The 133,321-nt window shown below is 40.3% G+C and overlaps 13 protein-coding genes and 1 long non-coding RNA gene across 26 annotated transcripts; 9 read left to right on the top strand and 5 right to left on the bottom strand.

Annotated features, from left to right (window-relative positions):
* Positions 1-2,894: 2,894 nt before the first annotated feature.
* Positions 2,895-6,408, top strand: LOC115009787 (cholesterol side-chain cleavage enzyme, mitochondrial-like). The gene is made up of 10 exons (XM_029434021.1): positions 2,895-3,202; positions 3,442-3,597; positions 3,730-3,929; positions 4,054-4,257; positions 4,374-4,534; positions 4,620-4,786; positions 4,971-5,049; positions 5,139-5,300; positions 5,395-6,025; positions 6,160-6,408. The coding sequence occupies exons 1-9, from the start codon at positions 2,934-2,936 to the stop codon at positions 5,515-5,517; spliced, it is 1,521 nt and encodes a 506-aa protein (XP_029289881.1). The 5' UTR covers positions 2,895-2,933; the 3' UTR covers positions 5,518-6,025; positions 6,160-6,408.
* A 6,827-nt stretch (positions 6,409-13,235) lies between these two features.
* On the top strand, positions 13,236-16,779 carry LOC115009784 (cholesterol side-chain cleavage enzyme, mitochondrial-like). Its single transcript, XM_029434016.1, has 10 exons — positions 13,236-13,764; positions 14,004-14,159; positions 14,292-14,491; positions 14,616-14,819; positions 14,936-15,096; positions 15,182-15,348; positions 15,533-15,611; positions 15,701-15,892; positions 15,987-16,617; positions 16,752-16,779. Exons 1-9 carry the CDS (start codon positions 13,496-13,498, stop codon positions 16,107-16,109), a joined length of 1,551 nt encoding a protein of 516 aa, XP_029289876.1. The 5' UTR covers positions 13,236-13,495; the 3' UTR covers positions 16,110-16,617; positions 16,752-16,779.
* Positions 16,780-16,795: 16 nt separating this feature from the next.
* On the top strand, positions 16,796-24,111 carry LOC115009790 (stomatin-like protein 1). Of its 4 annotated transcripts, none has more exons than XM_029434028.1 (7): positions 16,796-16,856; positions 18,422-18,528; positions 18,624-18,773; positions 19,543-19,746; positions 19,828-20,038; positions 20,774-20,942; positions 22,009-22,050. In XM_029434028.1, exons 1-7 carry the CDS (start codon positions 16,844-16,846, stop codon positions 22,010-22,012), a joined length of 858 nt encoding a protein of 285 aa, XP_029289888.1. In that variant the 5' UTR covers positions 16,796-16,843; the 3' UTR covers positions 22,013-22,050. The 4 variants fall into 4 exon arrangements, with proteins under 4 accessions (XP_029289888.1, XP_029289885.1, XP_029289889.1 ...); XM_029434025.1 differs by having other exon boundaries at positions 20,774-20,948; positions 22,009-22,019; XM_029434029.1 differs by lacking the exons at positions 20,774-20,942; positions 22,009-22,050 and adding an exon at positions 23,958-24,111.
* LOC115009785 (cholesterol side-chain cleavage enzyme, mitochondrial-like) lies at positions 24,073-27,921 on the top strand. Its single transcript, XM_029434018.1, has 10 exons — positions 24,073-24,364; positions 24,604-24,759; positions 24,892-25,091; positions 25,216-25,419; positions 25,536-25,696; positions 25,782-25,948; positions 26,133-26,211; positions 26,295-26,486; positions 26,581-27,211; positions 27,346-27,921. Exons 1-9 carry the CDS (start codon positions 24,096-24,098, stop codon positions 26,701-26,703), a joined length of 1,551 nt encoding a protein of 516 aa, XP_029289878.1. The 5' UTR covers positions 24,073-24,095; the 3' UTR covers positions 26,704-27,211; positions 27,346-27,921.
* Positions 27,922-28,560: 639 nt separating this feature from the next.
* stoml1 (stomatin (EPB72)-like 1) lies at positions 28,561-32,221 on the top strand. The gene is made up of 7 exons (XM_029434022.1): positions 28,561-29,083; positions 29,840-29,946; positions 30,042-30,191; positions 30,954-31,157; positions 31,239-31,449; positions 31,540-31,740; positions 31,919-32,221. The coding sequence occupies exons 1-7, from the start codon at positions 28,927-28,929 to the stop codon at positions 32,113-32,115; spliced, it is 1,227 nt and encodes a 408-aa protein (XP_029289882.1). The 5' UTR covers positions 28,561-28,926; the 3' UTR covers positions 32,116-32,221.
* A 149-nt stretch (positions 32,222-32,370) lies between these two features.
* On the top strand, positions 32,371-35,372 carry LOC115009786 (cholesterol side-chain cleavage enzyme, mitochondrial-like). 2 transcript variants are annotated; one of them, XM_029434020.1, is made up of 10 exons: positions 32,371-32,555; positions 32,642-32,855; positions 33,095-33,250; positions 33,383-33,582; positions 33,707-33,910; positions 34,027-34,187; positions 34,273-34,439; positions 34,624-34,702; positions 34,789-34,980; positions 35,075-35,372. In XM_029434020.1, the coding sequence occupies exons 2-10, from the start codon at positions 32,677-32,679 to the stop codon at positions 35,195-35,197; spliced, it is 1,461 nt and encodes a 486-aa protein (XP_029289880.1). In that variant the 5' UTR covers positions 32,371-32,555; positions 32,642-32,676; the 3' UTR covers positions 35,198-35,372. The 2 variants fall into 2 exon arrangements, with proteins under 2 accessions (XP_029289880.1, XP_029289879.1); XM_029434019.1 differs by having other exon boundaries at positions 32,371-32,855.
* Positions 35,373-36,303: 931 nt separating this feature from the next.
* ccdc33 (coiled-coil domain containing 33) lies at positions 36,304-50,356 on the bottom strand. Of its 2 annotated transcripts, XM_029434365.1 has the most exons (11): positions 50,264-50,356; positions 42,069-42,210; positions 41,040-41,236; positions 40,834-40,897; positions 38,322-38,517; positions 37,470-37,558; positions 37,232-37,363; positions 37,029-37,122; positions 36,830-36,954; positions 36,544-36,633; positions 36,304-36,418 (listed from the first exon to the last, which is right to left on the bottom strand). In XM_029434365.1, exons 2-11 carry the CDS (start codon positions 42,117-42,119, stop codon positions 36,362-36,364), a joined length of 1,095 nt encoding a protein of 364 aa, XP_029290225.1. In that variant the 5' UTR covers positions 42,120-42,210; positions 50,264-50,356; the 3' UTR covers positions 36,304-36,361. The 2 variants fall into 2 exon arrangements, with proteins under 2 accessions (XP_029290225.1, XP_029290226.1); XM_029434366.1 differs by lacking the exon at positions 36,544-36,633.
* Positions 50,357-53,626: 3,270 nt separating this feature from the next.
* On the bottom strand, positions 53,627-79,694 carry LOC115009550 (uncharacterized). 2 transcript variants are annotated; one of them, XR_003832377.1, is made up of 7 exons: positions 79,545-79,694; positions 78,418-78,510; positions 78,167-78,232; positions 77,683-77,798; positions 62,159-62,235; positions 55,413-55,540; positions 53,627-55,245 (listed from the first exon to the last, which is right to left on the bottom strand). It is a non-coding gene; the product is annotated as an uncharacterized LOC115009550 (long non-coding RNA). The 2 variants fall into 2 exon arrangements; XR_003832378.1 differs by lacking the exon at positions 79,545-79,694 and adding an exon at positions 78,913-79,203.
* On the top strand, positions 78,383-95,549 carry stra6 (signaling receptor and transporter of retinol STRA6). 5 transcript variants are annotated; one of them, XM_029433617.1, is made up of 19 exons: positions 78,881-79,105; positions 81,862-82,017; positions 82,144-82,554; positions 83,903-83,969; positions 84,954-85,036; positions 85,930-86,063; positions 86,613-86,779; positions 87,663-87,788; positions 88,565-88,632; positions 89,426-89,505; positions 89,588-89,649; positions 89,815-89,977; positions 90,172-90,247; positions 90,673-90,806; positions 91,305-91,422; positions 91,781-91,882; positions 91,972-92,135; positions 92,831-92,968; positions 94,595-95,549. In XM_029433617.1, exons 3-19 carry the CDS (start codon positions 82,484-82,486, stop codon positions 94,816-94,818), a joined length of 1,977 nt encoding a protein of 658 aa, XP_029289477.1. In that variant the 5' UTR covers positions 78,881-79,105; positions 81,862-82,017; positions 82,144-82,483; the 3' UTR covers positions 94,819-95,549. The 5 variants fall into 5 exon arrangements, with proteins under 5 accessions (XP_029289479.1, XP_029289477.1, XP_029289475.1 ...); XM_029433618.1 differs by lacking the exon at positions 78,881-79,105 and adding an exon at positions 79,150-79,327; XM_029433619.1 differs by lacking the exons at positions 78,881-79,105; positions 81,862-82,017 and adding an exon at positions 78,383-78,428.
* Positions 95,550-96,026: 477 nt separating this feature from the next.
* On the bottom strand, positions 96,027-100,465 carry islr2 (immunoglobulin superfamily containing leucine-rich repeat 2). Its single transcript, XM_029433614.1, has 2 exons — positions 99,966-100,465; positions 96,027-99,349 (listed from the first exon to the last, which is right to left on the bottom strand). The coding sequence occupies exon 2, from the start codon at positions 99,347-99,349 to the stop codon at positions 97,208-97,210; it is 2,142 nt and encodes a 713-aa protein (XP_029289474.1). The 5' UTR covers positions 99,966-100,465; the 3' UTR covers positions 96,027-97,207.
* A 3,505-nt stretch (positions 100,466-103,970) lies between these two features.
* On the bottom strand, positions 103,971-112,089 carry sema7a (semaphorin 7A (JohnMiltonHagen blood group)). The gene is made up of 14 exons (XM_029434598.1): positions 111,881-112,089; positions 111,482-111,621; positions 110,708-110,749; positions 110,492-110,587; positions 110,134-110,236; positions 109,817-109,927; positions 109,395-109,537; positions 108,218-108,396; positions 107,467-107,575; positions 106,769-106,952; positions 106,461-106,573; positions 106,105-106,250; positions 105,846-105,904; positions 103,971-105,760 (listed from the first exon to the last, which is right to left on the bottom strand). The coding sequence occupies exons 1-14, from the start codon at positions 112,059-112,061 to the stop codon at positions 105,336-105,338; spliced, it is 2,031 nt and encodes a 676-aa protein (XP_029290458.1). The 5' UTR covers positions 112,062-112,089; the 3' UTR covers positions 103,971-105,335.
* An 801-nt stretch (positions 112,090-112,890) lies between these two features.
* commd4 (COMM domain containing 4) lies at positions 112,891-116,659 on the top strand. 2 transcript variants are annotated; one of them, XM_029434095.1, is made up of 9 exons: positions 112,891-112,939; positions 113,776-113,889; positions 114,165-114,236; positions 114,329-114,394; positions 114,490-114,529; positions 115,031-115,150; positions 115,769-115,849; positions 115,972-116,148; positions 116,262-116,659. In XM_029434095.1, exons 2-9 carry the CDS (start codon positions 113,887-113,889, stop codon positions 116,300-116,302), a joined length of 600 nt encoding a protein of 199 aa, XP_029289955.1. In that variant the 5' UTR covers positions 112,891-112,939; positions 113,776-113,886; the 3' UTR covers positions 116,303-116,659. The 2 variants fall into 2 exon arrangements, with proteins under 2 accessions (XP_029289955.1, XP_029289956.1); XM_029434096.1 differs by lacking the exons at positions 112,891-112,939; positions 113,776-113,889 and adding an exon at positions 113,902-113,989.
* Positions 116,660-116,894: 235 nt separating this feature from the next.
* Positions 116,895-121,161, top strand: neil1 (nei-like DNA glycosylase 1). 2 transcript variants are annotated; one of them, XM_029434346.1, is made up of 10 exons: positions 116,895-117,094; positions 117,409-117,887; positions 117,970-118,089; positions 119,759-119,867; positions 119,966-120,053; positions 120,153-120,274; positions 120,434-120,461; positions 120,556-120,626; positions 120,705-120,918; positions 121,010-121,161. In XM_029434346.1, the coding sequence occupies exons 2-10, from the start codon at positions 117,433-117,435 to the stop codon at positions 121,069-121,071; spliced, it is 1,269 nt and encodes a 422-aa protein (XP_029290206.1). In that variant the 5' UTR covers positions 116,895-117,094; positions 117,409-117,432; the 3' UTR covers positions 121,072-121,161. The 2 variants fall into 2 exon arrangements, with proteins under 2 accessions (XP_029290206.1, XP_029290207.1); XM_029434347.1 differs by having other exon boundaries at positions 116,899-117,094; positions 121,025-121,161.
* Positions 121,096-128,426, bottom strand: man2c1 (mannosidase, alpha, class 2C, member 1). Its single transcript, XM_029434345.1, has 26 exons — positions 128,275-128,426; positions 127,833-127,958; positions 127,626-127,749; positions 127,470-127,540; positions 127,208-127,385; positions 126,930-127,119; positions 126,458-126,564; positions 126,251-126,361; positions 126,019-126,111; positions 125,809-125,925; positions 125,638-125,733; positions 125,394-125,539; positions 124,943-125,066; positions 124,344-124,465; positions 124,165-124,250; positions 123,923-124,069; positions 123,759-123,838; positions 123,578-123,672; positions 123,369-123,473; positions 123,100-123,256; positions 122,861-123,004; positions 122,552-122,661; positions 122,385-122,464; positions 121,732-121,874; positions 121,539-121,645; positions 121,096-121,449 (listed from the first exon to the last, which is right to left on the bottom strand). Exons 1-26 carry the CDS (start codon positions 128,373-128,375, stop codon positions 121,338-121,340), a joined length of 3,072 nt encoding a protein of 1,023 aa, XP_029290205.1. The 5' UTR covers positions 128,376-128,426; the 3' UTR covers positions 121,096-121,337.
* Positions 128,427-133,321: the final 4,895 nt, after the last annotated feature.

The following is a 133,321-nucleotide window of genomic DNA, read 5'->3' as shown; positions in this document are numbered from 1 at the left end:
TCCTGCTGAAAACATTGAGATGCACCTCCTTCAGCCACATGAACAGTACAATGCAAATGATCATTAGGCATGAATACAGCATTGGAACGAACCCGCTGATGGGTCAAATGTATCAGTTTTTCTGATACAGGAAAATTTAGGAGCCAAAGATACACAAATGATGTATCAGGTTGCCATAATGCAGTGTTGAGCATTATGGGAGATGAACGTCTGACTTCTAAACCTTCATCGGTGGAGATGAGGTTGAGACCAAACTGTAATATCAAATCTCTTCCCATCAAATTTATGGGACAGACTGATGATAATAGAAAACTGTGTTTAACAGTTGAGGGAAAAGGGTGGCTGTTATCACCTATATCTGTGCATTTTACTGGCATGGAGAATCTTTCTTTAACAGTAACACCCGCAGCTCCAATAGAATGGATGTATCTGCCACTCAACTTGCAGTCAGGCAGATCACAAATTTTAACAACAGAGTGAGTGGCATCTGAATCAACCAAAAATACAATATTTTTACCTAGGATGTCCAAAGACAGAGTGGGGAACTTCTCATACGAATTCTTAGCATTGTATTTTACATATGTGCCCACTGGTTTCATAACTTCTCCCTGCAGCTGTTCAATAGCATTGACAATTTGTGTGTATGTGTGTGTTTCACTTCCCTGTTCTGTAGCTTCGGGCGGCGCATGTTCCTCTCCTGTCAGGCTGTGTCACCGACCTCTCCAATGTCTGTCTGGCGTCAGTTTCCAGCTGTGTAATCCTGACTGAATTCCTGTTGTTCGCGTCCCTGTTGTCGGTTGTGTCTTTCTGGACAATCTTTGACCCAGTGATCTTGTTTGTTGCAGATGAAACAGGCACCGTTATTCTGTGGAGGCCCTTCACGTCCTCGTCCTCTGCCTCGAAATCCTCCTCTGCAACGTTGGAAACCTCATCCACGGGCTCCTTGTGAGTCCTCGTGAGACCAGGCGCTTTCTTCAATGTTGGGGAGGTGATCTTTGATTACAGCCTTCATTTCTTCCACGGTCCATGGTCGGAAAACAAGAGCGGCACCTAGGTGTCCCTGTACTTCGATCAAGGGGAGATTCATGGTTGTTTGGTTGTGTAGGTCTTTACTCTGGGATCGAAGATAGTATTTGTATTTTTCATGCTCTTCGTCGGCCTCTGCTCTGAATTTTTTACGGAGCTCTTCTTCGTCGGTGAGGTTTATTCGGGCCAAGGCTTCGCTTAGGATGGTGATCTTTCTGTCATTACTGTTCACTGGTAGCGGCAGGATACGATGTTCTCCTTCCGCTTCTTGTGGTGTAGCGGCAGCCTGTGGTTGTGGTCCTGGTGGAGGAGTAGTTGGTGCAGATAGCTCAGTTGGGAGAGGTGGGAACGGACAGCCATCCAAGAGGGAATCACGCCGGCCTTTTACAGAGGGATACAAAGAAGCTGTGACAGTGTGTGTGTTAAATGGGTTATGCGGATTGGGACTGAGAGGGACATATGGTGGCGCAGGGGTAAACATCCGACTTTTTACGTCTTTCTTATCTTTCTCAATACCAAAAACCAATTTTTCACAATCATTCACATCCAAACATCCTTCTAATTTATAAATGTTTGCAGTGAAGCTCTTTCGGCTGCAATTCGTAAATCTCTTCACACCTCTTCTAGGGAGGGGGAGAAATGCATGCAGCAGCATCTCCAGCTGTGCCCTGTGGCCTCTGCACTTTTGTGAAACTTAAACGTAAACATTAAACTCTTTCTCTTATAAGTCCTTTATTTTTAATTTGCTTAAAAAAAAAAAACTTTGGAAATGCATTTCCGTCCAAATTGATAAATTTGACAAACTGTCTTCACCATATTTCTTCCTCATGACATTTGCGATCGGACATTCAGGAGCTTCTAACTCCCTACACTGTTTAGCACCCATACTAAACTCTCAGGAGACTCTAAACTCCTTACTTCTCAGGAGATTCTAACTCCCTACCTCAGGAGACTCTTACTCCCTACTTCTCAGGAGATTCTAACTCCCTACCTCAGGAGACTCTTACTCCCTACTTCTCGTCCGTCGACGATTACAGTCTTTCACAAAATGTCATGAGGTTTGCTTAATATTTAAAAAAAAATGGAAATATAACATCTCACCGAGTTTATGGAGGAATTTGAGTTTGTTGGATCATGCGTAGTTAGGTCAGTTCCAGTCAGGCGCTGATCCTCTCTTCCCTTAATTTTGATATCGAGGTAGAGGAGAATTTCAAGAATTCTGGCGCGACCACCAGCGTCCTGCTGTTCCAGACGAAACTTGCGATGATCCCACTTCTGACACCAAGTTGTTGTGGAAGTTTTCCTGCTTTACTCTGGAGAGATGTATATAAAATCAAATACATGGTGATAGAGACAGAGTTGTCTTTGTGCATTTATTTGTGGCCACAAAATGGCACCAGTTGCACAGAATACAGCGTAGTCTATGGAAGGGCACAGGTTGGAAGAAGACACATAGGCATTTTATACAATTTGGTTTGGAGACGAGGTGATGAAAAAACACAGGGGGCCGGGCCAAACTGCCCTTTGATGCTTGTAAGGTAATAGTTATGTAAACAGAGTATTGGGTGATACACTCAATATTCTGTCTCAGTATGTTAAACAGTTTGATCAGGATTTGGGTGTGTCCTGTCTTTTGTTTTGATCAGGATTTGAAACATTTGGGTGTGTCCTGTCTTTTGTTTTGATCAGGATTTGAAACATTTGGGTGTGTCCTGTCAGTAGACATTTAAATTGCTATTACAATTACTGTACCTATCTATCTACTGTAGAGTCAACTGAAGAGCCTTGATCCACAGAGCAAGGGGGTCCAATTCTTTAGACTAGCCTCTTTGTTTGGCAGCAGATGTCCCTAGGAGAGCCTGAGTAGCTGCTGAAGGTAGAGCAGAGGGAGAATTCTTGTTGACGTGATGGTCAGGTGGAGTGTGTGGCGCAGCCCGGTGATGGTGCCCCTGTCCTGGATAGGAGAGCTGACGACAGGTGTGCGCTGCAGCAGCAGTATGCCGGTGGTCAGACGGGCGTACTCATACAGCAACAGCACTATCAGGCCTTTCAGTGAGATTCCTGGACTGTGGAAGAATGGGGTGGCCAACTTGTACAACTTTTGGAAACTGGATGGCTTCAAAAACCTTCACCGCATCATGTTGCAGAACTTCAACACTTTTGGACCCATTTACAGGTACGGAAGGCAAAGCAGTTTGCATAAATATTAAATATAATGACACTAGTCGTCTACGATCTATCTTAGGTAAACATAAGTAGACTAAACAAATGATGTCACAAGTTTGAAATTAATGTTCTTGTCTAAATATAAACAATTTAGTTTACAATTCACAAGGCCATGTTCTTTGAAAACAAGCGACTGACATGGCATTTGTTCCCTCTTTTCTTTCTCCCCTCTGACTTTCTGTATGTCAGAGAAAAAGTAGGTTATTACGAAAGCGTCAACATCATCAATCCTGAAGATGCTGCTATCCTGTTCAGAGCGGAGGGCCATTATCCTAAGAGGCTGAAAGTTGAAGCATGGACATCATACAGAGACTACAGGAATCGCAAATATGGAGTTTTACTAAAGTATGTGATAGTATTAACCGCTTTTACCTGTGTAAATTATTATATATATTTTTGTCACTTTCCTGGAACCAAGGGTTTTATAAGAATGTGCCTATTGTTTGTAGTTTACGTTAACATCCATTCTTCCCACAGGAATGGAGAAGACTGGAGATCAAACCGTGTGATTCTCAACAAGGAGGTGATTTCCCCGAAGGTGATGGAAAACTTTGTGCCTTTGCTGGATGAAGTGGGTCTGGATTTTGTGGCCAGAATTCACAAAAAGATAACGCAAAATGGCCAGAACAAATGGACCACTGACCTCTCTCAAGAGCTCTTTAAATATGCACTTGAGTGTAAGACTGACTTTTATCTCTCTTGAAATCCAAGTATAATTACTTTCTCTCACCGTGTAGGTCAACACCCTTGTTTTCTCACATATTGCTTGTCTTTGTCTGACGTTTGCTCCGTCTTACACAGCCGTGAGCACAGTGCTGTATGGAGAGCGTCTAGGTTTGATGCTGGACTACATCGACCCTGAAGCTCAACATTTTATTGACTGCATCACCCTCATGTTCAAGACTACCTCACCCATGCTGTACATACCTCCTGCTCTGTTGAGGCAGATTGGAGCGAAGGTATGGCGCGACCATGTGGAGGCTTGGGATGGGATCTTCAACCAAGGTAGGAGTCAGAGGATGAACGTTTTAAGTGTTGTGTCAGTTCACTTTCTAGTTTTAGGTTTGCACTGTACATGGTGCAGTTTCTTATTTCAGTTCTATTCTTTTTTTGTGCATCAGCGGACCGCTGCATCCAAAATATCTACAGGCAGTTACGTCTGGAAGGTGGCCCTCCAAAGAAATACCCAGGAGTCCTGGCTAGCCTGCTCATGCTGGACAAGCTGTCCATTGAAGACATCAAGGCGAGCATCACTGAGCTAATGGCAGGAGGCGTAGATACAGTAAGTAAACACTGATGAAGATCATTTACTCTCCAGAATGGGACTTGTTTTTGGCTTTCTGTTTGATTCTGTTTGTGTGTTTCAGACTTCTATAACGCTGCTGTGGACATTGTATGAACTAGCTAGGTACCCCAACCTCCAGGAGGAGCTGAGGGCCGAGGTGGCTGCAGCTCGAGCTGAAAGCCAGGGAGACATGCTGGAGATGCTGAAGCGGATTCCGTTGGTCAAAGGAGCTTTGAAGGAAACACTGAGGTGAAAAATATGGCAGTGACAGATATGTGATGATATTAATGATACTGCAGAGCTGTAGATGATATTTCTCTGACTAACCCATAGCCTAGTTCTGAAAATGAGCTATTTCGTTATTTTCCCAATTCTGTCATCTCCTAAATGAATAATTCTCATTTAATATAAATCTTTCACTTTGATCCCTCAGGTTACACCCAGTTGCAGTGAGCTTGCAAAGATACACAGCAGAAGATATCATTATTCAAAACTACCACATCCCAGCTGGGGTAAGAGGCAGTTAAAAATATAAATATAAATAATCTAATTATTGTTTTGTATTTGAGTATTGTTATAGAAACTGCTTGTGTGTTTTCAGACTCTGGTCCAGTTAGGACTGTATGCAATGGGCAGAGACCCCAAAGTGTTTTTTCGTCCGGAGCAGTATCAGCCCTCTCGCTGGCTGAGGACAAAGACGCACTACTTCAGAAGCCTGAGCTTCGGCTTAGCTGAGGCCGAGATGCAAATCTTCCTTATCCACGTGAGATATACAGAGAATAAAGAGGCGTTTCACTGTATTCTGCGGCGCATTTACACAACCTATTAACTGTGTTTATTATCTTTCATCTTTGCAGATGCTTGAGAACTTCAGAGTGGAGAAGCAGCGCCATGTGGAAGTGCAGAGTACCTTCCAACTCATTCTCTTACCAGAGAAACCTATAATATTGACTTTGAAGTCTCTACATACAAGTCGATAACACCAAGTTTGAGAGACAAATTGTGGTGCATGATAAGCTAGGCTCATATCTATAGAGCTTTATTGCAGTGAATTGTAAAGGTCTTAAGAAAGCACCACAATATAAACACTAAATAATCATAATAATTCAAACCTTAGATGATGATAGAGAACAAGAAAACATTAAGAAAGAAAAAGCTAAAAACCTGCATGAACAAAATACCTCAGTAATTCTAGAACTAGTGATCAGTAATTATATGTATTGTATATTACTTAGTGAGTAATTTCAGCAATGATGGTAAAGTGTAGTCTGTGTGTGTACAATATTTTAAACACACCTGGAATGTACAGATGCTTTATTCCATGTGCATATGGAAAACGTATTGTCCAGTCCCAGATAAAGAACTTGGCCACAGTCGGCTTTGTAAAGTGTGTTCTGATTCAAGCAGTGGAAAACACTATGGTATCTATGCCTGCAACGGCTGCAGCGGCTTCTTCAAGCGCAGTGTGAGACGAAGACTCATCTACAGGTTAACAATTGAGTCTAATAAGCCAATCATGAATACCATGTGTACAATGGAGAAATACAACTAGTGTGAAAAAAACATTATTCGTATTTTAACATTGTACTTATCTAATCGAACTCTTTTTGTCAATATCGCAGGTGTCAAGCTGGAACTGGCAGGTGCCCCGTTGACAAGGCTCATCGGAACCAATGCCAAGCTTGTCGACTAAAGAAGTGTCTCCAAGCTGGCATGAACAAAGATGGTGAGAACACCGTACGAGATATTTCATACTTCTCACAGCAGAGAAGACGAGTAGTCAGATATTGCCTTAGACTGAAAAGGTTAAACCAACGTGTTTAATAACGGTTTTATCTGGATTTTTACCATAAACGAAATCTAGGACTCACAGTGACGATTGTATTTTAACTTACTTTGTACAACGGGGACAAAGGGAAGTAAAGTATCGACCAGAGAAGTCAAAAGCCCACTTGAGTTTTTGATGAAGGTCAAGTATGGAGCGGAGAGTTGTAAACACTTAAAAAGCTGGCAAGACTACAAGAATGGTGTAATGAATGTGTTTTCCCAGCAGTAGGGTTGTTAAGTACGGCACAGATAGGGAAACTAGGCATGAATTCCAATGTTATTTTATTATATTTTAATTCTGCTATATTATATTATTTTAATTCTGCTATTTTATCTGCTATTTTATCTGCTATTTCAATTCGGCTATTTTTATAATGGTACTTCAGACTCATTTACATCTACACTGTGATTATTGTACTGTAAATGCTCTTATTCTGTCTAATCTTGTACTAATTGTTATGTTTTTACTGTGAAGCACTTTGGGCTGCAATTCTTGTATGAAAGGTGCTATACAAATAAAGATTATTATTATTATTATTATTATTATTATTATTATTATTATTATTATTATTATTATTATTATTATTATTATTATTTACAGTCTGACCATTACACAATTTTAGCTTATTACAGATAATTTAGTAACTGCCAGCCAATGTGTAACAAGAAATTGCAGTGCATTAATAACAAGATATGTTTTAGATAATTTAGAAGAAAGCTCTCACAAGGTTATTTTGTGACTGTTAACTCACTCAGTAAATATCTTTTGGTCTGCATTTTGTGTTATCGAAACTGTTTGTTATGTGTTGTAAGAAGTAGTAACAGGTTACCATTAAAAAAAAAAGCTCAAACATTGATATTGGCTTCAAAAGTCCAATACTGGTCAGGATCTTATATGATTTGTCTGCTGGACAATAGGACAATATTTGGTAAAGCATTCTTCCATCCTCGGGTAACCTCTCATAGCCTGCATTTGACTGTGGAAGCCAGTCCAGTAACACCTGACTGCAAACATATTGTAAACGGGAGACTTTGAAAGATAAAGGTTTATCAACGTGGGACTATGTCCTGGATGTAAACTCCAGCTGGGCTACAGTAACGTTAGATGGCATTAATGGACACATTTACGAGCCGTGAGTAAACACCGAGAAGAAGAGCTGGACCAAAACACGGAAGAACTTTACGCTGGTTAGCTGGAAGGCTAATGCGTCCATTTAAGTAAGAAACCAGGCGGTTTTGGTTGACAGCTGCAGCAGATAATTAATTTGAAGTTGCTTATAACAGTTGTTTACCTAACAATGTTTAGCAAGTCGTATAAGCTGCTCCCTCAGAGAGACTCCAGACTTTAAAAAAGCTCCACTTAAAGACACATGACATCATACACCTGTTTTCAGAGGTTGACTGATTTACTGAAAATACCTTAAACACTAAGAATCCTTTTTCTTTTTCTTCAAGATACCTCCCAAGGATGGCTGTCCTGGATTTGCAACCTGATTGTCATCTTCTTCGTCTACATCTGCACCTTCATAACATTTCCTATAACAGGATGGTTTGTACTGAAGGTAAGGTGAAATGATCTCTCTTCAGGTACTCCCACAGCATGTCCACTCACTTGCTAAAAATAAAAACAACCAACTGTGACTCATTTTATTTGTAGACGGTGCCTAACTACGAGAGGATAGTAACATTTCGTCTGGGTCGCGTTGGTCCTCCAAAGGGCCCCGGTATTGTCCTTGTGCTGCCCCTCATTGACCAGTGGCAGAAAGTAGACCTGCGCACCCGTGCTTTCAACATCCCTCCCTGCCAGGTAAACCACTATACTGACTTTATAATTAGTTACTTACTGTGAGGATCAACTTGTTCAAGTTCTTACATGCTGAAACACTGAAGAAATGCAGAAAACTACTGTGATCAGCAGTTTCCCTTACATTCCCCTGCAGGCTTAATTTACATGAAGTCTTCAAACGTTAAAAGTTTTTCAGGTTTCCTTCAAATAGTAATCAGTCATATAAGCTTCGGATAGACTTTTGAATGTATTTTTTCTCGGAAAGACCACTGTGGAGTTTGCTCTCCATCACATCCGTTGAAAGTGCATTAGGAAGTTTGAACAAGTGGAACGGTTACAGCAAACACAACGTGTCTTGACTTACTTTGTCCTACAGGTGGCACTCTTGGTGCACCGTTGATCAGTGTGAAACTGGAGAAACTAAACTGATACTGAGAGATCTCTAAATTATTAGTGTGACAGCACATCTGTTGATACCTAAAGATGCAACCTCATGCTGTCTGCAAGTATTGTGAAAATGTTCTCATGCCAGTAAAAAATCTTTTGTCTGCTAAATGTTTTGTTTTTTATCTTGTGTGTTTGTCCCCATAAACCTCCAAATTAAATGCAAATAGATGTCTGATGGACACATTTAGTTTTATAAGTTTAAGCATTTTTCACAGTTATGAGTTTTTTTAATCGGCTTTAAGAATGAGGAGAAGATGTCTCTACATTCCTTACATTGTGACACATGTTGACCCGTGTGTTTAGGTGACCTGCATTCATATAAAAGGTATTTCTGCTCCTGTAGGTGATTACTCTGGATGGCGGTGTGTTGTCAGTGGGAGCAGACATCCAGTTCAGGATCTGGAACCCCGTCATGTCAGTACTATCAGTCCAGGACCTGAACCTCTCAACTCGGATGACGGCACACAAGGCTTTGACCTACAGCCTGGCCAAGAAGACTGTCAGGGAGATCCAAACTCAGAGAGTTAAACTTGGAGAATATCTCGGGGTGAGACTACACTGAACTTCCTCTCTCTGCTGGCTTTTCACTGAATCATGTCAAACTTACATCCTTTACTTTTCTGTTCAGATGGACATAAATGAGATGACTCAACCATGGGGGCTGGAGGTGGACAGGGTAGAGCTTACCCTAGGATCTGTACTTAAAGCACCAGGGGAAGGCACCACAGCACCCCTCATCATGCCACCCTCTGTGCCTGGACTGGAAGGCCTCACTGGCCCCATTCAGCAGTTGGCCATGCACTTTCTGGGCCACAGTAGCATTTCACAGCCTCAACAAGGTATGGCATCACTCGCACATAACTATTTTCTCAGTATGTTAAACAGGTTGATCAGGACTTGGGTGTGTCCTGTCTTTTGTTTTGATCAGGATTTGAAACATTTGGGTGTGTCCTGTCTTTTGTTAGTTCAGTATCAGTCTAATCAGGATGCGTCTGTCTTGTATTAACATGACCGGCACTCCTATGTTAGCATCAAATGGCAGTTGGCTTGTTTAACATAGGAAACCTATATAATTAAAACAGTAGACATTTAAATTGCTATTACATTCCTCTCTTTTGATCATATTTGATCATCAAGAATCTCAATAAAATGATAGATAGGAAACATAGGACATCAATACATACTGGCACCTTGCAGTCTTTAAGTAAGTACATCATAAATATGTCATGGAAATCTAGCTGGGTTTTATATTTACAGAGCCATGAGGTAGATAAGCATTAGTGAGAGGTAGGAACAGAGTTATACTTCGGTGTCTGAACATTCAGAAACTGTGTACAGAAATTTACAATCTTTATGTTGTGTTTGGTCCTTGTCTGGGAGTGAAGTGTACTGTACGAATGCTGTGGAAATACTAGTTTTCTGATTAAAGGGACAACACAACAGCACAGAAAATTATAAACAGTAGCTAAGTGTGTGGTGTGTGTGTGCGGTGTGGTGCTGGTGGTAGTTTGGCACACTACTTGTCGTCGTCTGTTTCTTTGTTCTTTTCCTGATGAGTTGTTACGGCTTTGCAGTGGCTTGCATGGACCCAAGTAGCTCTTTCTGCAACCTTTATTGCCGTCTGGGTGACGAGGAGGATGAGGTATGGACCCTGCCAACGACTGGTTTTCCAGCTCTTGCTGCGGAAATCCTTGATCAGCACCGTGTCTCCGGGCTGGAGGCTGCGCAGGGGTCCGTCTGCAGGTGTTGGTAGGGCTGCATGGTGTAGGAGGCACTCCTGGAGTGTCTTCAGAATCGATGCATATTACAGAGCGGAGTGTGTGTGCTGTACAGTTGATGTCATTTTATAGACGTCTTTAGAGGGAGAGTACATAATAAATGATGTGTGTGTGGATTGCCAGTCATCAGCTGACTCCCACATAGTCTTCAACATTATCTCATCATTAATGTCATCCATAAGAAAATCCTGCTGAAAACATTGAGATGCACCTCCTTCAGCCACATGAACAGTACAATGCAAATGATCATTAGGCATGAATACAGCATTGGAACGAACCCGCTGATGGGTCAAATGTATCAGTTTTTCTGATACAGGAAAATTTAGGAGCCTAAAGATACACAAATGATGTATCAGGTTGCCATAATGCAGTGTTGAGCATTATGGGAGATGAACGTCTGACTTCTAAACCTTCATCGGTGGAGATGAGGTTGAGACCAAACTGTAATATCAAATCTCTTCCCATCAAATTTATGGGACAGACTGATGATAATAGAAAACTGTGTTTAACAGTTGAGGGAAAAGGGTGGCTGTTATCACCTATATCTGTGCATTTTACTGGCATGGAGAATCTTTCTTTAACAGTAACACCCGCAGCTCCAATAGAATGGATGTATCTGCCACTCAACTTGCAGTCAGGCAGATCACAAATTTTAACAACAGAGTGAGTGGCATCTGAATCAACCAAAAATACAATATTTTTACCTAGGATGTCCAAAGACAGAGTGGGGAACTTCTCATACGAATTCTTAGCATTGTATTTTACATATGTGCCCACTGGTTTCATAACTTCTCCCTGCAGCTGTTCAATAGCATTGACAATTTGTGTGTATGTGTGTGTTTCACTTCCCTGTTCTGTAGCTTCGGGCGGCGCATGTTCCTCTCCTGTCAGGCTGTGTCACCGACCTCTCCAATGTCTGTCTGGCGTCAGTTTCCAGCTGTGTAATCCTGACTGAATTCCTGTTGTTCGCGTCCCTGTTGTCGGTTGTGTCTTTCTGGACAATCTTTGACCCAGTGATCTTGTTTGTTGCAGATGAAACAGGCACCGTTATTCTGTGGAGGCCCTTCACGTCCTCGTCCTCTGCCTCGAAATCCTCCTCTGCAACGTTGGAAACCTCATCCACGGGCTCCTTGTGAGTCCTCGTGAGACCAGGCGCTTTCTTCAATGTTGGGGAGGTGATCTTTGATTACAGCCTTCATTTCTTCCACGGTCCATGGTCGGAAAACAAGAGCGGCACCTAGGTGTCCCTGTACTTCGATCATGGGAGATTCATGGTTGTTTGGTTGTGTAGGTCTTTACTCTGGGATCGAAGATAGTATTTGTATTTTTCATGCTCTTCGTCGGCCTCTGCTCTGAATTTTTTACGGAGCTCTTCTTCGTCGGTGAGGTTTATTCGGGCCAAGGCTTCGCTTAGGATGGTGATCTTTCTGTCATTACTGTTCACTGGTAGCGGCAGGATACGATGTTCTCCTTCCGCTTCTTGTGGTGTAGCGGCAGCCTGTGGTTGTGGTCCTGGTGGAGGAGTAGTTGGTGCAGATAGCTCAGTTGGGAGAGGTGGGAACGGACAGCCATCCAAGAGGGAATCACGCCGGCCTTTTACAGAGGGATACAAAGAAGCTGTGACAGTGTGTGTGTTAAATGGGTTATGCGGATTGGGACTGAGAGGGACATATGGTGGCGCAGGGGTAAACATCCGACTTTTTACGTCTTTCTTATCTTTCTCAATACCAAAAACCAATTTTTCACAATCATTCACATCCAAACATCCTTCTAATTTATAAATGTTTGCAGTGAAGCTCTTTCGGCTGCAATTCGTAAATCTCTTCACACCTCTTCTAGGGAGGGGGAGAAATGCATGCAGCAGCATCTCCAGCTGTGCCCTGTGGCCTCTGCACTTTTGTGAAACTTAAACGTAAACATTAAACTCTTTCTCTTATAAGTCCTTTATTTTTAATTTGCTTAAAAAAAAAAAAACTTTGGAAATGCATTTCCGTCCAAATTGATAAATTTGACAAACTGTCTTCACCATATTTCTTCCTCATGACATTTGCGATCGGACATTCAGGAGCTTCTAACTCCCTACACTGTTTAGCACCCATACTAAACTCTCAGGAGACTCTAAACTCCTTACTTCTCAGGAGATTCTAACTCCCTACCTCAGGAGACTCTTACTCCCTACTTCTCAGGAGATTCTAACTCCCTACCTCAGGAGACTCTTACTCCCTACTTCTCGTCCGTCGACGATTACAGTCTTTCACAAAATGTCATGAGGTTTGCTTAATATTTAAAAAAAAATGGAAATATAACATCTCACCGAGTTTATGGAGGAATTTGAGTTTGTTGGATCATGCGTAGTTAGGTCAGTTCCAGTCAGGCGCTGATCCTCTCTTCCCTTAATTTTGATGTCGAGGTAGAGGAGAATTTCAAGAATTCTGGCGCGACCACCAGCGTCCTGCTGTTCCAGACGAAACTTGCGATGATCCCACTTCTGACACCAAGTTGTTGTGGAAGTTTTCCTGCTTTACTCTGGAGAGATGTATATAAAATCAAATACATGGTGATAGAGACAGAGTTGTCTTTGTGCATTTATTTGTGGCCACAAAATGGCACCAGTTGCACAGAATACAGCGTAGTCTATGGAAGGGCACAGGTTGGAAGAAGACACATAGGCATTTTATACAATTTGGTTTGGAGACGAGGTGATGAAAAAACACAGGGGGCCGGGCCAAACTGCCCTTTGATGCTTGTAAGGTAATAGTTATGTAAACAGAGTATTGGGTGATACACTCAATATTCTGTCTCAGTATGTTAAACAGTTTGATCAGGATTTGGGTGTGTCCTGTCTTTTGTTTTGATCAGGATTTGAAACATTTGGGTGTGTCCTGTCTTTTGTTTTGATCAGGATTTGAAACATTTGGGTGTGTCCTGTCAGTAGACATTTAAATTGCTATTACAATTACTGTACCTATCTATCTACTGTAGAGTCAACTGAAGAGCCTTGATCCACAGAGCAAGGGGGTCCAATTCTTTAGACTAGCCTCTTTGTTTGGCAGCAGATGTCCCTAGGAGAGCCTGAGTAGCTGCTGAAGGTAGAGCAGAGGGAGAATTCTTGTTGACGTGATGGTCAGGTGGAGTGTGTGGCGCAGCCCGGTGATGGTGCCCCTGTCCTGGATAGGAGAGCTGACGACAGGTGTGCGCTGCAGCAGCAGTATGCCGGTGGTCAGACGGGCGTACTCATACAGCAACAGCACTATCAGGCCTTTCAGTGAGATTCCTGGACTGTGGAAGAATGGGGTGGCCAACTTGTACAACTTTTGGAAACTGGATGGCTTCAAAAACCTTCACCGCATCATGTTGCAGAACTTCAACACTTTTGGACCCATTTACAGGTACGGAAGGCAAAGCAGTTTGCATAAATATTAAATATAATGACACTAGTCGTCTACGATCTATCTTAGGTAAACATAAGTAGACTAAACAAATGATGTCACAAGTTTGAAATTAATGTTCTTGTCTAAATATAAACAATTTAGTTTACAATTCACAAGGCCATGTTCTTTGAAAACAAGCGACTGACATGGCATTTGTTCCCTCTTTTCTTTCTCCCCTCTGACTTTCTGTATGTCAGAGAAAAAGTAGGTTATTACGAAAGCGTCAACATCATCAATCCTGAAGATGCTGCTATCCTGTTCAGAGCGGAGGGCCATTATCCTAAGAGGCTGAAAGTTGAAGCATGGACATCATACAGAGACTACAGGAATCGCAAATATGGAGTTTTACTAAAGTATGTGATAGTATTAACCGCTTTTACCTGTGTAAATTATTATATATATTTTTGTCACTTTCCTGGAACCAAGGGTTTTATAAGAATGTGCCTATTGTTTGTAGTTTACGTTAACATCCATTCTTCCCACAGGAATGGAGAAGACTGGAGATCAAACCGTGTGATTCTCAACAAGGAGGTGATTTCCCCGAAGGTGATGGAAAACTTTGTGCCTTTGCTGGATGAAGTGGGTCTGGATTTTGTGGCCAGAATTCACAAAAAGATAACGCGAAATGGCCAGAACAAATGGACCACTGACCTCTCTCAAGAGCTCTTTAAATATGCACTTGAGTGTAAGACTGACTTTTATCTCTCTTGAAATCCAAGTATAATTACTTTCTCTCACCGTGTAGGTCAACACCCTTGTTTTCTCACATATTGCTTGTCTTTGTCTGACGTTTGCTCCGTCTTACACAGCCGTGAGCACAGTGCTGTATGGAGAGCGTCTAGGTTTGATGCTGGACTACATCGACCCTGAAGCTCAACATTTTATTGACTGCATCACCCTCATGTTCAAGACTACCTCACCCATGCTGTACATACCTCCTGCTCTGTTGAGGCAGATTGGAGCGAAGGTATGGCGCGACCATGTGGAGGCTTGGGATGGGATCTTCAACCAAGGTAGGAGTCAGAGGATGAACGTTTTAAGTGTTGTGTCAGTTCACTTTCTAGTTTTAGGTTTGCACTGTACATGGTGCAGTTTCTTATTTCAGTTCTATTCTTTTTTTGTGCATCAGCGGACCGCTGCATCCAAAATATCTACAGGCAGTTACGTCTGGAAGGTGGCCCTCCAAAGAAATACCCAGGAGTCCTGGCTAGCCTGCTCATGCTGGACAAGCTGTCCATTGAAGACATCAAGGCGAGCATCACTGAGCTAATGGCAGGAGGCGTAGATACAGTAAGTAAACACTGATGAAGATCATTTACTCTCCAGAATGGGACTTGTTTTTGGCTTTCTGTTTGATTCTGTTTGTGTGTTTCAGACTTCTATAACGCTGCTGTGGACATTGTATGAACTAGCTAGGTACCCCAACCTCCAGGAGGAGCTGAGGGCCGAGGTGGCTGCAGCTCGAGCTGAAAGCCAGGGAGACATGCTGGAGATGCTGAAGCGGATTCCGTTGGTCAAAGGAGCTTTGAAGGAAACACTGAGGTGAAAAATATGGCAGTGACAGATATGTGATGATATTAATGATACTGCAGAGCTGTAGATGATATTTCTCTGACTAACCCATAGCCTAGTTCTGAAAATGAGCTATTTCGTTATTTTCCCAATTCTGTCATCTCCTAAATGAATAATTCTCATTTAATATAAATCTTTCACTTTGATCCCTCAGGTTACACCCAGTTGCAGTGAGCTTGCAAAGATACACAGCAGAAGATATCATTATTCAAAACTACCACATCCCAGCTGGGGTAAGAGGCAGTTAAAAATATAAATATAAATAATCTAATTATTGTTTTGTATTTGAGTATTGTTATAGAAACTGCTTGTGTGTTTTCAGACTCTGGTCCAGTTAGGACTGTATGCAATGGGCAGAGACCCCAAAGTGTTTTTTCGTCCGGAGCAGTATCAGCCCTCTCGCTGGCTGAGGACAAAGACGCACTACTTCAGAAGCCTGAGCTTCGGCTTCGGCCCCCGTCAGTGTTTAGGACGCAGAATAGCTGAGGCCGAGATGCAAATCTTCCTTATCCACGTGAGATATACAGAGAATAAAGAGGCGTTTCACTGTATTCTGCGGCGCATTTACACAACCTATTAACTGTGTTTATTATCTTTCATCTTTGCAGATGCTTGAGAACTTCAGAGTGGAGAAGCAGCGCCATGTGGAAGTGCAGAGTACCTTCCAACTCATTCTCTTACCAGAGAAACCTATAATATTGACTTTGAAGTCTCTACATACAAGTCGATAACACCAAGTTTGAGAGACAAATTGTGGTGCATGATAAGCTAGGCTCATATCTATAGAGCTTTATTGCAGTGAATTGTAAAGGTCTTAAGAAAGCACCACAATATAAACACTAAATAATCATAATAATTCAAACCTTAGATGATGATAGAGAACAAGAAAACATTAAGAAAGAAAAAGCTAAAAACCTGCATGAACAAAATACCTCAGTAATTCTAGAACTAGTGATCAGTAATTATATGTATTGTATATTACTTAGTGAGTAATTTCAGCAATGATGGTAAAGTGTAGTCTGTGTGTGTACAATATTTTAAACACACCTGGAATGTACAGATGCTTTATTCCATGTGCATATGGAAAACGTATTGTCCAGTCCCAGATAAAGAACTTGGCCACAGTCGGCTTTGTAAAGTGTGTTCTGATTCAAGCAGTGGAAAACACTATGGTATCTATGCCTGCAACGGCTGCAGCGGCTTCTTCAAGCGCAGTGTGAGACGAAGACTCATCTACAGGTTAACAATTGAGTCTAATAAGCCAATCATGAATACCATGTGTACAATGGAGAAATACAACTAGTGTGAAAAAAACATTATTCGTATTTTAACATTGTACTTATCTAATCGAACTCTTTTTGTCAATATCGCAGGTGTCAAGCTGGAACTGGCAGGTGCCCCCGTTGACAAGGCTCATCGGAACCAATGCCAAGCTTGTCGACTAAAGAAGTGTCTCCAAGCTGGCATGAACAAAGATGGTGAGAACACCGTACGAGATATTTCATACTTCTCACAGCAGAGAAGACGAGTAGTCAGATATTGCCTTAGACTGAAAAGGTTAAACCAACGTGTTTAATAACGGTTTTATCTGGATTTTTACCATAAACGAAATCTAGGACTCACAGTGACGATTGTATTTTAACTTACTTTGTACAACGGGGACAAAGGGAAGTAAAGTATCGACCAGAGAAGTCAAAAGCCCACTTGAGTTTTTGATGAAGGTCAAGTATGGAGCGGAGAGTTGTAAACACTTAAAAAGCTGGCAAGACTACAAGAATGGTGTAATGAATGTGTTTTCCCAGCAGTAGGGTTGTTAAGTACGGCACAGATAGGGAAACTAGGCATGAATTCCAATGTTATTTTATTATATTTTAATTCTGCTATATTATATTATTTTAATTCTGCTATTTTATCTGCTATTTTATCTGCTATTTCAATTCGGCTATTTTTATAATGGTACTTCAGACTCATTTACATCTACACTGTGATTATTGTACTGTAAATGCTCTTATTCTGTCTAATCTTGTACTAATTGTTATGTTTTTACTGTGAAGCACTTTGGGCTGCAATTCTTGTATGAAAGGTGCTATACAAATAAAGATTATTATTATTATTATTATTATTATTATTATTATTATTATTATTATTATTATTATTATTATTATTATTATTATTATTATTATTTACAGTCTGACCATTACACAATTTTAGCTTATTACAGATAATTTAGTAACTGCCAGCCAATGTGTAACAAGAAATTGCAGTGCATTAATAACAAGATATGTTTTAGATAATTTAGAAGAAAGCTCTCACAAGGTTATTTTGTGACTGTTAACTCACTCAGTAAATATCTTTTGGTCTGCATTTTGTGTTATCGAAACTGTTTGTTATGTGTTGTAAGAAGTAGTAACAGGTTACCATTAAAAAAAAAAGCTCAAACATTGATATTGGCTTCAAAAGTCCAATACTGGTCAGGATCTTATATGATTTGTCTGCTGGACAATAGGACAATATTTGGTAAAGCATTCTTCCATCCTCGGGTAACCTCTCATAGCCTGCATTTGACTGTGGAAGCCAGTCCAGTAACACCTGACTGCAAACATATTGTAAACGGGAGACTTTGAAAGATAAAGGTTTATCAACGTGGGACTATGTCCTGGATGTAAACTCCAGCTGGGCTACAGTAACGTTAGATGGCATTAATGGACACATTTACGAGCCGTGAGTAAACACCGAGAAGAAGAGCTGGACCAAAACACGGAAGAACTTTACGCTGGTTAGCTGGAAGGCTAATGCGTCCATTTAAGTAAGAAACCAGGCGGTTTTGGTTGACAGCTGCAGCAGATAATTAATTTGAAGTTGCTTATAACAGTTGTTTACCTAACAATGTTTAGCAAGTCGTATAAGCTGCTCCCTCAGAGAGACTCCAGACTTTAAAAAAGCTCCACTTAAAGACACATGACATCATACACCTGTTTTCAGAGGTTGACTGATTTACTGAAAATACCTTAAACACTAAGAATCCTTTTTCTTTTTCTTCAAGATACCTCCCAAGGATGGCTGTCCTGGATTTGCAACCTGATTGTCATCTTCTTCGTCTACATCTGCACCTTCATAACATTTCCTATAACAGGATGGTTTGTACTGAAGGTAAGGTGAAATGATCTCTCTTCAGGTACTCCCACAGCATGTCCACTCACTTGCTAAAAATAAAAACAACCAACTGTGACTCATTTTATTTGTAGACGGTGCCTAACTACGAGAGGATAGTAACATTTCGTCTGGGTCGCGTTGGTCCTCCAAAGGGCCCCGGTATTGTCCTTGTGCTGCCCCTCATTGACCAGTGGCAGAAAGTAGACCTGCGCACCCGTGCTTTCAACATCCCTCCCTGCCAGGTAAACCACTATACTGACTTTATAATTAGTTACTTACTGTGAGGATCAACTTGTTCAAGTTCTTACATGCTGAAACACTGAAGAAATGCAGAAAACTACTGTGATCAGCAGTTTCCCTTACATTCCCCTGCAGGCTTAATTTACATGAAGTCTTCAAACGTTAAAAGTTTTTCAGGTTTCCTTCAAATAGTAATCAGTCATATAAGCTTCGGATAGACTTTTGAATGTATTTTTTCTCGGAAAGACCACTGTGGAGTTTGCTCTCCATCACATCCGTTGAAAGTGCATTAGGAAGTTTGAACAAGTGGAACGGTTACAGCAAACACAACGTGTCTTGACTTACTTTGTCCTACAGGTGGCACTCTTGGTGCACCGTTGATCAGTGTGAAACTGGAGAAACTAAACTGATACTGAGAGATCTCTAAATTATTAGTGTGACAGCACATCTGTTGATACCTAAAGATGCAACCTCATGCTGTCTGCAAGTATTGTGAAAATGTTCTCATGCCAGTAAAAAATCTTTTGTCTGCTAAATGTTTTGTTTTTTATCTTGTGTGTTTGTCCCCATAAACCTCCAAATTAAATGCAAATAGATGTCTGATGGACACATTTAGTTTTATAAGTTTAAGCATTTTTCACAGTTATGAGTTTTTTTAATCGGCTTTAAGAATGAGGAGAAGATGTCTCTACATTCCTTGCATTGTGACACATGTTGACCCGTGTGTTTAGGTGACCTGCATTCATATAAAAGGTATTTCTGCTCCTGTAGGTGATTACTCTGGATGGCGGTGTGTTGTCAGTGGGAGCAGACATCCAGTTCAGGATCTGGAACCCCGTCATGTCAGTACTATCAGTCCAGGACCTGAACCTCTCAACTCGGATGACGGCACACAAGGCTTTGACCTACAGCCTGGCCAAGAAGACTGTCAGGGAGATCCAAACTCAGAGAGTTAAACTTGGAGAATATCTCGGGGTGAGACTACACTGGACTTCCTCTCTCTGCTGGCTTTTCACTGAATCATGTCAAACTTACATCCTTTACTTTTCTGTTCAGATGGACATAAATGAGATGACTCAACCATGGGGGCTGGAGGTGGACAGGGTAGAGCTTACCCTAGGATCTGTACTTAAAGCACCAGGGGAAGGCACCACAGCACCCCTCATCATGCCACCCTCTGTGCCTGGACTGGAAGGCCTCACTGGCCCCATTCAGCAGTTGGCCATGCACTTTCTGGGCCACAGTAGCATTTCACAGCCTCAACAAGGTATGGCATCACTCGCACATAACTATTTTCACAGTATGTTAAACAGGTTGATCAGGACTTGGGTGTGTCCTGTCTTTTGTTTTGATCAGGATTTGAAACATTTGGGTGTGTCCTGTCTTTTGTTAGTTCAGTATCAGTCTAATCAGGATGCGTCTGTCTTGTATTAACATGACCGGCACTCCTATGTTAGCATCAAATGGCAGTTGGCTTGTTTAACATAGGAAACCTATATAATTAAAACAGTAGACATTTAAATTGCTATTACATTCCTCTCTTTTGATCATATTTGATCATCAAGAATCTCAATAAAATGATAGATAGGAAACATAGGACATCAATACATACTGGCACCTTGCAGTCTTTAAGTAAGTACATCATAAATATGTCATGGAAATCTAGCTGGGTTTTATATTTACAGAGCCATGAGGTAGATAAGCATTAGTGAGAGGTAGGAACAGAGTTATACTTCGGTGTCTGAACATTCAGAAACTGTGTACAGAAATTTACAATCTTTATGTTGTGTTTGGTCCTTGTCTGGGAGTGAAGTGTACTGTACGAATGCTGTGGAAATACTAGTTTTCTGATTAAAGGGACAACACAACAGCACAGAAAATTATAAACAGTAGCTAAGTGTGTGGTGTGTGTGTGCGGTGTGGTGCTGGTGGTAGTTTGGCACACTACTTGTCGTCGTCTGTTTCTTTGTTCTTTTCCTGATGAGTTGTTACGGCTTTGCAGTGGCTTGCATGGACCCAAGTAGCTCTTTCTGCAACCTTTATTGCCGTCTGGGTGACGAGGAGGATGAGGTATGGACCCTGCCAACGACTGGTTTTCCAGCTCTTGCTGCGGAAATCCTTGATCAGCACCGTGTCTCCGGGCTGGAGGCTGCGCAGGGGTCCGTCTGCAGGTGTTGGTAGGGCTGCATGGTGTAGGAGGCACTCCTGGAGTGTCTTCAGAATCGATGCATATTACAGAGCGGAGTGTGTGTGCTGTACAGTTGATGTCATTTTATAGACGTCTTTAGAGGGAGAGTACATAATAAATGATGTGTGTGTGGATTGCCAGTCATCAGCTGACTCCCACATAGTCTTCAACATTATCTCATCATTAATGTCATCCATAAGAAAATCCTGCTGAAAACATTGAGATGCACCTCCTTCAGCCACATGAACAGTACAATGCAAATGATCATTAGGCATGAATACAGCATTGGAACGAACCCGCTGATGGGTCAAATGTATCAGTTTTTCTGATACAGGAAAATTTAGGAGCCAAAGATACACAAATGATGTATCAGGTTGCCATAATGCAGTGTTGAGCATTATGGGAGATGAACGTCTGACTTCTAAACCTTCATCGGTGGAGATGAGGTTGAGACCAAACTGTAATATCAAATCTCTTCCCATCAAATTTATGGGACAGACTGATGATAATAGAAAACTGTGTTTAACAGTTGAGGGAAAAGGGTGGCTGTTATCACCTATATCTGTGCATTTTACTGGCATGGAGAATCTTTCTTTAACAGTAACACCCGCAGCTCCAATAGAATGGATGTATCTGCCACTCAACTTGCAGTCAGGCAGATCACAAATTTTAACAACAGAGTGAGTGGCATCTGAATCAACCAAAAATACAATATTTTTACCTAGGATGTCCAAAGACAGAGTGGGGAACTTCTCATACGAATTCTTAGCATTGTATTTTACATATGTGCCCACTGGTTTCATAACTTCTCCCTGCAGCTGTTCAATAGCATTGACAATTTGTGTGTATGTGTGTGTTTCACTTCCCTGTTCTGTAGCTTCGGGCGGCGCATGTTCCTCTCCTGTCAGGCTGTGTCACCGACCTCTCCAATGTCTGTCTGGCGTCAGTTTCCAGCTGTGTAATCCTGACTGAATTCCTGTTGTTCGCGTCCCTGTTGTCGGTTGTGTCTTTCTGGACAATCTTTGACCCAGTGATCTTGTTTGTTGCAGATGAAACAGGCACCGTTATTCTGTGGAGGCCCTTCACGTCCTCGTCCTCTGCCTCGAAATCCTCCTCTGCAACGTTGGAAACCTCATCCACGGGCTCCTTGTGAGTCCTCGTGAGACCAGGCGCTTTCTTCAATGTTGGGGAGGTGATCTTTGATTACAGCCTTCATTTCTTCCACGGTCCATGGTCGGAAAACAAGAGCGGCACCTAGGTGTCCCTGTACTTCGATCATGGGGAGATTCATGGTTGTTTGGTTGTGTAGGTCTTTACTCTGGGATCGAAGATAGTATTTGTATTTTTCATGCTCTTCGTCGGCCTCTGCTCTGAATTTTTTACGGAGCTCTTCTTCGTCGGTGAGGTTTATTCGGGCCAAGGCTTCGCTTAGGATGGTGATCTTTCTGTCATTACTGTTCACTGGTAGCGGCAGGATACGATGTTCTCCTTCCGCTTCTTGTGGTGTAGCGGCAGCCTGTGGTTGTGGTCCTGGTGGAGGAGTAGTTGGTGCAGATAGCTCAGTTGGGAGAGGTGGGAACGGACAGCCATCCAAGAGGGAATCACGCCGGCCTTTTACAGAGGGATACAAAGAAGCTGTGACAGTGTGTGTGTTAAATGGGTTATGCGGATTGGGACTGAGAGGGACATATGGTGGCGCAGGGGTAAACATCCGACTTTTTACGTCTTTCTTATCTTTCTCAATACCAAAAACCAATTTTTCACAATCATTCACATCCAAACATCCTTCTAATTTATAAATGTTTGCAGTGAAGCTCTTTCGGCTGCAATTCGTAAATCTCTTCACACCTCTTCTAGGGAGGGGGAGAAATGCATGCAGCAGCATCTCCAGCTGTGCCCTGTGGCCTCTGCACTTTTGTGAAACTTAAACGTAAACATTAAACTCTTTCTCTTATAAGTCCTTTATTTTAATTTGCTTAAAAAAAAAAAAACTTTGGAAATGCATTTCCGTCCAAATTGATAAATTTGACAAACTGTCTTCACCATATTTCTTCCTCATGACATTTGCGATCGGACATTCAGGAGCTTCTAACTCCCTACACTGTTTAGCACCCATACTAAACTCTCAGGAGACTCTAAACTCCTTACTTCTCAGGAGATTCTAACTCCCTACCTCAGGAGACTCTTACTCCCTACTTCTCAGGAGATTCTAACTCCCTACCTCAGGAGACTCTTACTCCCTACTTCTCGTCCGTCGACGATTACAGTCTTTCACAAAATGTCATGAGGTTTGCTTAATATTTAAAAAAAATGGAAATATAACATCTCACCGAGTTTATGGAGGAATTTGAGTTTGTTGGATCATGCGTAGTTAGGTCAGTTCCAGTCAGGCACTGATCCTCTCTTCCCTTAATTTTGATGTCGAGGTAGAGGAGAATTTCAAGAATTCTGGCGCGACCACCAGCGTCCTGCTGTTCCAGACGAAACTTGCGATGATCCCACTTCTGACACCAAGTTGTTGTGGAAGTTTTCCTGCTTTACTCTGGAGAGATGTATATAAAATCAAATACATGGTGATAGAGACAGAGTTGTCTTTGTGCATTTATTTGTGGCCACAAAATGGCACCAGTTGCACAGAATACAGCGTAGTCTATGGAAGGGCACAGGTTGGAAGAAGACACATAGGCATTTTATACAATTTGGTTTGGAGACGAGGTGATGAAAAAACACAGGGGGCCGGGCCAAACTGCCCTTTGATGCTTGTAAGGTAATAGTTATGTAAACAGAGTATTGGGTGATACACTCAATATTCTGTCTCAGTATGTTAAACAGTTTGATCAGGATTTGGGTGTGTCCTGTCTTTTGTTTTGATCAGGATTTGAAACATTTGGGTGTGTCCTGTCTTTTGTTTTGATCAGGATTTGAAACATTTGGGTGTGTCCTGTCAGTAGACATTTAAATTGCTATTACAATTACTGTACCTATCTATCTACTGTAGAGTCAACTGAAGAGCCTTGATCCACAGAGCAAGGGGGTCCAATTCTTTAGACTAGCCTCTTTGTTTGGCAGCAGATGTCCCTAGGAGAGCCTGAGTAGCTGCTGAAGGTAGAGCAGAGGGAGAATTCTTGTTGACGTGATGGTCAGGTGGAGTGTGTGGCGCAGCCCGGTGATGGTGCCCCTGTCCTGGATAGGAGAGCTGACGACAGGTGTGCGCTGCAGCAGCAGTATGCCGGTGGTCAGACGGGCGTACTCATACAGCAACAGCACTATCAGGCCTTTCAGTGAGATTCCTGGACTGTGGAAGAATGGGGTGGCCAACTTGTGCAACTTTTGGAAACTGGATGGCTTCAAAAACCTTCACCGCATCATGTTGCAGAACTTCAACACTTTTGGACCCATTTACAGGTACGGAAGGCAAAGCAGTTTGCATAAATATTAAATATAATGACACTAGTCGTCTACGATCTATCTTAGGTAAACATAAGTAGACTAAACAAATGATGTCACAAGTTTGAAATTAATGTTCTTGTCTAAATATAAACAATTTAGTTTACAATTCACAAGGCCATGTTCTTTGAAAACAAGCGACTGACATGGCATTTGTTCCCTCTTTTCTTTCTCCCCTCTGACTTTCTGTATGTCAGAGAAAAAGTAGGTTATTACGAAAGCGTCAACATCATCAATCCTGAAGATGCTGCTATCCTGTTCAGAGCGGAGGGCCATTATCCTAAGAGGCTGAAAGTTGAAGCATGGACATCATACAGAGACTACAGGAATCGCAAATATGGAGTTTTACTAAAGTATGTGATAGTATTAACCGCTTTTACCTGTGTAAATTATTATATATATTTTTGTCACTTTCCTGGAACCAAGGGTTTTATAAGAATGTGCCTATTGTTTGTAGTTTACGTTAACATCCATTCTTCCCACAGGAATGGAGAAGACTGGAGATCAAACCGTGTGATTCTCAACAAGGAGGTGATTTCCCCGAAGGTGATGGAAAACTTTGTGCCTTTGCTGGATGAAGTGGGTCTGGATTTTGTGGCCAGAATTCACAAAAAGATAACGCAAAATGGCCAGAACAAATGGACCACTGACCTCTCTCAAGAGCTCTTTAAATATGCACTTGAGTGTAAGACTGACTTTTATCTCTCTTGAAATCCAAGTATAATTACTTTCTCTCACCGTGTAGGTCAACACCCTTGTTTTCTCACATATTGCTTGTCTTTGTCTCACGTTTGCTCCGTCTTACACAGCCGTGAGCACAGTGCTGTATGGAGAGCGTCTAGGTTTGATGCTGGACTACATCGACCCTGAAGCTCAACATTTTATTGACTGCATCACCCTCATGTTCAAGACTACCTCACCCATGCTGTACATACCTCCTGCTCTGTTGAGGCAGATTGGAGCGAAGGTATGGCGCGACCATGTGGAGGCTTGGGATGGGATCTTCAACCAAGGTAGGAGTCAGAGGATGAACGTTTTAAGTGTTGTGTCAGTTCACTTTCTAGTTTTAGGTTTGCACTGTACATGGTGCAGTTTCTTATTTCAGTTCTATTCTTTTTTTGTGCATCAGCGGACCGCTGCATCCACAACATCTACAGGCAGTTACGTCTGGAAGGTGGCCCTCCAAAGAAATACCCAGGAGTCCTGGCTAGCCTGCTCATGCTGGACAAGCTGTCCATTGAAGACATCAAGGCGAGCATCACTGAGCTAATGGCAGGAGGCGTAGATACAGTAAGTAAACACTGATGAAGATCATTTACTCTCCAGAATGGGACTTGTTTTTGGCTTTCTGCTTGATTCTGTTTGTGTGTTTCAGACTTCTATAACGCTGCTGTGGACATTGTATGAACTAGCTAGGTACCCCAACCTCCAGGAGGAGCTGAGGGCCGAGGTGGCTGCAGCTCGAGCTGAAAGCCAGGGAGACATGCTGGAGATGCTGAAGCGGATTCCGTTGGTCAAAGGAGCTTTGAAGGAAACACTGAGGTGAAAAATATGGCAGTGACAGATATGTGATGATATTAATGATACTGCAGAGCTGTAGATGATATTTCTCTGACTAACCCATAGCCTAGTTCTGAAAATGAGCTATTTCGTTATTTTCCCAATTCTGTCATCTCCTAAATTAATAATTCTCATTTAATATAAATCTTTCACTTTGATCCCTCAGGTTACACCCAGTTGCAGTGAGCTTGCAAAGATACACAGCAGAAGATATCATTATTCAAAACTACCACATCCCAGCTGGGGTAAGAGGCAGTTAAAAATATAAATAATCTAATTATTGTTTTGTATTTGAGTATTGTTATAGAAACTGCTTGTGTGTTTTCAGACTCTGGTCCAGTTAGGACTGTATGCAATGGGCAGAGACCCCAAAGTGTTTTTTTGTCCGGAGCAGTATCAGCCCTCTCGCTGGCTGAGGACAAAGACGCACTACTTCAGAAGCCTGAGCTTCGGCTTCGGCCCCCGTCAGTGTTTAGGACGCAGAATAGCTGAGGCCGAGATGCAAATCTTCCTTATCCACGTGAGATATACAGAGAATAAAGAGGCGTTTCACTGTATTCTGCGGCGCATTTACACAACCTATTAACTGTGTTTATTATCTTTCATCTTTGCAGATGCTTGAGAACTTCAGAGTGGAGAAGCAGCGCCATGTGGAAGTGCAGAGTACCTTCCAACTCATTCTCTTACCAGAGAAACCTATAATATTGACTTTGAAGTCTCTACATACAAGTCGATAACACCAAGTTTGAGAGACAAATTGTGGTGCATGATAAGCTAGGCTCATATCTATAGAGCTTTATTGCAGTGAATTGTAAAGGTCTTAAGAAAGCACCACAATATAAACACTAAATAATCATAATAATTCAAACCTTAGATGATGATAGAGAACAAGAAAACATTAAGAAAGAAAAAGCTAAAAACCTGCATGAACAAAATACCTCAGTAATTCTAGAACTAGTGATCAGTAATTATATGTATTGTATATTACTTAGTGAGTAATTTCAGCAATGATGGTAAAGTGTAGTCTGTGTGTGTACAATATTTTAAACACACCTGGAATGTACAGATGCTTTATTCCATGTGCATATGGAAAACGTATTGTCCAGTCCCAGATAAAGAACTTGGCCACAGTCGGCTTTGTAAAGTGTGTTCTGATTCAAGCAGTGGAAAACACTATGGTATCTATGCCTGCAACGGCTGCAGCGGCTTCTTCAAGCGCAGTGTGAGACGAAGACTCATCTACAGGTTAACAATTGAGTCTAATAAGCCAATCATGAATACCATGTGTACAATGGAGAAATACAACTAGTGTGAAAAAAACATTATTCGTATTTTAACATTGTACTTATCTAATCGAACTCTTTTTGTCAATATCGCAGGTGTCAAGCTGGAACTGGCAGGTGCCCCGTTGACAAGGCTCATCGGAACCAATGCCAAGCTTGTCGACTAAAGAAGTGTCTCCAAGCTGGCATGAACAAAGATGGTGAGAACACCGTACGAGATATTTCATACTTCTCACAGCAGAGAAGACGAGTAGTCAGATATTGCCTTAGACTGAAAAGGTTAAACCAACGTGTTTAATAACGGTTTTATCTGGATTTTTACCATAAACGAAATCTGGGACTCACAGTGACGATTGTATTTGAACTTACTTTGTACAACGGGGACAAAGGGAAGTAAAGTATCGACCAGAGAAGTCGAAAGCCCACTTGAGTTTTTGATGAAGGTCAAGTATGGAGCGGAGAGTTGTAAACACTTAAAAACCTGGCAAGACTACAAGAATGGTGTAATGAATGTGTTTTCCCAGCAGTAGGGTTGTTAAGTACGCCACAGATAGGGAAACTAGGCATGAATTCCAATGTTATTTTATTATATTTTAATTCTGCTATTTTATCTGCTATTTTAATTCAGCTATTTTTATACAATTTTAATTCTGCTATATTATATTATTTTAATTCTGCTATTTTACCTGCTATTTTATCTGCTATTTTATCTGCTATTTCAATTCGGCTATTTTTATAATGGTACTTCAGACTCATTTACATCTACACTGTGATTATTGTACTGTAAATGCTCTTATTCTGTCTAATCTTGTACTAATTGTTATGTTTTTGCTGTGAAGCACTTTGGGCTGCAATTCTTGTATGAAAGGTGCTATACAAATAAAGATTATTATTATTATTATTATTATTATTATTATTATTATTATTATTATTATTATTATTATTATTATTATTATTATTATTATTTACAGTCTGACCATTACACAATTTTAGCTTATTACAGATAATTTATTAACTGCCAGCCAATGTGTAACAAGAAATTGCAGTGCATTAATAACAAGATATGTTTTAGATAATTTAGAAGAAAGCTCTCACAAGGTTATTTTGTCACTGTTAACTCACTCAGTACATATCTTTTGGTCTGCATTTTGTGTTATCGAAAACTGTTTGTTATGTGTTGTAAGAAGTAGTAACAGGTTACCATTAAAAAAAAAAAGCTCAAACATTGATATTGGCTTCAAAAGTCCAATACTGGTCAGGATCTTATATGATTTGTCTGCTGGAATAGGACAATAGGACAATATTTGGTAAAGCATTCTTCCATCCTCGGGTAACCTCTCATAGCCTGCATTTGACTGTGGAAGCCAGTCCAGTAACACCTGACTGCAAACATATTGTAAACGGGAGACTTTGAAAGTTAAAGGTTTATCAACGTGGGACTATGTCCTGGATGTAAACTCCAGCTGGGCTACAGTAACGTTAGGTGGCAGTAATGGACACATTTACGAGCCGTGAATAAACACCGAGAAGAAGAGCTGGACCAAAACACGGAAGAACTTTACGCTGGTTAGCTGGCAAGGCTAATGCGTCCATTTAAGTAAGAAACCAGGCGGTTTTGGTTGACAGCTGCAGCAGATAATTAATTTGAAGTTGCTTATAACAGTTGTTTACCTAACAATGTTTAGCAAGTCGTATAAGCTGCTCCCTCAGAGAGACTCCACTTGTCCCAGGACTCCTGGCCTGTTTGTGGACACTGACAGCTTCACACAGCGCGGCTTCCACAAAGGCTTCTCATCTGACAACATCCCCAATGTTTCTGAACACGACTATACTGGTAGCTATCTGTCATTGCCTATAGAATATAATAAATGTCTATAAGGAGGGAGACAGTGGGCTGAAGTCAAAGAAACCAGCCTCAAATATTATAATACAATAAAAAGGGTATTTCCCTTGAACTATTTCACTGTTTAAATATGAGTGGTTTGCCATTTATGATCAACACTATACATTATATTGTTTGATCATAAATGGCAAACCACACAAAAAAATTAGGAACTAGGTGTGCATCATGTTTTTTGTTTCAAAGTTACTTTTATTTGTATTGTCCTCAAGGTAAATGTATCTTGCACCCATCTGAAACGCACAAATAGACACTCACAGACTCTGAACATAAAACATGTAAAACATGTGCCCAGACCCATCACGTTACATAGCATTGAACATGCACTAAACAAAGGTTGGATGACAGGGACAGCATGGTTTAAATTAGAGAGTATAACCTGCTGAAATTTAGTCTAGGATGTGTTTAACTCCAAAAACACTGGATCCTACACTTCCCATAATGCAATTCAATAGCATGTTTCCTAAGGCCCTTGTGTCAAACACTGTCTTTCAAACTCCACACCTCCAGTTTGTAATGCAAGCTTTCTGTTCAAATGTTGCTGTCTCCAGCCAATCCTAACTTGAGTCATTTTCTCAGACTTTAAAAAAGCTCCACTTAAAGACACATGACATCATACACCTGATTTCAGAGGTTGACTGATTTACTGAAAATACCTTAAACTAAGAATCCTTTTTCTTTTTCTTCAAGATACCTCCCAAGGATGGCTGTCCTGGATTTGCAACCTGATTGTCATCTTCTTCGTCTACATCTGCACCTTCATAACATTTCCTATAACAGGATGGTTTGTACTGAAGGTAAGGTGAAATGATCTCTCTTCAGGTACTCCCACAGCATGTCCACTCACTTGCTAAAAATAAAAACAACCAACTGTGACTCATTTTATTTGTAGACGGTGCCTAACTACGAGAGGATAGTAACATTTCGTCTGGGTCGCGTTGGTCCTCCAAAGGGCCCTGGTATTGTCCTTGTGCTGCCCCTCATTGACCAGTGGCAGAAAGTAGACCTGCGCACCCGTGCTTTCAACATCCCTCCCTGCCAGGTAAACCACTATACTGACTTTATAATTAGTTACTTACTGTGAGGATCAACTTGTTCAAGTTCTTACATGCTGAAACACTGAAGAAATGCAGAAAACTACTGTGATCAGCAGTTTCCCTTACATTCCCCTGCAGGCTTAATTTACATGAAGTCTTCAAACGTTAAAGGTCGGTTTCCTTAAAACAGTAGTCAGTCATATAAGCTTCAGATAGACTTTTGAATGTATTTTTTCGAAAGACCACTGTGGAGTTTGCTCTCCATCACATCCATTGAAAGTGCATTAGGAAGTTTGAACAAGTGGAACGGTTACAGCAAACACAACGTGTCTTGACTTACTTTGTCCTACAGGTGGCACTCTTGGTGCACCGTTGATCAGTGTGAAACTGGAGAAACTAAACTGATACTGAGAGATCTCTAAATTATTAGTGTGACAGCACATCTGTTGATACCTAAAGATGCAACCTCATGCTGTCTGCAAGTATTATGAAAATGTTCTCATGCCAGTAAAAATCTTTTGTCTGCTAAATGTTTTGTTTTTTATCTTGTGTGTTTGTTCCCATAAACCTCCGAAATTAAATGCAAATAGATGTCTGATGGACACATTTAGTTTTATAAGTTTAAGCATTTTTCACAGTTATGAGTTTTTTTAATCGGCTTTAAGAATGAGGAGAAGATGTCTCTACATTCCTTAGCATTGTGACACATGTTGACCCGTGTGTTTAGGTGACCTGCATTCATATAAAAGGTATTTCTGCTCCTGTAGGTGATTACTCTGGATGGCGGTGTGTTGTCAGTGGGAGCAGACATCCAGTTCAGGATCTGGAACCCCGTCATGTCAGTACTATCAGTCCAGGACCTGAACGCCTCAACTCGGATGACTGCACACAAGGCTTTGACCTACAGCCTGGCCAAGAAGACTGTCAGGGAGATCCAAACTCAGAGAGTTAAACTTGGAGAATATCTCGGGGTGAGACTACACTGAACTTCCTCTCTCTGCTGGCTTTTCACTGAATCATGTCAAACTTACATCCTTTACTTTTCTGTTCAGATGGACATAAATGAGATGACTCAACCCTGGGGGCTGGAGGTGGACAGGGTAGAGCTCACCCTGGGATCTGTACTTAAAGCACCAGGGGAAGGCCCCACAGCACCCCTCATCATGCCACCCTCTGTGCCTGGACTGGAAGGCCTCACTGGCCCCATTCAGCAGTTGGCCATGCACTTTCTGGGCCACAGTAGCATTTCACAGCCTCAACAAGGTATGGCATCACTCGCACATAACTATTTTTGTACAACATGTACCCATTCTGATTATGTTGTGTAATACATCTGTGGCTTTTCCTCCTCAGAGGACACCCTAACGTTCACAGATGAGCTCAGCAGTGCAGCTCAGGCTGTCAAGGCCACACCAGGTTCTGTTGAAGAGCTGCTTGACGCGGTCAAGCTCCTGCTCTCTGAAGCTTTGGTCCAGCAGGTCGGGGCATGCTTCCAGTTTGACGTCAACTCGGAAGATGGACAACATCACAGTTACTATGTGGATTTGAGCCAAGGTGATGTTTTACATATCGCTGTAAATATACCACAATTATAAGAGCTATTGAGATAAATCCAGCAACTGAATTCAAGTTGTGCTAAATGTGTGTAATAATTGCTCAAATGTTAGAAGCAAAACAAAAGTACAGTTGCATTAATATCAAATATTTCAATCGCTCCGTGTGTGTTCTGTAGGCAGCGGTGCAGCTGGAGCTGGGCCTTTGAGCAGAGAGCCAGATGTGACACTGAGCATGAGTGACCGCGACCTTCTGACCATGTTCCAGGGCGAGCTACAACCATTCGCTGCTTACACCACTGGCAGACTGAAAATACAGGGAGACATTCAGACTGCCATGAAGCTCGAAGAAATCATAACGCTTCTTAAGAAATAGCATATATAATAGCATTTGTATATATATTTATTAAATCTTTAATTTTTACTGTACAGTGCCTGCTTTTCATGTATACGTTGATTGTGTATAAACTGAGTGACTGCTATGGCCTCGTCTTTCTTCACAAATCATAACAAATGCTTGTTTACAAAGACAACAAACTTTCTGGAGCTCTAACGGCCTTATGTTTAGTGGCATAGTCTCACATTTTACACAAAGATGATTACAGGGCGCTATGATACAAGATAACATTCAGTAAGTCACACAGCTCAACGTACCCAGACATACTGCATTGCGGTGTATTCTATTACTGTACCTATCTATCTACTGTAGAGTCAACTGAAGAGCCTTGATCCACAGAGCAAGGGGGGCCAACTCTTTAGACCAGCCCCCTTGTTTTGCAGCAGATGTCCCTAGGAGAGCCTGAGTAGCTGCTGAAGGTAGAGCAGAGGGAGAATTCTTGTTGACGTGATGGTCAGGTGGAGTGTGTGGCGCAGCCCGGTGATGGTGCCCCTGTCCTGGATAGGAGAGCTGACGACAGGTGTGCGTTGCAGCAGCAGTATGCCGGTGGTCAGACAGGCGTACTCAGACAGCAACAGCACTATGAGGCCTTTCAGTGAGATTCCTGGACTGTGGAAGAATGGGGTGGCCAACTTGTACAACTTTTGGAAACTGGATGGCTTCAAAAACCTTCACCGCATCATGTTGCAGAACTTCAACACTTTTGGACCCATTTACAGGTACGGAAGGCAAAGCAGTTTGCATAAATATTAAATATAATGACACTAGTCGTCTACGATCTATCTTAGGTAAACATAAGTAGACTAAACAAATGATGTCACAAGTTTAAAATTAATGTTCTTGTCTAAATATAAACAATTTAGTTTACAATTCACAAGGCCATGTTATCTGAAAACAAGCGACTGACATGGCATTTGTTCCCTCTTTTCTTTCTCCCCTCTGACTTTCTGTATGTCAGAGAAAAAGTAGGTTATTACGAAAGCGTCAACATCATCAATCCTGAAGATGCTGCTATCCTGTTCAGAGCGGAGGGCCATTATCCTAAGAGGCTGAAAGTTGAAGCATGGACATCATACAGAGACTACAGGAATCGCAAATATGGAGTTTTACTAAAGTATGTGATAGTATTAACCGCTTTTACCTGTGTAAATTATTATATATATTTTTGTCACTTTCCTGGAACCAAGAGTTTTATAAGAATGTGCCTATTGTTTGTAGTTTAAGTTAACATCCATTCTTCCCACAGGAATGGAGAAGACTGGAGATCAAACCGTGTGATTCTCAACAAGGAGGTGATTTCCCCGAAGGTGATGGAAAACTTTGTGCCTTTGCTGGATGAAGTGGGTCTGGATTTTGTGGCCAGAATTCACAAAAAAATAACGCGAAATGGCCAGAACAAATGGACCACTGACCTCTCTCAAGAGCTCTTTAAATATGCACTTGAGTGTAAGACTGACTTTTATCTCTCTTGAAATCCAACTATAATTACTTTCTCTCACCGTGTAGGTCAACACCCTTGTTTTCTCACATATTGCTTGTCTTTGTCTCACGTTTGCTCCGTCTTACACAGCCGTGAGCACAGTGCTGTATGGAGAGCGTCTAGGTTTGATGCTGGACTACATCGACCCTGAAGCTCAACATTTTATTGACTGCATCACCCTCATGTTCAAGACTACCTCACCCATGCTGTACATACCTCCTGCTCTGTTGAGGCAGATTGGAGCGAAGGTATGGCGCGACCATGTGGAGGCTTGGGATGGGATCTTCAACCAAGGTAGGAGTCAGAGGATGAACGTTTTAAGTGTTGTGTCAGTTCACTTTCTAGTTTTAGGTTTGCACTGTACATGGTGCAGTTTCTTATTTCAGTTCTATTCTTTTTTTGTGCATCAGCGGACCGCTGCATCCACAACATCTACAGGCAGTTACGTCTGGAAGGTGGCCCTCCAAAGAAATACCCAGGAGTCCTGGCTAGCCTGCTCATGCTGGACAAGCTGTCCATTGAAGACATCAAGGCGAGCATCACTGAGCTAATGGCAGGAGGCGTAGATACAGTAAGTAAACACTGATGAAGATCATTTACTCTCCAGAATGGGACTTGTTTTTGGCTTTCTGCTTGATTCTGTTTGTGTGTTTCAGACTTCTATAACGCTGCTGTGGACATTGTATGAACTAGCTAGGTACCCCAACCTCCAGGAGGAGCTGAGGGCCGAGGTGGCTGCAGCTCGAGCTGAAAGCCAGGGAGACATGCTGGAGATGCTGAAGCGGATTCCGTTGGTCAAAGGAGCTTTGAAGGAAACACTGAGGTGAAAAATATGGCAGTGACAGATATGTGATGATATTAATGATACTGCAGAGCTGTAGATGATATTTCTCTGACTAACCCATAGCCTAGTTCTGAAAATGAGCTATTTCGTTATTTTCCCAATTCTGTCATCTCCTAAATGAATAATTCTCATTTAATATAAATCTTTCACTTTGATCCCTCAGGTTACACCCAGTTGCAGTGAGCTTGCAAAGATACACAGCAGAAGATATCATTATTCAAAACTACCACATCCCAGCTGGGGTAAGAGGCAGTTAAAATAAATATAAATAATCTAATTATTGTTTTGTATTTGAGTATTGTTATAGAAACTGCTTGTGTGTTTTCAGACTCTGGTCCAGTTAGGACTGTATGCAATGGGCAGAGACCCCAAAGTGTTTTTTCGTCCGGAGCAGTATCAGCCCTCTCGCTGGCTGAGGACAGAGACGCACTACTTCAGAAGCCTGGGCTTCGGCTTCGGCCCCCGTCAGTGTTTAGGACGCAGAATAGCTGAGGCCGAGATGCAAATCTTCCTTATCCACGTGAGATATACAGAGAATAAAGAGGCGTTTCACTGTATTCTGCGGCGCATTTACACAACCTATTAACTGTGTTTATTATCTTTCATCTTTGCAGATGCTTGAGAACTTCAGAGTGGAGAAGCAGCGCCATGTGGAAGTGCAGAGTACCTTCCAACTCATTCTCTTACCAGAGAAACCTATAATATTGACTTTGAAGCCTCTACATACAAGTCGATAACACCAAGTTTGAGAGACAAATTGTGGTGCATGATAAGCTAGGCTCATATCTATAGAGCTTTATTGCAGTGAATTGTAAAGGTCTTAAGAAAGCACCACAATATAAACACTAAATAATCATAATAATTCAAACCTTAGATGATGATAGAGAACAAGAAAACATTAAGAAAGAAAAAGCTAAAACCTGCATGAACAAAATACCTCAGTAATTCTATAACTAGTGATCAGTAATTATATGTATTGTATATTACTTAGTGAGTAATTTCAGCATGATGGTAAAGGTGTAGTCTGTGTGTGTACAATATTTTAAAACACACCTGGAATGTACAGATGCCTTTATTCCATGTGCATATGGAAAACGTATTTTAAAATATCTACCAGCGATGAATAAAAAAATACTGAATCATAAAATGTCTTGTAATATGTGTTATTTTATTATATACCATATATATAAGATATATATATACAGGTGTATATATAATATATATATATATAATATATATATTATATTATATATATAATATATATAATATATATATTATATATATAATATATATATATTTATATATTATATTATATATATAATATATATTATATTATATAAATATATATAATATATAGAAATATATATTATATATAATTATATATATAATTATATCTATATTATATTTTATCTATCTTTTATTCTATTTTCTCTCTTCTTCTCTTCTCCTCTTCTCTATCATCTCTTTTCTTCGATCTCTTCTCATTCTATCCTTCTATTCTCTATCTATCCTCTTATTCCTATTCTTCTATCTCTTCTCTTATTTCGTATCTATATCTATCTCTATCTATATCTCTTCTCTCTCTATCTATTTCTCTTCTCTTTATTTCTCTATATATATTTTTTTTTATTAACACATTACTGTGTGTGAGTGTGTATTGTTTAGTCTGGGTCAACAGTTCAGTCATTTTTTATGGGGCTTCTTTCATCTGTCTGCCTTGCTGATACAATGCGTGTCACGGATCTCTGTAAGAAGAGAACTCCATGTCAATCAAATAATTATGCATAGCCACAGTATGGTGTGTTGTTGTACAACTTGAAGGGCAAACTGCCCTTCAACTGACCGAAGGGCCATAATGAAGGATTGTGGTGGACGTCCGGACAAAGCCACGCTGTGCTCACTCAGTGGGTCAACATTTCTTGTTTCTGTCTCCCCCATAATTTAGAGTTCTCCAGCAGCTGTAATACATGCAAACACAGGCAAATCATCCACTTAAACATGAATGAAAGACTGATAAGTGACCTAATACGTCTATGAAACATATACTGAACATCTACAGTATGACATTTTTGGGGATTTTCACCTGAGTCTCCAGTGTTTGGGCTCTTGCCTCGGCCCTCTCCAGTTTATTTAGTAAACTCAATCTATCTGTGACTGGCAGTGCTTCTTTCGTCTGAGGGGGATTTGACGCACGTCAATTTGAGATTTCCGTAACTTCAAGACAATATTTGAGTAAGACAATAACATTTTAAAATATATTGCTCAATATATATGGAATATCTGAGCTGTCAATCCCCAGACCTTTATTCCGATGAGAGTTTTACACAATGTTCATAACAGTGGATACTGTCTTGAATGTGTAGGTGTACCTGTGCTGACTGCTGTATAATGACAGGGACAAGCTGCTGGTGAATCCTGTCCAGCTCTCTTCTGAGACGAGTGTTTTCTGCTGCCAGGGCCGACTCTATCTCTTCCTCTCTGTGGTCAGTCTCACCTACACAGCATGAAGAGATGTTATTTTCTTTTTGTGAAAACACATTATCCCCTAGCTAAACTGAATCCATCTACCTTTTTGCTTTTTCCCCACCAGCCTTTTGTCACTACTCTGCTTATTCTTCTCTCTGAGTTTGCTAACAAATGCTTTCTCCATCTTCTCAATGACCTGCAAAAAAATGGATGGCACAAGTATACAGGACATTATGCTAACATACATTTCAAGCTGTCATTTATAGAAAGAAACATTCCCTGTTGTGATACAGATAGGTGTTCACCTTTTCCTGATGTTTCACTGTGGCCTCCAAAGTCGCCATCTTTGCCAAGCGACTCTGGTGGCGTTTCATTTTCTCCTGCTGCTGCTGGAGAACTCTCTGAAGCTTCAGCAGCTCCTTCTCACGGTCATTCTTCTGCACAACGCACATGAAAGTAGAACAGCTATATAAACACTACATATACACTGACATGAATTATTTAAGTTGTATTTGTGTAAGATGTCTATGTGTATCTTCTAACCTTGATCAGATCATTCTGCAGCTGTTGGATTCTGCCCCTTTGAGAGGCAGCCTTACTGGTCTCACTGGCCAGCTTGAATTTCAGAGAGGCTTCAAAAATCATACACAGGAGCATATATCTGGGTAATGTTACACATATGCCATTTATTTGTGCAGATTTTTATAGACATGTGATGTTTTTTGGCTACTTTCATATGTTGAAATCAGAAAAGGTACAAGTTTAGTTTATATAACTTGTGACTTAACTTTTGCTCTGTAAAGTATAAAACTTAAGTTTCAATTGCTTTTCAGATTTAGAATGATTAACACGTCAGTTCTGAGGCTCTTTCTTTTAGACAATAACAATAAAAAACCCCATCAATAAAGCTTTTGAAATGTAATGGCTTTTCTGTGGGATTGGATTTAAATCTGTTCCCTTTGCTTTGATGCCAGCACAGAGACCTTCAGGAACATCCTTTCACATGAGGGTCACAAACTGTCCTTCAGGAGATAAGGGATGTACTACCCACAGAGCTTATCAGGGTCCGTGGCCTAAATGAGCTGCCTTATCACAAAACGGCACAGTCTGCTTGGGAATAGACATTCACAAGGATTAGCAAGCACACAGCGAGCCACCGTCCACCATCACTACTTTAGCTGCCAGTAAAAAGCCCTTAAATCCATCCATCCAACATGAACTGAAGGTTCAACAACTGCTGGCTGGATAACAAACTTTGACATTAATGAATCTCTATATATTGTTCTACTTTTGATCTCAACTTTTGGTGAAAGAATGTCAATTATTGCTTTTGCATGGTTTTGGTTTAGGCTCAGTTTTTAAGACAGGATGCTGCTCTGCTCTGCTGTGGCTTACCTATACGGTCAGCAATCTCAGCCTTGGTCATGACGTCGATGTCAGTGTCATCCAACAGGTGTCGACCAATGTCCAGCTGCAGAGACAGGTCAGTGCGGAGCTGACTGTTTTCTGCCTCCAACGTTATCACCCGTCTCCTCAACACTATGATGTCTTCTGCCATCTTACTCATGGCTGAGCGATAGTTTTCCACCTCCTGATGGAGAGATGTGGACAGTTAGTCTCACGAGTCCCGCTCGAAGTGGGATATTTGTTATAGTTTGTACAAAAAAAGAGCAATTGAATCCCTTGTATCCCCTTTTAATACTAATCCCCTTTAGAGCTCATAGTTTCATGAGTGCCATCATGAGTGCCATCAAGGTTGGATGATTAAATAGTGCAAAGATGACTAAAACTATCCCTCCAATGGAATATCTCAAGATAATTTGCAATCAAATAGCCAGAAACATTTGGACTGTTTTTGACTAAAGTAAAAAAATACACACATAAACGCACACTATTTCCAGGAACAAAAATGCACAAAACATTTCCAGAAATCAGATGGGACAAATATGATGCCGAGTGGTTCTACATGATCACCACCACTAGATGTCTCTTCAACCCCATCTGTTGATGGGTCCTCCAGGATGTAGTCAACAACACATGTCTGTATACTAAAATAATTTTAAAACATCCCAGCTTCGAGTACATACTGCATGCACAGTTTATCACAAAGTCTCAGCGTGTTAATAAATAATTGATTTCTCTTGGTTTCGGATAAGCACATGGCACGAGAAATGGGACATAACCGAAAGCCAAAAGAGACCATTATGCCATAAAGTGTGATTTTCTTGTAATCGATTGTCTAAGGTGTGGGTACAATGAATTCATGACTCCGGCTCCTCAAATCCGAAGGGACACCCTACCCTGTGAAGCTCTTTTGTCATGGGAGCTTTAAGCAGGGTTATAGGATAAATCCTGGTCGTGCATTCACGGAGCATCCTGTGTGAAAGCCCATTTGCTGAACTGTAGAAGCAAAACTCATGCCAAATTCATGAGAGTGTTTCAGCAAGACAGACGAAAAAAACAACACTGAATTTTTACAAACATCTTGCACCTTTTCTCCATCCTGTTTACATTCTTGTTGCCCTTCTTTCCCTTTTGAAAAGATAAAAAATTCTTCACTGACTTTAGCTTCATATTTCTGCAGAGCTCTGTTATCAAGACATTTCTGTGTGTAAGGCATGTGCGTGTTGTCTAGCAGCGTCAGCACGCTTATTGTTCTCTACTCTGTCACATACTCGTTCTATCACATTGAATAGACAGAATTGAATGGAGACTGCGAGCAGGGTCCAGCTGCATGTATGAGGAGGGGGCGACGATTAGGGGATTCCAATCTCGGATGGTGTGGTTGTGACTCCCGTGGGACACAAGAGTGAAATTGAGCATCTAATTGAAAGGGCAGGGACAAGGTGACAATCATGACTGTAGATGAGATGGTGTCTCTGCTGGGGGTCCCACAGGCATGATGGGAAGGACGCCCCCCCATGATGAGTCTGGAAAGTCCCATCATCTGTCAAAAATAAAAGGGGAGTCTGTCTCTGCCTGTGAATACTGGAGGTTCCCTCTTCTCGAAGACATCAAAGGTGCCTCGCTGTCATACATACTGTCACTTTGGGACACTTGTATCACAGACAGAATCGCTGGATCGAATTGGGATGCTGAGATATTTAATTAGGTTTTCCCATACCATTATCATTGTGTATGTACAGCAGTATTATACAGTAAATGTATGCACTGTCTCTATGAAATTGTCCACTTAATACTCAGATCTCTGCTTTTCTATCATACAATCTATGAAACTCTACCTGCATTAACATAAAATCTACATGGATGATAAATTAATGAAATTATAAGGAAAGCCTCACAGTCACGGGAGAAAAATGTTAGAACATGCATGTGGCAGTGGGGTGTGGTTAGGGGGCCGGCTGCTGGGGAGAGACAGGAGTGTCCCAGCTGGAGGCCAGACAGCTGAACAGAATCAGGAAATCAGTCACATAATAAATACATGGCGATGGCCTGGTTCTGTTCTCTTGCAGTAGGCTGGGTCCCGAACCGTCAACAGGAAGCTGACGGCGAGATTCCCCTGAACACGCCTGATCGCAGAAGCTGGAGGAACCTGAAAAGGCTGACCGAGACAATTAAATAAAACTGTTGACTGCAGCTCGTCCCTCCTCTCCGTGTGGTCTTTGTCCTGACAGTGAGCAGGGAACGCTCACAATGCATAAATCAGACCCAGGGCCAACAGCACAAGTTTCAGCACCATCCTTCTCGATCCTCCTTCGGTGCAATCACTCTGAGAAATATTAATCAATTCTACTATCTGCCATTTCGTCTCCAAACTGTAAGTCTGCTTCACCATACTGTCCCATCTCATCTGCTTTTCCATGTCACTGTTCACTAACTAAACGTGCAAATGGGGATTGCTTCACTGATTGATTCCAGAGTTGAAGTATTGATTATGTCTAATCACCTTAGTTTGGAGGTCGGTGATCTCTGCCATGTGGGGATCATCCTCAAAGTCAAGCAGAGGGGGTCTAAGGTATGATCACATTTATTAAAAAACAATGGATTAGTGAAATCAATCCATGAAATCTTATTTTAGTCTTACCAAAAAATTATTCATGCAATGATCATCACAATAAATCCATGATTTTCGGATGTAGTTGTCTCTCTTACCGTTTATGTGCATGATGCACTTGATAGGTGTGGTTAATGTTGGGTTTGTTGGCCTGTGTAGCCTCTGGCCTCTCTGCTGGTCTCTCCTGTTCTTGCTGGGCTGCTCTGTGGAGCTCAGTCCTTGCCTCCTTGAAAGGGTAGCGACCATTTGGTAGGATCTGTGCCAGGGCATCATGGGATGGGAGGTTGTATCCATCCTTCAGAAGATAAGATGTAGAGGAAATATTGTTTTCATTGATAAAAATCTTCACACCTGTGCTAGAAATTGTCTCAGAAATAGCTCATAAGACAAAAAAAAAAACGGAATTGTTTTTTTCAGATTGATACTACTTCCACATTTAATGAGAATTGATTGAAAACATGATTCTGTTCTCAGATACCCCAGCTGTAAAACGTGGTTAAATACGGTGGATCATTTCATATGCTCTATATCTGTGATGTGTTTACACAGCGATATCTTTCCCAAATCCGTCTATCAGGATTTATGCTATTGGAGTTTCGTTCATAAGGAGTCTAATAGGGGGTTCGACCTCGGTGGGGTCTAATTGACCACAAGCATAAGTAACACCACCGTCATCAAATCTGCAGGTCCAGTTTGTGGTAAAGGGAAGGGTTATCAATCTCCTACATATTTAATTTCCCTACACTTTATTTTTATTATTATTACACATACAGCATTCATTTAGTAAATGTTGGCTGTTATTTGTCCAAGAAAAATTGGGTTTTTACAGAAAACAAAAGCTTTTATCCAAAAAACATTGCAGCTATGCCCTCTCAAAACTCACTGTGCTTGTGTGTGGCCTATTCTACCTCTTCATCTCTTGACTATAAATGCTGTTACATCACTATGCATACAGTACCCACTCTTAGCCCTTAAGTCCTTCAGTATGAGCCTTGCATAAACAATGTACACTGTCAACGATTGTGGTTGCCAGGTAGCACACATTCAAAGAACTGACATGAAATAGAGTCATTATCTATCATCTTCCTACAGGCTCTCTTGTATACCTCCACACAGTCAGAGCCTACCTTTATAGCTGCAGGGTTGCTAAGTGATTTAGTCTTTTTTGAGGCCTTCATCCAACAGAAAATATCAGAGTCCTCATCAGAAGAACAAACACGAAACTGATGGTGGATGTGAAAGCTCTGTCATCATGTCAGAACAATCAACCTGTAACCAAAACACAAGCCTTAGCAACATTCAGGCCAATGAGAGGGATTCCTGACATATACAATACTGTCGATCGTAGACAGTATGTTTCATATTCAACTCAAAGCAAAACAGTGTTACTCAATCTATTTACGTCTTCCATTTCTTAATACCTCGTTTGCAGTGGTGGAAAATAACTTGCTATAATTACTGTACCACTCGGAGGTACTTGTACTTATTGTTAATTATTCTGAGATGGGCCAATCTGCATAATTAACACTTTCACTTGTAACAGTATCTCTGTTGTTGTTACTTTTACTTCAGTAAATCTGAATACTTCTGCAAAAACTGCACTTTTGTATTAAGCGTTAGGTAAACAAAATCAAACATCATCTTTATACCTGGAGGCAGCGTGCAGCAATCAATGGAATCAAATGGAGGTTCCTGATCAGTAAATACCAGCCCCCAAATGAATTCGGTCTTAGCCTGGATAAACAGATTGATGGGGACTGACTAATGATTTCTAATTGACGTGCTGTGCAGCACCTGTGGCTCCCTCTGAGCAGTTATTCCCAGCTTCAATTAACTCAGTGAGAGTCTGGTGTCAAATCACTAATACTGTGCAAAATAAATACTATAAATAAAAACAATGAAATTAGGGGGGACATTTTTGGGATAAACAAAACAAAATATAAATCAAACATATTTTCATATCTCCAAATGCTTAACTTTTGAGAACAATGAAAGAAGTGTGTATGTGCACATGCTTATATGCAAATGTGTGTGAAACATTCAATAGCACAAATCAATAACTCTCCTGTTTGGGCAGCTCATTAGGCTGGGGCAGACAATCATTGATGGCACAAGAGTTGATTGAAACTTAATGATAAAAGAGCGGGAGGGAAGGAAGAGTCATCAATTATATAAAAGACTGTGCCTGGCACTCACTTTACAATATCCGTATATATCTGTGATCTGCATCTTGTGGAAACAATGTAAAATATATTATTTTGTTCTGCTGAATACATATAAGAAGTAAACACTGAACTTATACAGGACAGAAATGTAGTGCATTTAGCAATCTTCATCCATTTTGCATTGTTTCCTTTTTAGAGCTGGGTGCAATGGAACATTTCTGAGAAATATAGGAAAGATATACTAAATAACTATTTGATAAATGTTTGTTTAATTGTGAACACATCAAAAACTGAACAGTGTGTATCGTCAAACACAAAATTGGCAGGTAATTAAATTCAGTTTGATTAAATACTAACAACCATGTGGCTGAATATATCAGCTCCAGCTTTACATATAAAAAGCCCACTCTGTTTTAGATAAATATTTTCATAACTGACTGCTTTAATTCATGATAAATAATTCACTGAATACTTGCAGCTATGTGCTCTGCTAGAAGACGTAATCTCTTCTAATCCAACAAGGGAAAACCTGTACAAGTGAAAACACTTCCAGCAGAGTCTAATATCACATTATCATGTATGAGATTGCCCAACAAATTTACAAAATAATTCATATTCGCATGTTGTGCTTTGCGTTTGCTTCTCGTGTTCAGAACGCCTCTGACCCTGTTACATATAATCTGTGGAGAGCTGGGGAGGGGAATGGGATGTGTGCTGTGTGTCCCCATGCAGGAGATGGGGTAGGGTGGGGTGGGGGGGTGGACTTCAGTGAAACAGTGTCGATCTGTAGTCTGGGCTTTCTGTAACATCATCAGAATTCAGCACACAGCCTGCAAAATGCAGCAAATGGGCTCTTCATTGGAGTGACAGCTCAGAGCTTCAATTAGCCTGCCAGAGCAAAGCGTCGCCCAGGAGCTTTCTCTACGTCCACATGTTCCACCTTTCCTGTCCACCACCTTTTTTTTTTTCCTTTCAATCTTTCATTTGACCCAGACTTCACACTTTTCTCCTCTTTTTGCCATATTTGACCTCAGCATCCTCCCCGTCTTCACTGTGAAAGCACCATCCTCTTCAAACATCTCATGGTGCCATTCACAAATGACAAGCCAAGCGGAATTACTTGTAGTGTGCTAAAAACACACGCAGGTAAAAGTGGTGTTGGAGAACTGAAGCAGAAAGGAGAGAAAAAAAACCTGAGAAAACGGGATGTAATGGTTTGCACATCAGCTGGTCTCCTGCCACCACAGCGGTGTGGCGTTCCTCTTTCATGTCTGTGCTGCTGCAGTGGAGATCTTAATCAAGAAATTATGCAATTACAAATAAGAACCAAGCGTGACATCGTTCCACTTGCATTTAACAAGAAGGCCATTCTGGATTCTTACAAGTATTCTAGTTTTGATGGAGATGGAGATGTGAACACAGATGAAGACAGATATAACTATAACTTGTACATATATCATAGTTATATTATAGAGTATCATTAAGATATGGAAAGCTTGCATAATTATGTTATACAATTTACGAACCAATTTCATCATCGTGGCACTGAATTCTATCTTTTAAAATTCCCTTTCATATTCTAATTCAGTCAAAGTGGTAATAACTGATCTGCATTTAGTCTCTGCTTGACATAACGTTTAATTATGCAAAATTGAATTTCAATTAATTGTTGTTTCACCCAGCTGTGACTAAAATGTGTCACTGAAAAATAGAATTACTGGGCTTCCCGGAGAACATTTTGCTCCGTATGTCATCATATCTGTGACATGTCAGCAAAATAAAATCACATCTGCAGTGAGCCGTTATGTGGGTATAAAGGTTTTTAAAATATTGCGATAGAGAGAGCGCGACACAGACTGAGAGGAGGGATGGGGAGAGAGGTGTGAGTCAAGGGCAACATGCAGCTTTGACTCAAGGACGTGTGAGGCTGGCAGCCAATCCCACTCCTTATGAGGTCCACAGTGAGACCAAAGCCAAGGATTATCAGTAAATCAACATCTGTCAATTACGTTTATGCTGTCGTGAAACCACATTGCTCTATAAACAAACAGGGCAGGCACGTAAAAGCAGGGTCGGCCCTGAGCGTAATGAACGGTGTGGGGGAATGAGTGCAAACACAGCTAAATCGGGGGTGGTGGAAATAAAGCAAAAGAAAATGACAACAAGCTAAATATACATTGAATCTTCAAGCTGTTGACGACAGTATTGAGTATTACTGAACTGTTTGAACCTCATTTTTTAAACAGACTGGTAATATTTAATCAACGTATACAGTCATTTTGCATGATGAAAAGCTCCCTTTAGTTCTAACCACAGCTAACAGGAGCTCAGGTAGCGCCCGATACAAAATGTGATTTCAACTGACCTTTTCTCCTGGCTGGTAGCAACCTGAAGGATTTCAAGAGATTTAATATCAAGCCATGAGTAGAGCCCGTTCCTTTCTTAGTCCCTCAATATCAAGTCTGCCTTCAGTTAATTCGGTCAAACAATGATCCTTCATGGAGGCTTCAGTGTCAAATCAAGAGCAAGGCTCCCTTAACTTACTTTCCAATCAACTGCAGCTGTCGGATAAATATATAAAAGGACAACATTTTCTTCTGAAATGTATGCAGTAGAAGTAAAACGTAGCTTAAAAGGGACATAGTATGGCTATTTTCAGGTTCATACGTATTTTGGGAATCTACTAGAACATGTTTACAAGCTTTAATGTTTAATTAGATGTGTTGTACTCTCTGATATACCTGTATCCCCCTCTGTCTGAAACGCTCAGTTTTAGTAGTTTCTGTCTGAGCCCGATTAAAAAACCTGAATATCCACTGTAATTTAAAAAAAATATATATACATCATTCTCCTACTGAAGTTCAGCACATGACGGCGGGTGGACATCATTAATTAATTGGGACAATGAGTGAGCAAATGACCTAATGACCTAATTATAAATCTCAACATTTTGTATTAGTTATAATGAGTTGATGGCAAGTTAGCTCATACATTATTCATGACATTACACAGAATATAAGGTCTGCCTTTAAAAAACTAACATGAGCCCGATTCATGCCTGGGGGGGATTCAATTAAAGCCCTAACCCGCTGGGTTTGGGTCAGGTCAGGCCCAGAGAATCAAAGCTCTATGTCTTTAAGCCTTTCCCCGTAAAAGCCCAGTCTGTTCTTATTGGCTTGTGTGAAATATATGGTGCAGGTAGGTCTCAAGCCATGGGTGGAGATACTCAGAATGGGGGGGGGCGGTATAATGAGCCTGCATGTGACATGGGAAAGGGGACAAATCTGCATGGCTGTTGAATCCCATGTTTTCTGACCTAAGCAGCCCACAAAAAAACTGACTGGGTTGTGTTAGTTTGTTTTTGAGGCACTCCAGATACCCAAATATGTGCACAAGCACTAAAAGAGCCTTTCATAATATGTCCCCTTTAAAATAGAAATCCTCAAGTGATGCACAAGTGCTTTAATTTTGTACTTAAGTACAGTAGTTGAGTAGTTTTCACACACACCACAGCGAGAAGAGAACAGAGTGTTCATTTTTTACGTAGGGACACCGAGCCAGCCTACAATTCAAAACACATTTTTAAATACAATACCATTTTTAAGAAAAACTAAAAAGCAAACCAAGTCCATAATTTAAGAAGGCCGTTGAATTTCTAATGTTTTCAAATACTTCCTGTGAATTCCCTGATCCTAAGCAAACGTGTATAAGAAGTATGACTAAGCCTCTGGGGACAATGAAGCAATCTCAACAAGCCCTAAAGCCTTGCCAACAGCCGACTGGAGTCCATGTCGCAGTCAGCCACTGCACAGAGAGTATCAATGACTGCTTTTCCCCGCCGGCTCGACATGACCTTTCCAAAATGCTATACAACCGAAGCTTAATGACTAACACACCAGTTGACATTTACTGAAGCCAGCTTGCTGTTGAATAGTTCAGAGAAAAAAATCAAAATGCTAATGTTGCTTGTACCCAAAAGGGACCCCCAAGAGGGAAAGATACAGAGATATGCATGAAACTCAGCAAGTAGTAAACACAAACTATAACAAAACTTTTCACTCGGGTTTCGTAAAATTGATTCAATGTCAAAGTAGGGCATCTAGTTGAAAGTCTTACTGGGTAGCTATAATAACGATTGTCCGGTAAAAACATACAAACCCCCAAAAAATGAAACATCTTAGCTTAAAATTAAAAGCACGCCACATCCTGTCTGAGGCTGTGAAAAGGGCATGAAGATTGATGAGAGAGTGGAAGGCGTGCCTGTTGTGCAATACATCATTCCTATTTTGGCAGGACTGTCACTCGGATTGAATTTACATCAGATGGCCGACAAGTGATGCAATGATGTCAACACCCAGACACACACTTCTTCCCGAAAACACGAGTCCGAGGTCAGACAAGTCAACTGATGTGATTACGAAGCTTAGAGAGAAATACCAACTTCCACCCCAGAACCTGTCAAGAGATGGGGATCTTAAGAACACTTTGTGTCTGAAAGACAATGTCCTGCATCTTGATTATCCCAGTACGGGAGAACAGGTCAGGAGAGCTACTGCCATTAGAAGCAGGGTCAGTGGACCCAAATGATGACCACATAAATTGTTTCCATTCCAGTGTGTACATTACTGTGGAGAAGATGGCGAGTTAGAGTGCTGTGTTGTATGCATTAATCAGTCATATACCTTCTAAGCAACCTTGGAAAAGACCATTTGTCATGTGTAGAGAGGAAATAATGGCATTATCTAGGGGTCCATCCGAGGGTTAAAGACTTACATTAGCTTCACATCGACCGAGGCAAGCAAAGCACAGGGGGGGCTGAGGGGACATTGTGCATTCTGGGTACATCATTTACATTTCTAAAATCAGATAAGAACGTGCAATAGGGAAGTTAACCCTTCAACCCCTTTATGTGCTGCATTCTCTGATCCTTAATGACCAGGATGGGCTATTCAGCAGGGGTTCATGGTGGCCAGCTCTGTATAGATGGACAGATGAGAGGCCATTAGCTGGAGCTGTGCTGATACAAGACAAGCGGGACAATAGCTGACACGGCTGGAACAGCTTCATTGTGAAGTAACAGCAGCAGCACATCTGTATTCAGATCAGAGGCGAGTGCGAGGTTACACGTTTAGCTGAGGTGGGAATAGCAGAATAGCTTTAAATCTGTTCTACACAGTCTGCTCCGGCTGCGGGGTATAGATACAGGCCCCCGCATGGCACTTCAAACAGAGCAGCCCAGCCCAACCTGCACACCAGACAGGAGCCAAGGAGCTCCATGCACCCCCACTCCGCCCTTATCACAGAACAACAGGAGAACGAGGTAAACAATTGAGGAATTAGCAGTAAATAAGCCTGGTAAGAGCTGTTTAATGACTGTGCTGTCTGTTAAATGTAGAATCATGCAGTGCTTTATGCAGGGTTTGGCTCCCAGGATATGTTTGTAAGGTAAGTCAAACTGGAAATTTACATAAATAGCTCTTTCTTGTATTTTGGTGCCACATTATACATTAGAAACACTGATTAAAATGTTGGTAATTATAAACACGGGCTTGGGGCTCTTCCAAATAACAGCCATCAGAACCTTGGCTTATGATGACCCTCAGTGTTCAAGGTCTCTAATGCACTCAGCTTTTGTATTTAGACTCAGACTGAACCGCCCACATTCATGATCCCCCCTCCCACACATGCCTGGTCTGCTCCGTAGCCTTTCTTCCTGCTTTTGTCTGTCAAGGCTAGCTTGATTCTCTTTGGCTTTGCTTACATTGTTCAGTCCAAGACTTGGACAGTGCTAAATGCCTGTTGGCCTTGTTGATTACAGTATCTTCAGAATGTCTTCAATTTCTGGAACAACACAGAGACGGAAAAACACAACAGCATGACAGAAAGGCATTTATGAGGAGGAGAGAAGTCATTCGAGTCAAGGTTGGAGTCATAATAATATTAAGAATATATTCTAAGTAAGCAAGTTCAGTTAAAGTACCTTAAATAGCCAGTGATAACACAAATCCTATTACTTACTGGTGTCTGAGAGTGTTTTCTAAAACATAGTTTGTCTCCAGAGAATGCATTTGTAATGGCCAAAGTAGTCAAAACAAAAGGAGATAATCACAATCCACAACACCCCTCACAGTGACAATACAAAGCCACCAGATGTCACTGTGGCCCCATTTCATCTCCCGTCAGTTGATCGACAGACACTAACCTCTGTGTGTGAGAAACTCTGCTCACTCTGCTCAGTCTAAACTGCACAGCTGCAATGTGTGGAAAGCGTCTGTAAAGCTATTACTATTCAGGACCAGTTCCACAATTCCCGTCCCTCTGTCTGCAATACTCTCAAACCACAACAGTGCCCGGCGGCAGGAAGCTCGGAAATTACTGTACACTGCAGCTCTGCTGGAGTAGGACCGCATATATTATGCTGCATCTGATCCCGGGGTCCTGCCTATAGGGAGTACCACAGCCCTGCCAATAAAAAAATACATAAAAGGATTCGTACTGTTATTATTGAAATAATTGCAATGCTGATGATGCTTGGATACCAGTTTGACAATCAAATGCACGACAGATCTGATATCATGTGCAAGGTTGAATTCATTTTAGCCTTCAGTAGATGGGACGAGATGATTAAAGCAGAGAAATCACAAGATTGATAAAACACACATACAAAAGAGAACATTCATTCCTTACTTTATCTCCATACCTTTCAGTCACTCATCACAAAAAGGCAAAGTGGAAGTATTAATGCACAGCAGATCTATCTGACTGCTGCTATCAAGCTTCTGTTTGTTCTGACGGATGGGGGGAAAGTAATCAGATGCTTTTCAGGGCAGCCATTGCACAAAATCAATACTATATAAGGATGCCTGATGAATTTGAAATTTGTACTCAGAGTGGATATTGATCAGTCTTAGTCAGAAGACTTTTGAAAGCCCATGTAGATTTACAATCAATATGTAGTTTAAAACACATATCTCTACCATTATAAATCTAACTTGAGTAAAGAGAATGTATGAGAGTATCATCAGCAATAGCATTAATCTACTTACTTTAAACTATTTAACAGGATCATAGTGTTATGTTGTATGTAATAGGCAGAGGAGCTGTAACTTTCAGGTTCAGTAATTACAGTTTAGACAACACATAGTATTAATACTTACAGAGAGCTGGACTGGGCGTGGTGATCTTGCCTGGGACAGAGCGAAGGGACCGCTCCTCCTAGTTTGCTTCAAGCAGGAAAGATGGGACAGTCATTAGGAGAATGCATGGAGCATTAGAGATTGTTTAATACCATCACACACTTAATGCATTTACCCCTGATGTACTGATAAATTCAAACGTGATTAAGAAATAACAATTCCATATTAGTAGCAGTTGTTATGTAACATTGATACGCTTGAAATGAAAGACTCGTAGTGCTTGATTTACCATGGCAGTCTAGCAGACAGACCCTGTATCATGTGTGACTGAAAGTATCTTGTTCCTGTGGCTCATCAAAGTGAGAGCTGTGTGCTGGAAGGTATTCTCCAGACTCCTATCTAATATCATTAAGGGCGGATACACATCGCCTGGACTAATCCAGCTGTTCCCCACAATTACATTTTAGCCTCTTAAAACATATCTGACCAAGTTCATTGCAATAGTGCTTTCCGGGCACGACTTTATGATTGAGTTACTGGCTGGAAAGGGATGCTGGTAAAAATACTTACTGAGAGCATGTTCAGCTTTACACATGGTCTTATTTTAATTAAAAAATACTTTAGTTTTGTTAAAGGATGGCCCACATTTAGGATAATAGCCCATGTGAATGATAGACAGGAAATTACAGTCGAACAGTTGAAGTATTTTCCTTGTCTTTAGCTGGTAAAATACTTAAAACCTAGAGAGTGGCCGCTAATATGACACAAAATTCAAACCAACAAAGAAAATCCCATTCTCATGCACTGCATTACCCTTTAAAGTGAGTCAGATGAAAATGTACAAATGGAGCACAAGAGACATGTTTACGTAAATAAACATACTACATGACATTTATAGAAATCAGCTCAGCCAGCAGGGTGAGGCGGCGTACGTCTGAGAGACTCTAGCCAGACTCTCTGCTCTGTATTTTCAATGTTGGCTCACAATTGGATCCTTCATTAACCTGGCATCTGGAGGCCATTTAATAAGCAGACTTTTCCTTGAAGCACAACTCCAATCAGTCGCACTGAAATGAGGGTGCTGAACTGCGATGAGCACCAAGGACATGTAGTCTGCGTCTGGACGTGTTTGAGGAAGAAGAGAGATTGTCGCTGAGGAAATACAAGGCACTAAGCTATGCATAGTCACACAATCCTTGTCTTCTTAACATTTGTTTGTTCTGTTTGTCTGGGCCACATGCCAACTGCCCACTGACACATGAATTATATTGTGGGGAGGTTTCTCTGTGTTCTATAAAATTCAGATTAAATGGGCTATTGAACCTTTCGATCTTTCTGGCTTGGCCGGCTCCCTCAATCCATAACTGGACTAGTAATTTATGGTGTTGCAGAGTCTAACACACCAATCTTCTGCCTCAGCAGAGGAGTGTATTGACAACAGCTGCAGAGATAGCGACTGTCAGAGAGCAGCAGTGATGATGTGCCTCTCCATCCAGCAGCGGGCAACTAGTTGCAGCGAAGCCCCCTGGCGCTGTCCATGAGGCTGAGGAGAACAAAAGCATCAAAGCAAGAGCTCTCCTCCTCACTCCTCTCTTACGGGGAGGGGCTGAGCTGTGAAGGGGGAGGCACCATGTGTACTTGATTCAATTAGGCAGGCTGTGAGGCCTCCCCCGGGAGAAGGCTGCAAAGAAAGGGGCTGCAGGCCTGTCTAACAAAGACGTTCAACCCAACCCTTTGCCCCTTCTGAATCCACCTCATTAGTCAGCCGAGTGTTGATCATCTCAAACAGTGTCTTCACCACACAACAGTATAAGGAGGAACATATCTTCTTCTCAGACTGGAGAAAGGCAACATGGAACAAATGTTCCCTTGTTACGATTTTCATTGCACTGGTGAGTATTTGCACTGCAGAGACTTACTAACTGCAGAGGACAACACCCCTATTTAGTGCATTTTGTGTATACTGTACATGTGCATCTGTTTACTGTATGTGTTTACCAAATAAACTAGTAGTTGAGCCACTGCAGCACAAAGAGAAATTGACACAGGGATTCAGGATGAGAAAATAAACCAGCAGAAGAAATTCCTCATTGCAAGTTGTGTGTGAGCACCAATAGAAATCATATCTCTTGGCAAACATCTGTCGTTTCCACTATCTGACTCACACCACTGAAATGTCCGGCATGTTTCAAAGTTTCCTCTGCATCACAAAGAATAAGCAGAGCATTTAGCTCTTTTGAATGTCAGACAGATAAATACGGTCCAGCGACATTAGTATTCATTTTACGTTCTGCTGGTCCTTTGAAACAGCAGCAGATGTCTGTGTTTCTGCATTTGCACGTTGTCAGAGTTGCTTAGAAGCGACGGTGGAAAACGAGAAAAAAATGAAAACATCTGCTTGGTCCGCTTTAATCAGCACCACGCCATATCTGTCAACACCAATCTGTCCTAAATATTTTTAAGATCATTATACAGAGATGTGAAACATGTTAAGGCTTTCCTTGATGGTATAGGAGAACGTGATGGGACAGATATGAGGCTGAACGTTTTCAAAATGGTGTTTAATCCCTTGGGAGACTTTTTGGTATACATGGCTTTATTAGCCACCATGCAATAAATCAAACACAAGCTACTTGCACAATTAACTACCAGAGTGCTATCGTCATCACAAATGAACAAAAAACTAAATCTAGGCACTGGTCTGTTCAGTCACAACTGTCCCTACTGCTCATGTGCACTCACATCCATCTACAGGCCTACAAACCTGCAGCCTGACACCTGCTGTGCTCTGGGACCACTTGGCTGTTTCAGCAATCATTGCCATCATAGGAACCAGAGATAATTATACAGCTTCCACCCACCGGGCTGGCCTGCTTCGCTAAAACCGTATTGCTCCAGTGCAGCAATAACACTTGTCCAAATGAATGCACGGCACTTTAGTGCACGACTGACAGCACCCATTTATTCTGCCGTCCAACTGGAAAGAAAAAAAACAAATTAATTTGGCACTTAAGTCCCTCACCCCTGTGAATAATGTATCACCCTTCCCTCAAACCGCAACCCCCACCCCCAAATCACCACCATTATTAAACCCTCTTTATATGATTCCCAGTTTTAGGTAACACAACTGTCTGCCATTAAAGCCTTTTCTATTCATACAGAAAGAATCACTACACCAGTGATCTCAATCTGCTCTCATCAGCATTGCCATCAATCTTGAATAATTATTACATTTGTCTAAAACAAGCATTTATTCACGGTCTCCACATTAAATTCAGTGGTAGATGTCCATCTGTTAAACAAAAAAGAAAGAAAGAGCAAATTGTACTGGTGCCCTGGACACAAACCAATTGATCTCCACACATTTCTCAAAATCTAGTATACCAAGAGCTTCATCTTTCCGTTGCGTCCGTTTCAGGTTCATGGTGCATTTGTTTGCTAGCCACAGTCTCTTTGTTCACTTTACACCGTCTATTTCATGCACTGGGCGTCAGAAAAACAGATCTCTAACAATTATCACTTGTGCACCCAGATCCCAGTAACACCTCTCCTCCTCCCCTAGGGGAGGACAGACGTTGGGCTTCACACTCTCTTGTGCCCCATTATATTTATGCAAATGAGACTAAAATCAGGGGAAATCAGGGGGCATCCTTTCCTGTTAGTGCTAATTAGCAATGAATGCACTATTGTATACATTATGCATGAAGTCCCTCTACATGCAGCTATACATTGTGACCTTGAACACAAGGCGCAAGTTTGGGTTGTAACACCAAGAACTAGCAGAGTATAAAGGAACTCAGCTAAATGTACAAGATCTGCAGTTATGAAGTGTCAGTCAGAGGAATGCCTTTTTTTGAGAATCATTGTCCAGGAACATAATACTTACTGAGCATAACACACAAGAAAGCCATCCCTGCTGCAAAGTGATCTATTAATATCATATGGCTACAGCCTGCCAATGAATCAGGCCTCATAAAGGAGCCAAACAGCAGGAGAGAGACAGACGGGCACATAGGTGGCAAGGCACATCACATCTAAGAATTGTCACTCTGCTCCCGAGAGCTAGTAAATGGTATTTTCTCAGATCGCATAAAAAGGGGCTGCATTAAGATAACAATGTTGAAAAGCAATTATTAAAGAGCAATAAAGTACGTTTAGTACCCTCTCCAGGCAAGTGGCGCACATATTCTTTTGAGTAATTGAGCTGAGAAGTACTGGCTGTGGCCCCACGGCTATCTGCAGGGCTCCATTTGAAAAACATTTAAAGGAAAATTGACTTATGACAAAGTAGACATGAATATGTGCTTTGTTATCGTTCAATCGTTGATAAGAAAAACTTTTTTTTAACTGGATTGAGATTAGTGATACGCTTAAATGTGGTGTCTAACAAACTACTGAAAAAAGATTTGGACTGTAAGATCAAAAGTATCAATGCATAAAACTAGTGAGGATTAAATCCAATGTAGCTCCGTGACTCGTTTTTTTAAAGATAATATACATTTTATCATAGGAGCCAGAAGTATGTGATATACTATTTATGACAATTATTGAACTTGTATAATTCAGGGAGCATTAGCTAACAGAGGCTGTTTGCCACAAAGGGATTAGTTCAGGATGTTTAGTGCTAAGTGACGGTAACATTGACATACTGTAGGCTATATGGATATTTCTGACAGAATAAAATATCGTTGTGACTGGACACGACGGCAGCTGAGTGTTGAAGTGTATGTAGAGAAAACCCAACAATACACACTACTGTATATGCACATACACTAAAGTGTAACAATAAAGGAAAACAGAAATAAAGATGAAACAAGAAACACAAAGAACGGCTGTTGTCATGACAATACTGAATAACACATTCCGTACCACCAACATAATTAAATAAAGCTGTAGAAAAGTAAGTATTACAAAGTGATGCAGAAACAATTAAGCAGCTCCTTAAGCTTCTCCACCTTCATCCTCTTCTGCTCCGTTTGTGACATCAGCTTCCTGTTCAGCTCCTGGTGGAGGAACCATGAATAACTTATCTGCATATATCACAAACATGCAGTAAACATTGTAGAAACACTCGGCGCTGCTGGAAGGATTCAGAGCATTTTAAAAACTTAACATTCCTGATTTAGCAACAGTTTAGTTTCTCAATGTTTGACTTTAGTCCCCATGTTACCAGTGTTTATGGAGTAGTACTCCAACATCAGAGCGGCAGCTCCAGTAAACACGGTAGCGCAGTGTCGTTCCAGAAAGTGAAAGCTGGTTCAACACAAACTGCATCTCGTGGGAAACAGCCCGGGGGACCTGCAGCAAACACAGAGGAGGAGCACAGCAACACACAACAAAGGCTCAATGTGGCTTCGCAGGAAATTATCTGCATTCATCAAAAAATGTAAACATACACTGAATCCATCTTTGGTCTGCTGTAAATCTTTATTAAGCACAGCGTGTCCCTGGGTTAATAATGAGTCTCTGGGCGGGAGTGAGAGGACATGATGATCAACAGTTGGCACAGCGAGGCTGATCGCAGCAGGCAGTGCTGTTGTGGCATAGCTGGTGTGAGTGCGTGCCCAGCACCTGGCTGATGCCACAAGGGGAGCTGGCAGATGGTATTGACGCTGGGGTGTGCATCCTCATATACTGAGCACGACTAAGCCATACTCCCTGGGCCTGCAGGTGACGACAGGAAGCAGTGCCAAACAGAGGACTCCAATGGATGAGGCTGGAGAGGGACAACAAGGGTCACAACATGCCCGAGGCAGACAGATGTTTCAGCTCATTAGAGCTTATAACGCAGGTCTGCATACTTTACAGAACAACTGAATTATTTATGTCTGCAATGTTGGCATCTTTCTGTAACCTGTTTACAATATTTTCTGGCTACATGCTACTATGAATAGTCGCGGCTCATGCTAAACATACACTGCGGACTGCTTTGGTGCATCTATATGTTCTGCCAGGCTGAGCACTGTTTAGAAACACACAGAGATTGCCAAGAGTGTCATTTACACAAAGCCATGTGAGTGCTTATGCATGGGGACCTTTGAGCTTAAAATGTCATCGGCTGAGGCTCCTCTGAGCGCACACAAAGGTCACCAGTGACACTGGCTCCGGAGCTCCTTATTGATTCCCAATCTACCGTCATAATGCCTGACAATTACGGACAGAACTGAAATTTTAAGCATGGAAATAGATTCAGAGCGAGGGTGTATCTGGAATTGTAATGTCGTGCAAATACATGTATAATTCAATCTAGGGTCATGGATTCCCCCGTGTGTTGGTGGACATTTTCCCACTGGGGCATCAACACGTGTTGTGATTTAATGACATAAATAACACATTTAATATTAATATTAAACAGATTTTGAATGAGAAATATATAAACAAAAATGGTGATGTACACATATCGCCTGATAAAAAGAGACAGTATAGACTGACAGATAAAGTGTTCGGACCATCTTGCATTTTAATAGCACTTTTCACCTTTGTAGCATACATTTCAAATACTTTGATAGCACAATGTAAATAAATGCATGTCGGCATCAGACTGGCACGTATTTGTTATTTAGAACTGAAGACATTTCCATAATTTAAAGAAGCAAAAAATAAACAAACAAAAACAGAGCTATGTGGCTGTATGGAGAGGGTGAGTGTGTATGAAGTGGCCTGTTGCCTGCCTGAGCACAGATGGTGGCAGAGCAGGATGTACCGACCTGTACTTTTGCCCACAGGCGCGTGCACACACACACACACATACACATACATATGCATGGATGCATATGTAAATACTGCCCTCATACATACACACCCACACATAGGTGCTGAACAGCCAAGTTAAGAGCTCATTGTAGGAACAGGAAGTAACTGCAGATAGACAGATTGGTCATTTAAGAAGGTGCCACACGTGTCTTTACAAAGATCAGGAGTCAAAACCCCAACATACTCTTAATTCTGTAATCAAAACAGTTTCTGGACCTTTTTAACGGTAACGCAAGACATCCAGACATGTCGATCAAAGACTGACTGCAGTACACAGAGACATCCAAGGCCAAGCAGGATAATTAGTGCACTGAACGATCAATACTGCTCGCGTGGGGGTTGAACGCAGAGGGGGAAAAAAGCAATCTAAGGTACATTTGGAAAAGAACTGCTAGGGAAAGCAAAATGTAAACAGGCAGCATAAATTACAAAGAGAGAGATTTGCATCAGTGGGAAGGATTCCACTGTATGTAATGAGTACATACAGGGTGCAGGATGTCCTGCTTTTTAGATCCATTAAAACCCTAATATTCATTATTTATATTCTAAACAGAGAAGTACACAACATATTGATTACCAACAAAAGCCATTGAGAGATCCTCAGTAGCATAGGGACAAGTGGTAAAGACTAGAGACAAATGGCAAGGCGTAAGGACAGGAAGATGGATAGATAGGTAGATGAATGAAGGCGAGGGTTCAGCGTATCGATCGTCAGAAGAAGAGTAGAGCTCCCTTGGGGAGAGGGGCCTTTTTAGCACCATGTGAGAAGAGAAGGATGACATGTTTCCCTTTTGAGGTGTTGAGGGAGGGTTTTGCCATCACGGCCAGGATGGAAAGATGCATGAGAGGAGAATGTGTGGCCACGGCGCTCTGTGGCGTGACAGACGGTGATAGCGAGTGACAAACAGAGCTCTCTGAGAGAGGAGAGGAAGACATACTGGTTCTCCAGACTCCAGCTCCCCGCCATGACTCTGGGATGTCAGCCATGCCCTGCCCATCCTCGCTCAGTTGCAGCCATCAAGAGAAACACAAGAGCTTTTGATTTGATTTGGAGGCTTTTGGATACATAATCCCGTCGTCTTTCTGGAAGTCCTTCAGGGGGAAACCCAATTTAAAATGGGCCAAAAAACACACGACAAGCATACCTGAAGTCAGAGCCCTGTGCAGCGAGGTGTGGAGGGTGAAAGCAGGAGGGTGGAAAATATATTGTGGTCACAGCCAATCCTGCTGCTCGTAAGGTGGAAAGCATCATGACATATTTTAAAACCAAAAGACACATAAAAAACATTTACAACATTATTAATATTCACAATTATTCATTATTAAGAATTCTACTATCCAGAAATATTTTTAATACAACAAAATATAACTAAGAAAATGTTCAGCTGTTACTACAGGTACCATTTACATGAAGTTGAGTGATGGAAACATGGCGTCCGTGGAAAGAGAGAATTGCTCCCCGATTTCCGGAGTAATAAGAATTTGTAATGGCTACCCCCACTCTGAAAAAGGCATAAATGAAAACATGATGTGGGCGTCGACGGCCATCCCTGCTGCAGATTAAGGTTCTGACACAGCTAGGAAATCCATTTGAGCGAAAAAAATAAATAAAACATTGAGATTCACCATTTGCACCTCGGCAACAGCTTTACTATTATTAGAAGACCGGTAGGTGCAGGAGACACGGAGATGGAAAAGCTCCAACTGTGTCCAGACTCACACGTATAACACAGTTTGAAAACAATATTGTGACACCAGAGGCTCTATACAGGATTTTACACTCACACTTCATTCACTATTATGATTATCAGAGATCAGAAAATAGAGATAAAACAGATTTATTAATGAGAAACAATAATAAACATGTCGTACAGAATATTGTAATCAATTCAAATAAATCATTGACAGAATGACATTTAAAGAAATAGTTTAAGAAAATGTTTATTTGCTTTTTTGCTGATAATTAGGCTGTAAGATCAATATTACTGTCATATCTGCACGCTTAATATGAAGCCTGGCTCAGTCCAAAGGTAACAAAAACCACCTCTGAAGCTCACTAAATAATCCGCTATATCTTTCTTGTTTATTCTGTGCAAAAAAGCGTAAAAACGTCAAGTTGTGTTTTTTATGTGGCGTTATGAGCCAGACTATTTCTTGCAATGACTTTCTGGAGTCTCAGGAAACCTCCAGTAAGTCACTGTTCACGGCCAAGAAAAGCTTCAGCACATACTGTTTCCAGTATTTATGCTAAAACTAAGCTAAATGGATTGTGGCTGTAGAGTCATATTTAACGTATAAATATGAGAGTATCAATCCTTTCATCTTGTAAAAAAAACAACAACTAATATTAGCATTTCCCAAAACTCTAAACCATTTCTTTAACGGTGGGCCTTGGTGAAAAAATGTCCCTTCAACAGTGGTATCGCTGAAGGTTGTACCTTTCACGACAAAAACACGCCCACATTTCCTTCCCACATTCACACTTTTTAGCCTGCAAAGCACAGGACAGTTGTCCATTGTCTCTCTTAATTGATGTCAGATCCCTGCGGTGCATTAGTGCGTTACAGGATGTGCGCATGCTGGTGTACGTTTGCCCTCTCTGTGAGAATTACCCGGCCTCGCCCACCAGCTGCACAACACAGCCAGAGCATATTGATTATACTGCTCATGGAGGCAGAATAAAAGCTGGGGGGATATTTTTTCTGACTGACCTGTTTGAGTGATAGTAAGGGACAATATTGGCAGCGCTGGGCAGAAGACCCACTGTAGAGCGTTCTTTATAGGTCTTTTCCATAGCCTGCAGAAGCGCCTAAAAGCAAGACTGATTTATTGAGCAGGAGAGAAATGGGACGTAGCGAGCATGCACACCACACACCCCTCACATAGCCCAATCTGCAAACAAGGCACATCTCTACTGGTCAGTTTAAGTTATGCAGTATCACATGCCGGCATTTAAACTCCTTCTATTCAATACCACCTGGTGGGCAGAAGATCAATGGAAAGATTCAGTTAATATCAAATTCTCACTTGGCTTGATTAAGTTAGCATCTTTTTCAGCTCGCTGGCATGGACCTTTGAAAAAAATACAAAATTGAGATTGGGTATCTTATCAGATATTCCAAGATCTAATTAAAGCAAAATGATTTGTCCGCAATATAATTGCTCGAAATTGGAGCCAGTAAACCCCTTCTCACGTCTCACTGGATATTCATCACAGCCAGAGGATTTAATCCATTTATCAGCCAAAAAGAGGGAAATGTGAGGATGATAATAAATATAGAGAACTAGCTGATGTTGAAGGGGGGGGGGGGGGAAGCTTATATGAAACCCAGTGAAGGTTGAACAGTAAATGTGTGTGAAAGGAAGGAAACAGGCACAATGTGGCACTTGGGCACAGCAATGTTACTGCCACAGTGGGGCAGTAGTCCATTAAGCTATAATCTAGTACTGTAGCATGAAATCTCTTTAGCAGCAGCATTCACTGCTTAATTCACCTCACAAGAAATAGTGTTGATGGTCAGTAAAGCTAGCATCTGACGTCGGGGAATAACAAAAAGAAAACAGAACCACAGGACCTCACAAACACTAACTGTGTTACTCTTGTTCTCAAGAGGGCCCTCCATTAACAACAATGCACAAATCGATGTTTATGACCATCATAAAAAAACGGCAAACTAGAAAGCCCCCAAAGCTCGATTCATCCATAAAATCTTTTTTTACACACCATATTCAACCAGCTTCAAACTGATTTAACCTGAAACGTTCACTAGCCCTTCATCTCACTGACCATGCAGCTTAGTCCCAATAATCACAAATGAAGAACAATGAGACACTGCTAATATTGGCCACAGTTTTACTGACCCTGATGCAGTAATATATATATATATATATAAAAGATATTCACTACTACTGTTGGAAGCAGAATATAGAGGAGGGTAGGCTAACGCTGTGTTTAGCAGCTGGTTTGTTGTACACATAATTACCTTTAATAAATGTAAATGTTTTGTGCTACTTCAAAATGACACATATGGACAATTTGGGTCATTTAATAATGTATTTTACAAATAAAAGAACAGTAGTAGTAACGAGTTCTGCCCACAAGACACAGTCATAAAGATGAATCCTAATACATATGATTGAGTTACTTGACTTACTTCCCTTTTAATAGTAGCACAGTCAAAATAATATTCATTTAATTTGATGTCCTTTAAAACCATATTTGCCATCCTGAGTCAAGAAAACACCCGACTGATAAAATAAGTAAATAGTAAGACAAATAGAGAAATGTTAGTTATTTTAGGCGGGGGGTTAAGTCGTACTATTTTACTATTTAGCCATATATCCAGAAATCCTTTATTGGGTAACTTTGAATAGGTAATCTCAATGAGGTCCTGATCTCAGTCAGACTAAATAAAGAATTAACTAACATAACAGAATATCCACACAACATATCAGATTTGTTTTCTTTTCTGCAATATTTTATTTAAATAATATAAATATATATATTTAAATCTCCAAATTATATATTTGTAGATAAGGCCTAGATGTTAGAAAATCATTAGAGGAAAAATGAATGTTTAATACAAATACAGCGGTTGGATATTTGAAGAAAAGGCAACAGAGAATGTAATGGGATATGCATAGTTACACAGGAAAGGGTAAAGAAAGCATGGATTATTCATGGCTATTCCCACAGTGCAAACAGCTCCTTTTTGATGGATTGCGCCCAGGGCGCTGCTCCCTGCTCAATACCAACAGTCCCAGGCAGCCCAGCCTCATGGTGCTCCACGCAGCCGGGATGATGAGCTCCCCCAGAATCACAGACAGGGCCAGCGGCTCTCATCTCCTCTCTATAAGCAGACATAACGATGCTGTGTGGTCTGAGGTGAACCTAAATTTAAACTAGAGTATCACGAGGAGGGTAGTAGAGCAGAGAGGTAGCAGGAGACAAGTGCTAGTGGCGTTTCCCTGAGCTTTTCTTTAGTTTCGGAGTTTAGGAGGTAAAATGGATGGGGCATAAGGGTCTGTCATACCAATCAAATGACAGGTGGAGATGCAAAACCATTGTCACCTTCAGTGCAGTGCATGAACATATTTCTCTGCACCAGTTTGACATCCAGAAAGAGACTTTGGAGTGTGTGTGTGTCTTTGTGTGGCGCTCACCTGGACAGGCTCCAAATGGTAGCTGCAGGGGTGTTAACGCAAGAAGGAGGAGGTGATGCTCCGAATGTCAGCCATCACTGCAGATAGAAAGACAGATATATCCATTTTGGTTATGATTTATTCTGATATATGGCATATTTTGTGTTACCTGTGTTATGCCTTTTGTGGTCGTTTGTTTTACGTTGGTTGTTTATTTATAACTAATTTGTCTTTGCTGTCTATATTCGCAGAACACAGAGATTTCTAAGCTTAATTAGGCGTTCTTTGTTGAATAAAGGTACATTTAAAAAAGAGAATAGAGAAGACACACATTAATCTGCAGTATAACCTCCAATACATTAGATATCATTCATTAATTCCCAGAAATACAGCAATTCAGAGATTGAAAAAGGGGATTAAACACACAGTATGTAGTTAAATACATGCAGAGAAAACTGGTTTAAAGGAAGCTCCTCTGACTCCTGTCTTCAATGCTCAGTCTGCAGGGCTGAAATAGCTTTCCTTCTACATGAGCTCTGAACTGAGGGTGAACCTGAGCTTTAAAAAAGAGGTCTATCTGTAGACAGCCTGAGTCATTGCCAAATTTCTCTTGGCAGAGGGTTTAAAAGACGTTCAATATAAAGAAATGCAACACGATGCGGGTCAAATCTCAATAACACATTTTGCCTGAAGCCATCAACACCCTAGACAGCAGTGCAGACTGTCTGGCCTGCTGATGAGAAACTGAGTAATCCTGAGATTTCACACTTTCAACACATTCCATGCTATCTCCTAGCATTCAGCAGGTGAAGATGGACAGCGAAGTATGTCCTCTAATGGTCAACTAACCATTGAAAATACCTTAGCAACAGTTAAAATCCTTCACTCTGCGGACCTGATCGTCAACCCGTGACTTTGCTGTCATCCAATGAGCTCGCTTCGCCGCAGAGGGGAGGAGGCAGCCGTAGGCAAATAAAGCAGGGACTTGAACAAAGGGAGGAGGCTTCAGAAAAATGATTGGACCATCAGTATTCCCTCCACATCTACTGCCATCACTCTGTGCACTTATTGAGCGCCCTATTTAGCCTCGTGTGTAATTATTCTGTCACTTAACAGGCAGACACCGAGCGCCATGAATGAGCAGACCCATGCTCGACAATTATCATCAACACAAGTCTTTTTCTGTGCCGGTGTGCATATCAAGGCAAATCTAATTTTTTACACAGATATGTACATTTTGCTGCCAATATTCCCTATAAACCAGAGGGAAATATGTTTCATTAACATCCAGAGAGAGGCCAGTCAAGTGCAACAGTTTCTCAGAAGCATAATTGTTAATTGTAACGTTCTTCCTCAGCGGCAGAGAGACTTCAGAGACACATGCATATCAATACGTTTTCTTCTCTTGACGTTGGGAGTTCAGTCAGTACTTGAAACATTTGCTGTAGCCTATTGGTGAATGGGACTTCAAGAAGCAACCCACATTTCATAAATACTTTGAGAATTATCTAAAGGCATATTTGAATCATCACATCTTAACAGAGCTCTGCATTTCACTTTGAGTCAGTTAGTGTGGATGAAAATGAAAATAACTCGACAAAAACACATCACAAGAGGCATTGAATCCATAGCTCAGCATGGGCTAGCATAATGTCCATTAGCTGTCCAAAGCTCTACACACAGCTTCCTAATTTTACAATTTTGTGAACGCACACCAGCCATGATCTCAATCATCCGTGAAATACATATCAGTTAAAGAGCCCGTCATATCTTCTGTATTCTGACATGTTTCATGCTGGTAACTCCTTTCAGAGAGAAGCATTGACAGCGTGCAGGGATGCTAACAATGCTACGCTCCAGAGCTCTGCATTTAGAACAGTTTCATGCATCTTTGGACATAAATACTGAGACTACTCCTGCATGCTTTTTCTCTTCCATGCTCAATTACAGGATTAAAAGACCAATTTATTTTTGAGCAGCAGATAGAGCAGGATTGCCTGAAAGCGTTCCTGGCTTTTAGCATGTCACATACAATTGAAATTCAGAAAGGATTTGCCAGAAGTCATCCCCATGAAACGAACCACTGCAAACCTTGAAGCAGAAGGATCATGTTCTGTGTTCTGAGGTCTTTGTACTGTAATGTGCAATCTGAAATCAGGCCCACACAACATTACCCAATAACTTCATCCTATTTGGTAGTGTTGTACTCTTTGGTAGCTCACACTCCCGGGAGGGGCTGTGCGTGGGCTGAAGGGTGCAACGGGTCACCTCCTGACTCCTCCGCCCACAAGACTCATCCACTCCACTCTGCCTGTAAATGCAGAAATGCAAACATATGCAATATGTGTATCTGTTCTAATAAAGCCAATCAGTTGTTTGAGGGAACTCTTCCCCTCAACTGCACGCTACACAGCTGAGATTTATGTTGTCATGGTGTTTTATGAAATGTTGTGTTTTTCATCAGGGCGGCCGTACAAGACAGTCGAGTCAGTATATAATATAACATAACTTGTGCTGGTTACCAGCAAAGAAAACTCATCTGAAAGTATATCAACAAAAATATTCCATTTACATGCTGTTACGCAAATCCAATCTATTAAACAACTCCTCGGTACAGTATGTATGAATTCATTATTCTTTTCATACCGTGTGCACACATGCAGCTGAGTCTGACCAGCTTTTTTAAATACGAGGAGGCAAAAAGCCAAGAAGGCCTTTGCACTGAAATAACAGTTTTCTTTCGCAAGATGTTATAAAACACACTTCCTCATAAATCAGTATAGCTCAAGCTAATCACATGAACAGCCCTCCGTCCTCCCAAACCTTTGAACAGGCTAATCAAATACGCTCCCTCTCCCTTCAGAGGCCTAATCCCTCTTAGCGAGGACGTAAGAAACGTGCCACCTGCTTCCAGTCGTACAGCCTGACTGCCCTTGTGACACCACGCTGCCCTTAATCTCTTGAACAAATGCATAGCTTCATCTAGATGTCACTGCTGGATCTGGACTCACCACAGCATACATACATATTTCCACCATCGCTCACCAAACTCACAATCCTTTGTACTAGCTTGCAGGCTGGGATGAATGGACTTTGACCCAGACTATCCATTATAAATGAATATATGCATGAGACTTTTTATCACTTAGGCCAAAGTCTGTGAGGGGAAGTAACACCTCACGTTTATCCTATCAGACAATCAATTCGGATGAAAAAATAGATTCCCAATTTTTCAAGTCTGCCTTAAAAACAATAGCCAGGTGCTCATGTGTACATTTAAATCGTTTGTGTTTGCTCCTGTTCATACTGACCATTATGATATCTCTTCCCATTATGTTTCCAGTGTAAGTGTTGGGGGACGAAATCCACAGTCTTTGTTAAGTGAAAAAATATATAAAGAAATGCATCTGAATCTAATATAAGGTTTCAGCAGGCTTAGACAAATCAAACAGATATCTTCCAAATATCTTGTTAGTACAAGATTCTACCTAAATGATAACCTTCTACCAGGATGGCAACACTGTCAAAAAAAAGGAATAAACAGGAGGAATGATTACAGCAAACAAAAACTATTCCGATTTAAACTGTTTTGATTAAAATGTGTTCATGTTTGGTATTGTTTTAAGATATATATAAATAAAAGCAAAGTTCTCCTTTAAACATATTAGATGTATTAAATGAAGCCAAACTGCCTTGAGTCATCTGCACTGGTCAGCAGGGGAAAAGCAATAATTCCTAAAAGAAATTAATTCAATATCTCCAGAGAGATATGTTGACACTGACTTCCACAGTGAGGGTAAAGCTTTTTCAAAATGCAACATATGTTATAGATTCCCAAACTGCCAAGATTATCCATGTCTGGGAAACTGGGATTATTGCACATCAACGGCCTCTGTCAAACTACTTTTACAATGACTACATTACCATTTCATTTTCATTTAGTCAGGTAAATGAACCTTACAGGAGAATGCAGGTGAAGATGTGTTGAGTTTCCTCTCAGTTGAGACGATGACGTATACTATGTGAAATGTAAGAGAATACATTTTGAATGAAGCATCAATCCTCACTGACGTGTTAAATTCTCTACCGTATCTGAACGCTGCATACATAAAAACACGACTTAACAGTAAATGAGTTAAATCTTCTATTTTGTGTTGCACAGCGCCTTCATCTTCAACAAACTGCCTACACAATATTTTCAGGAACAAATCAGACCAGGCTGAAATCCGAGTGTACAGAAAAAGTAGAGCAGTTGTGTTCAGATGGATCTTCGTATCAAAGTTGCCTTTAATTTGCTGTTGCAGTATCTCATTCAGGAAAACATAGGTTGTTTGAGCGAGGATGGAGATGTCAGGTTGCATTAGCATCCAGACAGGCTCTGTACCCAGTGGATTCAGCAGTGCCGGGAAACTCAGTCATTAAATTTGCAGGCGCTCTGCAGAGCTCCACTGTCTGCTTATGGGATGAGGGACAGCGCTTTATGGCCTGGATGCATTTACCACAGGATAGGTTCATATTTCTGATTCCCCCCCACACAGATAAAGAGTCGCCTGAATCATATGACTCAGAGGCCCAGGATGGTTTTGGTAAAGTTTAGTTTAGAACAAAGATAAGCAATGTATTTTTATTTCTGTTTAATTTTGAAAGAGATCTTGTGCTGTGTTTGAACAGCAGGATCTTGAAAGTGCCCATTCAATATTTACAGCATACTATTAAGACACCAGCTACTGAGCTAAAATTAGACATTTGCCTTTAGTTCATGCTTAGAATAAGAGGCGTTCACAGTATTATACTGGAGGCTTTAAGAACTGCTTACAAATGTATTTCAAAATAAAAGCTCAGCACCTTTAAAAGGCCACTTTATTAGATACACCTGTACTATCTAATGCAATCCAACACTGTTCTTCCATTAAGACTATTTTCAGGATGCCTATAATGTTTTTTGACACTGTCTTAGAGGGGTTGATTCAATTATGTCTTAGCATTTAGGTTATAGTGGTGGTGTTTTTTAATATTCAATATATATATATATATATATATATATATATATATATATATAAATAAATTATAATATTTGCTCAATAAATAATGTGCAATGTACGCCCTCATAGAAAAAGCTGTTCAGTGTTCACATTATAAAAAAAAGAAGTGAATGCAAAATAAATTGTAATTTATGCACTTATTTGAAGCATACAGTTTTCACAATTGTTGCTCTGCCATTATCTTTTTGATTGCTAGCGTGATATCTGTCACTGTGACTTCGACAGCCACATTGACTTTGTAAACAGCTCCTTGTTCATCTATTGTAAACAAAGGATTTTAGTTGTTTCTCATTTCAAGTGCCCTTCCCCCGTGTACCTTTTGTCTCTGAAAGCCCTGGCTTGTTGTTAGAAGACTTCAATTGGAGCCTGCCCCCTCTCCTGCCTCAAAGCTGGTTGCAGATGAAAAATGTATGACTGTATGCCTTGAAAACCTCCATTTGAAGTGCTGCTGTTCCTCTGATGCTGCCCCCACTGCGACTGTCTGCTGCCTTCATTCGACCCGCGCTTTTCCTCACAGTTGGAGTGCTAATCAGGGATGGAGGGTGGGACATTGTCGGTGGCTTTACACTCCTTCAGGAGGTATCCACTAATCAAGGAAGTTTTTTTTTGTGCCTATGTGCAATAATAAGGCATTGATTAGCTGTAAACCCACCCACACACAGTTTTCAGTAATGCAACGTGTCTGCATATTTGAGTAAGTTTATGTCTTATTTCTGGATAATATCATACAAGAAAAGAATCCTCATTGTTTCTTTTCTTTAAATGTCAGGCAACACCTATGATGAGGCTTTTTTAATATGAACTGCAGACCTTCGCCAAGGCCGTTTCCATAAATGAAAAGAAACGTGTGCATCCGCCCCATGATCCTGATACACACCAAAAATGTAATGGGTTCTTCCTTGGCCCATGCTACATCACTCCACCAAGTTTCATAATAATCAAGTAGTTTTTCCGTAATCCTGCTAATAAAAAAGGACAAATGAACCAACAAATCGAACCGAAAACATACTCTTTCTCTAGTGCACTAGTGCATTAGTGACAATGACTACATTACATTACAGGTCATTTAGCAGACACTCTTATCCAGAGTGACTTACATTGAACTAAGGACAGTCTCCCTGGAGCAACTCAGAGTTAAGTACCTTGCTCAGGGGTACACACTGATGGCAGCCTGGTGTTGAACTCCCGACCTTCTAGTGTTTTGTTTGGAAGGCGTACCTCTAGACCACTCGGCCATCTCCACCCATGACTATGATGTTTCCCAACGCCTCTCCATCCCCAGAACCTGAGAAAAGATGTTTTCATGCATCCCTTTGGACGGTTGTGACATGTGCATACAGAAGTAAGAATATAAACCATATGATAAAGGAGTGAACGAGTAACACCATCTAGGCTGATTCATTCACAAACATGTTCATTTAAGAAAAACAAGAGATTAAAAAATAGTAAAAACAACGATCTCCTCAGCAAGATGAGAAGATAAAATGGTTACATTGCTTTAAAATGTATTTGACTAACACTTGTTGAATAATTCCTGTGTTCAAAGACCTTGGCAAAGCCAGCTCTCATGCACCAAGTCATGCTGGTTCCTAAGCAACAGGTAATTTCACAACACACACTGCTGTACGTGCAGCAGCAGCTTTTCATAGCAGGGTTTCAAGCCAATTTAAAGTCACATCTGATGGCAACCTTGAGCCACTCAATACTGTTCAAAAACCTCTGTTCAAAGCTGGGGGGGTGATGTCACACTTGTCACTGGAATAATTAGTAGAGGACAATGAAGCACAATGAAGCAGCATTCATCTTCAGCAGCGAGGTCTTCTCCAGCGCCACGTGAATCAACATTCCCCCACGCAACCTGCGGTTTCCAGGCGCAGGATCAGGTTGCCGGGTTTAAACAATTATGATGAAAAGCAACCCATCACAAGGTAGCTTCCAAGAGGATCCCCATCAGCTTTTAGAGTTGGCGAAATAATGTAAATATAAAACCTCATGCTCAAGCTCGAATGATTCAGTAGGACTGTGATAACATCATACTGCGTGTGGAGAATATTCAAAGTTGTATGGATGTGAAAGAGAGCGATGTCAAAATGAGATAAATCTTTGACAGTCAGCTGGAGATGCACCGAGTCGATGTAATCATTATTTACCAAGAGGAACTAGCCATTACATTTGGAATCATGTGAAAGGATAAACCTGGTGATATTCTAGTTTTCTTATTGTTAACAAAGCCCATACAAATATATACTATATATATATACTATAATTGATCCTACTAGAAAAACGTTCTGTGTGGCCAAAGGCTAATGTTGCTTTGTACCATATACCTCAATCAAACAAATATTTAAAACACATCAATATGCCACAATTTTAGCCAAACAAATGCATTATTTACTCCTGTTTGAGTCCAGTTGTTTTAAGAAATGGCCACGCCTTTTTAAAGAAACAAAACAATATATTCCACAAGCAAAGTAGAGAAGATGGAAAGTATGAGATATGAAGTAATACGTTGGTTTTCATCTTTTCACTGTATTTCTTAAAAAGGGTCAAATATAAAATATTGCCAGTCTTGCCTCTTAAATGTTTTTCTATACTAATAAGTGGTGTTTCTCAGTATTGTATCTGCAGAACTCACCGATTATCTTAAAAAGCTATATTCTGCAATGGATTGATCTTGACAAAGTGCACATTTTGACACACAAACAACAAAAAAAAAATGTTTCTATAGCTCCAAAAACAGTAAATAATTGAATAACATTTTATGCAAACATTTATTATAGTTTGCACTATGCAGCACATAGTATTCAGTCATCTAAAGCAGTCTGATTCATACACTAAAAATGTATTTTTTCACGCACTAGTTTCTGCCCATCAGTACAGTATGTAGCTGTCGTAGATGGCAGGGCAGTGAAATGCTATCCTTACTCTCGCTTCAGACTCTGAACAGGATAAATCCGACCATTTTGGTTTTGAGATTCAACAAAAAAATATCTCTGTGCTGCTGCTGATGGACAACAACACACCACTAGCTCAGTCTCACGGGACTCCAGACTAGTCAATAATTTAGAGCAAGAAAATACATTTTATAAGGCGGCAGAAAAATAGTGGACAGTAAAAAAAAAGAAGAAAAAAACAGCGAAGCAGTGCAAAGAGTAGATATGGGGGAGATTGAAGGCTTACTCCTGTTTGCCTGTTTCTGACCCAGAGCAATAACATGTCAGTAGAGGTTTTCAGGGATCCTACCTGTCAATCAACAACTCTCCGTACAGGGGAGCGGTCAATATGGAGTTCAGGGAAGAAAAAAACATTCTTCCATTTTCCGGGGTATAGTACTTTATCTGAAAAATACATGCGATATGAGATCATATGTAGGGGAATTGGTGTGCTACAGGTATACGGGAGACACAAGTGCAGATCATAGACAATGGAGCATTCATCAGTGTCTGCAGCGCAAATGCAAATTACTGCAGAGAATATTTGCATGAGTCGTAGTTAACAGCTTGATGACAGTATGAGTGATTATGTAAGATATTAAACTGGCTTGTAGCATGAGTAAACTGACAACCAGCCTGACAAATGATAGAGATAATGATCTACAAAAGAAAATTCAACACCAACCACAACAGATGATTTTAGTCATGGAGGCCAAAAAAAAGAAAAAAAGCCTCAGGCAACTGAAATATTGTACAAGAGGAAGCATCCTTGTTCTTAATACAAGAAAAGATATGGATACTGATAAGTGAAAAATACAAACATGCAGGAACATTTATTGAACCTGGTCAATAAATCACTCTCCTGTTGTTGTGGATCTTGTTTTTTCCTTTTTGAATTTCACATGTAATGAGAAATACCTGATGGCGCAGATTAAGTTGTCAGTCTCAATGATCCAGCATTCAGTGGAAACAAAAAACACGGTACAGACAATTTGTGACACAGTGCAATAACTGCACAGTATCAAAGCCCGGTACCACAGAATAGCTGTTATATCAATGCTAGAACAAAGGCTGTTTTACTTTAAAGCAAACAGCCAAAGGCATGTGACGTCTAAATGTTGCTGCCTACTGAATAAAAGGAGTCTCACAAATCCTGCTCTCCAAAGGCAGAAATTCCCAGCAGGTATAAGGCGGATCTTTTGTCAGGATCAGGGTACACTTTGAAAAATAATGACGCTCTGTTGAGTTTCTTTATCTGCTGCGCAAATCAATGGTTCAATCTAAATGGTGAAAAAAAAAAATCTTTGGTAACTTAGTAAAAAAGACAATCTGACAAAAAAAAAACCCTCTGGCTTTTGTAGTTATCCCTTTACTGCACCTGCACACCACACACAAGTGTTAACATTTGGAAAGATGAGATAAATGTATTCATTTTTATAATTAGCTACAATAACTACCCTTCTGAATTGACGGCACCTTTGGGGTCTGTTAAGCAAACTGGCCCTGAAGTGCCACTATCCTTCCCCCATATGCGCACCACCTCCCCTCTACTCACTGGGGCACATACATGCAAATGACAATCTGTTGCCATACTAATTAAGGTCTAGGTCACGTGAAAGAGAGCTGTGTGACTCCTTGAGCTCAAAGAGGCGTTTTTATGATCCAATCACACTGTGAGCAGCGTATTAAAAGGCAGGTAAGGACTCTGATGTTATGAAAAGTGTGTCATGAATCATCTTTGAAGCAGCATTTCAGACCTTGCAATAAAAAGAAAAGGAAAGAAATGAGAAGCGACATGATGTGTGCTGCCCTGCCCATAGCATGCCCACAGGGGGGTTTCCCTTACTGGCTTATCGTCAAACCTCTACGGGAAACGTGACTCAGTTAGCCACAAAAGTCATCCGGGGAATCAATACCATGATGTCATTGTGACAGCAGGTGGATATCAAAACCAATACTGATAATACATCAGGGAAACCATAATCACAAACGCAGTAACATGATATTTGGAAGATGTTCCCAAACAGTGCATAAAAACACTACTGTTAAATGATTGCAATGTTTATTTTTTTCTGGATAATTAAATTCATGCTGAGCTGCAGAAATAACATCTCGTATAACCTTGTATATTGTCCATAGCGCTGAATTACAAAGCAGCACACACAGTACAAACACAGTGGTAGGAGGTGATACAATGTTGCTTTGATAATCAATTAAAGTATCACCACTCTCTGTTATCATCTGATCCTGACTCTGAAACACATCAGTTCAGATCATCCAAAAGTCATTTCATTAAAGATCCGTTTCAAGTCTACAACTCCAATCAAGCACGACAGCAAATACTCCAATTTAAACATTTCACAGAATCGCTTTTTTCTCGTGTCAGACAGTGTTTAGCAAAACCTTATTTATGGCTGCTAGCATTCCTCCTTTAATGTTGTATGAATACATGTCTCTTTGTTCAAGCGGTGACATGTGGAGAGCAGCCTTTTGCTAATGGAGTCTGCCGTGAGTGATCTTCGCAGGAGACCTACACGGTGTGACGGCACTACAGTCTCTATGGGATTTATCGTCAGCTTCAGAGAACACCCAGATTCCCGCTCGTTCGACCATTTGTGCTGAACTGACTTTTACAAATCCTCACGTTGACCATTTCCCTGTCTTCAAAGCAAGTATCGCAATCCATTCACGGCAACAGGAGTGACACGACAGGTTTTTAGAAAATCCAAATGAAGCTTTTCACTGTAAAAATCAGTAATAAAAAGAAATCACCTTTCGGTATTATAAAGCTATTTACAACTTATGCAAGGAGGTTATCAACGTATACTTCATGTAATAGTATGTGTTGCTACATTAAATTGTAACAAAGGCATTTAGATCAAACGTGTAACATTCACTTATCTCCTGTCATAATTTATCTGACTCTTTCAGAAGTAACCGAGCGTTTATCTCTGTTCTCCGCTTTAGTAACACTCACACACATTTTATGACTGTGGGTCATAAAATCCCTCTGCTGACAGGAGACCAGGTAGAAACCAATACCTACGTTGATAAGAAACCATCTCTCCTACGCTACAATCATTTCTGTTATGAAAGGAAAACAGATCTGATTGCTTTCGTGCCCAATAGAAGCAATGCGATCCTTTATATTGATCCAGTGCAGCTATAACCCAGACATGTCAGGCTCCATAACATCTGCTGTTGTAGGAGTAATTACAAAGACAGACACATATACTAATAACATCTCACAATAATGTGTTGCACTTATGATATTTATGTTCTGAAAAGTGTTGAGACTCATGCATATCCAGTATATACGTGTGAAGAGGGGGGAAAAATCTATGACTTCTTTATAGTGTAATGCGTCTAAAAATAACACAAAATGTTGTGTAAAGATTAATGCTATAGAGTTAATTCAACATTTCTCTGACACAGGATATATTGGAAACTTGTGTATTTTATTGCTTTGTATTAAAAATGGGTTTATTAATATTGTTAATCCCCTATAATTTTAAAATGGACCTGCCATGCCAACGCAAGAACACTAATATCCATTATAATTATGGCATTACAATGAATAATTTCAGAATGGAGACACACAGGAAAAGAATATGTAAATGTAGCCATCAGAGTTCTACCTGTGTGGCTAACACGTAGGTGTTCACACGGTCACCATTATAAAGCCTCTTAATGTAGCCTTAGAAATATCCCAACATCACAGGCATGTTCTCTCTGTCCTTTGTGCATAGCAGGATATTCCCCACAGCTGCTGATATCCGAGACAAGCTCTTGATTCAGCCTCATTCCAGCAGAGACGTGTGAAAGTCAAGCATCTCTGAACACACAGTGAGATGCGTCTGCAGCTTCAGACTATGAATACATTATTCATCAGAAAGAATTGCCTGCATTGCTTTGAAAACTGGTCAAACTCAGGCCCTGTGGCACAAATGATGCTCTGCTTAGATGCATGCAAAATAACCAGACATTGGATTAAAAACCCTCATGGAAGAGTCACTTAAGGTTTGATTGTCGCTATGGAAAATAAACACTACTGAGCATTTTTGTTTTTTATCTAATATTATGTTAAATGGTTCTACTTTTTTTAACACAGTGGTGAACAGAGCAACCAGAATCCTGAAATAAAGGTGGGATGGTTTACATTTATATTGCACATTAATTCAAACACAAGAAGAAGCTGTACTGTATGTACATGAATGTAATACAAATACAAACACACAACCACACACACAAAATGCTAAATCTTGTGTGCCCAGAGAATCAAACAAATCAGTATGTCTCTGCCCTCAATTAGCTCTTAGGACAATTTGGCAATTTCTTCTTTTTTATTATGTTAGGCATGCTGGGGTGAAATTTCCTTTCATAATTAAAAAAACTCTGAGATGTGAGAAATGCAAATCCCTCATCAGACTGAGACGGAACATGTTGCTTTAACACAGAAATCCATATTCATAGCACGTTTTCTGGGATAAATTATGTGTTTGCATCATTTCAGCACAAACTGATTACGGTGCCTTTCGTTTCCCTTTTCCTTTATGAGACATTTGTTGCGTTTCCTTGATTTAAAAGCTACGTGTAGTCAATTGGCCGTTCTCTAACACTCAAGTAATGAATTATCGTTCCTAAAGAGCAAAGTACAAAATAAAAACAAACACAGCAAATCATATTCCTGATTCCATGAAAAACATTTAGGATCATTAAAACACATCAATATGATTGAACTTTCTACGGTCCAGTTTCAGAGGTCATAAGATAAAACATATCGCCAAAGCCTTTAAATATACACACACACACACACACACACACACACACACACACACACACACACACACACACACACACACACTAGAGGTCATTGCAAGGACATCATCTATCACGCCACGCTGACACGCACAACACCCCAACTAAAACATATATCACACAGACACACACCACCTAAAAAAGCAATAGAGAGAATCCTTCCTCTGTTTGCTTTACAAACTCTGCGTTTTATCCTCTTTATCGCACAACAACATATGATACAGTACAAACCAAGCCAACCGTTAGTTAGATACACCTGTAAAATCTAATGCAGTGCAACACAACAGCCCTGCAATGAATCCTTGTTAAGTTTAACATGTGCAGTTTAGGTGACACTGCATCAGGGAAGTGTTGATTCATTTGTAATTTCCTTGCATTATATTATAAGTTAATATTTTTATATATATTATATATATATATATATATATATATATATATATATATATATATATATATATATATATATATATATATATATATAAATATATATAAAGAGGATTATTACACAGCAGCTCAGACACGACCCTGCCTTCCTGCCATAAATTCAAGCTGCCTGTCAGACATTCGCAGCAGGAACGTGACAGACTGAACGCTGCACACCGGCGTGTCTGCAGCAAAGTGATCATGACCACTTTAATAACTATCAGGAAGATTTGTACTTGTCACAGGCTCCTTAGATATAACATCACATTCTCTACGCTCATAAGCTGGGAAATAAATCTTTCACTCCCCGGCTTTCCACAATAACAGTGATATATCAAAATAAAAACGACCTGTATGACTGAAATAGATTTGTTTTTCTTTATGGTGGCCGTTTAGGTTAGGCTCATCTACCACACATTATTAAAATCCATTATAGGGCTTTTCAGATTTAAATCACACTAATTACTTTGGTTAAGGTCAAACAGAAAAACATATATAATCTGTAAACAAAACTGTATTTTGGCATTTATTTTGCCAGAATTGTAATTACCAACAACAGGAAATTTAAATTCTATTTATTTTTTTGCCATGATCGCTCCACCTACATTGGGGTTCTCCAGGGGGTCTGCATTTTTTCAATACCTTTGTAAGCAGGCACCTAAAAATAGTCTTTAATATCACCTGCCACACTGAAAGGGAGAGAAGCTAGTTAGCCTAGCTCTCTGTCTTCCAACCAGGAGGCAACCTCGGGGTCTGAAAAGTGAGGCCAATGCGTAAGTGCCTTAAACTTGCATTTTTCCGAATGGCTAGCAGGGATTGACTCCACTGGTTGCAAAAATAAGTGTGATTGTGTAGAGGTCACTGAGCACATGACCCTACTTATCAATTGATTTATTACCTCAGTAAACATTTTCCTAAAATCACCAGTTCCAAGTCTTTGTCAATACAGCATGATGTTCATAATGTACATTATGGTTCCATTAGAGTAAAATAGACGATAAAGCAGGGTGTGCTTTAGGGCGTGGACATCTTGTGATTGACAGTTCGCTGTCAAATGCCAAACTCGAGGTTTATAAACCGTAGTTACGTCCACTTCTTATATACAGTGTATGCTTCCAACTTTCTGAGTGGAATTGAAAACTTCATAGCACATAGGGACCTCCCAAATGTTGACTGTTGTAAAGGGTTCAACAATATGTGAGCTTGTTGAAATAGGGGGTATCAATGTACGTAATCTATACATAAACGTGTTCAAGTCAGTAGCGCACCACAGAAGTTGACCACGCGTCCACTAGCAACACCAGCCCTCAGATGTCAGTCAACTGCTGTCATGGAAACACCCTCACAAAGGCTTGAACTGACACGGTTACTACAAATATGTCCGAAAACAGTTTAATATTCTGCACAATAGATGCAGCATCATTGTAGTTGCTCACACAAAAGGTGAGAAGTGAGAACAGCACGATTGTGATTTTTCTGTGTAGATTTACTGCAAATGTCACTATCCCACCTCAGCCGCACTGTAAACAACAATGTGAACGGTAGATACGGACTCATTATATCTAGCCAGGGACTGTGTCCAAGTATAAATTACTAATTAAACACTATAATGTAAATCCAAGCTGTTTTTAACCGTGCCAAATGTGAGGCATCTGGGTGTAGAGTGGGAGGGGATGTGCTGGAATATGCTTACACTGACTGAAATGTTCTGAAATGTACAATTGGCTGACCCAATTCAACTTCATTACAGCTGTCAACAGAGATAAGCAGTTATTTCATGTCCGCTCAAATGTACATATTTTTCCACCTCGAACACACGCAAATCCAATTATGTTCTAATTGAGTGTTACAAGGCTCATTGATTATGACAGAGGCAGTGCAGCGGACTGAGCCGGAGAAAAATATCCCCAGTAATTAGCCCCCTGCACCCAGGAGGCCTTCAGGAGGCATGATTTAATACTGAGGCAATATTTCTCAATATTACTCAATTTGAATCGACTTTGCCTACAATGAAATGTCGGAATTTCAAAGCAGGTACAATTTCCTTTGTTTTGTTCGTCTGAGGCATCTTAAATCAAAGCTAGACTGGGTTGAAAAACTATGACAATCTCCAAAGAATAATTTGAATAATGTCTATTACAGAATCTAATTAATTCTCTGTATAAGCAAACGCTGCGTGGGCTCAGTTTCTAACTCAGTTGGACGTTTTTCAAAAGAGTCAGCTGCTTTTCCTCATGTTATGATTACTTTAATTCATCAAGAGTTATTTTGAGTCCATAGACATAATTACTGGGAAACAGCAGTCAGGTAAAAGGATGTACCCACTTACTTTTATGTGAAGGTCATGTTTATCTTTGGCTGCTGTGTGGAGGAACAAGTCGGACTCTTTAGTATGTATAAAAAGCTCGCACTCGAGATTTCCACTTCAGTGTCGGTGGCAGGAAGCTAGACAAGAAAAGAATAACAAACAGGTCTTGAATTCAAACTATTGGACAAACATTTACCAGCTGTGTAACCCCAAAGGGTAAAATCCTAAAATGCAAATGATTTTGTTCCTATGAACATTAACAGAATCTAATTTCTGAGGGCGATAAAGACAATATTGCCACTAATGAGGCAGTGAAAGATAAGTCTTGTGGCTAAAAAGCATTTGTAAAGGGCATCCAAAATCCTGATATAATGATGCCAAAACCACAAGAAGCTTATTTTAATAGTGACCGTTTGTATCATAACTGCTCCAGTTATGCGTGTGGCTGGATTTGAGGGGGATGAGATTTGGTTTGGAAAATGGAGTATGGCAAAGAATCTCTCACCAGCTCTTGATCGGACACTCTCACGAGCAGAGCCTCTGCCTTCAGGTGAATTTCATGATTCTTGTTCTTACAGAAACAAGGAAAACACAACAACACAGGATTCAATTCATATTGTTAAATAAATAAATAAAAATGGTATCAAAAAGGTAAAGACCAATAATTATTTGTGTGAATGTGCAAACCGTCCCCATGCTGGTCTGCACAATGGGATTCAGGGCATCAAGAGTTGGTCTGAAGGAAGTCTCTCTCACCACGTTGCACGGTGCGTACCAGAAATCAATGCCCTTGTTGAACTTTACAATCATCACCTCAGCCTCCTTCCCTTCCACCATGATAGGACTCCCCTGTATTGGAGCAACACTTCTGTAAAATCTGAAATATGTGTCAGAATATACCGTAACTGTTGTGTTGATGCAACTATAGCAAAAGCAATCTCCTCTTTGGCCTGAAATGTCAACCGAGCAAAAATAAAACCCAGCAGCTTGTCACAGAGGTCATTGAGTATAAATAACATTAAGACACAGTTAAAACACAAACGTATACTTTGCTTTGAAGGCCAAAAATAGTAATTTCATCCAAAAGGCAAACCCAAATGACAAAGGCTTTAGCATTTTTTGCTTGGAATTTCATTATTCAATATATTGCAAAATGTCAGCATTAGCATTAGCAGTATTTGTTAACCTCTATATGTTTCACAACAATTGTTCCTTAGATTGCATGCAGCAGCAGGTTTATGTTGTTCTCACCACAACAAGATAGAGATCGGTCAAAGTCCTAACCAGACTGCATGTGAGGTGTCCAGAGAAAAAGAAAAGTTGCTCTTTAGATTGTTGTTTTATTTATGTAATTATTGAGCTCTTCCTGAGACGCTGTTTTGTGGAAAGGGATGAAAACTCGCATCAATTGAAGTTCTCCAAACCAAGAGCGCTCGAGGTTAAGGTAAGATCCTGATTTAACATTTGTGAAGGCTATAGGCTGCAGTGAGGACATGTTTGGGGTTATTAAAGTGCTAAATATGCTTAGGTTAATGCACAAAATGCAGCCTATTTAAAATGTATATTATTTTGGCGCTTGTTAAAATTAGCTGTTGGGAACTGCAGTCCTGCTTGTTAATCCACCTTCCACACCCACCTGGCGCTGCAGCACACCTGCATGCGGTCGGTAAGTAGCCCAGCATCTCAAAGTGCATAAAACTGATAAGCCTGTGTAGCTCATATTAAAATACACTCACAATAAAACAGCCAGTCAGTATTTTCCCCTTCAGAAGCGCACGTCGGTCAAATCATAGACGCGTAAAATACACATTTAATTCATCACGTAAATCGCAGACAGTCCTGCGGGCCTACACGTGAAACAGAAGCACAGGTGACTAGGTTACCTGTCGTGGCTCTCAGGCTGAAAGTCTCTTTGTTGTCAGAAGATCAAGCTCAACTTCAAAGGCATGAAATGTGTCCATGATGTCTCTGTGAAACAAAATCCAGAGGACCCGGCTACAGCTGCCCTCCACAGACAACAGAGACACGCATGCCCAGCAGTTGGAAGTGGAATAATGTGCCTGTTTCATTGCTGCAATGCTGTTTAGAAATAAAACTTGTGTATAAAATTAATTGTCATTTAATTTGACCATCTAGCTAGTAGATGCATGCCTACATGTTTTAACACAGAAATGGAATTTCCATTGGAGTGCCCTGAGTGATTATATTGAGGATATATGAAAAGTTTATCTAAAATAGACAATGTTTTAGCAGCACTAATGGTCATGGAGGGGTGGGATACAACTTTTAAATGTCCACATTTTTTATATCCATGCGTTATTTTGTTTCTTTTTTTTAAACACTGGGGGTATTCGTTAACTGAGTCTCTTTCACATTTGTGGATGCTTGACTTGTCATGCACCGGTGTTGATGTTTAGATTGTTAGAAATGGATTAGTAAATCAATTACGTTTGTTTTTATAAGGCTCATGCTTAATATATTTCCAATCAAAGGGCTTTCGAGCCGACTTCCTAAACTTAATACAAGTGAACTGTCTGGTTAAATCAAACTGTGCCTCTCTGTGATGTAATTATAACTGTTCAAAGCATTCTTTGTTCAGTGACCCTTTTATTTGCTGGGCTGCTTTTTCTTTGGGAACACATTTCATTTGGTGGCTTACTATGCTTGAGAAACTGTTTTCTCAGGAGTGTTAGGAGGGAAGTTTTGTTGCTTTTTTAAAGTTGTGTGACTGTAATCCCGGCATAATGAGTGTATGCTGACATGGAGGCAGTGTTGCAAGACTGACTTAGTCTCAGCCGGCTGCAGCTTAATGCAGGAAAATATCTCTGCAGACAGATTATAAATATGTACAACTTGTTGTGTGCATAGTATTGCATGTAAACATAATATACACGTACAAATGGGAGTGGATTTGCTGTAGCTTTATTCAACTTGTTGCTGAAAGAAAATAATTTGAGCTAGGGTGTTGCCGTGACCCTTGACCTCAACCTGTCTGTGTAGCACTCACATTCTTGTGCTTTACTTACGCTAGAGGCTCTTTGTGGGTTTCTTTTTGCTTATCTTTATACTTTTTGTCATCCATTTACAATCAATAGGAAACACCTGCTGCCCAAATTGGCAAAAAATATTCTACGGTCCAAACTGTTTAGTGGAAATTAATCCAATAAAAAAAAGATATATATTTTGCTTGTGAACAATCTGAACTGCTTGACTCTGATATTTTATATGCAACAGAATATTATTATTAATGTTATTCAGGTTTGTGATTTCTCAATAGGTCTATAAAAGGGCAGAAAATCGTAAAAAGTAAAAATGCCCATCACTATTTCTGAACAAGTCCAAAACCCAAAACAGTGCAAAACATGAAACATCTGCATGATCAACAGTTCAGTGATTCATTTTCTGTTGCACAACTATTCAGTAAGTCATCTAATCATTTTGCAACAAATGTTGGCTAACTGCAAAGTAGGAGTCACATAGGTGGTCTGTAACATCCAACTGTGCAATATATTTGGCTTTGGTGCTGTTTTGTTTTGATTGAGACAGCTGTGATGATTTATAAAATTCTGCAGTGGTAGGACATTTGTTATCTAATGTTCTGAAATCTACTCCTTTTGTAAGTCCATACAATGGAGAGTTGTCTGTTTTTATTGTAGGGTATTATTTGTGTCTCATGAACTGACGAAGACGAGACGCCATTGAAATGAAAAAAACAAATCTTGGATGAAATTCCTGTCCTCAGGGCAGTGTGTGACTGTACCTATTGTTTCCTTCACATATCATGTGCTCGTATCATGTTGAAAAAATAGATTTACGCCTCTCATTATTTGTGTATGATCTTTATCAGCCGTTTACACGATGACTTGTGTTACTATTTGGAAATCACCTGTTGTCACAAGTCATGATTTTCTTTTATACAACATATTAAAATAACTTGATACCAGTGGGGAACAGAAAAGATGATCCGGTTCAGGAAACAGTTTACACATGAATATGCCCTTGGACATCTTCATCTTAATTTATCTGCTGAAGATAAAGTACTTTGTTGAATGAACCCTTCCTTGATCCTTATCAGGCTGAAGGTGTTATTTAGAGAGGTGATGTGTACTAGTATGTTAGTTAGTATGACTGGCTGTCCTGAAAACTTCTTCTATTCTTCTTTTGTTTGGTTCCATTTGGTAACCTTTCACAAAATATAAGTGATCCGTGACTGAGGGGGAACAACAGGAGGATTTCCCTGTTATCAATGAGGAACTCGGCTCTAATAGGAAAGGTCCATCTCTCCCGGCTTCCCACACAACCCTAGCTGGAGTTTTGTAACTCTGCACATCTGACCCCTTCAACCATCGGCCACAGGTCCAATAACACAACCCCAAAAGTAGATGTAATCCCAGTAAGCCGCAGGTGGCCTTCCAGATTGGCTGCCCAGATCTCAACTTTTTCCCTCCTTTCACACACTGCCCCCTCTCACTCTCTCCCCAGGATCCCAGTGTGGTGGTAACCCTCAGCTGAAATAGGGCCTTTGCAGGGTTGTGGCAGCACGCTGCAGCCAGGACCTGTCACATTACTCTCAGCTCCACTGTGGGACAAGAGCACCTGAAAACAGGCTGTGAGGGAGAGTAACAGAGCAAGAGTGAGACTAGACCAAACAGGGAAGCAAGGACTCCTCTGCAGCAGCAACAGAGACCAACTTGAGGCTTAGGAGACACTTTTCTCTCTTTAGTCAAGGGGATCGCAGCTGTGCATCACCAGATATCGTGCTTTCAAAGTACTCCAGCATCCTTTTTAAGATTTTGGACCTGTTTAAAAGAGAGACAGCACAATGGATAAGGATGCTCTACTGGACTATGAGTACCCAGACCTGGATCCTTTGCCAACCAAAATTGAAGCCGAGTAAGTACATTCTTATCGTCTTTCTGAAGATTTAAGATTAGTTCCTTGAGGCTTTAAAGTCCGCTTAGTTTAGTTTTGTATGCTTTTATTGTTTGTTCATATAGTCTGTCCATTGTTTAATGTGTATTAGTAGTTCTTCAAACTTTACAATTACAGTCTTAACAATATTAAGTTATAGCTCTCATTGAGATATTAGGTGGCACTTGGCACACGTCTACAGTGCTTGAAGTGTTTGATCTTGTTTCTGTACAGTTCACTTGTCATATTACAACAGAGGCCGTTTAATTGTAATGCCTCAAGAATGCAGGTTGTATCGGTTCAGCCCAAGAACAAGTTTGACAGTATGAACAAAATGTAAATACATTAAATCCAAAATAACTTTATTTTTAAAAATGTTTTCACTGTTTTTCAACCACAACAAGTAAAGATGTAGTACATGGTACCAAGAAAAGTTGGATGTAGGATCCAAAGATACTGACATCATTCTTTGCTCCTGACCCATCCCACAATGCAACAGAGCACATGCAGTATTTCTAGTTCTTTTGAGGATGTTTCTTACACCTAAATTGCCCTTCCATGTAAACGCTGGTACAGAGTGATTAATAGAAAGAATATTGATATTTAATAATGGCCTCAGATGAGCAATATGACAGAAATACAATCAAACAAGTGTCATTCATCACCAGCAACCACGCTGAGCTAATAAAACGTCTGTCGTGTAAAGGAATTGACTGTGTTAAACTGTGGTCTGAAAAGCACACTATATTTTAGCTATCTGATTGTTAAACACTATAGTGTCCTGCTGCGCCTCCTCCGCAGTCTGCGCTGATTTTAGAAATGTGATTTTGATCAATTTTGGCAATTCTGATTGAAATTTAGTCTGTTCCAAGTTACAAATGCACAAAGAAAGTTAAGAGAAGGTTGTGAGAAATATAAAAACATCTATTTTGGAAGCTGTCATCTGTATGCTCACAATCTATACATTATGTACCTTATATTATCTTATATTACCTTATCTATATATTGTGTAGAATTTCTCCAAACTTGGAGTTGCCTTCTCTGAATATCAGATTTGTAATTACTACCCCATGACCAGGCATTCCTGCTCTTCAAGTGTACAAGAACTTTAACGTAGGCATTTGTTGTTTTTCTGTGTCACGCTGATACCAATCCGTTTAAATGCAAATCTCTGCTGCGGGATTTCAGCTACAAAGTTTCCAGCCACAAATAGTCCTGACGGTGACGTGTGAAAGGTTTAGTGAGGTGTGGGTCTGCTCAGTGATTCAAATCCTTGAGTCTAAAGTTTGATTGTTTTGCTCATGTGTGAATGCTCTGTTCCTTTTTTTAGAATAATCCCTCCATGTGACCCTACTGCTGATGACAAGCTCTACCACATATGCATCACTGCAATATCCGTAAGTCCGATTTCCTGTTGAATTAATGTGACGCAACATTGTGCTGTCCTGTCATTCACTGTCATTCCTTCATTGGGTGTATGATATCACACCCTGTTGGCAGACATAAAGCATGTTTTACGATGTGCCGCAGAGATATGCTTGTTTTCTTTCCTGTGATAAAGTTATGCAAGGTTTGGCTGTCAAAGTCAGCCCTGTCTAATGAGTTCAGTCCTCAAAGTTTATTTGGCTATTAGTAAGCTGGATATATTTTAAAATGTGTGAACATTTTTAATGAAATTTGTTGGAACGAAGGGACCTTGTTCAAAGGGTTTTGATCCAGATACAGGTGTGGATCTGGGATAGATTCACATTACGAAACGTGTCTTTATATCGTCTTTTTGATGGAAATCCTGACCCAAACATTATTATTTAGTACATCTAATATACTGTATAATATTGCTCTCCAAATGATTTCCAGTTTCATTGTACAAATCAAGTAATACAAATGCAAAATTAATGAATAATAATAATGGAGTTCAGAAGATTTATCAATTTGGCCCTGAGGCCTTAATGGTAAATCTTCTGCACTCACTCACCAATATGAGATCCAGTAATGTTCACCACCATTACCCTTCTGCTAATCATTGCACATAACATTGCCATGTTTTCCTGAGGATGTTACTTGCTATTAACTTCTTCAGATGTCTGTTTCAAAGATGGTTTTGGTAATCGGCCCATTTTAGAGCACGGCAGTCTTCCCATCCTTGTGTTTCCTAAATGTGTCACAGGTCACAAAAGGTCATTGAACTCTTACTGGTCAGTGATCCTAACAGATGACAATTCATTCAGATCACATCCATGGGGAGCACTAATGAGACATTGGGGCCTTTTGTGGCATCAACTCATTTTTTGTGTGAAGCAGGGTGAGGCCTGAACCCTGGGGAACCCACAGCTGCATGCTACTCTGCAGATAAGGCTAACTGATGTATCTTCTCCTCCTAGCTTGTTGTCATGCTGATCCTAGCAATCTTAGCCAGACGCAATAAGGTGGGCGACAGACAGAAAGGACTCCCAGGTTTACTCAGGTGAGGCTGTATTTTTATCTTTTATCTCTCCTTTCTTGAATAACAATAAACACCTTGATTAAATCGAATTGCTACTTGCTTTTATATGATCATACTAGTAGCTTTTGCATCAGTATTGACCCTTGTTCAAAGCATACGGCAGATTTATAGATTGATTTCCTATTTACCTGGCAGTTATTGACTTCCATTCATTTCAGTATGTTATGTTCCATTATGCAAACTCTTACAGTAGCTTGAGTGAACATTCATACTAGGAGATAAATACTGCAGGGAGCCATTGCATTTACATGTTGTTGAAACATAAACGATATAAAAACATAGATGTTGAGATAAGAACCATTAGCTTGTCATTTTATGAAGGCAACTTTAAGCTAATTCTAAAGTAAATGATGAGTAAATGTTTCCCAAAAACCCAGAAAGAAAAATATTCTAAAGCCTCCTGGAACTTATTAAATCGTTTGACTGGCTGATATACTCCCAAACAATTACCCCCCCCCTAATCTGTGGACAACAGATAACACTGTGGTCACACAGGGTAACTTCTAGGTGTGTATGTATGTAACTATGGGTTTTGGAGGTGGGTGCTGATGAGATCTTAAATGCTCAGCGAGCCTTCACTGGATTAATCGAGGTGGAAAACTGTGATGGATTTTCCTATCTCACGCACGTTTCAAGCCTCGTAGTTGATTTTACTATACTGACATGAATGGAAGACGAGGGCAGCCTGCAAGGTAGAAAATCACACAAAAAATGTCTGATGAACTTTAGTTAGTTTGCAGTTTCTGAGTTAAAACCTTTTTTTAAAAGTGTGTCATTTCTGCTCAATAACAGTTTCATCCAAATGTGAGGCTGGTAACATGTGGGCTCTAAATACCTGCTGCTTGATTTCACAGTCCGGTCAACTTCCTGGACCATACGCAGCACAAGGGTCTTGCAGTAGCTGTGTTTGGAGTGCTCCTGTGCAAACTGTGGGGCCTGATCATATCGCCAAACCCCCTCCCCTTCACAACAGACACAGAGAACAAACGTGAGGAGGTCATCTTGGTTCTTCCTGCACCTCTGAATTCACTTTTTACACAGATTGTAAATCTTTTATATTTTTAATGTTTGTCTCAGTAGATAAGATGCGTCACTGCCGCTGTTTGAACAATTGGATAAAATAAAAGTTCTGTAAACACAACACATGGATAAACATTAACTTTACTTTTGTAAAATAGCCGTTATGTAATTGGATTATTTTGTTTCCATGTGTCCCTGTTATTTTCGTCTAAGCTTTACAAGAAGCTTTTTTTTTTTTCTGAAATGAAATTACATAAGAATTGATTGTAAGGAGTTGGATCCCTGCTACTTTGCACAATCCCCAAACAGTACAAGGTTCAGCAGAGTAGGAACTATAGTGACAATGCAGCCAAGTTAGATCTTAAATCACTCGTAGTTCCCACACATTTTTGGGAAAAGAATGTGTTGACTGTAGAAATGAAGCAGAATTAGTTGTCAAAGTTTCAATCTTGTGTCACAAATCAGTTATATTGCTTTTGATGCTCTGGGTCTTCACACACTTTTGTTTTATTTGCAGAGAACTGGGTGATTCTTGGAGTTTTCTACTACCCCGCACTATACTACCCTCTCCTGGCATGTGGTACTTTACACAATAAAGTTGGCTATGTACTTGGTAGCCTCTTGTCATGGACGCACTTTGGTGTTCTGGTCTGGCAGAAAATCGACTGTCCCAAAACACCTCTGGTAAGCAAAGGTGGCATCTATAACTGCTTTCAGACGGCAATAGATTCATGAGGAATAGATTCATATTGTGTAGATTGTCACTGGATTAATCGTCACTTTCTTTGTAATGTGTCATCTGTCTGAGTTTTAAGGATTATTTCTCTCAGAAAAGTGATGCTGATTTGTTCTGGTCTGGAAACCCATTATGTACCAAACAAAGCTGGTCTGTAGTATATGTAAGAGACGTGTTTGGAAAAGATAAATATCAGGCTTTTCAGATGGATTCAGAGACACATGGTTGGGGCTTTCAACCGTACCCTATCCCAGATTGTGTGCAACATCCACATTGTTTGGGTTTTCAGTGCGATGAATGTCTACGACTCAAAACAATTGGTTCCACTGTCTGTTGGTCTTAATCAAGAGGCTTTGTAACAGTTAATCAGTTTAGTGTGTGTCAGCAAAAGAGAGTCATCCAGTCTTTTCTTTAATAGTGACGGTGATCCCACCGTGAGCTGGCACACACCAGACGCTGCAGGGAGCGTTTGAGCTGATCTGCATGACTAAGCTTAACATAAAGACAATAGAATACATTTTACCTTAAATCTATATTAAGTTATTTATTTCTAAACATGGAATAAAGGAAAACCGCACACTATTAAGTCACAGTATTTGGTGCTATATGTTTAAATATGTGAGCATTTTCTCTGGCACTAAATCATACAAATTGGATCAATGAAGGATGTTTGTGTTGCGGTGGGGATCCCATTTGGCCAATATGCAGACTCCCACCACAACACACGAAGCCATTTGTGTCCCCTTTTTGTGTCAATACAATTTAGTGTAACTTTAAAACCCCCGAAACAAGTTGCAAGGTGATTTAAAGTCTTCTTTTATTCCTTTGCAGATACACAAACACTTCTCCCTTTTCTCCAGCCTGCCCCAGATAGCTTGCTTGGCATTCCTTAGTTTCCAGTATCCCCTTTTTGTTTTCAAGGGCTTCCAGGGCACTGAAAAGAACAACGTTACAGAGGTAAGTTTTGATCTTAACACAGCTCCTTTGCTACGTCTGCTTCAGGTTGGTTGTACAGCCCATGTGGCTCTAATTGTTTGGCCTTCTTATGTAAACTGGATGCAAGTGTCTATGTTGATTCATAAGAATTCTATATTTATGAAAGCCTGAACCTATTTTAAAAAGAAATCTCTCAAAGACGCACATTTCTTCTGAACCTGTGCACGTGAGGAACCTTTACAAGGCGCCTGCTAATCAAGGGGCTTAACGTGCTCATACAGTCTAGGCTGAGGGAAAATGTGAAGTCCAACGCAGCATGCCTGTCTAATCATTTTAAGTAGATTTGACGTAATTGGTTTACGTTATGTTCTTGATCAGATTACGAAAAAGGTTGCCTTGTTTTTTCACTGAGGACACACAATGCTGTGTTTATTTGATGCTAATCTCAGTATGGGTGGAAAGCTGGGGTGAGGCGATTGCCCCGAGTTTGACTCCCCCCCCCCCCCCCCCCCCAACAGCCCACAGGAACGTACCTGCCACCATAAATCTGCACAGATGATACAGAAACTTATCTTAAAGAGGCTTAGTATGTCAGCAATGCTTTTTCCACATGTTAATTACTAAATGAAGTTTTAAGTTGATGCAGTACCTAATGCCTCATACTTCCAGAGGAGTATGAAAGCCCAACTGAAGCATTGTGACCCCAATTCATTCAGCTTTGCCACACCATCTTTACTTATTTACTATCTACAATTATTTGGTTGTTTTCATAGTTGCTGTCCTTTTTTTTAAATTAGGATCTCAGCAGCAGCTACTATAAAGACTACGTGAAGAAAATTCTCAAGAAGAAGCCCACCAAAATCAGGTGAGAATTGTAATCCATTATCAGTAACACGTATGATTTGCAGCTTTGTTATGTTTATATTTTGACATCAAAATGTTGCAAATGACAAACCCCTTTTGCCTTGTTTGAAATTGTTTTATTTTCCTAAAGTTGGATTTACCGAAATTGTTTTGCTGGATGTTTTACTTTTTTAAGGAATTTATTAACATGAGAGATTAATCCCCTGAAATAATCACATTAGATGGGGTTCTGGTACAGGTTGTTTTCAGGACCTATTTCTGAGAAGGCATTACCAAGGCTCTGTCCTAAACATTTGCCCACATCCTTATTACATTTTCAATATTTATTATTTTGGTTTAAGCCCATTTTAAACAGTTTTACGGGGATGAAATAATAAAAAAATGGACTTTGTTTTAGCTAAATATATGTATTACAATAGAAATATCAATTATTGTGTGGAAGGGAGACTATCTAGAGGAAATAGATTGCTGCCCTCTTGCTGCCATCTTTGTAAAGAAATATTATATCCGCTGGTTGCATGATTGTAAATATTATCTTTATACAAACAATGCAAATCACCAATGTGTCAAGCAGAGACTGTTGGTGAATGAACACCAGAAAATAAAGTGTTTTCTCTTCCATTTGTAGAGAATGCTTGACTCTACCTACGTGGAAACACGTTTTTTATTCATTTTTATTTGATATATTCGAGCATGAAAGCAAAACTGAGTCATTTATTCACAAATGTTACCTAATCTCATGAATTCCTTGAAGTGTGATGTAAATACGTGCCTCTGTTTACCTTTCACCTCAGCACATCGAGCACAGAGACACCGAAGCTCCCTCAAAGAATAATTGATGCTGTGAAGTCGTACATTTATACACCAGAGGAAGGTAAACATGTCATCTTGGTTTTGTATTATGGTGTTATGTCTTGTTAAATTTATAGAACAACCATTTCATTTTTTTCAAACAGCTTTCCGTTTTCCACTGAAGTTGGCTATATCTGGCGTGGTGTCATTTATCACCCTGTATCAGGTAAGCAGCATATCTACTATTAGACTTTATAATCCAAAAGGAAGGAAGTCAGTAGAGGGTTAGGATTATGAGTGCAGTTTTAATTTCCCCATCTGTAAAGGCCATTGCATTGCCATGCTAGGGTAAGAGCTGTTCTACTAATGAGTAAATGTCCTGTTTTTGTAGGTGGGTCTTCTGCTGATCTCGGCAGTGGTGCCACCGCTCCAGACTGCCCGTTCAGGAGTCGATGAAGACATCGCCAACGTTTTAGCTGGCTTCAAGATTATGCTGTCTCCAGACAAACGTGAAGTTGTCAGAATAGTGGTTTATTACATGTGGTGCGTAGAAGGTGAGTGAAACCGGAAGCAGCCCCTTGGTGACTTATGAGAGATGCACTATATACACATTTTAATTGAGTTACACCACAGTCTTAGAACATTAACATGGCCTTCCTCTTATGCTTGTTGTACATGTGTCTTGATAATTGTCCATTATATGACATCCTTCCACAGTGAACAACCTGAATGCTCTTTTTTCCTGCAGTGTGCTTTATCTCAGCCTTGACCCTGTCCGGCTTAGTCAACCTGGCCATGCTCATGCGGTCCATGGTCCTGCATCGGTAGGTGTGAGAAAAGAACAGTGTAATATCTGTATTTTCATTATTTCTATTCTCTTCCCAAAGTTTCCAAGAATTCTGCGCGGGATTCTCATTCTGTTTCCTTCATTATAATGTAATGGTTCACAGAGAAGTTATTATAACATAATAGAGTACTAATCATCCAGAGAGACAGAATAGCATCCACTCTGGGTTAACTGCTGCTAGAATTGAAAATGGCTATTAAGATAAGAAATGAAATACTGTGCCATTACCATAAATTACATTGTATTAAAATAAATGGGTTTCCTTGTCGGGTATCGAATTGCATTTCGGTCGTATCCCATGCTAAATTACCTCTTCAATTTACTATGTAATTTGTACATTTAGTGATGAGTTTATGTTTTGCATCGAGCTGCATTGTCTTGATTGTGTTTTTGCATCTGTAGGTCAAACCTGAAGGGCCTCTACAGAGGAGATGTCTATAATGTTTACAACTGCCAGAGAAGCATCAGGGCTTCGCGGCCAGCGCTGGTCTGCTGGATGGGATACACCAGCTTCACTGCAGCTCACGTTTTCCTCGGTACAGTTACATATTTAATAGTATAGATAACATAAGATATGTTAATCCTTTATTAGTCCCACTGCGGTGACAATTGAAGTGTTGCAGCAGCAAAAGGGATTATAGTGCAACAACAAGAAGCATCAGTAAAAAGAAAAATATAGTTAATAGACAGACTTGAATTCACATTATTGCACAGGGGAATAAGAGTACACATTGATATCCTTTATAAAAAATATCATTTATATAAAGATTTTCCTGGGGGTTTTAAACCATATTTCCAGTATGTTTGTATTTGCTTGGCTCGGTTTTGTTAGAGTGAAGCTGTGTCAGGGTTTCATATGCGTTTCATGAAAGGATACTTCTCAAAGTCTGTTTTTGAGGTTTCCAGGAGAAAGATTATTGCTCAGCCCTCCCTTCACTGTGATATATGAGTGGAGGGAAGTGCAGTGTAGATTTGTTGGATGCTGGACATGGTCTAAGCGTCGAGGTCCTGAAACTCTGATTTCCTCTCTGCAGGCATGATCGTCCAGACCATGGTGTTCTTCCTCTGCCTTCTGGTCGCCGTCTTCCTCATTATCATACCTGTGCTGCACGGACAGAATCTGATTCTCTTTCAGATTCTGTTGAGCATGTGGTGAGCATCGTCACATCTCTCACACGCGTCTCTTTCCACTGACTGCATGACTAAGACATGACAACATGCTGTTGTCATGTGAAAACCTCATAACTTCAGTTTTAGTTGGTATTATTTTTTTGTTTAAAAGCATTTTTTAATACCACTAGATAACCTCAAAAATACATGTTGGTTAATGTAGAATTGAGGCTGCTTTCTTAGGTCCCGAAAACAGTTTTTAACCAACAGCAACAACAAGCTACATGTATGTTGCATAGAAATGGCTTTTGTTCATATATTCGGTCAGTTACAAAATGTTTTTTCTGTCTTTCTTGTATCACTGCGGGATATGTTTGATTGTTGATTTTTGTCCCTTCAGGCCCTTCTGGCTGATGATTCTCTTGGCTGTGTTGATTCAACATATCACCGGCAGGTTTTGCTTCATCAAAAAAACAGCAGGCACACGAGACCTAGACAACAGGTTAGTCACTATATTTGTTGTTCCTATGTATCATCTCGTGGTCACTTATTGCAGTATAGTGCTGTAATGCATCCCATCTTGTTTTACAGGGGTAATCTGTTCCTGCTGACGTACCTACTGTTTCCAGTCAATGTGATGATTGGGGTGCTACTGGCAGTGTGGCGCATGATCATCACAGCCCTGTTCAACATTGTCCACATGGGACGCATGGATATCAGTCTTCTTAACCGCAATGTGGAGGCATTTGACCCAGGTAAGATGGATATTCTGCACTCCCTACAGATGGTGATCATAGAGTCAGTGTCTGGTTAGCTGACCAGGCCACAGCATCAGGTCAAGTTCAATGTCATCTGCATTCAAATATACTGTATCTTAATATTAAGGATAGCTTGTACCTTGGACACTACATTTTATGTGTTCAAATAAAAAACAACAAGGCATTGCTATGAAATTCAACGCCTTAGACCATTGCGCAATTATATTTTACATTTTCCTATGTTTTTTTCTTCTTACTCTTAAAATGTCAATATATACACTGGTATTAACTTTATGCTTTTACCTTTTGTAGATGCAGCTGTGGGTATTTATTTTTTTCACTCTGGAGGCTTAAAAAGAAGCAATTTACTATGAGCAAATGCACTTTTATTAATCCCACTTAGAGGCCAGAAATGCATATCCTATCCACTTTACCCTGCCAGCAGCTCACTGCAGCTCGTATGATATCTGTGTTCTGTGCAGTGCACGGGACTGTAATTGCACACAATCTCTGAAATGGCTGCAGATTTAAGACATCTGTTGTCAGGAAAAGCAGGTGGTTAAAAAAAAAAAAAGTGTGATTGTATGGCCCATTATGTGTGATTGCCTCAAAGCCAACATGGGGTGTAGTTCTATGTGTTTATTGCTTCCCCCCCCCCCCCCCCCCCCCTCCCTCCCTGTGTCTGTCTGCAGCCTACCGCTGCTACGCTCATTATCTGAAGATTGAGGTGAGCCAGTCACACCCTGTGATGAAGGCCTTCTGCGGGATCCTGCTGCAGTCCATAAGCCAGGAGAGCAATGCTGCACAGAGGTCACGGGATGCTGAAGAAGGTTAGTTGCTAAAAAAAACTCCTTTATCGTGGTCTACACACCTTTCCCAAGTGCTAATGATTCAGCTCACACAGTGGGTTCAGTTTATTCCTACATTTAAAGGATAAAGATGGTGTTTTTTTATGTTGTTCTTATTGTCAACAAATCCCATGAAAAGACCAAAAGCAACAATATGTTATTCCTTTCCTAATACTTACTTACACTGCGTCTGTGGCATCCAACCACAAGCACGTTTATTCAAACTGAGAAGAAAACAAATCTATAGTTTATTTAAGTGTCAGTCATTTCCTAAAACATGTGGGCAGGTTTTAAGAAAACATTACTCAAATAGAAGTAAATAGTGCATTTTATGGGAACTGTTTTCAATCACAATACACATGTTGTGCTCTACTGAGTATTGTCAGCAGCTGGATGGTGTATATGGAATTTATTCAAAATAAACTACAGCGTCCATGTTTATGGCAAAGAAAGAATATGTCACCTAGTGCAACAATGTGGCTCATTGATGTTGTTTTTAATAGTTTTTGGACAACAATGGAAGTATATGACACAGATGAAGCTGCATCAGGCTTTGGCTACACAGGTAATACTTGTTAGAAGGATCAATTGTTAGGTGTTGGTCTTTTCACGACGATAACAAACATATAGAATATTGCCAGCATTCTGCTTTAAAGACAAACTGTAGATTCATATCTACATTAAAGTCAGCTTAGCATCTTTAATTTCTCCAGAGAGGTTCAGAATTCAGTGGCAGGTCACTGTAACACATAATCAGATCATAACACTGTCTTGCACGCGCAGAAGAAATGAAAGCTTAGCCGTTCTGATTTAATATGTCAGGAGCAAATTGAGTCTCGCTGTGGAATAATTTACAGTCCTGCTGCTGGTCTCAATCAAATCTGTCATAAACTAATCAGCTGTCCTGTATGGCGTGCCCACACTCGTCTAAGCCCTCAGCCTCTGTCTACAAGAGACAACGTGGTCCTATAGGTCACCATTATACATATTATTCAACCAATGTATCATTTATGTAATTTACACAAAATATGAAGCGCTACTTGCTCGGCTGGTTGCTGATCTGCAGTGATAGTATTGACTCGAACAGGATTTGATAGGCGCCTACACGTGTGGTGACAAGAGGACATACATTATAGTGACTAATTAGCAGGAAAATGCATCAGCCTTCATTGGTTGTAGTGGAATTCAACTGTGCCCCGTATCACAGCTGAGTCCAATTACACATGTGCAGTAGACATGTTGCTTGTTTGCATCTGAGGAACAATGCATCATCAGAAATAATCTATTGTATTACAAAGATTAGTTCTCACGTAGCTGATTACACAGTTGAGCTATGCTAATTGCCTGTTTCGTATTCATGTTGCCCAAGGGGTTTAAGCTTTCAGTGTGTTAATGGCATGCCCAATATGCTCCCACCATGCTTAGAGGATTAGAATATGATTGCTTTCTATTATTACTCTTTCTCTAGTAGCTTGCTGGTCCTGGGTGGCCTTAAAATATTTTCCCATTCCAGTTAAGATTAAAAAAAAAAGGTTTATCTATTCTTGTGACAATAAGACTTCTATATGACATACCATCTGTGCTATCATGATGTTTAAATGTCCTCAGGGATACAGTTGGTCCATCAGGAGAAGAAACGGCTCAAAGTGTCCAGTGCAAAGAGGGCCCGCAGGCACTGGCGGCTCCTCTACACCCTGGTCAACAACCCCTCCCTGGTGGGCACCAGGAAGCACTTCCAGCGTCCGACCACAGAGAGCTTTCTGAATGGAAGCCTCAACCGCAGCGCCAAGGAGGGGAGCAAAAAGGAGGCAGAGGCCACCGCCAGCAACTAAACATGAATGTGACCCTGAGGAAGGATTGGTACCAAATCTCTTTTGGTTTTTGGGCAAATTCTACACTCCATATTATTTGCCCACACTTACTGAAATAAGTGCACTTACATAGATAGATGTTCATATGTGATGACCACAGTCTCCAGTCTGATGGGAAAGCTTGTGTGGCACTGATTTCCCATCTGAACACACTCATTATGTGTCATTTTAAACGTGTTTATGTGCTTATTTTGGGGTAGCACTCGTTTGCTTTATGTTTCTACTCGTAGGTTAATCACGTGTTGTTATTATCATATACTGCAGATAATGCAAACTTGTAGTCGCCCAAACTAAACACATGGACATGCATTCCACTGAAGCATCTCGTGTAAAGAAGGTATTAATATGTAGAATGTTTCACTATTTATGAATTTACATAATGAGCTGTTTTCATAGACGGGGTAATAAATTCCTTTTTTCAATTGTACACATTTTGTGTAGTTAACAATAACCTGTGGAATAGGAACTATCTGACAAATGAAACTGTTTGTTGTTTCTGTTTTATTTGTAGATATTTAAATCCAAAACCACTTGCTGCTACCAGCGTTTTCTTCTTCTTGTTGTCTGTTCTGTTTCTGATGTTCACCAACCTTACATCGTTGTTCTCTGCATTTTAAATGTAAAATGCCGACTTTAAGTGAAAACACCCGAATGTTCTTTCTGATTACTGTGAAATTAAAACTGAAACACAAGTTTTCTCTTTTTTCAACCATTTAAATCCTTGTAATATTTTCATTTCTAGAGCAGGTTAATTTAAATGTATGGTGTGATGCTGTTGTGTAGTGTCGAGCGAAATGAACTACAGGGCCACAATGAAGACAAAGGGAGGCTTTGTGTTGATCATCGCTTTCAAACGCTGCAGTTTCTTTTCTTTACCTTTTGCTTCAACACGCTCTAAAATCTGCAGTCATATTTTTCGTATTTTGATACAAAAATATGACAAATACAATGAAACAAACTCATAAAAAAAGCAACAATAGAAGGAAAAAAACACCGCAAAACAATTTCATTAATCGGGCTAAAATCTGATTCGATTTCAAACTTGAACGGGAGGTATCAAATTCTATTTTTTTCATTACAAATATTTTAGATACGTTTAGAAAATACATTTATTATTATTTATTTCCTGAAATAATCCGCAAGGTCAAAGACAAATCAAGAAAATAGTCTGTATATTTTAATGTTTTATTAATTCCACTTACATAAAATGATATCAAAAAATCTTGAAAGGTCACGGGTTTTGTTTTTCGTTTCGTTTTACAACAGTTCACAAAAACTCACTATATCCAATTACAAGACAGTGAAGCTGCAAGACACTCAGTGCGCCCTTTCGTTGAGGCTTCATAGAAACTTACCGTCGTAAAAAATAAGGAATCATTTCAATTTACATGGCTTAACATCACAGTTTGACAGTAACATCTAAAGTCCTCTAGACTACACTAATAAAAACCACACAAGGAAATACGTGTGACATGCCATGGACACGTTCATTGTAAAAAGCGAGAGTATAGCAAGCACCCGTTGATTAAGAGGTTAAAGTCGCACATTTTTAAAGCCTTACATTACGTCAAACAACATTTTGTTGGGAAATAACCTGGGTTTTCCCGTCAAGCACAACACATTTGAAAGTGATATTTCCCTTTTTTTGGACTCACAGGACAGTGGGCAGGTCATCAGCGAAACCAAATATCTGCATCTAGTATCATTTAGTCAATTATCGTCAAATCTGCGACTGGACGAGTCAAGTGGAGCCGGAGTGCCGACACCTGAGGAGATGGTAATTGGACGGTGTGAGATTGTCTCTCATCCACATCCTTAGACAAACGCACGCAGCTAAGAAAGAACAATTGGTCCCTGAAGAGAGATCATTTAAAATGGCTTTAAAACATATGGCACTTTTTTTGCTTTATTGTGATCTCCAAAACGGTGATTACTATTTTTTTACATCTTTTTTTTTTTGCCTTCAATTACGCGGCGTAACTCAGCGCCTCGCCGTTTGCACAATTTGCGCCCATGCCCATCTGTGTCTGTCCTGCAGAAAGGGAACATTTTGCTGCTTTCCTGACAGTTTTGAGGTCTTATAAACTGTAGAAATATGTGCTTGCTTTGTAAACTTATGCTGCTTATTTTCACTTTACAGAAGACTACAAATGTCACATGAATCAATTCACAATCTCAAAGTGATTGACGGACTACTTTCTGAGGTAAAAAAAATTACAAGATCCACCTTTTTTTTGTATGAGAAGCCATCGTTGTTCACGTGAAGTAATAGTGGGTGAGTTACCTGCTTGGATGTAAGGCTACTTAAAAGTAAAATATTTTACAGTATACTCGCAGACGTCAGCGGAGCTCAGCGGCTTGGCTGCTTGTAGTTGCCGTTGATCTCCTCCGAGATGTTGACTGCCTCTGCTCCCAGCGGTAATCTGTCACTGTACTCCGAGCCCACTTCAAACTCCTCCTGGTTGGTTTTGGATGAGGATCCGGGGATGGACTCTGTCACCACGCTCCCCTCACCCTCTCCGTCTCCTTCCTCGGCCTCTCCCTCCCCATCGCCTAACTCGCTGGGGTCGAAGGTTTTCTCTGACTCCACAAAAGACGCCCTGGGATCAAAATCTCCAGTCATTTGTTTTTCCATCTGGTCTGGATTCTGAGCCTTCATGATCAGCTTGTAGGTCTTCCCTTGGTACTTGTATAGCAAATGGCAGCAGGTGGCCCCCAGTAAGGGAACAGTGGCCAGACCCAGTAGGAAAATACTGACAATCACGATGATAAGCAGAGAGGGGATCTTCTTCCTGGTAGTGAAGACTACTTGGACTTGGCAGTCCTGCCCCCCATAGGTGAGACAAAGTGTGTAATTGGTGCCAGGCTGTAAACCATGGAAGCGGTAGGCATTAACCCCCTCCTCTATATTGGACCACTGAACCATGGAGTGTCCATTACCTGTATTTACACAGAGGTAGAGCATGTCCAGGGTAGCTTTACTGGATGAGGACTGGTACAGACCGCTGACCTCTTTATTCACTGTTTCCTGGTTTTCAGTGTGACTCAGATGAAGGTTAGATTTGCTGCTGGGAAGCTGCAGTGGATTCAGCTGCACTTTGGCCTCTGTCTCCGACACTTCTAATGCAATAACACCAAAATCAAACGTGTACTGCTTCAGGTCATCCAAGCTCATGTTAAAGGCGTGGTTGGAGATGTGTTCACTGCTTTCTCTCACGCCGCACTTGCTCGCAAAGTTGGGGTCCTTTGAAACGCCATTGACCTGCCCCGTGCTGCCAATTTTGTCTGATGAACCTTCATGGCTGCCCTTTGTCTTTTCGTCAGGCTTGGCCCAGTTGATCACATTGTTTTTGGAGAACTTGGGGTCTGCAGGCTTTTTACCAGATGGACGGATCTTGTCCACCGTAGAATCAGTCTTTGAGTCACTGACACTTTTTGCGGTGCCTGTCATGACCACTCTAACACTGCTCTCCGCCTTACCTAAATCATTCACCGCAGAGCAGCTGTAATTTCCATCTTCCTTTTTACTCATACGGGGGATGATGAGAGTGCCGTTTCTGAAGATCAGGAATCGATTGTTGGTTGTTTTATCATTAATTGGCACATCATTTATCTCTCCAGTGGAGGGCAAGGGGAACAGATAATTCTGATTTCCTGCAGTTACCTCCCAGCTGACCTGTGGTGTGGGGCTCCCTTTTGAATCACAATTTAAGATGACCATGAAACCCTCGTGGAGCTCTGTGTTCTCAATGTTGGGCTGGTAGGTTATTGTGACAATAGGGGCCTTACAGTCCAGTTTGGGAATCACTGTAACCATTGTGCCCTTCAGGTGTTCAGGGGCCTCGCATAAAACTGAATTTGGCTCGGGGACAGAAATCTTAGTTGTCAGGATCCAATCCCTCAGCCACTCCAGGTTGCAGGAGCATGTGAAAGGGTTGTTAAAAATCTGAAGGTGGGACATGGAGGAGAGAGCATTGAAGGTACCCTGCACAATGGTGGTAAACTTGTTGTTGTTGATGCGCAGCGACCTCAGGTCTTTGAGAGTGGAAAAAGCGTCATTTGGGAGGGTCACCATCTCATTGTTGTTCATTTTCAGAAGCTGCAGGGCTGTGAGGTTGAGCAGGTCCTCCCATGGAAAGTTCACAATTTTGTTGTAACTGATGTCCAAGTTGCGGAGCTGGACCAGGGGGGCCAAGGTGTCCGTTTCTATGGTAACTATCTCATTGTGGGCCAGCCAGAGAGAGGTGACCTGCGTGATATTGATAAAGCTTTTACTTTTCAGTAATTTGATCTTATTGGCAGAAAGGCTCACGGTGGTGACATTGGAGGGGAGACTTTCGGGTACCATCAGCAGGTCTTTGTAAGCACAGTCAGCAAACTGGTGGGCAAATTTATCCTGGCAGCTGCAGAGCTCTGGACAGCACTGCACTATGCCAACCACAGTAGTCCACAAGGCAAGGAGCTGCAGGAGCCGTCTCGCCATTTTCTGCATCTGCAAGCATCAATTATCAAACATTAGCCAAAGGGCACATTTTTTTCAGACAGTCAGCTAACATCCATTATGTGCATTACAACAGCGGAAATGCACTCTGGCAGCATTTAAATTGCATATCCACTTAATATGTGGGTTATGTTTTCTTATAGGGGCATCAAAGCTCTTTAATGCAGCTCAAAATTGCATTACAAACATAATATCAAAGAAAGTGTAAACAAAAACAACCCTATATGAATTCAACTGCTGCTGTCATATAATCTGATTGAAAGCATCACATGCAAAGTTTATTTTTGTTACACATTGGTCGTTGGTCTCTCCTGCTCTGAGTGCGTCTCCACAATGCGGTGCAGAAAAACTGGGGTTATTTATGGTGATGAAACTTTGATTTTGCAGCTAATCCAAAACATTTCACTTTCAGAAAAGTTCAATTTCAATATTTACATGATCAATGTACACGGAGGTAATTTGCACTCATGATCACAAGGGTATCTGTCCTTGTGATCATGAGTTACAATTAACCTACGGGGCGATGTTTTCCACCTTAGATCTGGATGCTTCTTTTCTCTTATTTGACCTACAGTAATTAGCCCCATTATCTACGGAATCGTCTTACCTGTCCAATGTTAACTTCAATTCCTCTGTCTTATTAATCACTTCCAGGAGTTTACAATCCTCTGAAACAAGTTTAATGGTCGAAAAAACTCGAGTCCTCATACGTTGCGGATCCTTTCACATGACTTTTGCAGACATCTACAGAATTGAGGAAGGGCGTTGGAGGGAACATTTTTCCGGTAAGTCGCTGTTGCGGTCCGACGGCGCTTTTTTCCTCTCCAGCGAGTGTGAGATCCAATGCGCGTTCCCGACGGCGCGGAGCGAGAAAATGAACCGTGAACGCGCAGCCTCTCCCATCTCTCTCATCACTATTAAAGATACAGAAGCTCCGGGTCCTCCACCCTCAAAGAAAATTCATAATTTAGGATCCTATGCATAATTTATTACCCCGACCCAAGCCTAATCTTTGACCTCAGTTCGGTTTGGCTGCAGCCTTTTGTCTTTAATTAAAGGATTCAGACAAGACCTTCCAAAACGCACTGACAGCATTTAAGTTTAAGTTTTGCTGCGAGTACCGGGATAAATGTCCAACATTGCTGCAAAAATAACAATAACAACAACAACAACAACAACAACAACAACAACAACAACAACAACAACAAACAAAAAAGACAAGAGGCCGAATTCAGAGGAGTCCAATGGCAGAAAAGATCAACAATCTTGAGTCACATCAGATGCAGATCATCTGATGGCATTTCATGTTATTATGTGACGCCTCAATATTTAACTTGAAGTGTTAATGAATGTTACAGTCGGAAGTGGCACAAATAGCTAATAGAAACCTCTTTAAGGTAAATCCCTAATGTGTTATTTTCAAATATTCTCCATCGCACACATGTATAGGCCTATATGTTGTAGCTAATCCGCTGGTTTGTTTTACATGTCTGCAGTCGCTTGTGCCGTTAAGCTTGTTATTTTGAAATGATCATTATTAGTCATAATTGTTACTTTAAATGTTTGAGTCGTATGGATTAGTGTTAGTATCTGAGGAGACTTGTTTCCTGCTCAAATACTGCCATCGTCTGGTGTACTGCAGTATGAACTCTGTGTCAGTTCAAACAACAGCCCAGTTGGCCATAACAATACATGTTAAATATGCAAATACCCTATCAAATAAGAGACTAAGAGAATAGTTCACTAATCTCAAGACTCAGACTCTGCCCTTTGACATGGTGTTGGTCCTCCCCCCCCCCCCCCCCCCCCGTGTTTGCATCATTTCAGCACAAACTGATTACGGTGCCTTTCATTTCCCTTTTCCTTTATGAGACATTTGTTGCGTTTCCCTGATTTAAAAGCTACGTGTAGTCAATTGGCCGTTCTCTAACACTCAAGTAATGAATTATCGTTCCTAAAGAGCAAAGTACAAAATAAAAACAAACACAGCAAATCATATTCCTGATTCCATGAAAAACATTTAGGATCATTAAAACACATCAATATGATTGAACTTTCTACAGTCCAGTTTCAGAGGTCATAAGATAAAACATATCGCCAAAGCCTTTAAATGTACACACACACACACACACACACACACATATACACACACACACACACACACACATACACACACACACACACACACACACACACACACACACACACACACACACACACACACACACACACTCTGGTGTTTTATAATCACCATAACAAAACTTAATAAACTTTGTAATTGAACGGGAGGAATGTTTACAGCAAGCTAAAACAGTTTAAATGTATACATGTACATATGAGTATTGTTTTAAGACAGATTTGAACAAATGTGACCTTACGTTTTAAGACTTGGTTTTAGGGTTAATGTTCAGTTTAGTGCAGACATGTCAAACTCCGGCCCTCTGTACAATTATATTCGGCCCGTGATAATATGAACATTATCCAACATGTCTGTCCCGTTTAATAAATGTTGACCCTGTTTGGCCCGTTTAATAAATATTGACCCTGTTTGGCCCGTTTAATAAATGTTGACCCTGTTTGGCCCGTTTAATAAATATTGACCCTGTTTGGCCCGTTTAATAAATGTTGACCCTGTTTGGCCCGTTTAATAAATGTTGACCCTGTTTGGCCCGTTTAATAAATGTTGACCCTGTTTGGCCCGTTTAATAAATGTTGACCCTGTTTGGCCCGTTTAATAAATGTTGACCCTGTTTGGCCCGTTTAATAAATGTTGACCCTGTTTGGCCCTTGTCGTAGTCCAAGTTTTTAATTCTGGCCCTCTCTGGGATTGAGTTTGACACCCCTGGTTTAGGGTATGTGTTGGGGTTTAATCAGTCCTGTTAAACAACAGTGACCTCTGGTGTTAAAGGACTGCAACTACAGACATAATCTGTATAATTTGTGTATAACAAATATGTAAGTAAATTCTATATTTATACATTAATTGCATTAGAAGTGTTGAGAGTTAGATCCAGGAATAAAACAGATTAAGATGAAGGTCCTTACAGTGTTGTCTGTACACCAGGCTGCACATGGTTTACTGAGTGCCATGTCTGATAAGGGTTCAGTTTAGGTTGAGGGTTAGATATCTTTGATGTCATAGTTATACTGTAGTTATACATAGTTGAGACTGTAGACAGAATCTGTATAATTATTGTACTTATAACAAACTTGTAGGTACATTTTGCAGTATATTCTTACAAATAATAAACATATTGTGTATAATGTTGATGTTCAATGTACAACAAGTACATTTTGTTTTTAACACACAGGGTGGGGCTTCCAGCCATACAACCATGGCTCTGGATTCCTTGCTTAGAAATGAATGATTTATGTTCGTTTGTTTGTTTATGTTCCATGAGTTCCTCTACTTTGGCAGTTTTCCCATAGACTGTCCTTTCCCTGTGGTGCAACAGGAAAACATTTAGCTGTACTTTGTTGTCCAAGTCTTCTGTGTATCAAGGTTTACTTGAGCTCATATCAGATCACAGCAGAGTCACCATTGAAAATGGGCGTATTTGGGCGTATTTCCCCTAGTGATGCTCAGCTATGCAGTATGAAGCCAGTGTTGCCTACAGCTTTAACAGGGTGGCTCAAACAATGACTCATGTAGACACCACAGACATGAGAGAACGATGGAGACCACAGATGCACAAAAACATATTTTAAATCTCCATGTGAACTACGAGTAACCTTCTCAGCAGCCAACAGTCGACAGGCCTGGTAGACACCTAACCACAGGAAGTACTTAGCTGTAAGGTCAGTTGTTGTGTCAGCTCCGGCTTAAGCCAGAGACTCCATGATCTTCATTAAAGTGACCTGACGGCAAGACGCATTTACAGTATGTGGCTTATTTTAAGCCATGCTTTGCTCAACACTGCTGGGCGTAGTTTTAATTTGTACATAGAGTGGCCTCTTTCTCAACCTACAAAAGTCTGTGTTGTAACCTCACATGAAAACAACTGACTCAATTGTGGTATTGGTGGGGCCTTATACCACACATTTGATTTGATTTCATATACAGTATAATACGAAGTCATTGTTGTGTTGGAAGAAAAATGTCTTACAAATCTGAGGATGACAACCCCACATAGTAACAGCAGGGTTTGGTCACAAACAACAGAGTTAACACGCCTCGGTGACTGTTCTGCTTCAGTTTTGTTCATTCCTCAGCAACACTAAAATCTCAGTTTATTTTTTAGTTAAAAAGTATTCAATAATTGAAACTACAATTAATTAATCTAACAGAAAATCCAACAAGAATGCAGGATCTTCACTCGGGTTGTTGTGGAGTGACAAAGAGATACAGTGCAGTGTTGTGATTAATTTTCCGTGCATAAACAAGATGCAATCACATTGTCGTCATCAGCAGGGTTGAACGTTTAGATCCAGGAATAAAACAGATTAAGATAAAGGTCCTTACTGCTAGCACTTTGATCAAGCTGCACGTGGTTATTTGAGGGCCACGCCTGATGAAGGCATGACCTACTGAGGACAAATAAACTACTTTCTTGAAACCAATTACGAGTGGATCTAAGAGAAGTAGGACTACGACTCCCTGTGAACAACGTTACAGATTTTCAACTCCATTCTTTTAATACATCTGGAAATCAATTACATAAATTTACATTCTTCATGTAGCCTTTTCAAACTATCATGCAAAAGTATATCTTTTTTGAAATTGTAAGGACACATATTGCTTGGATGTATAAAACTCTCCAATATAAAACACAAAAGATCATACCAAAATACTATTAACATAATAAATATATTTCGTTTAGTAGTTTATAAACATTTTTGAGGAATAGTTTCTACTTTAAATAAAGATGATAACAATAAAACATAGCACTGCTTAATTCAATACATTCAGAATTTGCTGCCACAGCATTACTTGATCTGATACAGTATGAGCTTTTGGTTACTAATGTTAGCTAACTTTAGCCGGATCTACTTTCCTGTAATTATCACTTGCGGCAACAGTGGTTACAGTTTGGCCAAAGTTACATAGTTTCGCTTTAATATAAATAACTGACTAGAAAAGTAGCTTTTACATGTGTATATGCAAAACCATCACCATAAACCATCTCAAATCGGTTCTACTTCAAGTGGAATGTGGAACTAATACATCCGTCGCACTGCAACTAACATTTTTCCTTGCACATTCTCCAAACAACTCTCTGACAACTCTCTGAGGTGAACAAAACAGGGAAGTCTTCCCTAAACACTCGTACAATAATCTGCCAGCAGTGCACTAATAGACCAAAGAGCTGGTCCCAACATGTGCACACACTACTATTACACCACACCATGCCTACTTCCCGTGTACTGTACTGTGTGTCTCACGGAAACTTTGGTGCCCATGATCATTTTAAAAGGCGTGCTTTGGTTTGGACTCAGCTTATGTTAAGAAGGAATTCCCTTCCTCCACCTTCCATTGTTTCCTTTCTTAAAAGAAACAGTAGCACTTACTTTTTGAAACATTGCAGTAATTCATGAATGATGCTGAGGTCATTGACTGATCATAAGCTGATCCAAAAGAAACAACATTAGGGCACCTCAGATCCTTCAAGCTGTGCTCTGCTGCTGACTGGTTGTGCTGCTCTCTTCCTCCATCACAACACCACCTCTTCCTGTCCTTACTTCTCTTTTTCAAAAGAAACTTAGCTACATGTTCCTGTAGACCTCAAAACCTAACTTTTCTGCCAAACACAGCAACCACTTGCATAAATAAGGTTTTAGGTTCACGGGGGAGAGTTCCTGCTTGAATTGTAAGCTTCATGGTGTGGAGGTGGATTTCCTTTGCTGCCTACATCCTGGCCAAGAACACAATTCCTGAGGATGTTGATGCTACATTTTCAAAAAACATGAGGTTTGGCCCAACACAAAAGCTTTTTAAAGAGAAAGAAGTGTTAAGTTTAAATTCTCATTTGTGCACACCTTATCTGAAATTACCCAACACTGTCACAGCCAGTCCGAGGGTGATCCATGCTATCTGCGGCGCGTCAGCTGATGCATAATTTACTCTGAAAGGGCTATTGCTTTTGTCAGTGTTTCTATTTATATCTGGGATCATTTGCTCTGTAAGCTGATACATTTTCACCACTTTGGTGTAGTCTTTCTCTTTGGAAACACACTTGTAGCCGCCATAGTTCTCTTGTGCCATGGTGGGGATGAGGTGCAGGCAGTTAGACTGCATTTGCAGACAAGGGCTGTTCTGGTCTCCGTGCTCCCAGGTGTAGACAGCGTGGTAAGAGTCTATAGGACAGGACAGATAGAAAGGGACACTCAGGGGGACCGAGTGGGTTGTCCTCAAATCCACTGGTGCTTGTGAAGTTGTCTCCCGTTTGTTCCGGGTTACTTGTTCTACAAAAAGAAAAAAATAATAAAATAGAGATGTTACCAAAGGCTTTTTGAGTGTTTCTGAATAACAGTCTCATAGATAAGTTACCTTCTACTGATGGAGGACACACACTTTTGTTCCCATCAATGATATTTTGAATGCCCCCACTGTAAACAAAAAGAAAACATAGGTTCCAACAAGTGCATTTATTTGTGAGAGATGATTAACTTTGACGTTGTCCCAATGATCTGCTTTCTAAACATTTATTCTCATCTTTGGCAAAAAGGCCATATTCAGAAGAACATGCAGAGAGCAGCCATTTCAATATTGTTGAATAAGTCTTGGTACGAACACAGTCCACACTTACGGGACAGTCTGGGTGCATCCAAACTCCATCCAGGCACAGTACGGATCCCGGGCCAGAACACAATCTTCACAGGACTTGTTGTACTCCTGACACCTCTGAAGGTCTATGATAGAAATCTTTTCCGAAAAACCCACCACTAACTTTTTCTGAGCAAAAGGGGGACAGAAACATAGTTTCACTTTAAATCTGCATTATTAGATGTGTGTATCTCTTGGGTGCAGTGCAATAAGCTGTAAATACAACATTGACATGTTATCACCATATAAAAACATCACCCGAGAGCAGTGTCTGACAAAATAACAACTGACAACACTACGCTGCACAATGCATGACATTTAAAATAGCATTCGAAATACCTTTTTGGAGTCTAGCTTCATTGATTGTATAGTTGAGCGGCTGGAGAGTTGTGTTTCAGAGATAATGAAAGGTTCTGGCCCGGACTCTAAGACTTTATGGATCTTCCCAGAATCTGTTTGAACAACACACAAACAGCATTTTGTAGCGTTGTTTTGGAGTGACACTGTATTTTTAGCCACATTTTTCTCACAGAGATAACAGACAATGAATGATTAGGGGCAAGCTAAACAGGGAAACAGGAGACAATAATAGCTAACCAAAGTCCGGAAGACTGGGAATAATATGTTTCTTCCCAAACAGAACATACCAGTAGCCAGAAGCAGAATGTTATACATGCGTTGGTCTGCTGCCTGCACTTGGTCCACAGCTATCTTGGTGTAGTTGTTGTTGCTTGTATACAATGGAGCTGAGTGAACCCAGCCAGTCATTTCTGGGTAATCTTTCACTATATTGACTGTGGCCAGTGGCAGAGTCCTGCTGTTTTTTGCACACTGTAAAGAATACATACACACAAAGTCAGTTTCTATACTGTAGAAAATGGGAACATAAACAGGTATGCATGTGGGGAACTCCGGTTAAGCAATTCTAACATCTTCAGGTATACAAAACTAAAGTTATCCCAAGTTGTATAAAAACAAATCAGACAAACATGTTCTCAAGCGATATGCTGAGTAGATGGAAGGAACAGGGTTTTATTTACAAGACATAACAACAAGTCCACCTCCTTTAGGGAACCATGACTCACTCAGAGTCAGTAATAAACTGTTTGGGTTGAACTCAAATAGACTTCAAACAGGAAACACTGAACCACATTTGATGGGTAATTTGAAGTAATACACACACACCCATTTTCCACGCTTCCACCCATTTATGTAACATGTGATATACGGACTTCCCACAATAAATGGGAATGACATCAAAATACATAACATGGTTGGAAACAAACATAAAATGCTTTGAGGAAGTATTCTGTCTCAGCAACATAGCAACAAAATAAATGGTTACCGTTCCTGGCCTTGGTTTGGGAATGTTTTCGTTGTAGCCCTTGAAAGTTGAGTTCTCAAATATTTCTTCAATCATTCCTATTGAATAGTTGCACACTGCTGTGGAGTTCCTAGAAGAGAATAAGATAACTGAAGTTAGCATAAAATACGTTTTTATGTGGTGGTGCATAGGGTTCTGATTGTGTCCCAAGGCCGCATTCTGACACTTACAAAATGGAACATCAATGCAACCACATCACTCAAACTTTGTGTAACTGACAAACCCTCCATTACACTTACAAATACATGTTGAAGTTCCAGAACAGACATAAAAGCTGTCCCAGGTTTACAGGCTTGGTCGAGTGATAGAAGGGACACTCCCTTGGTTACACAGCTTGACCCATTGTTAGGACTAAAAGTCAGGATAGCTTTTGATTTTGAGCATCCTTTTTAAAACATGTCTTTTTGTGTGAGTTCTTTTGAGCTAAGTGCAAATTGTGCAATACTAAATTGCTTGAGCCCCCCTTTAAGTGCACAAACTATACAGTCATGAACATGTGTGCATCTCCTAATGTAAGACTAAAATATAGTAGGGAATAAAATGAAAACTTTGTAGGTAAAAGTCTAGAGGTCAGCATTGTCTCCATGGGTGAAAAACATTTTAAAAATGCTGATCTTTCAATTTAAGTGAAAGTCAATCTGCGTCACCCTGTCAGTGTGTTGCTGGTGTTGTTGCTTAGGTGCAGATAATGAGGGAAGGGAAAATGTCTAACCAGCTACTTGTGAAAAGGGCATAGACTCTTGTGTCATGCCGGTCCTCAGCGTGCATCACAAAAATGTCTTGGAGATGGTTGAAATACAGCGACTTCTCTGGAAACCCACAGACAAGCCGGGCCTTGAGGAAAGATGTCCACATGTTCTGGAAGAATCTTTTTGATCCACCTTCATCTACCTGCAAAATGACAACAATAAATGACACCAGGAAGACTCTTTCACTTTTCTTGCAAACTGAAATTGATCAACTGAGGGTTATTTGATAGGACTGTCGTCACATGGACCAAAACACCTGGATCAAAACACCTAAACGCTGTTAACGCAGGTTTAGTTTCAACAAGGGTGTTGAAAAGATTGTGTTTCACCACATAGCTGATGGAGGAAGAAGAAGCCTGATTCATTGGTGTAGGTGGACTGTGCTGCCGATGTGCTGCATTAATTATGTGTATGCCTTTGACAAAGCCGGGCATTGTAATCACATAATTGCAGGATATCATTTTGCCAACTGTAATTCCATCTCCCTTTGTTTTGTTTTTTAGCACAGTGCAACTAAATAATTAATTTTGTAAAAGGTTATCATATTATCCATGATGACAGCCTGAGACCAGACTATAAACATTGAAAACAATACTTTGGCCTTTCATCTCCGTTGTCTGGAAAATTCAGGAGGGGTTACTGTAGGAGGCACAGCCAACGCTCACATAGAACATTAACATAAAACTCTGCTGGAGCGTCCCACTATTTAACTGTTTGTCTGTTTATTGGAATAGAAACTAGAAGAATAATTGTGTGTGAGCTTATCATGCGAAATGTATTTATTTATGTATTGCAATATAAACCTAATGAATGCCTGGATGATCGGTTTCCGTTCGTGTTTAAAGTCAATTTAGAAGTTCATTCTTGACCTGGGGAACAACGGTTGACAAAATAATCTCACGTCAAGGTCCATTTAGTAGGTCCAAAAGGTGCTTTTTATCATATTACATGACTTTTTATCAACATTCACATGCTGATTCTTTCATATAACCAGACCAAAGGCCATGCTGGAACTAGGGTTGGGTTGAATAATATCAAATATTTATACCATCAATACTAACTCGTGTTTGCAATATCAATATTAGCCTAAATAGAACTGAAGAGGTTTTAGGGAATTTTCTAGTTCAGTGTTCAGCGTACTTTACAAACTCTGGCAACCCTCGATATCCAGGGGTCAGCCTCCCGGTTGGGATCTGAGTTCTTTTCCCGGAAAAAGATGTAGATTTTCTCATTGTCAGGGTCTTCTCTCCGCTGCACCCAGGTTGCAGAGATGAACGTGGGCTCTGTGAGAGGAGGACATGTTTACCAAGCTGCTTCACTGTTTACAGTGCAGTGCCGTACCAACACACATCAAGTGATGAAAATGCTTGGCATGTGAGACAAAAACAAAAGATAAATAGAGGTGTACGTGGGAGTCAAGAAATTAACAGTTTCACGACAAACTGATACTAATCAGCTGCAACACACAGGATCACATCAGTAATTCTTGCTGATTTTCCCTGTTTATGTTTTTATTTGTGCATTGATCCTACATTATGAAATGACTTTAGTCATGTGCCCACCTGAGAGCCACTTGTCATACATCCAGACATTAGTTCTGCTTCCAGCTTTCCTTCTGAATTGCAATGAACTTCCATCAGTATCCAAAGGCGCTGCTGAATAAAGATCCCCCTCTAAAAATAGCAGAGATATCACATGAAAAGGAAGAAATAGATGTTCAATTAATGAGAAGTTATATTTCTGTGAAAGTGCACTGGTTGCCAACTCTATCACACGTGACTTGATGCAGTTACATAAGTCTGCAGACCAGAGTCGCATTTTTAAACCTACAAAAACATGAGCTACTGTATGGTTGTGCAGGAAGCTGTGCTTCACTTACCTACTGAGAGGGATATGGAGTTATGTGTGTAAACAAATGGAGAGATGCCCGTCCCCTCATAACTCTCCACTATTTCATGAGACTGGTTGTTCACTGAAGAAAACTGTAGAACCACAGAAAGTGAACAGAATATTGTGTTACTTAGTCGTGACGGAAGAATACCAAAACACCAGCCACCCAACACCTGACTGAAATTACAGACATGATGCTAATTCAAGTGTATTCAGACACCAAGAAGCTCCATGCATTAATCAGCTTTGCCGCGTTGCCAGTAAATTAACTAAACCACAATACCAGCAGTATGTCAGGCAAATGTACATAAAGTGTAACGTATTCAGAGATGTGTGCAAAAACTCACAAGCTTCCAACACTGCGGTGTGTGTCCATTTGTTCCACAGACAAACAGGCTGTCCTGAAACTTCTCTATCACTGTGATGACATTTTCACATTGGCCCTGCAAATACAGAGGCTGTTATTGCAAAGTCACCACACAGAACTGATTATGTTTTTCTTTTTAAAAACCTGTTGAGCAGTCATTTCTGATCACATAAACCATCACTCTCTAGTTACTGACCTCTCGGCACTCTTGTTGCTCAGGGGTTTTCAGAGGAAATTTCTGCAGGGGGACACCAATTGGTGGACATTTAACAAAGGTTTCACTTGAGGGTAGTTTTAAATGAGACAGTATGAAGAGAAAATGAACATTTTAAACATCACCTTATCATTTACTAACCAATAAAGAATGTTGCACTTTATGCTCTGCCCTAAAATATGGGTGTTTTCATGTCTGAAATAGCTGGATGATAGATAAAAACAATAAATCTGAAAGGTTTTCTCCCTCAGGTATTCTTTCTTAGACAAAAATAAATCCACTCAAGATAATGTCTCCCTCTTAAGTAGGTCCAGCTGCTCCTCCAGACAAGTATCCATTAGTTAAATGAAGACCTACGTATGTCTGTCTTATGGTCAAAACTGATGGCCATTTGCTTTTAATTTCAATCAATCAAGCTCATTATTTATTCATTCTTGATCACTGATTAAACAAAAGTCACGTTATTTGACTTTTCTAGATTATAATATTATAGAAACTTGTGTATGTCACGAGGGTCTATTTGTGACATCTGTTCACCACCAGCAGTTAATAAGCATTCTCCTCCTGCCTTGAAACTACATGTTAGCTGTGCCAGACACACTCCTCCTGTAACAATATTATTATGATGACACAAGCTGCATCACACAATCCACTGCTAATCTCATGATTCACACAGAAATCTATCTGGCAGCCCATCAATAAACCATGAGATGAAGACTTAACATGTAAATAAACACACAAAAAAGAAACACCCACCTCTATTATACGAGAGTCATCCACATCAAGTTTCAACACAAAACCAGTCCCCCCAATATACATCTCCCCAGAGTCCTCGTGATAGAAGAACACACTGTGATTCTGGTAGACTTGGTACTCTAATTCACCACAAATAATATCTGAGGGGGGAAAGCATCACATTATTATCATATGACTGTACAGACAAAACGTTGTGCATCTACTCTCAGTCATTCCCTCTGGAGAATCGGGACATCTAAACGGAACTAGATCTTAGCGTACTTAAAAAGGATTTAAAGACAGGAATAACTCTGTAGCTGACTTTTCTAAACATCTACACGGATTTATTTGAGACATTTTACATGAAGAAATCTAAAACATTGCAGTCATAGCGGCGAAGAAGTGACACGTGAACGGTACCTTTGCTCAGAAGTCTGGGGTTGTTTTTAGATCCAAGAATCGGCGAATTAAGAACTAGTTGAGAATACCCAGCATGCCAGATACAAATGAAAATAAATCGCATCATTTTCTGCCTCAGATGTGCTTCAGTCGCTGAATGACGACCTGTGTTAACAGCAGGTGTACTGTGTCTTCTCCGCATATTTCCCGATAGGCGGGGCCTTATGCGGTGGGCGTGATGCAGCTTCCAACAAGGACCATTTGAATGCATATTAAAACTACAACTATAAGAATCACAGCAAAGACATAAAACATGTTGATGAAACTCATTAATATGAGTGTAATCATATCTGATTGCTCTTGACATACAGAGGTGGTAGTTGCGGCCTGTTATATTCTACAAAGAGCCCACAGCAAAGGCATTAGGTGATGTAAACTATGTTGTAACCTTAAGTACTTATTTACAATATTTATAGGACAAATTATGCTTGGAAACCAGACTCTGTTTACTGGATTTACTGACTCATTTGATCTAAAAACATTTTCACACTGACTGATATTTCCTTTCCTCCTATATGTTTCTGATAAATATACAAATATCCGCACGGAGTTACAGGTGGTACATGATCTTTCATTTTCAGCTTGACATCTTGTTTTTTATTCTAGTCCGTATACACTGCATGGGTCGCTTTGCATATTGCAAAGGATCTTCTAATATAACTTGTCCGGAATTGTAAATTTAACTTGCTTTTGCAAGTGCTTCTGTTTTTTGTAACTGGATCTGAGAGATGAACCATGCAGGCACGATCAAGAACAGATCGGATATAATAAGATCTGTCTTCCTCTTTTACTTCTTACCTTATTATTAATAACTATGTTTTCATTGTATAATCAAGAATGGTTGTTTTTGCTTAGAATGAGCCCTTCATATCTATATAGAGAGTGCACCTTGTTGCACCTTCATGTTTCTACAGTAGCACAGAACAGACAAACCTAACTCCGGCTCTAGAGAGGGCCTTTTGAGTTTTTACGTTTCCTGAAAGTCACAGAAGGTTTTCCGTCACGCTTGGAAAGGGAAGGGTGAGCGGAGGGGTGTCGTCAACACAACACTAGCATCACTCAGTGCTTAAGAAACAGCATCCCACATGTATAATACACACACAGTACACCAGGACCTTTTTTGTAAGGGTAATTTAATTTAACGAACTGTAAATGCTGTAGGCCTATATGCAGAATGCTAATTGTTAATCAGGTACAGGTGTTTGTTAAACAGGAAACAGGCTGCTGCTGCTCTGGCAGTGATATCTGTGTGCCTTTATTAATATTAGCACAGAGCACTTGTGCAGAGACTTCCTCCGTCAAAACTTTTGACGGAGGAAGCCGGCTTTTACAGCTGTAGAGACCTTTGAGTCAAACATCTCTACAGCTGTAAAAGCCGGCTGACAGCTGCTCCAGCTGTGATCGCCAACATTAGAAACTGACGTCACTTCAATTGACGCTTCAGAGGAAAGGACGTCTCATTTATCTAAAACACATTTCCTCTCTCCTCGCTTGGTCTCTCCATGACACAAGGAAAAGACGCAAGTCAGGGAAAAGTGGATGTAATTTAAGAGACTTGGGATATACCCTTATTACTGCTGTCCCTGTTAAACCATAAAACAAAAACAGTGGTCAATGTTGCAGTGTACTTTTGTAATTATTTATAACAGCCTGTATTTTTACTTTTGTATTTATAATGTAAAGCCTTTATCGCTTTTTTTTATTTTTTATTGTTACTTACTTTTTAATGGAGGGAGGGGGGGGGGCAGATGTGTAATGTTATATGTTATATGTCTTTAAGCTACTAAATGTCTAAATGTCCCTCGGGATGAATAAAGTATCTGCCTATCTGTACCCATGATGCCATCAAACATCAGGACCATCTTAAGGAACGCCCATCTTTCCATCGTCCAATCAGATCTGAGGAAGCAGAAAGCACTTCCGGGCCAGTTTTTCAGTGTACAACCGATCAGCTGACTCACACAGCCATGGTAACACGTTTAATAATCGTATTATTTGACACTAGTTTGATTATTTGGAGGCCAATTTATTCATAGGACATTTTTATTGCATGATTTATAAATGTCTTAGGTAATTATTCACATTAATACTATCGATGTTTAGTACGTCTTTTAGTTAGCTATCAGGCTAACCTAGTCAGTAGCTTTTATTGATGGATGGTTAATGTAGGTTAAATGCTAGTGTTACAGTGTTTAAGGAGTGTACAGTCCAGTAAACAACATGTATGATGTCTTGTCTGTTGTAGCGGTTCCGTTTCTGTGGTGATTTGGACTGCCCAGACTGGGTACTTGCCGAAATCAGCACATTAGCAAAAATTGTGAGTAATAATATTACCTGTTTAGTGTAAGTTTATGCTTTGTGGTTTTTATGTACTAATACTTGTGTTTTTCTGATTCACTAATGTAACAGTCAAGTGTCAAAATGAAACTCCTCTGTGCTCAAGTGCTGAAGGATTTGCTCGGGGATGACATTGATGTAAGATTTTGAACATATTTCCACATCATCACTGACTTCTCGTTATATTCACAGTTCACTCAGACTGATCAGAGCTATCTTTTCTTTTATCTTAGTATGACAAGGTTACAAAGCTTACTGCAGATGCAAAGTTTGGTAAGTCTCCCTCATACTGCATATATTTTACAAATGTTACAAAGTAGCAACACCACAGTATAGAAATAGTCCATTAAAAATAAAGGGTCGTCATTAAAACATATGTCTTCATTAAACGTACAGAAGTATTAGTAGATTTTTAAATTTAAATTACTGCTTGGGTAGTACAATGAATCAAGTTTTATAAGCTCATCATATGTTTTGTGTGTAACATCTTAATTTGCAGACTAACTTCAGCTGTCAAATAAATGCAAAAATATTTGCCTCTGAAATGTAGTGACATGGAAGTACAAGAGAGCATTAAAAACTCAAAGTACCAGTACTGCAAAATAGTTCCTGAGTAGAATACATGAGTAAATGCATGCCTACTTAATTATATACCACTACTGCTAGTACTGCATTTAAATCTAACTCATACTTTACACACAAGCTAATAAAACAGTCATACTTGCGTTGCATTTTTTGTTATAAAACATTAATTCAATTCAATCCATCTTGCAGAGAGCGGAGACATCAAAGCTAGTGTGGCAGTGCTCAGCTTCATTTTCTCCAGTGCAGCCAAACATGATGTTGACAGTGAATCTCTGTCCAGTGAGCTGCAGCAGCTCGGTCTGCCTAAAGGTTAGTTCACTGGGGTTCCCCCTGTTTAGTATTAAAAAAAAAAAAAGATAATTATGTTGGATAATTATGCAGGGCAAAGGTGGAAAAACACCACCTGACCAATTTCTTTAACTGCACATTGTTTTAATATTCAACTGTGCTCAGAATATAATTCCAAGCAGGGGAAATTGCCTATTGTGTTATTGTTGGAGTTTACCTCATGGCATAATTGTCTATTGTGTAACTAAATTAGATTAAAAAAACTGCACTCTGGAAGCTGGAACTCAAAGGTAACACTGTCAAGGCACAATGCACAATGTACAGTGTGGACAGTGCTGATTGATGGGGTTGGTGGTGTGACTTCTGTGCATTGATGTATAAAACAATCACAGTTGACTCCCCGCCAACTTGAGATACTCTTTTTAAAATGTTAAGATCTCTGCTTTATTTGTAGATGTTAACTGCTTTTCAAGTACATTTTGGCAAGTACTTTTTTCTGTTATTGATCGGTTACTTACTGTATTAATGTGCTGGCACAGTACTTCTGCTAATAGTGTGTTTAAACTCTTTCATGTGATTATACACTTCAATCAAATCTTGACTTTACTATTAATTACATACACCCATCCATTATTTTAGAACACACAACAGGGCTCTGCAAATCATATGAAGACAAGCATTCCGCGCTGCAAGGCAAACTAAGAGAGACGAGTCTGCGATGTAAGTGTTTCTGTCCATCTTTTCCTTTTACAAAGTACATACAATATTGATGATGAGAGCTGTTCTTTTGTGAGGTTTCGGGCTGACAGGTGCCATCAATTCTGCCCTGTGTTGAATTTTAGTGGGAAGACTGGAGGCCGTGTCTTGGCGTATCGACTACACACTGAGTTCCAGTGAGCTGAAGGAAGTGAATGAACCGCTGATTCAGCTTAAACTGCAAGCACAAGGAGCCGAGTCAGGCTCAACAGAGACGACTGTTGTTTCTGTTTCTGCCAACAAGTTCAGAGTCTTGCTTGCAGGTTAGTTCTGCATCTTGTCAAATCGCAGTTATTTTCGCAAAGTTCTTCCATTTCAAACTATTTTATTAGCCATAATTATTTTGTGATGATTATTTTCCTCTTTGTTTCTACAGAACTCAAACAAGCCCAGGCTAGGATGAATGCACTACAATGAGGAGTAGACAATGAAGTCCGACCTCAATGTCGGTTCAAGAGCCAGACACAAATTTCGCTGATAGGCTGCCAAAAGTGCCAGACTTACATCTTGTACAGTATAATTATTTTAATATGAATTAAGTAATCTCAAAGGTCTTGTGAATGACTTATTCCCTCTTTGTATTGACTGATAGTTACTTGTATTTTTCTACCACATTAGTCATAATTAGTACACATGTTTACAGCAAGAACACTGAATGGAACATTTTTGTAAAATGTTGTATATTGATTCTCACATTTTGATTTGAATTATATTCATACTTTGTGTTTTAGCCTACCTTATGCTCATAAATATCAAAATAAAATGTGAAATACAGAGATTTGTGTTTCCTTCTGCAACGCCTACATATCCCAACATGCATTGGTGCTGGACTGTTCGCTCCTGTTATGATCCTACAGTGCGTCTGCTAGAAAAGCTCCGTTTATTTTCTTCGCTTTCATGAATTATTTCCAAACATGAGAAAAACACCCACTTTGATGAGAAACACATGTGAAATACCAGCATATATCTAATTATAAATAACGGGATTGGAAAAGCATGGACATCTCGCGACTTTTCAGATTAATGAATGGCCCCCGGTGATATTATATAACCTAAAAACACAACACATTTCGTAACAAGCATGTTGTATAAGCTTTTTGGTCCATGCCATACATGCACATCGTGCAGCCCTGCAGATGGTTGAGGAACCCGACAAACTCCGTAGGTAGTGACTAGTTTATCAACGGCGTAGTCTATTTCCTGGTTTGGGTAAGTTGTTTTGCCCCGAGATGCCCCTCGCAACTCAATGAAAAACGCCTATTTTTACATCTTTAGAGTGATGTGTCATATCGTATCTGTGGCATGGTGTGTGCAATGTTGTAAAGTCAAGGCATTGATGTATTACGTTGTGCAGTCTAAATAATGAATGCGAGTAGTGTGTATACGACATAGAAGCCAGGATTTTAGAAATACTGAGTTGCCACCACTCTGAAAAACATTAACCAATGTCAAAGTCAAATGCTCAAATACTGGAATAAGTTTCTGAAAGGTTTTTGGTTGCTTGGCCACTTAATTTTCTGCAGCACAGCTTCATTTGTTCCAACACAATGCCTGAGGGACCAGAGCTCCACCTGGCCAGCCTTTATGTGAACAAAATGTGTGCTGGAGTGGTGTTTACGGGACCGGTCAGAAAATCTGAAGTCAGCAAGAGTCCTGATGTGGCCTTCGCCTGTGAGGCCTATCTCATCACTGCCACTTCCAGAGGGAAGGAAGTGAAGCTCACGCTGACGCCCATGAAGAGTGATGATACAAAACAGAGAGTGAAGGCAGGACAAGCAGACCAGGCCATGGACATAGTCTTACGCTTTGGGATGTCGGGTTATTTCCGCTTCACCACAGAGGATGAGCTGCCCAAACATGCCCATCTGCGTTTTTATTCCAAAGAGACGCCCTGCAGAGTGCTGAGCTTTGTGGATGCACGCAGGTTTGGCACCTGGCATCCCAATGGGACTTGGCAGCCTGACAGAGGGCCCTGCATCATGTTTGAGTACGAAAGCTTCAGGTAAGTAATGCTGAGAGTGTACCATGAGTCCCCTGCTCAACGAAATTCTCACTCGCACACTGACCAGTTATTGATTTTGCAGGGAGAAGGTTGTGTCGCGCCTGTCTGACCGTGCCTTTGACAAGCCCATCTGTGAAGTGCTGCTCAATCAGAAGTACTTCAACGGTATCGGGAACTACCTCAGGGCTGAAATCCTTTTCAGGTGATAAACATGAACAACCCACAGCACTACTACAGTGAAGTCTATAATACTGAAAATAAGATTCTTGAGAAATAAACTCGTCTATGGAGTATTTATACATAGAACAATTGTATATCTGTGTTCATGCCTTTTTAAAGACGGTGAGTAGAGAGGGGAGGGGTGGAAGAGTCATATCGCTTATCAGCACATGATGAGCACACCACTAAACAGAACCTGCGCACACAAAAATCATAATGCAACCGAAACCTACGCACAAAAGGAGTTGTGATAACAGACAAATGAATCATTACCATGACAAGACACTTTACAGTTATGTGTTAGGGATGCTCCAATACTGATCCCATTAAGATTTGGAGGGATGAAACCCTCTTTAATGGTCACACATACAGAGCACACAGCACACAGTGAAATTTGTTCTCTGCTTTTAACCCATCCTAGTACCAGGAGTCTAGTACTAGGAGCAGTGGGCAGCTCATAGGACAGCGCCCGGGGAGCAATGGGAGTGAGAGGGGAAGGGGGATGGCCGGTGCCTTGCTCAAGGGCCCCACGGCAGGAGGTGAACTGGGACCTGTCCAAGTAGCAGTCACACTCCATTTGTTTTAGGTCAGGGTCGGTGACTTGAACCAGCAACCCTACGGCTCACAGTCCGAGCCCCTACTGACTGAACCACTGCCGTACAAGTTACACGACAATCCACTTTGAATATAGGCCTGTAACTAGCAATTCTTTTAAATGATGGAATAATCTGAATTGTTTTAATGAAAATATCATAAAACAGTTAAGTTTCCCATGGTTGAAAATGTCATCCTCAAATAACTTGTTTTGTCTGACAAAGTATAAAACTCCAAAATATTGAGTTCACAATCAAATAAGAAAGAAAAAGCAGCGAATCTTCCTATTTGTGAAGCTGGTACCAGTGAATGTTTGGCATTTCAGTTTGAAAAAAGACTCTGGTTGCTGATAAATAAATGTTTATGCCGATCAACTCATCAGTTAACCTCAAATTAAGTACAATTTCTTTGTAAATGTCATTAAAAAAATAAGTTTTTCCTCCTAACAACTATGTTTATTCAGTCATGGCAGATAGTTGACGCAGCAGTCCATGGCCTCATGTTACCTTTCAGAAAAATGAAACCAATGGGTTCCATGCAGTGAAGTATACAGATGTCAAATTTGGAGGAAAAGAAAGCACTGATATTGGATCGTTATTTGGTATCGTCAAATAACCTGAGTTAAGATATTGGGAAAATATGTCTGTAGATCTCCTCACATAGCTAGTTTGCATCTGGAGTACCTTGCTAGATGTAACTAGTGGCTACAAATAACAAAGTGAGATAAAGCAGACACATCCTCGGGGCAGAAATCCTGGTGCCACCAGACCTTGACTAACAGTAAACATGTACAATTTTAAAATAAAGATAAGATTAGCAACAAGGCAACAGGGAGTAGCTGTGTGCTTGTTTATTACAAGGACAAATCAAGATCAGAAAAGAACAACCAGCTGTCACGAGTCTCAAGGCCTGTTTCTCTCCAGATATGAAAAGAATGTTTTTCTTTCTCTTCTTGGTTCTTTAATTCCAGTGGGGAGGTGCAGTGATTGTGATAAACAAAAGAGCCTTTCTGTTTTTTGTACAAAAGACTGTGTGTGTAAAGTAGTTTCTCTTTCAAGGTTGAACATCCCACCCTTCGTGGCCGCCAGGGTCGTACTGGAAGGCCTTGAGTCAGAAGATTTATGCGAAAATGAGAAGAAAGTAAAAGATGAGATCCCGGACACAAAGGTGAAATAGCCCAGACAGAGACATTTTTGCAGATCAGACACTCGACAAATCACTGCTTTACATTTTGTAACAGTGCTTTTCTTTCTTCTGTGCACAAGACCTCAGACGGAGATACACAGCTGAAAAGGGAGACGGGTGACCTGCTCAGACTCTGTCACACAGTTCCTCTAGAGGTGGTGAGCCTAGGTTGGTTTCATTTTGAGTGAAAAACTTTCAGAATCATTTTCAATTCAGAGATAATACAATTTGATCTTACAGTGAAATGCCTCCTGTTTTGTGTCTTAGGTGGAAAGGGCTACGACCCCCAGAAGGCAGACTACTCTGACTTTGAGGCATGGCTGCAGTGTTACTACAAGGATGGAATGACATCTATACGGGACCACAATGGCAGAACTATGTGGTTCAAAGTGAGGAATAGAACATTTCTATATTTTAATATATATATATATATATATATATATATATATATATATATATATATATATATATATATATATATATATATATATATATATATATATATATATATATCTCACTGATACTAATACATACTGTTCTATTTTTAGGGAGATCCAGGCCCCATGACGCCTAAAGGTACTTAGAATACACAAAACTGAGAACTTCAGCTGAAATGTATCGGAGGATAGTCGATGCATAAACTGATCAGTGTTTTTTTTCCACTCGATAGTTTTAAAGTCACCCAAGGCAAAAAAGAAAGCAAAGAAAGAAGAAGACCATGATTACACGGACAATAAAAAGGTATCAACAGTCACTTTTGTTGCTTAACAAGTAATGAACTCTACAGATGTGACCCTTAAGACAAGTTTGTTTCATTAGGTGGCCAGAGGTCGCTCAGAAAGCACACCAAAGAAGAAGGTGGTCAAACAGGAAACTGCGACCAAAACGCCAAAGAAGGAAAAGGATGCACATCCGAAGGAGGCCGGATCCAAGAGAAGAGAGACTGAAAAGTCAGAAGAAGTAAACGCACCTCAAACTAAAGAGAGATCAGCTGCTCGTGGAAGGAAGAGCAGCAGCGCAGAGCCAACTGCAGGTGTGCTCACGATATTCTCTCTAAATGAAACAATGTTTTTTGTCGGGGGAAGTATTGGATAGAAAATTAAACAGAAGTTTAATCTCATAGTTCGTCCTTGTTGCAGGTGCACCGAGGCGGAGCAGCAGAATGACCAGACAGAACAGCAAGTAAAAAGAAAGGCGAGGAACCACTGTGATATGTGTATATTTTTTTAATACTATTAAACAGTTTTTAATAAAAATCAGGTTTCTACAAAAGTTCTGCAACTGTTTGTTATTTCAAATTAATGTAATCAGATCATTTTTCTCACATTGTCATCCAAGAGTAGCTCAAAAAGATGCTCTCCTTAAAACTGCAGCACCATTACACTCATTTCTACCTTTTTTTGGGGGGGGGGATTTCTAACTAACCTGAGGTTTGGTAAAACATGGCATCTTTTACAAGATGAGAAGAAGTGACACAATTTGAAAAGGGCTGAAGTTCAGAGTGATTCCCTCTGGCAAAATGTGTGCCGGCCGGGTGGGATCTCGTCTCTCCAGGAGATCGCAACTGAGAGTGGGGGAAAAACAGTTTGGTTTCTTAGACGACAACATAAAAGATGCCAGGCAGCAGTAAACCCTAAAAATAGAAATACTCACTGCCAGGCTTCCCTGACTGGAAGGGAAGTGGTGCACATAGTTGTGGTCACGCTGCTCCCATGTGACTCATAGAGTCGGACTACAAGTGCCCCCTCCCTGTCCTCAGCCTGTTATGGTAAATAGAGTAAACAGCCATTAGCGCCCTGAGTGGATTAAGTCAAGCTAGGTCAAGCTTAGCATTTTAATGGGATACCTGTTTAATGGTCTCAAGGATGACTGCTGCACTGCTGACGGAAAAGGCACTCCAGGGCTCGGTGTCAGAAGTGCACTGGATTGGCCTCAAAGGGAAGTTGAGGTTGTACGCAGCCTGGATGACAGAGGCATCTTGGAAGGATCCTTTATTACGACAAAGAAAACAATATATTGCACGTTCCACGGACAGGGTTTTTAATGGGGTAGTTTGGATTGTTTGAAGTGTTGTATGTATGAGGCACCTATCCATAGTAGTGCATTATATACAGCAATGAAGTAAAGCAATGTACCGCTGAGGACGGGGGCAGCAGTTAACGCAGTTAACAGTTAAAATCTATTTTAGCCACCTTAAAAAGCCCACCTAAATTTTTTAAATAAATAACAGTTTCAGTGTAGGCTATATTTAAAATATTGTGAATACACTTAAACTGATATTGATTCTTTTAGACTGGCCTTTCTTTTAAGTGACGACGATACATTTTGCTGCTGCCTCCATCCACAGCTGTATATTGCTTAGCTTCCCTGCCATAACTCCTGTCTGCTTCTCCAAACTCGGGTCATGCGGACCACCATCTACACTAGTGTTAAGTACCATATACAACCCCACAACCTTAACTATCCCTTTAAAGTTTAATGAGAACAATTCAATCCTACCTGTGTGTGGCATGATTGCATAGCTGAAATGATGAGTCCCCATGTCAGCGTTGACATCTGGTGCCTTAGGTGCTCTCAGTCTAAGAAAAAGACATCTACTGTTAGCTGCAAGGATTATTTAAATGAGGTTTAAATGTACTGTTTGTAGAACAGTGGGGAAACCTCACAGGGACAGCGTCATAGTGTTCTTGTGCACTGAATAGCCGTATTTGCAGTCGTTCAGCAGTGCAACCCCAAAGTTGTGCTCTGACAAATCGGCCCATTTGTGACCCCAAACCTGAGAAAGAAACCACGATGAAAGACCATACAAAGCATTTCAACAGCATTATTTTTGTAATGACAGCATCTCTGTTTTACAGTTAATACGGGCAGGACCAAAACAAGACACTAGGTGTTGATGTCAAAATACCAATGGAGCGTAGTAAGACAAGCTGAACATTAGGATTCTTTGTGCAGTTGATTCCACAGTGTTGTACCTCAAATCTGGCCCAGTCCCATGAAGTGTTCCTGTGTGTGGGTCTCTGCAGATGGCCAAACTGGATCTCATATGTAGCATTGGGGCTGTGTACTCGCACAGGGAATTCCACTTTAAGAAACTTGTGCGACTCTGCCCACTTCACCTGAAATTGGAGGATGCAACATTGGGTATTTCTTGGTTTTTGAAGAATTTGTTGGATCAGCGATTTCTCCAGATATCATAAATGCTATAAAGTACCTCTGTGTTGAATTTGATGTAAGGACACATGGCGTCCATGACAATCTCCTGTGTGATCGTGCTCTTATCGCTGATCCTGAGGGTGAAGCTGACACTGCCTCGGAGCCTACCTGAGGACACCACACGGAGAGGCTGCACCACCTCCAGAACCGGCTTCCTATAGGGTCAATCCTGCAGTTAGACTCTTCATATTCATATCTACAATACCTGCAAATACTGCAGTGTGTATCAAGGTGGCAAAAGATGGATGCAACAGTAAGGACCGACACCTTGTCTGCAGATGGTAGTCCATTACATCCCAGGCATCCCAGTACAGAGGGACATCATCAAACATGACAAACTGGTTCCCATGACAGCTGTCGGACATGGCTTCTCTGAAACCAACCAAGGGGTGAGACATGGCAGTTCAGTAAAAACCTAAATGTATTCAGTGAATATTGAGTTGAAGAAAATATGGCCACATGTGCTCCTACAGTACCTGTTAGCATTGATCAAATACAGAGAAGCCAAAGTGCCATCTTTGTTTATGACAGTCTGCAAAATCCCATTCTCCATGAGGATTGTTCCGTCAGCCTGCAATGGTACAAAATGTCTCGGTTAGCCCAATTAAATTACAACCTAGCTAAATTAATTAAATGCTCTCTATATATAGTACATACTTGCAGAATGACAGAGACTGGAGCCACAGGCTTCGTGTCTTCGACAGGGGACAAACCAATGCTGGGAACTCTCACCAGAGCTGCAGTACAACAAATACCAGTATTTGATATGCAGTTGTAGTTTGGAAGGCAAACACATAAATGTTGTGAAATATCTAACATACCCAGATCAGGTTTACCAGCGCCATCTTGAATCTGGAAGACTTCATGGCGCTCCCATGGCAGAGAGTTGAACACACCAGTGGAGTTGCCTTTTGAGCCCAGGGCTCCACAGGCATCACGCAGCAGTGCAGCGCCATCACTGCGGATATCTAAAACACATAATGATGTTCTTTTTTTAATTTATTTTGGAAAACAATATATAAATATGGCTGTGGTTTTAATAGATAGCTACTGCAAACTGTACCTTCATAATACCTGAGTGCATCCTCCACAACCATCTCTATACAGCTGCCGGGAATCACGTCATGGAATTGGTTTAGAAGAAGCAGCCTGAAAGGGAAAAATCAAAGAAGCTATTTTCATACTGTAACAACAGAGACCATTAATGTATTCATCATCAAACTTTAAAAGGTGTATCCGGACCTCCAGAGCTCCTGCAGTTTTTCCACAGGATATTGAAAAGTCTTGTCCCGACACAGCGCCAAGCTGCTGGCTATCTCAATATCATGAAGCAGCGTCTCACACTGCCTGTTCCCTCGTTTAATCTGGAAATAATAAAGCAAACATGAAAATAACTTCAATTTATCATACAGTACCAACATGTTTTAATCATTTTTTTAATATTTCACACGTTTAATTTTGTGGACAAGTACTACACTTTTCCTCTCATTTGTGCTTATCTTATGGTGAACTTTGCCTTCCCTCTGCATAAATGCTTGTGTATCTGCCTTTACTTACTGTATATATTTATATTTAGCGATCAAGACCATATATACGATTGGTAAAATGTAACAATCCAAGTAGATCCTGCATGTAAATGATCTATACTATTTACCAAACGTCTGAATGATAAAACTGCACCACCCAGTGAATATTTACACCTCTTCTTGTTATTTGATTTTATAGCCTATTTGTGTGCTTGGGTTTTTTCCTTTTACTCAGAGAAATCATGTTATTTTTGTTATTGCAAATCTAATTTCCTCTCCTTCTAAATGAGGACTCTGAACAGAGTTTTATTCTACCTGAGCCTGTGTGGTGTATGTGCCGTTGTGCAGCTCAAGGAAGAGCTCTCCGGTCCAAGTACAAAGCAGAGCTGATTCAGCCTGAAGCTGAGAGAAAAGCTTGTCAGGGCTGGACGTCTGGACCCTGGGAAACACACAAGAATTGGACATGGAAGTGATGACATCTCTGGTTACACCCTCTTTGTCATTCATTCTGACTAAAACATGATCGCATTGACTAGTATTGTAGAACCACACCATAATGACATCAGTAGACGTCACTCATATCCTTTTGAATTTAACAAGCTTGTGGGATTCCACTGCCTACGTGCTAGAACTCCCTATGGCAGAAATCCCACAGGGCAGGAAAAGCATAACATTCATGACTAATTTACTGGTGGGCTGTTTTTCCGCCTCAGTTTGAGCTTGGTTTTGGTAACTGATGAGTTCAAAGTGTGGGACAGGAACTGACTTGGGAAGTCCATCTGTGTCCTGGACCCGGTGCAGTCTGTCTATCATCAGCTGTGTGGGTCCACCGCCACCATCACCAAAACCAAACAACACTGCACTGTGGTTCGCTCTGCCTTTGTCCTTGTTATCCTTCACAGTTTTCACCAGCTGTGGGCAGAGAAAACACACTGATTTTTGAGGATTGTAAATATTCTCCTTTCAGACTCAACATTCACCGTGTTATGTGTACCATAAACCAAACTCACGTCTTCAACCTTGCCCTTCATTTCATAGGAATTTCCTGGTGGGAAGTGAGTTAAAACTTTGGAGCCATCCAGACCTTCCCAGAAAAATGTGTTGTGCTTAAGGAAAGAAGAATCAAAACTGAAAATCTAAACTTCACAATTGTGTATTTTAAATTGGTGTCCAGTACTTACAGGAAAAGTGTTGACCAGGTTCCAGCTGAGCTTCTGTGTCAAGAAATTGGAAATGCCAGAGCCCTGCATTATTTGAGGAAGTTGGGCAGAGTAGCCAAACGTATCTGGAAGCCAGAACTAAAGAGAATAGAGAAAAGATCATTTTATTATGCATATGTGATGAAAAGCAGACTAAATACGGATGTACACATGTTTTAATGAATCTCCTACCTCTTTGCAATGGATCCCAAACTCCTGGTTAAAGAAGCGCTGGCCTTCCAGAAACTGCCGCACCATGGACTCACCTGAAGGCAGATTGCCATCCTGACAGGAAAACATGTAATTTGTACATCTTAACTCAGGATCTTAGCTCATAAAAAAGGGTTGAGTGGCAAAAGGCCCAATAATATCGTTACATTCATAAGATGCATGAAATGTGATACATTTGCTAGATCAGGTTTACCATTTCCACCCATGTTCCTCCGACCGGAATGAACTGGCCTTTCTTAACATAATGCTGAATCTGGGAGAAGAGTCCTGGGTACCAGCTCTTTACCCACTGGAACTGCTGGGCCTGGACAAAAGCAAAAAAAGGTCCAAACTGAAGAGGCCCGCTCAGATTTGTAGAGCCTTTAATGGTGAATAGAAAACTGTGTTAGTGAGGAATTACCTGAGAGCAAGTAAAAACAAACTCAGGGTTCTTCTCCATTAAACGGACAACGGTCACCCAGCTTCGGCCACATTTGCGAATGGTCTCTTCGTAGGGCCACAACCATGCTGCAGATACAGAAAGTCAGAAATATAAACTAATTTGACAAAATATTGGAAGATTTTATGTGCATTTTCTATTCATTTCTACTTAAAAAAACAGGGCCAAGTATCCCTTTTTAGTATGTTTTTAGTATTGTTTTGCTACTACGGATACAGAAAGAAAATAATACTTATACCTTTTAACAAAAGAAGTTTAAGAGAAGAATGTTGCCTAAATAAAATAGTCAAATATCAAAATTATGATTTATATCAGTAAATATCTAATCACTAATTAGTAAATGCAACTACAAATCTGACCAGGCGTTCGGCACCAGCTTTTCTTCAAAGTTTTTTATACTCAGAGGGACACAGTTTAGACATTAAACTGAGACCTGAGTCTATGTGGCAGTGACCCATCGCATGAGCAATGTGCTGACTTTCTCCGTTCCTCTGGCTGAAGAAGGTGTGAGCCAGGCTGCGAGCTTTAGAGAAAGAGCTGGGATCAGAGGGGTCGCAGAGGTTCACCATCTCATTGACAGTGAAGAGTGCCTGGTAGCCCCGTTGCTCTCCCTCTCCGAGTTCCTGTGAAGGAAGAGAAATGTTTAATTTCCCTAATCTTCAACTAAATATAAAGTAACGTATTAAAATGTACTGTTTTGTGTGACATCACCTTTACGATGTCAATCAGCATCTCAAAATCAGTCATCAGCTCCCGTACATCGCGGTTAAATACCACCAGCTCCGCCTTCTGTACCGAAAACTTCCTGTTTGGATCTGGGGCCGCAATCATTGACCCATCCCCGGCTCCAAAAAGCCCATTACAGGCCATCTCTACATAAAGGGTGACACTAAAGAACCAAAGAGAAAATATAAACATTTCAGTGTGCAATTGGTTACAAACGTGTGATGAACTCATGGTTTAGTGAACTGACCTGTGTGGCTCCTCATCTTTCAGACAGTCAGACAGGATGTAACTCGTCTTTTCGCCCTCTTTAGTCAGGCCCTACAAATCCACATGTCACAATGAAGTCTATTCATGTGTTTAGCACAGCATGTTGGCACTTTAATGTAGCCTGCTGTTACATTACCTGAACTGGCTGCTCATCTCTCCAAACCATCGCTTCTCCATCGCTTTCCCACCGAAGATGAACCTCTTTTCCTCTCCAGGACTCAGGGATTTTCAGGGTCACTTTAAACCAGCAAGTCCACCACCTTCAACAAGCATCAAGTTTGGATTAGGCTATTGCCAAGATCGGAGGGAATAAAAAGATCTGAGGGTGACGCATATTACTTACGTAGGTCCAAAGGTATCACCCACTTTATAAGGTGCAAAGGTCTGCTTGGAGGCTTCAGTGAATGCGATCCGTTTAGAGGACAAGAAGGAGACGATCGACTCCAGCGGACAAGAGTCTCCATAGAGTCTGCAGAGAACAATCATTCAAAAAGTCAAACTTATTTATATAGCCCAAAATCACAAAGTGCATTAAGTATGATGTAGTCAGTATTAACTTACTATTCTGTATATAGACAACTTTATTGCCTGTAGATATTACAGTGATTAACAGTTTTATTTGCATTCACTACTTTGCAGACTGGTGAAACTGGTGCTGATCTACAAAGAAACACTGTGAGCAATAGCAATAATAATAATAATCATAATAATAATAATAATTATAATAATAATAATAATCCCTAATTGTAGTTATTGTCAGTGCAGCTGTATGAAAGGAGCCTTACCGTCCTCTCAGGTTGCAGTCAGTGAAATAAATATCAGAGATAAATTTCTCTGCCCTCTCGAGGAGCGTGCGCCTGTTCTTCAGCACAGGCAGGTGATACATCACGAAAACAACATACAAAACACCTACAGGTTTGCAGACAACAGCGAACACTCAAATAACGGAAGATACACTCAAAACGATCCGGAAGTAAAACGTATTGTTGTTGTACTTGATGCAATTGGCCACTAGATGGCAGTCCTGTTCAACAAGCGTTGAACAACTGGCAACACTTTTTTCATTCTCAGGGGTCAAGGAAGGGTGGGCAAACTTTGCAAAATGTAATTTAGGACGTATTTAGACCCTTTTCTAATGAAAAAGTCTAATACCACACTGTAAAAATACTCTTTAACAAGTAAAAGTCCTACATTGAAAATGTTACATATAAATGAAATGCTACTTAAGGAAAATGTACTAGTAAAAGTACTGAATGAATAATGACTCTTATAGCCTACTATACATGTTATCATTAATAATTATTACCAATGCATTGTTGTAAAAGCAGGATTTTACCGTTGAACTTGGTTGAAGTGGAGCTCATTTTGAACTATCAACGAAATGGTTATTTTCATTATGGATTATTCTGCTGATTATTTTCTCCACTTATCGATTGATTGTGTGGTTTGAAAAAATTAGTAAATGTCGTCACAATTATCGGGTGTGGCACCTTCTCAATGTTTGTTTAGTCCAACCAACAGCACAGAATTCTCAAAATTGTCCATAAAATGAATTAAATGATTAAAATAGTTTTTATAAAGCAGAAAATGCTCATATTTGTGATGAAATGTTTTAGCAGGAAATAATAACAATCCAAGATGTATCAATTAATTATTCTTTTATAAACTCTCCACATATTTGTCTGCTAAAATCTACATTTTAAAAAGTAACAAGTAACTAAAGCAGTCAAATATTGATAAGAGTAAAGAGTGCAAAACCTCCTCTGAAATATAGAAAGTGGCATTAAAAGAAAAGACTCAAGCAAAGTACAAGTACCTCAAATGTGTACTTAGTTACAGTGGGCATCATGTTTGCTTTTAAAACTGAGCTATTTCTTTTTCATTATTTTTTTGTGAACAGGTTTTCAACAGGTCTTATAGGTCTAAACATCACTCTGTATAATTGCTTGCACTGCTTAAAGTAAGCCGGCTAGATGCCATTTGGGGATATAGGCAATGAAAATGACACTTAACTTAATAAATATTTTTATTTTTTATTCTAAGACAGCAGTTATTTAAAATCAACAACTAAAGAACAAAATGTACAAAACAACTACAGTTTAACACATGTGTGGCTGATATGGCAACAGAATTATCGACATCGTGATGAGGCCACAAGTAGCAGTGAACAGGCAAAATAGTCTTCTAGTCGTAACACTTCATTGATAGTTTGTTTAATCAGTCTAAAGAATCTAAAGTCTTCTCTTACAGTGAAAGTGTCACCTTCGACACCATACGCATGCAAATACTGAACACTGAACATAAACCCTTACATCTAATATGATCTAAAAGAAATGCATGAATGTAATAAAGGAAGAACAGTGAGGATGACATAATGATGCAATAACTCCCCAGCGGTCCCGTGGTGAACTGTACAGGCTGCAGCCTAACTGAGAGGCTTTCAGGAGCGCTGGGAAGTTAGTCTTGTGATCAGACAGGCGGACAGGGGTTAGGGGTCAGCCCACGTGCAGCCTGAAAACACAAAGGCCTTTTTTTCTCAGCATTATTCGCAGGGAAGGAGCTGTGTGTTTCTGTGTTTGTATGGAGCCAAGCACCCTTTTATTATAAAATACATAGAGCAGCTCTAAATACAGGGTTGGTGGAAAAATGTGGTATAGCCCATCCCTCTCAGGCCACCCTACCATCAGGGATGTCTGTCGACTCCTACCCCCCTATTGTTTGGACTGTGGTTAGGCTTTCCACCATGCCAGGAAAGCAAAAGGAAACGGGTGGCACGGTCGGACTTGACCGGAGATTCTCACCAGCACAGCTCTGGCCCTTACTGTATTTGCCTGGAAGCAATCCTTAAGAAACTCCCCACATCAAGTCATATAAATAATAGGGGGATTAGAGAGGACAGCTGTTCCTCTTGCTCCAAGGAAGTAGTCATACAGCATAAAACACCCAGAATGAAGGCCGGCCACAACACAGCAAAGGAAGTCCAGACTGTGGTTTGAGAAAAAAAAAGGAGTGCTTCCCATAACCCTGCATGCAAACTTTATCATGTGATATACTAAACACTTTCATGATTCCACAACCCATGGGACAATTTCACAAATACAAGATGAGAAGCAAAAGGACAATAGTCTCATAGTCTTTGAGTTCCTTTGAAGCAAAGTCCAGAATGATGGGCTATACTCTTGAGCCGTACTCATCTCTCTCATCAATGTTGTATCCAACACCTTTGCTTTTGTCCCGTTCAGCACCAGCTCTGAGGAATAAAAGAACCAGAATGCATTCAGAATCTGATTGTATCTCTGGTTTGTTTTGCCATCAAGATAATGTTTGTTATATAATTCCAAGATATATGAGCAAGAAGTTAGCCATGTAAGGAAACATACAGTAATTACTTTTGAAACTGGAAGTAAGAGATGGAAAATTAATATTTGAAGATAGGCGGAACATTTGACACTGTTTAATGCTGACAGCGTGCCTGCAACTCATCTGTGGGGAGACTGTCACTCAGCCTTACACTTCCAAATGTGGAATTTGCATCATTTGCATAAAGAAATGAAAGAGGAGAAGTGATATCCACTGATTAGGAAACAGCTTCAAAGCACATGTTACCTCTGCAGTGCCTCCTATTTACATATTTTATCTCAAAGACATTTTCCTTTTCCTCAGATAAGCTATATTTGTTGAAATGTACGATTTCAATTTTTTTATTTAACCTAATTTGTAGGATATTTGGTCATTTCACCATTACGATCACAACAATTGTGAAATCTGCCTGTTAGGTTTTAATTCTGGAGACCATGAAAATAAATAAATTAAAAGGCCCCTGTTTCAGCAAGACAATCAAAATATTATATTGTTATTTCCCGTTTTCCGAGACATCTTTCTCCAATCTTAAAACGTTCAAATCAGCATTTAAGCTACTGGTGTTTAACATACATGTTTTATTTTCTTCCTCTCCGTATTTGATGCTTCTTAAATGTAGAAGTTAATGGTTACGTAGCACTAACACCAACGGTTCCTTTGTGGATTCAGTGCCCTGCATAATAAAACCCGAAAAGATTAGCAGGTGTATCATCTTGTTTGTTCTGTTGTTTAACAGTTCTTGTAAAAAGCAAACGTTGTCATTCATCTACTGTTTGCGTAAATGAGGGTAAGTTCCCAAAATCTCCACTAATGAGGACACAACCCCTATAAAGTCTTTGATTCTTCGTTTAAGGCCCTGTCACACATATCCGTATGGCAGAAACGTATGCTGGCGTATATGAAAGTCCAAATATGTCCAACTTTTCATTGGATCGGAAAAGTGAACATATACAGATACGCATGTCTAACCTATTGATAGCGCATCACTTCCTAATACAAAATGTATCAGATGAATACCCAACGAATGCATAACGGATACAAAAATATGGCGTATACAAAATATCGGCTACACGCTGGTGTGCGTTGATATAAGGTAAATATAAGTAGTATTCGTTAAGAGCTCACTGTGTTACGCTGGGGTGCGTTGTTGAACGCTAATGTTTTGAGCATGTTCAAAATTACCGGACGTACCCGACGTGTGCTTCATAAGATATGCAGTCGTTACGTTACGTTAGACATACGTGAATACGGAATACGTACGTGAATACTTACCTACGTAAATTCAGTATGTGAATATTTACCTACGTAAATATAGTATGTGAATACTTACCTACGTAAATACAGTAAGTGAATACTTACCTACGTAAATACAGTACGCGAATACTTACCTACGTAAATACAGTACGTGAATATTTACCTACATAAATACAGTACGTGAATACTTACCTACGTAAATACAGTACGTGAATACTTACCTACGCAAATACAGTACGTGTATACTTACCTACGTAAATACAGTACGTGAATACTTACCTACGTAAATACAGTACGTGAATACTTACCTACGTAAATATAGTATGTAAATACCTACGTGAATACCTACGTGACTAAGTTAGAGGTACGTTAGATATAGGCTACGTCGGCTGATGGTGAACCCTACAGCCAATTTATTGATAACGAGTGGATACCCTATTCGTAACCTATGTCAAGATTATCCATTAAGCTTATATGGACGTATTTGGAGCTACTTTTCATATACGACGGCATACGTTTCTGCCATACGGAACTGTGTGACAGGGCCGTATGTCTGGCGTGTTCGGCGTACCGCCAGCGTCCTTCGAACGATAATTTATATCAACGTATTGCCGATATTTCGTATACGCCAGCATACGTTTCTGTCATACGCATATGTGTGACAGGGCCTTTAAAAACCCAAGATGCTTGAGTCAGTTAAGATTAACTAACCTCTTGAAATACCCTGAATTTGTGCACTTGGATTCAAGCAGACACATCGAACCCCGCGATGTACACCAGGTTTGACAAACAATTCACAAGCTATGTATTAATGATGGAAATGATGACGATTAAAAAAACAGCACTTTTAATACAGTATTAAGTGCAAAGTGTGATTTCAAGAAGTGTAATTGTGGTCTTGATTTGTTGTTTTTGCCCTTTGCTTACCTTGTTTGCTTTAATAGACAGCACAATAAAGAGATAATGAGAACAAGTCCCAGTGCAGAGCCCACCAGTATGGGAACCAGTAAACCTGCAGAGCATAGAGCAACACAAGGAGAAACATTATGTGATAATCAGTCACACTTCTTAGTGTGTGTAGTTTAAACATGTTAAATTAGAAATAAATTATTGATGATCAAAACGTTAAAACAATTATTGTTTTAGTGGGATAAAAAATATTGGTATAATGGTATACGTTGTTATTATTATTATTATTATTTCAGAATAATGTATCAG

The sequence above is a fragment of the Cottoperca gobio genome, chromosome 6, assembly GCF_900634415.1.
Source record: "Cottoperca gobio chromosome 6, fCotGob3.1, whole genome shotgun sequence".
Taxonomy (NCBI): domain Eukaryota; kingdom Metazoa; phylum Chordata; class Actinopteri; order Perciformes; family Bovichtidae; genus Cottoperca; species Cottoperca gobio.
This window is presented reverse-complemented; position numbering and strand designations above follow the sequence as displayed.

Coding starts and splice junctions, on each gene's coding strand:
- neil1 (XM_029434346.1), top strand. CDS start 117,433: ATGCCTGAGGGACCAGAGCTCCACCTGGCCAGCCTTTATGTGAACAAA. Junction 120,275..120,433: donor GCAGAACTATGTGGTTCAAA/GTGAGGAATAGA, acceptor TTCTATTTTTAG/GGAGATCCAGGCCCCATGAC. Junction 120,627..120,704: donor ATTACACGGACAATAAAAAG/GTATCAACAGTC, acceptor TTGTTTCATTAG/GTGGCCAGAGGTCGCTCAGA.
- LOC115009790 (XM_029434024.1), top strand. Junction 18,774..19,542: donor TCAACATCCCTCCCTGCCAG/GTAAACCACTAT, acceptor CTGCTCCTGTAG/GTGATTACTCTGGATGGCGG. Junction 20,039..20,773: donor CATTTCACAGCCTCAACAAG/GTATGGCATCAC, acceptor ACGGCTTTGCAG/TGGCTTGCATGGACCCAAGT.
- LOC115009785 (XM_029434018.1), top strand. CDS start 24,096: ATGGTCAGGTGGAGTGTGTGGCGCAGCCCGGTGATGGTGCCCCTGTCC. Junction 24,760..24,891: donor AAATATGGAGTTTTACTAAA/GTATGTGATAGT, acceptor TTCTTCCCACAG/GAATGGAGAAGACTGGAGAT. Junction 25,949..26,132: donor GCTTTGAAGGAAACACTGAG/GTGAAAAATATG, acceptor TTGATCCCTCAG/GTTACACCCAGTTGCAGTGA.
- ccdc33 (XM_029434365.1), bottom strand. CDS start 42,119: ATGAAGGCCTCAAAAAAGACTAAATCACTTAGCAACCCTGCAGCTATA. Junction 37,123..37,231: donor CAGTGAAACATCAGGAAAAG/GTGAACACCTAT, acceptor ATTTTTTTGCAG/GTCATTGAGAAGATGGAGAA. Junction 36,955..37,028: donor GGTGGGGAAAAAGCAAAAAG/GTAGATGGATTC, acceptor CATGCTGTGTAG/GTGAGACTGACCACAGAGAG.
- stoml1 (XM_029434022.1), top strand. CDS start 28,927: ATGTTTAGCAAGTCGTATAAGCTGCTCCCTCAGAGAGACTCCACTTGT. Junction 30,192..30,953: donor TCAACATCCCTCCCTGCCAG/GTAAACCACTAT, acceptor CTGCTCCTGTAG/GTGATTACTCTGGATGGCGG. Junction 31,741..31,918: donor CTATGTGGATTTGAGCCAAG/GTGATGTTTTAC, acceptor TGTGTTCTGTAG/GCAGCGGTGCAGCTGGAGCT.
- LOC115009784 (XM_029434016.1), top strand. CDS start 13,496: ATGGTCAGGTGGAGTGTGTGGCGCAGCCCGGTGATGGTGCCCCTGTCC. Junction 14,820..14,935: donor GGATGGGATCTTCAACCAAG/GTAGGAGTCAGA, acceptor TTTGTGCATCAG/CGGACCGCTGCATCCAAAAT. Junction 15,612..15,700: donor ACTACCACATCCCAGCTGGG/GTAAGAGGCAGT, acceptor GTGTGTTTTCAG/ACTCTGGTCCAGTTAGGACT.
- LOC115009786 (XM_029434019.1), top strand. CDS start 32,587: ATGGTCAGGTGGAGTGTGTGGCGCAGCCCGGTGATGGTGCCCCTGTCC. Junction 33,251..33,382: donor AAATATGGAGTTTTACTAAA/GTATGTGATAGT, acceptor TTCTTCCCACAG/GAATGGAGAAGACTGGAGAT. Junction 34,981..35,074: donor TGCAAATCTTCCTTATCCAC/GTGAGATATACA, acceptor TCATCTTTGCAG/ATGCTTGAGAACTTCAGAGT.
- commd4 (XM_029434095.1), top strand. Junction 114,237..114,328: donor TCAGCACATTAGCAAAAATT/GTGAGTAATAAT, acceptor CTAATGTAACAG/TCAAGTGTCAAAATGAAACT. Junction 115,151..115,768: donor GCAGCTCGGTCTGCCTAAAG/GTTAGTTCACTG, acceptor CCATTATTTTAG/AACACACAACAGGGCTCTGC.
- man2c1 (XM_029434345.1), bottom strand. CDS start 128,375: ATGTATCACCTGCCTGTGCTGAAGAACAGGCGCACGCTCCTCGAGAGG. Junction 126,565..126,929: donor TCACTGCCACATAGACTCAG/GTCTCAGTTTAA, acceptor CTGTATCTGCAG/CATGGTTGTGGCCCTACGAA. Junction 121,450..121,538: donor CCAGTCAGGGAAGCCTGGCA/GTGAGTATTTCT, acceptor CCCCACTCTCAG/TTGCGATCTCCTGGAGAGAC.
- LOC115009787 (XM_029434021.1), top strand. CDS start 2,934: ATGGTCAGGTGGAGTGTGTGGCGCAGCCCGGTGATGGTGCCCCTGTCC. Junction 3,598..3,729: donor AAATATGGAGTTTTACTAAA/GTATGTGATAGT, acceptor TTCTTCCCACAG/GAATGGAGAAGACTGGAGAT. Junction 4,535..4,619: donor TGGCAGGAGGCGTAGATACA/GTAAGTAAACAC, acceptor TGTGTGTTTCAG/ACTTCTATAACGCTGCTGTG.
- stra6 (XM_029433619.1), top strand. CDS start 82,484: ATGGATAAGGATGCTCTACTGGACTATGAGTACCCAGACCTGGATCCT. Junction 88,633..89,425: donor AAGAAGCCCACCAAAATCAG/GTGAGAATTGTA, acceptor CTTTCACCTCAG/CACATCGAGCACAGAGACAC. Junction 91,883..91,971: donor ACACGAGACCTAGACAACAG/GTTAGTCACTAT, acceptor CTTGTTTTACAG/GGGTAATCTGTTCCTGCTGA.
- sema7a (XM_029434598.1), bottom strand. CDS start 112,061: ATGCGGAGAAGACACAGTACACCTGCTGTTAACACAGGTCGTCATTCA. Junction 110,750..111,481: donor ATGACTCTCGTATAATAGAG/GTGGGTGTTTCT, acceptor GTCCCCCTGCAG/AAATTTCCTCTGAAAACCCC. Junction 108,397..109,394: donor GGGTTGCCAGAGTTTGTAAA/GTACGCTGAACA, acceptor GTCATTTTGCAG/GTAGATGAAGGTGGATCAAA.
- islr2 (XM_029433614.1), bottom strand. CDS start 99,349: ATGCAGAAAATGGCGAGACGGCTCCTGCAGCTCCTTGCCTTGTGGACT.